General features: G+C 39.7%; 1 protein-coding gene across 39 annotated transcripts; it reads right to left on the reverse strand.

Annotated features, from left to right (window-relative positions):
• Positions 1-60,253: 60,253 nt before the first annotated feature.
• Positions 60,254-120,174, reverse strand: LOC127438032 (receptor-type tyrosine-protein phosphatase C-like). Of its 39 annotated transcripts, XM_051693252.1 has the most exons (39): positions 115,713-115,898; positions 115,524-115,618; positions 103,110-103,124; positions 102,729-102,779; positions 100,948-101,010; positions 99,606-99,668; positions 98,272-98,334; positions 97,452-97,526; positions 95,199-95,309; positions 91,753-91,851; positions 91,613-91,669; positions 91,085-91,171; positions 90,932-90,955; positions 90,585-90,815; positions 89,983-90,165; positions 89,071-89,175; positions 88,846-88,977; positions 88,012-88,155; positions 86,356-86,505; positions 85,634-85,842; positions 85,425-85,485; positions 84,618-84,720; positions 84,463-84,494; positions 84,262-84,362; positions 84,020-84,110; positions 83,848-83,915; positions 83,640-83,676; positions 75,948-76,045; positions 75,362-75,487; positions 70,249-70,406; positions 69,783-69,918; positions 68,024-68,170; positions 67,806-67,896; positions 67,476-67,609; positions 66,832-66,966; positions 66,541-66,663; positions 66,211-66,377; positions 65,042-65,177; positions 60,254-61,532 (listed from the first exon to the last, which is right to left on the reverse strand). In XM_051693252.1, the coding sequence occupies exons 2-39, from the start codon at positions 115,576-115,578 to the stop codon at positions 61,200-61,202; spliced, it is 4,194 nt and encodes a 1,397-aa protein (XP_051549212.1). In that variant the 5' UTR covers positions 115,579-115,618; positions 115,713-115,898; the 3' UTR covers positions 60,254-61,199. The 39 variants fall into 39 exon arrangements, with proteins under 39 accessions (XP_051549212.1, XP_051549213.1, XP_051549217.1 ...); XM_051693253.1 differs by lacking the exons at positions 115,524-115,618; positions 115,713-115,898 and adding an exon at positions 120,132-120,174; XM_051693257.1 differs by lacking the exon at positions 100,948-101,010.
• Positions 120,175-135,614: the final 15,440 nt, after the last annotated feature.

Genomic DNA, 135,614 nt, shown 5'->3' on the forward strand with positions numbered 1-135,614 from the left:
ACAGAAATATAGTGATGTGCTTTATGTGCCCAACCTCCCTGTATTCTTTTGGGGTATCTCTTCTAATCATTACAAATTATTAACTTGATGATGTTAGATAATGGTGGTCTTTCTCAATAAGTACTAAGAATAGTAAAGTGAAAATATTGGTAACTCATAATTAACAAGTCAGGTGTTACCACATCTAAATGAAGGAATGAATAATGATCTGGAACATTTTTATAAAGTGAGGGTCATGTGAACACATTATTAATTAATAAGATCTTACTGTTTACTTACTTGGGAGTTATAGGTTACATGGACCATTATAATAAAATGAAAACATACTTAAAACATTAATAGTAACGGTGGTGTTACTAGTCCGTTAATAAATACTCAAAACCAAAAAGTCTTGGGTTCTACATTTTATTCATTTAATCAAACAAACAGTTAACAAACAGTCACAGACATGTAATTTTTTTTTTTTTTTTTTTTTCTCACATTCAGATCTAAAATATTAGAATAACTGAGCATAAACAGCATACTAAACTAAACACAATATCATTTTGGAAACCTAGAACAAGATATAGAACTAATGCTTTTGGCTACACATGTTTTAAAAGCATGACCTCATAACGTAAAGTAAAACAATAAATACATGTGTGAAAGATAAATTATATATCTAGAAACAAATGTTGATCTCCATAAACCTTCACCAGAAAATGGAGAGAAACCCAACATGCAGCTTTGAGGTGGATTCCACTTGTCTGTGTGTTTCTGCCCTTGAAAGTCCACACAGTAGTGGAGACACATATTTATAAAATTTAATTTTCATGTGTCCTTTGCCTGTGTTTGTCTTTGCCTATGTTTGATCCAAACAGAACTAAACATATCTTAAATGTGTTTAAGTTCACAGCATGCTCAGGCTGAAGTGCGGATGTAGAATCAGTTAGCATCAGCACGCCTCCTCAGTGCGGACATTGAAAATGGCAAACTGTGATTGGATAAGAAGCTTGATGGATGTGACACTCGTTTTTTTTTTTTTCTTTATTAAAACTTAGTTACTCAAAAATACTTTAAATAACAATTCATTTCAAATGAAGTTCTTCTTTTATGATGAACCAATTTATGACAACAAATTACCTTGAAAAATATATTAATTGAGTACAGGTGCATCTCAATAAATTAGAATGTCATGGAAAAGTTCATTTATTTCAGTAATTCAACTCAAATTGTGAAACTCGTGTATTAAATAAATTCAATGCACACAGACTGAAGTAGTTTAAGTCTTTGGTTCTTTTAATTGTGATGATTTTGGCTCACATTTAACAAAAACCCACCAATTCACTATCTCAAAAAATTTGAATATGGTGACATGCCAATCAGCTAATCAACTCAAAACACCTGCAAAGGTTTCCTGAGCCTTCAAAATGGTCTCTCAGTTTGGTTCACTAGGCTACACAATCATGGGGAAGACTGCTGATCTGACAGTTGTCCAGAAGACAATCATTGACACCCTTCACAAGGAGGGTAAGCCACAAACATTCATTACCAAAGAAGCTGGCTGTATCCAAGCATGTTAACAGAAAGTTGAGTGGAAGGAAAAAGTGTGGAAGAAGAACTGGACTGTTGCCCAGTGTTCCAAAGTCCTCTTTTCAGATGAGAGCAAGTTTTGTATTTCATTTGGAAACCAAGGTCCTAGAGTCTGGAGGAAGGGTGGAGAAGCTCATAGCCCAAGTTGCTTGAAGTCCAGTGTTAAGTTTCCACAGTCTGTGATGATTTGGGGTGCAATGTCATCTGCTGGTGTTGGTCCATTGTGTTTTTTGAAAACCAAAGTCACTGCACCCGTTTACCAAGAAATTTTGGAGCACTTCAGGCTTCCTTCTGCTGACCAGCTTTTTAAAGATGCTGATTTCATTTTCCAGCAGGATTTGGCACCTGCCCACACTGCCAAAAGCACCAAAAGTTGGTTAAATGACCATGGTGTTGGTGTGCTTGACTGGCCAGCAAACTCACCAGATCTGAACCCCATAGAAAATCTATGGGGTATTGTCAAGAGGAAAATGAGAAACAAGAGACCAAAAAATGCAGATGAGCTGAAGGCCACTGTCAAAGAAACCTGGGCTTCCATACCACCTCAGCAGTGCCACAAACTGATCACCTCCATGCCACGCCGAATTGAGGCAGTAATTAAAGCAAAAGGAGCCCCTACCAAGTATTGAGTACATATACAGTAAATGAACATACTTTCCAGAAGGCCAACAATTCACTAAAAATGTTTTTTTATTGGTCTTATGATGTATTCTAATTTTTTGAGATAGTAAATTGGTGGGTTTTTGTTAAATGTGAGCCAAAATCATCACAATTAAAAGAACCAAAGACTTAAACTACTTCAGTCTGTGTGCATTGAATTTATTTAATACACGAGTTTCACAATTTGAGTTGAATTACTGAAATAAATGAACTTTTCCATGACATTCTAATTTATTGAGATGCACCTGTACATTTCTAAGACTTTGGCTCATGTGTTTAAAGTTACATTTTGTTATTTATTTTAATTTTTTCATCTCTGACACCCTTATTTGTCACTGAACAATATTTACTGTATATATACTTTACCAGACACTCAATGATTCTAATAAAGATCCCATTATCCAGTGATTTAGAGGGGTGTTACATTCATGAATTTAGTTATTTTAAGAGCACAAAGGCATGCTTCCATGCTTTTCTGAAGATACATTTCATGAGCATGTTGACCATAAATAATCGTTCACATTTTAATTAATAATGTTGTAGAAGTTATTTTAAATTAGCCATAGTTAGTTAATAGTTCTCAGTGAGGAAATCAAATTGATTAGCTAATAGTGAACTACATCAGTTATCAGTTCGCTATTACTTAATGATTAGTTAATTGTGTTTCCATATTAGTTAATATTAGTGACTAAAGTGTTAATGTAGTACTAATAATTTCTTCTGTATTAATTCCTGCATAGTTACCTATTAATTATGGACCATTATTATAAAGTGTTACCAAGAATTATTATGGACTGGTTGTATCAAGATCCTGAAACAGGAATAGACTCGTGGTTTGTTCGTCCCTCCTCTTTACAGTCAGTGATTACCTCAGAAAAGAATTCCATTGGCTTAGAAATATGCAATAATCCCCTCCTTCAAAGCACTTTATTGGTCTGGCGGGATGTCAATCGATTTTTGGTCAGAAGAAAATGTTTTTCACCTCTAATTCTGCTCATTATGAATAAGGCATTTTCCACTGGATTACAAAATAGTGTCTTTCATCAATGAGTTAAGGCAGGAATTTGGTTTATATCTGACCTATATGACAGGAATTCTTTATTATCGTTTCAACAGTTATAAGGATAGTTTGGGTTGCCTTCCCATCATTTTCATGGGTTTCTTCAAATTAGACACTTTTTTGAGAAAACTCTTTTTTTTCCTCACAGATAAAGATATGTGTTCTGAGTTAGCTTTGTTTCTGAAGCGTACCTCTAACACAAGGAATGTAATCTTTAAGGTTTACACTCTGTTATTCTCAAAATCGGTAAGCAATTGGCGGGTATTGTTGTGAGAGTGTAGAAGGACATGGGTGAGGTGCAGGAGGATAAGAGATGGCTGGCTGTCATGCAGAATATGAAGAGTATATTATTGTGCAGTAAGGTGCATTAAACACAGTTTAAAATATTGCATTGCATACACTGTACTCCTTATGTACTTCATAAGATTGATTCACTACATTTACCGGCTTGCCCAAAGTGTAAATCAGACTCGGGTACACACTCCCATATGTTTTGGTTCTGCCCCTTGACAAGCCATTTCTGGGACAATTTTAAAGAGAAGCTTGACTGTATACTGAAGTGTACTACTGAGAAAGATCAATGGTTTTTTATTTTGGGAATGACTAAAGAGGATAGTGGACTATCACCTCTCCTGGTCAAGCTGGCGAGCAAATTATTATTTTTAGCTCATAAGTGTATACTTAATGTGTGGGTCAAAGATAAACCTCCAATGGTGGATAATTAGTACAATGGGTGGGTGTTCATGTGTATTTTTTTAATGTGTTGATTTCTGTTGCTATTGTTTATTTATTTATTTATTTTTATTTGTGAAAACAATAAAAAGTTATTGTACAAAAAAAAGAAAAAAAAAAGAAGAAGAAGAATTGGCAAATTATTGGCCTGCATCAAGCAAAGAATACAACTAAGGACATTGCAGAAATAACTGGAATTGGGTTGAGAACTGTCCAACGCATTATTAAAACCTGGAAGGATAGTTTTGAACTGTCTGCGTGGTCGTAAAAAAAACTTGAATGATTGTGATCGGAGATCACTAAACACTTGAAGTCACATCATAAAAAATCGTCAGTAGAACTCACGGCTATGTTTAATAGTGAAAGTAAGAGCATTTACAAATGCACAATGCGACGAAAACTTACAGGATTGGGACTAAACAGCTGAGTGGCCACAAGAAAGCTACTTGTTGGTGAGGCTAATTGGAAAAAACGACTTCAATTTGCTAGGGAGCATAAAGATTGGACTGTGGAGCAATGGAAAAAAGTCATGTGGTCTGAAGAGTCCAGATTTACCCTGTTCCAAAGCGATGGGAGCGTCAGGGTATGAAGGGAAGCGCATGAAGTGATGCACTCGTCATGCATAGTGCCCACTGTACAAGCCTCTGGAGGCAGTGTATATATTATGATATGGGGCTATAAAATGAAGTCAGCTGAAAACCTGAATGTACTGAATATCCAGGTTTCTCATAAATGGAGTGGTGGTGGTATAGTGGGCTAAAGCACAGAACTGGTAAGCAGAAGGTTGCCAGTTCAATCCCCACAGCCACCACCATTTTGTCCTTGAGCAAGGCACTTAACTCCAGGTTGCTCCAGGGGGATTGTCCCTGTAATAAGTGCAATGCAAGTCACTTTGGATAAAAGCATCTGCCAAATGCGTAAATATAATATAAATGGATTTTTTCTTCCCTGACGGCACAGGCATATTCCAGAACAACAATTCCAAGATTCACCAGGCTCGAATTGTGAAAGAATGGTTCAGGGAGCATGAGGAATCATTTTCACACATGAATTGGCCACCACAGCGTCCTAACCTTAACCCCATTGAAAGTCTTTGAGATGTGCTGGGGCCAGTTGCACCAGCTATATGTAAGTTAAAACTTAGTGCCCATTTACGCCACAACTAAGCTCACAATTACTAGTCACAATTTACGCACTACTAAATATCTGAGCGTTGCACCATTAAACTTAGTTAGGACGTAACCCTACGTACAAACTAAATATTTACAGAAGCCTCGACCAGGAGTAACGGATGGAATAAAAAAGCAGAATGATATTTAATGACATAAATGAGCTCATGTTTTGCGTGACAGGCTCCAATCCTTTCGACATACATTATGATGTTGACCTTTACACTCGTTTACATTTACGAGAGAGAGAGAGAGAGAGAAAAAAACATACTTTTAAGCAGCTTTTCAGCATGAAACCGATCTAACGGTGCAGTTTTCTGGGTGCGTCGCCCGGTGTCAAGTTTCAACACATTCAAAATATATATAGGATATTAAAATGAATAAATGTCTATTTTTCCAGCCTGTTGTATTAGTATTTATTTATCAAATCTACTTTTATTACGTATCATATTTTAATGGAGATATAATTTATTACAGCTGACAGTTATATGAGCAAATAAGGTATGAACATCAACCTTAACAAGATCAAATTGAAGTTCACGGCTTGTAACACTTCTGTGGACAAATTTGAAGGCTGTTTATTGGATCAATACAGGTAAACGTCATATTACGCGACTGCACATCACTTTACGGAGAGCTTACGACCTACTTGTTAAGTCTTGCCTTAAGAACAGGTGGTGCATCCAAATTAAGCACTGACTTAGTTACAAACTAACTAGTAATTACTAAGCCCGTAGTGTGAACGTTACGTCCTAACTTACATGAGAACTTACGCACAGCTGGTGAAACCCTACCCTGGGGAAGACTTTACGGAATGGTTCGACTCTCCCATCATCAATACAAGATCTCTGCTGAAAATTAATGCCTCTGGATGGAAATACATTTTGTGACATTGCATAAGGTTGTTGAAACAATGCCACAACGAATGCAAGCCATGATCAAAGCTAAAGGTGGTCCAACTAAAAATTAGAGTATGCAACTTTTTTTTTGGCCAGGCAGTGTATGTACAATGAACCTTACTAATAATCTAAAGTTCTAACCACAAATTTGCCACTCATTATTTTGACATGAAAATTAGCTTGTTATTCACAGCAAATATCACCGGTAGTGGTGAACCTGCAGCAAACCTTTGGCAACAATGGACAATTTGCTGCACGTTTGCTGTAAAGCATATTTGCATGTGAAAATAATCAGTGGCGAATTTGTGACAAGTTTGCCATGAACTTTCGATTTTTGTAAGGGAAGCCATGAAAAAACAAAATTATTTTCGAAAATATAGGTATAGTAACGTGATTCTGTGAGACCATGTTGAGTGTTTTATTACCCACACTTGCAAGAACTCATCATGGTTTTCCGCCAAGCTGCTATTATTGAAACTTGCCAAACCCCCAAACGCACACATGCAAACATAGACAATTTGCCTTTCCGAGTCTGCATCTGTTCCTGCTTCCACATTGTAGCATATGAAGCGTAAGCCCACCTAGCACAACATAAACGCTGGCAGCTAATTCTGCCCAGCACGATGCTATCAGTCCTGGCAGCTGCATTGTGCTAGCAGGCGCCATCCACAACACGAAGGCTGGGGGGAGGCAAAGCATGCAGAGAGGATGTGGAAGTGGTTAAAAACGGTTGAGGCCGTGGTTAGGAGGTAGTGTCATGCGGCTACTGCTGGGAAAAAGACGTTAACTGGGGGTAAAAGTCACTATTTCGTTCATAACAAAACAGAGATGAAACAGTGAGAAATACAGACCATTCTTTTAGCCAGCTGGTGCTGAGGACAGTTTCTGAAAGCAGAGATAGTGAGAAAAACAGGACATTCGTTCTGAAAACGTGATGGCTACCAAATTCGTGTCATGCTTTCTGAATTACTAACTGGAATGACACATCACATTCTCAATGACACATCAGACTCGCTTGATTCTTAAACACAAAGAGTTAGTTGTAAATTGATTCATAATTCATTAAATAAACAGTGAACTGATTCATGAAAGAAACTAATAACATTTATTTGATAAAAAGTACAGTAATCACAAACATTGCTTCAGGGTTAGTCATATCTACGGCAGGAAGGTGCTAGCTTGTCTAAGGCACTGGATAAGCTCATTTGAAGACCATTATAAGCTCACGAAAAAGTAGGATGACTGCGTAAAGTAGACGATTAAAATTAGAACCTTAAGAGCCTAATTCTCTAAACCTGATCTCGACAGTGGGCTATCAGAGAACTCTTAATCCAAAGCCCTGATTGATCCATGACTCCCTCACAGGTTTTGATTTTGTGGGAAGCCATTCATCGCTGACAAGCAAGAGGGATCATACTGTATAATTAGACCCACGTTCCTCTGTATTCAAAACCACCTCAGGCCTCTCGTCTTAAGCTTAAAATATTGAGAGTAATTGGCCTTTCTGATGTATGCTAATCCCACATTGAAGATACATAGTCCTTACCTTTGGGACGCCTTTCTGATTGATGGATAAAAAATTGCCTTCTTAAAATTTTTGTTAAAACACATCACATTTGTAAGTTATGCCTGTGATAATTCACTGACCTTCAGGACCAGTAAATCTAAGTCGAAGGATAATGTTGGACAATGTGCACACACTGGCTCCTTACGTAACTTGTTCCATTTTATGCACAGCCAAATTAGAGGCTGAAATAACGAAACATTAATGATACAAAACTGAACCTGTCTTCTTGGATATGACTTAATTTACTGTGGAACCAGCATTTTCTTTCTCTGGGGCAGAGGATGTCACATAAAGGCAGGGAGGCTTGTTTGACTCATGTGTACAAACCCCCCCCACTCTCTCCTGGGGGTGAACAATGCATCAGCAGCCGTGCATAGTCAACATGCTCACTCAAGCACACTCCAACCTTGCCTCTCTTGAAATGTCTTGTATACATTTCTTTTGCTTTGTGCACAACCAATATATTTCATGCCTTTTGTAACAGGACACAGTCATAGCAGTTTCCTGCAAAAACATTAGAAGGATTAGAGTGTTTCTGAGAGAAAACAGTATTTAAAAATTAGTCCGACTCTTTCTAGAGTCATCGGTCCAAAATGTAGGTATATTAATTATGCTGCCTCTTGCATCTTGTTTTGGCAAAATTCTAAGGTATCATTGTATTTGTTTCCTTCCCTTTCTGGGTAGGCAGTCCCAGAATGCACCGTGATGAGCTCAGTGGGAAAATACATCCAATATGGCGGATGAATTGAGAGAAATTTTTATTATAAATATACTAAAGTCTTTCTACCAAGTCAGTCCACTGGTGGCCATCTTTGGAATGCTCCTGGGAAGCTAAATCCAGTCATGAAAGTGCAGCACCTATCTACTTGGATGGGGAAAGACCAAATCTCTAAAACAGTTTGTCAAGATTGCGATCAAAGAACATATTTCAAATAAGAAGTAAAATCTGACAACACTGGAATCATAAATTGTGATTCTTTACCTCAGATTACTCTTTAAAAAAAAAAAAAAAAAATTCCCAGGTTGTATTAATAATGCGCATTCTATGTTTGACTGACAGACATGTCTGTACCTAAAAGGCGATTGACTCTTTTACCTGTAAGGCGGGACTTCCTTTCTACATCTTTTAACCGCTTGGCGTTCCAATTTCTCCTATTCATTTTAATAGAAGTGGCCTATCTCTGCTATTGAAAAGTTACGAGTCGAATATCGCATGCACTGCAGGTGAGGAGCCCTACTTGAATAAATTGTTGAGCTTCTAATCACTCTCTTTTGAGGCTCCATTTCAGTTAGGATACTGCCATAGAAGACAGCTGCCTATGTAGGCAGGAGACAGCGAGGCAGCTCACTAAGTTTTGTAACAGACCCATAGTGAGCTTTATGTATATACACAGCTAGCTTACATTTTGAGAGCTTAACAGCAAATGGTAACCATATTATTGTAATTAAAGTATTTTGGTGGGACTATGGTCCATAATCACACTAAAATACTTTAATTACAATAATTATAGATTGCAAAAGAGATTGCCCACTTTTCAGCCTAGCAACCACATAGCAACTCCCTGGCAACCACCCACAACACCCTTGCATAATGGCGGCAACTTATGCATGAGCAAGCACCACCCTTACAAAAATCGAGAGTTCTGGCGAATTTGCCGCAAACTTGCTGTAAGTTCACCACTGATTATTTTCACATGCAAATGAGCTTTGCAGCAAACTCTACATTGTTGCCACAGGTTTGCTACAGAAGTGTTTGCCAGTAGCAGCAAATTGTCCATTATTGCCAAAGGTTTGCTGCAGGTTCACCCCTGAGAACCCTGTGAAGAGCTGCAAACTTCTGGCAAACATTTGTGACAAATCGCAAGCTCAATTGCGTGTGAAAATCATGAGTGGCAAATTTGTGGCAAGCTTTGTGGCTAGTTTGAAGCAAGTTTGTTAGACCTCTAGATTTTTTGTTAGGGGATCTTTTTCTTATTTCCTAAAAATCTAGTTATGGCTTTCCAATAGTGCTAATATCTGCTGTTAGTAAGTATAGTAGCTATTTTTGGTGGAAACTATAGTTACCATAATACGTGTTTGTATTGGAGAACATTGGCTGCTAATAGTTTGGTTTAAGTACTGCTTTGTCAACACAGTCTTCCCTGCATTTCAAATAATATTCACTTGTGTGTAATATTAAACTCTGGTTGAGGAACTCACAATGAATCACATTCGCTCTTTTGCTGTAATTTGCTATCTGCGAGGCATGAAACAACACATGGAATGCTCTCACATTTGCCCTTACCTTGGAACTTAGATCTTTTTCAAACCTCAGGTCTGAGTGAGAGTTTAGCCTGCGGCAAAGCTTCATTTTGTTTCTGAGTCAGATCACCTGCTTTAGCCACAGGCTCTGCTAGCCAATCATAACATAGCACTAGCACTAAAATATGCTAGCATGTGTACAGTACTTCAAATGCATTAATTATGTTTAAGTTTACCGTGAGGTTTCTTGAGTCACATGGGAAGTTCACTTGAAGTTCAGTGTAAAAATGCGTTCTAAGAAAACATGGAAAATTTGTTATCTGATAATCTTCAAGAGTAACAAGACCAAATAAAAGCTACACTAATAACATACTTGCAACACCCAGGCATCTATTTGATGAGTGTTTTACACTTGAAAGATGTATTTTTTGTTGTTTGCTCATCTGCAATACGTCTATAAGACGTACTGTATGTCTTGAATGTCAATAAGACATTCAGCAGATGTCTTTGAGATGTTTATGATTTATAATATTTTTAAATCTTATCAATATGTTAATTCGATTGTGATGCTTCCAGATGAAAAACAGACATCTCGGAGCAGACATATAAAGCAGAAATAGTAAGTGGTAGTATGCCATTCCCAATTCAGCATAGTCACATGATGAATATATTTAATTTAAATAGGGTAGGTTAAATTATCTTGCCTGTATTGATGTTTGCTTCTTACAACTATTTACTTCTAAACCTTTTTTCTTGTTTGATTATTTTCTGTTTTGTATTGGGTGACATTCTTAATATTTTTTTCTCTTTATTTCTTACTCGTATAGTAACTTTGACTCAAATGTTTTCTGAGAATCTTTTACTCAGTGTAAAAAAAAAAAAAAAAAAAAACTTACTGAAACTGTCAGAACGAGAGCAGGACAAAGAGACCCAAGAGCAAAGGAACAGTTCAAAGGATTTATTAACAATAAATTATAACTTTAACTGTGTGAAGACTGGAGATGCCAGCACCGGCTGCAGCTGAGGGAAGGAGTCTTGGGAATGAGTGCACACTGTAGCCACACAATGGGCAGATCCGTGAAGAGTGTGTTCGTAGAGTGAAAGTCAGGAGCAGATTCATAGGAATTCTCAGTAGAACTTGTTGGGTCTCATGTATTCAGATAGAAGACAAAGGCAGGCCTATCACAGTTGTAAAAACCTAACTCAAGCCCCCACATTCCAAGTCGTAAATTATACTGATAAAAATCGTGCCAAAAATCAAACAAAGGGAGTCCAAAAACAGGCTACAAATCCCATGAATCCTTGCTCACTAAAGGATCGAACTCAACTCCTATTGGATGAGGCACACAACAGAACGTCCCTCAAACATGACATCATCAGGAGCTGAAAATTCTCTTTGTTAATTATTGCTAATAACCAAACTTGCTCCTAAATGTAGCACACTACATTTACTGGAGCCCCATATGAGGTTTTAATGAGTTAGATTCAATTAAAATATTAAATAACTAAAATAATTTCTGATAGTAACACTGATCTAAACAACTAGTAAAGCCCTACAAACTGTAGTGAGGTGCAGAGAACAACAGCCAGCAGATTGGAAGGCAATCACTCTCCCGACATGCGGGCAGAGATGAGGAATCCTCCGTTGAAGACTTGTGAGTGCAGAGAACAAGCGTACAGCAAGCTGGAAGGTAACCACTCCCAACACATGGGCAACCGATTCTCTAGCAGTCGCTGAAGCACCTGCCTGATGTGCCGAACATGGTCCTGGATATTCTGGGAGAAGATCAGAATATCATCAAGATAAACACACAAAATGATCAACTATGTCCCTAAGCATGTCATTTACGAGCCCCTGGAAGACGCCGGGGGCGTTGACCAATCTGAAATGCATAACCAAATATTCAAAGTGCCCCCTATGGGTGTTAAAAGCCATCTTCCACTCATCACCTTGTCCGAGTTAGGAAGGGGGATAAGCATTGCATAGATCTAACTTCGTAAAGACGGATGCTCCCTACAAGAGTTAGAAAGCTGAGGACATCAGTGGCAAAGGACAGCAATTCTTCACCATGATGTCATTCAGCCCCTGATAATCTATACAGGGTCTAACCAAGCCATCCTTCTCCACGAAGAACCCCGCCCCTGCCGGTGACGAGAGAATCATTGATATACCCGTTTATGGCCTCCCTCTCGGGAGCCGAGAGCAAATACAGCCGTCCCCGTGGAGGTGAGGTGCCAGGAAGCAATTCAATTGCACAGTCGTACAGGCAATGAGGAAGGGTTGCAGCGTGGGAACAGCTGAACACCGCCCTCAAGTCATGGTATGTCAGTGGTACTCTGGATAAATCTGCAGGTTCATCCTGCAACGAAACCTAAGACTGGACAGGGGAGACAGCAGAATTAAGACAGTGCGACAAACAGTAAGGACTCCAAGTAAGAACAGTGTTGGTTAACCAGTCTATGTGTGGGTTGTGCGTTACCAACCAAGGATGCCCCAGTACTACCGGTGCCACTGGAGATTGGATCAGGTAAAAGGACAACTGCTCCATATGATTTCCAGAGAATTCATCCAACTGGACCCTGGGAAGCCACCATCTGGAAGCCAATTCAATGTCTATAAAGTTCCCTTTGGCTCTGGAATCCACCAGGGGTGAGACCACGTGACAAGTAGATCCATACTGCAGCCGGGCTGTGAGAAGTGTACGAAGTCCGGGAGCTTTGTCCAAAGGTGTTGCGCTCACCAGTAACCCCCTTCCAACTGATGAGCGGGGTCTTTTACCGGACAGGATGCAGAGAGGTAGCCAGACAGGGCACAATGAAAGCATAGTCCATTAACGAGGCATCACTGCTTATGTGATAACTGAGTTCTCCTGACTTGCATAGGCTCAGTGTCGGGGCATGATTCTGGTGACCTGGCCAAAGTAGTGGAACGGAGGGAATGGCCAGCTGCCCATGGAGGTGGAGAGCAGCAAAAAGAGGGAAAAGAGGTGCAACAAGGATGTCTATTGTACCACATGGCAGTTCCCCTATTCACTGGCCCTTCTGGTGTGATCACACACACGCCACCTTCATAGTGGTGCGACACCATCATCTCCAGAGCCCGGTTAGATGTGGAAATTTGATCCTGCTGACGTCCCAGTAAGGTTCCCTGCTGAGAGAGGGCGGAGCGATGAGTAGATTCCTCCGCTAGGTCCATACTTGGCTAGATTGTTCTGTCAGAGAATGAGAGCGAGACAAAGAGACCCAAGAACAGAGGAAGTTAAAAGAACGTATTAACAATAAATGATAACTTTAACTGTGCTGATGAAGACTGGAGATCCCGGCACCAGCTGCAGTTGAGGGAAGGAGTCTTGGGAATGAGTGCATGCCACAGCTGCACAATGGGCAGATCCATGAAGAGTGTGTTCGTAGATGAGTGTATGCATTGTGGAAGTCAGGAGCAGATTTGTAGGAATCCTCCCTAGAAGCGTGGTGAGGTGCAGAGAATAATGCCCAGCAGATTGGAAGGCAATCACTCTCCCGACATGCAGGCAGAGACAAGATATCCTCTGTCAAAGATTAGTGAGCACCGAGAACAAGCGTACAACAAGCTGGAAGGTAACCACACTCCTGACACGCAGGCAGAGACAGGCAACCAAACAGATACACGAGACAGGGCAAACTAGGCAGAGAGAGTGAGGTAAGTTACTTCACATCAAACAACAATCTAACAAAGATACTGAGAACACAAAGGGTTTAAGTAGGGAGTGAATTAGAGGAGAACCAGGTGTTGCGAGCACGCTAATTAGTAGCATGATCAGCGTTCCCCTGGGAACAATTAGTGTTCCCATGGAAACACTGATCATGCATGCCGGCTTCACCTGCAAGACATGAGGAAGAGAAAATAACAAAACACACAGAATAAACCGGCAAACTCACCGGAGCCATGACAAAAAGTCTTTGCCCTTAAAATAACTGACAATTAGCTTTTTTATGATAAGATCGACTGATAAAATCTCATATGCCCTGGTCACGACAAGTCAACACTTGAATGGTTTTAGAAATTAATTTCAGCTGACTGGCTGGTTTTAATGTATAGATAAGAACATGGGCACTACCAATTAAAAACTATTCTAATGCCAGAAAAACAGATCTTTTTTAAAATATTTCATTCTGCATTCAGTAAAAAAAAAAAAAAAACTGTAGTGAAGTAATTGTGAATCCGTGCCTGAAATTGAATGGTTTTCTTATTAAACTGATTAATACTAATGTTATAATTACTTGGACATGGACAAACATAACTAAAATGCAATATGCTTTTATTATGTTACAAGTGTACAGTATAAAATAAAAAGAAATTAGTTAACCTATAAAGATTATTTTCTATCAGATCTGAATTATGCAACTGTTGTCTATACATCATAGTCCAAACAAATTTCCACATATTTTCAGTACATCCAATAGCATACTTACAGTACATAATCATTTCTGTAGTGAAAACTACAATAGTTTTAAGCCCTCTGTATTCTCAGAACTGGAGGAAGGTCACTCCAGTGGGCAGAGGAATATACTGTATATCTGTGTCATCTCTCACTTTACACAAACAATTCTAGGCAGTGTGAAAGGGTGTATGGATAGTCAATGCCAGAATTATAATCATAGAGATCGGATTATGCTACTTTGTTCATACTTTGCCAACTGTCTAAAGAGAACAGAATTCTCTCCGTGCTAACGTGCAAAGAACATTGTTGTCCCTAGACAGTGCTAAGAGTGTTAAGGATTTTCTGTTCAGAGAACAGTTTTATCAGTATTTACTGTATTTTTAAAAGTATAAAGTATGTTCCTGAAGCTCGACTGGCAAAGCATTGTGTTACTGTTCAAGCAACTTCAAGTTCACTGATTCAATTCCCAGTGAATGTATGCAGGGGTGCATTAATGCACTGGCTTATACGGGCTGAAGCCCAGGGGCCTACATCTCCCATGGGGCCCAGCCTACAACTCCCATGGGGCCCAGCAGGAGGAGTGCGTTTAAACGCTTTCAGCTGGAGACACGGTTGTTGACACGGTGACAGTGCGCAACCGTTAAAGGTGTCTGTGTAGTGCTTGTTCAATGCACAGCAGTTGCATACCCCCCCCACCCCAACAACTTGAAGGAAGCCTTAGCGGACAAGCGAGCCCATGTGCCCAGAGGTACCTTAAAGTGCCTCTGAATGTATGTATTGATAAAATACTTGAATGCACAGTTCTGTTAACAGTTCTTCAATGTGCATTCTTCCTCCAATGTGTACGCAACACCATACAAATTACCTTGACAGTGTATCCAGCGCTGCTACTATCAGCAGCAGGAAACACACAGCTCAACCAGGGTAGTCATATTCCTGAATGAATAAATCTCTTTTGAATCTACAGCACAAAACTTTCAGCGCAACCAGTGAAGCGATTCCCAAACAAATGACTCTTATGAGCTGGACCTTTTGTATCTACAACGCAAAACATACACTGGAACCATTGTAACCCGATTCCTGAATGTGGCAGGGCGGAGGGTGGGGCTGGGCTGTGATGCTGCACACTCAGCCCCTAATCAGGCTGATCAAGCCCGAGAGGGATAAAGGTGACCGGAGGCGGCAGTTCGAGAGAGAGAGAGAACTACAGGCAGCTGCCCTGTATGTGTTTGTGTTTGTCTTTTTAAGTTAACCAATAAATATTATTTATATTGTTAAGCTGGTTCTCGCCTCCTCCTTTCCCATTGTTTATCCTTTGTTACACTGAACAAATGACTCTAATGAGCCGGTTCTTTTGAATCTGCAATGCGAAACATACACCGCAACCAGTGTAGTCTGATTCTCAAACTAATGACTCTTATGAGCTGGATCTTTTAAATCTTCAACGTGAAACATGCAGCACAATCAGTGTAGCATGATACCCAAACAAATGACTCTTATGAGCCGGTTCTTTTAAATCTAAAATGCTAAATGTACAGCGTGACCAGTGCAGTCCAATTCCCAAACGAATGACTCTTATGAGTCATTTCTTCTGAATCTACAATGTGAACTGTACCTTGCAACCAGTGCAGTCCGATTCCTGAACAAATTACTTTTATGAACCAGTTATTTTTAATTTACAGTTTGAAACTTACAGTGAGACCAGTGTAGTCCGATTCCCAAATGAATGACTTTTATAATCCGGGTCTTTTGAATTTAAACCGAAAAAGGTGACCAGTGTAGTCCAGTTCTGAAACCAGTGCTTTTGAATATACACAACAAAACACACAGCGCTACTTCCAAACGAATGACTCAGCCACATCTTTTTAGTGAATAACTTACTGAACTGCAATTCTTTCATTTCTGTCATGTCCATGATCTCATCATTTTGTAGCAGGCTGCTAAGGGCAGTATTAATTGTCGTTTTATTTTTATTTTTATTTCTTCTTCAAAAGTACAGTTCTAATAAAAAATCATTAATGGATCCCTTAAGGAACCAGAATCATTAAGAGAAATCGGAACTGGAATCATTAAATTCCTTACAATTCCTATCCCTAGATGGGACTTTTTTTTTGTCAGTGTCCAGGAAAACTGTTTGAAACCCATAATTATTTTTGCAATTCTGTTTGGTGCCGCTACTGTAGATGCACAGCACAGAAATGACACACTTTCCCTTTTATTTTATTTTTCAGTGAGCTTATGGCCGAATAAAAAAAGAAGAAATTAACAATGTAAAAATAATTCAATAAAGTTTTGTGTAAAAAGATGCACAGGAATGCATTCGATTTAAAATTTTGTTTACAGCAAATATTTGGTCTTGGTGTAAATAAGCCTTTACTGGATTAGTTAAATGTAAGATTATTTCCAAAACATCCAGACAACATCACATAAAACCCCTAAAAATTCAAATGATGGACCTTTAGATGCCATATTCTACAGCTTCTGACCTCTCTCCTATCCACTGCTCTCCCAGCAGCTCTCAGATGTTCTGCACAGATCATGCTCTGGGTCGTTGCCTCTCATGGCTGCCTGCTTTCATGTGTTCACTCACAGGCTCCAGGGCCAACGGACCCACTCGTCCTGAAACTTACTTCCTGTTCTCTGGCCTCTTAGGCCCCAAGCAGTCTGGTCTCATACCACGCATTATGGCAGTCGTTAGTCAGGAGGAGAAATGGGTTTTGTTGTACAGATTAAGGCAAGAATATTTAAACACATAAGGTAGTAGATTAGATGCATAGGCTAAATGCATTTACAGATTTGTAAATCCATATTTTTATATGAAATATACAGTGGTTCCAAAAGTATTTGGACATTTTATCCACACTTAAAATATATGTAAGTGATTACATTAGGTGAAAAAATATAAAACCAGGTAATATTTTATTTAAATAAAGAGAGCACAAGCACACTTTTCAAAATTAACATTACTGTAATAAAAGTGTTTTATAAGTTTCAGATGATAAAAAAATAAATATAAAAAATACCAGGGATGGGTAAAAATGTCGATTTTTTCCCCCGTCGATCTTTATTTGAACAATCTCGACATATCAGTTCTGAAATTCCAAGATTGATCTTATACTCAACCCATACCATGCATGTAAATCACTTGCGTATGCGGCATATTTATCAATACCCAGCCCTAAAAATACACAGTTCAAAATTAATACAAAGCATTTAGACACTTTCTGGTTGTCAAAGATTATGGAACATGACCACAGTTAATGTGATGAACTACACCCGTAGCACAGTTCTGAGAATTTCTGATTAAAAAATTGCAAAACATTCATGGCTATTACTCTACATGCCACATTGGGTTAGATGAGCTATATACAAGGGCCTCACATATAAGACTAAGGTTCCTCAGTTAGTGGTCTTTCCTGCGCATTCCTACTCCTGCGCTGTATGATTTTCTATATTTACCAGGTCAAATTATACATCTGCATCCTCTGAAAATGTATGGAATGTATTTATAGCCTTTATGTCACAGTCATGTCACCTTGTCAGGTTGGGTTTCTGTCTGACAGGACCATGGTATCATCATCCCCAGTCTGTCTTGTGTTTCGTGTACATTCTCTGTGTGAGCACACGGGTCCAGTTGTTAGTGTGCGAGTGACCGCCATGCGCTCTCCGGTAATGTCACGGTCCTGTCACCTTGTCAGGTTGGGTTTCTGTCTGACGGGACCGTGGTATCATCATCCCCTGTCTGTCTCATGTTTCGTGTACGTTCTTTGTGTGAGCGCACGGCTCCGGTTGTTAGTGACCGCCGTGGGTGAGTTACCGCCATGCGCTCTACAGTGGTGTCATGGTCCTATCACCTTGTCAGATTGGGTTTTTGTCTGACGAGGACCATGGCATAATCATCCCCTGTCTGTCTCATGTTTTGTGTACGTTCTTTGTGTGAGTGCATGGGTCCAGTTGTCAGTGACCGCAGTGCGTGAGTTACCGCCGTGCGCTCTACAGTGATGTCACGGTCCTGTCAACTTGTCAGGTTGGGTTTTTGTCTGACGAGGACCGTGCCATCATAGTCCCCTGTCTGTCTCGTGTTTCGTGTACGTTCTTTGTGTGAGTGCATGGGTCCAGTTGTCAGTGACCGCCGTGCGTGAGTTACCGCCGTGCGCTCTACAGTGATGTCATGGTCCTGTCATCTTGTTAGGTTGGGTTTTTGTCTGATGAGGACCATGGCATCATCGTCCCCTGTTTGTCTCATGTTTCGTATCTGTCTGTCTTGTGTCTTCCTGTCTGGTTTTTTTTTTCAAGCGTGTTGACGTTTTCGCCCTCATGTGTTTCAGGTGCCGCTGGCAAGCAGAATCAGCGTTTCCATGGGAACTGCCAACTTTAAGCTGTGAGCGGCACCTGCCCCTTGTTTGTTCATGCCTATATTAATATCCTCATGTGTCATGTCCTTTGCTGGATTGTTTGATTTACTGTTAAATGTCAAGTCAAGTCATTTTTAACTGTATAGCGCCTTTCACAACACACATCGTTTCAAAGCAGCTTTACAGAAGATCAGGCATTAACAGAAGATAAAACTGTAATATCTATAATGTCTTAGTCATCATTGTGTAGTTTGATAAAATACAATTGTGTATTGTTTAAAAATAAGTAATTAAACAATAATTGTATTTATAACCACAGTGAGCAAGCCGAAGGCGACTGTGGCAAGGAACACAAAACTCCATAAGATGTTGGTTAATGGAGAAAAATAACCTTGGGAGAAACCAGACTCACTGTGGGGGCCAGTTCCCCTCTGGCTAACATCATGAATATAATGCCAATATTACTTATGTATAGTGCAAGTCATGGTTTAAAATTATCAAACTAAGTAAGTGTTAAGGGTCAGTGTTTAAAACAAAGATTTTGTAAGAACTGTAAGATTAATGACTAATGTCTTTGAAGTTCATCCTGGATTAACTGCAGAAATTCACATAGATTAAATTGTCCTTGTTAGTTGGCTGATGAAGGGTTTTGTTGGCAATTAAATGTTAGTCTATGTATTCCATTTCAAGAGTGTAGTCCATCATTAGACCGAGGTGATGTAGGCAGAGATCAGTTAGGTGCATCGCAGTTCAACCTGGCCGGTAATTTCGGTGAGGTCTATCCTAAATCCAAGGTTCAGGCAATGGCATATGAAGTATTCCATGTCTTATGGTTGGAGTTGGCATCAGTTCATCCTCTGAAGTCCATCGTAATAGACTGAAGTGATGTTTGGCTGGCACCGGCTGCTATTGGTCATCATCACACAGTGACACGTAGCAGTGGAGTCCAACACCAAGCAGGAACGGAACTGGATCTGGCCGGTTCTGGTGACCTCAGGATAGGAGTCCTGAGGTTGAGACAGGGAAACAAATACAATAATATTAGCATAGATGCCATTCAATTTATTGCAAAGTTATAGATCATGATCATTGTTTCTGCTTCTGGCAGACCTAACTAAAGCGGCCTAATTGTGAGTTGAAGGATAAATTAGGTTTATGCCTGGCTAAATAGATGAGTCTTTAGTCTAGACTTAAACTGAGTGAGTGTGTCTGCATCTCGAACAGTGTTAGGGAGACTATTCCATAGTTTAGTAGCCAAATATGAAAAGGATCTACCTCCTTTTGTAGATTTTTTATATTCTAGGAACTATTAACAGGCCAGAATTTTGCGATCGTAATGAACATGATGGAATATAGCGTGGTAGAAGGTCACTTAAGTACTGCGGAGCTAGACCATTCAAAGCTTTGTATGTAGTTAACAGAATTTTAAAATTAATACGAAATTTAACAGGTAGCCAATGTAACGATGATAAAGTGGGGCTAATATGATCATATTTCTTGGTTCTAGTCAGCACTGGCTGCTGCATTTTGAACCAATTTAAGTTTATTTACTGAACTTGCTGGACATCCTCCCAGTAATGCATTACAATAATCTAGTCTTGAGGTCATGAACGCATGAATTAGTTTTTCGGCATCAGTAACAGAGAGCATGTGTCGTAATTTAGCAATATTTCTTAGGTGGAAGAATGCTGTTCTACAAACATTTGTAATTTGATTTTCAAAGGACAGACTGGTATCAAATATAACACCTATGTTCTTCGCTGTTGATGATGATGTAACAGTACATCCATCGAGAGTCAAATTATATTTTAGCGGCTTATTTTTAGAGGTTTTTGGTCAAATAATTAGTACCTCTGTTTCGTCGGAATTGAGTAGAAAGACATTTCTGACCATCCAATCTTTTATTTCATTGATACACTCTGCTAATTTGGAGAATTGTGAAATCTCATCAGGTTTTGAAGAAATATAAAGTTGGGTATCGTCGGCATAACAGTGGAAACGTATTCTACGATTCCTGATAATATCTCCCAGGGGAAGCATATACAAGGAGAAAAGCAAAGGCCCTAAGACTGATCTCTGTGGCACTCCATACTTTACTTTTGTTTGGTTTGACAATTCCTCATTTACATAGACAAAGTGGTAGCGGCCTGCTAAATAGGACCTAAACCATGCTAATGCAACTCCACAAATGCCAACATAATTCTCCAGCCTATTCAAGAGAATGTTGTGCTCTATCGTGTTGAATGCAGCACTAAGATTTAAAAGCACTAGAAGTGAAACGCAGCCGTGATCAGATGATAAGAGCAAGTCATTTGTAACTCTGATAAGTGCAGTCTCTGTACTGTGATGACTTTCTTGGGACATGTCCTAAGGATAGCGAGGAGTTAATAATATTAAGAAGAGGTTCTGAGATTACTGGGAATACTTCTTTTAAGAGCTTGGTTGGTACTGGATCTAACAAACATGTTGTGGCTTTTGATGTTTCGATACGTTTTGTTAGCCCTTCGTGACCTATGACAGCGAAGGATTGAAGTTGCACATGAGGAAAATTATGAGACTCTGTTTTCTCTGTTTCATTCTGTACTGTGACAGATGATTGCATAATTCCAATTTTATTTCTGATTATTTCAATTTTATCAGTAAAGAAATTCATGAAGTCATTACTATTGTGCTGTGACGGAATATCTAGTTCAGTCAATGCTTTATTCCTAACCAATTTAGCCACAGTACTGAATAAACACCTAGGATTGTTGTGGTCATTTTCTATGAGTTTGCTAAAATATGCTGACCTGGCAGCTTTTAGTGCCTGTCTGTAGCTACAGACACTATCCTTCCATGCACCGCGAAATACCTCTAATTTTGTACTCTTCCACTTGCGCTTTATTTTCCGAGCAGCTCTCTTGAGAGCATGAGTGTGATCATTGTACGATGGTGCAGGGCTTTTTTCTTTAATTTTCTTTAATTGAAGGGGGTGATACTATCAAGAGTGCTAGAGATGACTGTATTTATATTTTCTGTTATTTCATCAAGTTCTTCTAGGCTTTGTGGTTTACTGAGTGTATGAGATAGATCTGGAAGATTTTCTTTAGTGGTCGAAAGAGTAGTTTTACCTGAATGATAGTGTGGTGTAGATTGAGTAACATTAGCTGATCGCAGCATACAAGAGACGAGGTAATGATCCAAGATGTCATCGCTCTGCGGCAGAATTTCTATATTATCAACATCATTTCTGACTCCAAGAGAGTTGAGAATATCAATAAATGCTAATCCCAATGTCTCATTTTCATTATCTATGTGAATGTTGAAGTCTCCAACAATTAAAGCTCTGTCTACAGTGACTACAAGATCTGATAAAAAAATTGCAAATTCACCAAGGAAATCAGAATAAGGCCTGGGTGATCTATATACTGTAGCATGGGTAAAAGACGACAGAGTTTTTTATTTATATCTATATCTGACGGTGTCACATTAAGCATTATTATTTCAAAAGACTTAAATTTATATCCTGTCCTCTGAGTAACACCAAAAACTTCACTGTAAATTGTAGCAACACCTCCTCCTCGACCCTTCAGACGATGCTCATGTTTATAACAATAACCTGGGGGAGAAGATACTGAAATGTAGTTCAGTGTTGACTGAATGTCTCGCTAGGTTGTTGTTTGGTGTGAAGTAACTAACCTCACTCTCTCTGCCTAGTTGGTCCTGTCTTGTGTGTCTGTTGGCTCCCCAGTTGCAGCTGTCAGTGCTCAGGGCTGCGGAAGCCTTCCCCAACCATGACCATGCCTGAGCCATCCACAGCTCTGCCCCCTGAGCCACTCCCCCTTGAACCCTGTCCAGCGGTTGCTGCCCAGCTCACTGTCCCATCTGCCCTGAGGCCACCTCCCAGGCCGCCAGACCCTGCCTCTGCCCTCAGGCCTCCGGACCACACCCCTTTAATAAAACCTGGTTTCCCTCCCTTCCCTTCCCTCCCTTTCTGTTGTGTTTTCTGTTCTTTGTTAGTTCTCGTTTTGTTTCAGTCTTGTGTTTCATGTACATTCTTTGTGTGAGTGCATGGGTCCGGTTGTTAGTGGCCGCCATGCACAAGTTACCGCCGTGCGCTCTCCAGTGCTGTCATGGTCCTGTCACCTTGTCAGGTTTGGTTTTTGTCTGATGAGGACCACGGCATCATCATTCCCTTTCTGTCTCGTGTTTCGTGTCCAGGGCATGGTGTCTGGATCCTGACTTCCTGTCTGGTTCGGTTTTGGTCTGTGTCGGGATCCGGACACTCCTGCTTCATTTTCTGTTTGTTTTGTTCCGAGCGTGTTGACGATTTCGCCCTCACGTGTTTCAGGTGCTGCTGGCACGCGGAATCAGAGTTTACATGGGAACCCTGATTGTTTGCAGCACCTGCCTCTTGTTTTTTCATGCCTATATTAATCCCCTCATGTGTCATGTCCTTTGCTGGATTGTTTGATTTAATGTTAAATGTTGTTCACTCTTGACTGAATGTCTCGCTAGATTGTTGTTTGATGTGAAGTAACTAACCTCACTCTCTCTGCCTAGTTGGTCTTGTCTCATGAATCTGTTGGTTGTCCGTGTGTCGGGTGTGTGGTTGCCTTCCAGTTCGTTGTGTGTCAGCTGGGTTTCCACAGAGGATACCTAATCTTTGCCTGCATGTCGGGAGCTAGATCACCCTACCCTGCTGGGTGTCGTTCTGCACCTAACTAAGCTTCAACAGAGGATTCCACAAATCTATTCCTGACTTCCACAAGGCACACACTCATTCTACGAACACACTCTTCACAGATTACTCCGGGCGCAGCCACAGCATGCGCGCTTCTCTGTCATCTCTCGCCAGTGCCGGGATCCCCGACATCCACAGTTACTGTTCCGGCTACACGGGATTGGGTCTGTTCCTCTGCATTTGGGTCTGTTTGCCTCACTATCGCTTGTTACACTTTATGGAAAAGCTTTTGGATTTGAGTTCAGTACCCCACATGCTCATAATTTTTTAATGTGAGTATAAAACCATTTCACCCAGCAGGACTTGATCTTTTTCAAGACTAAAAAAATTTTCAAAACATTTGAGGCAACAGTAATGTAGGAAACATCTTTGCTCTCATCCTGAGAAACAAGGGTCTGTTTCGTTCAGTTGCTTTGCTTTTTAAGGGTTAAACACATTTGTTCCCTATCTGTCACTCACTCGATGTTGTGTCTATGTAGTGACATTGAGGGTCAATCTTGGGAGCCCCAAACACTTCTGCTTTTTTTGAAAAAAGGCCAATGAGAATTGGCAAGTGGAATTTTCATGCCACTCCCCCGGACATATGGGTATAAAAGGAGCTGGTATGCAACCACTCATTCAGATTTCTTATCGGAGCTGAGCGGTTCTATTCATTGAAGCTGAATTCATCCGCAAAGTTCATTCACCTCATCTGCTGGATTCTACGGTGCATTTCAGTGGCTTCTCCCCCTCTGCACCCGTGGGGGCAATTTGGGGACTTCAGTGGGACCACCTCTGCAGAGCGCCGCCACCTGGCGTGGGCGCCCGAGATTCCCATCCAGGGCCTGTAGGTTTAAGTCGTCCCTGACGGCTAGAGCCTACGGTGCTGCTGGACAAGCCGCCTCCGCCCTGCACGCCATGGCTCTCCTGCAAGTACACCAAGCCAAGGCGCTAAAAGAACTGCACGAGGGCAGTTTTGACCCGGGACTGATGCAGGAACTGCACGAGGCGACCGACCTCGCTCTCCGGGCGATGAAGGTCATGGTGTGGTCTCTCGGGCAGGCGATGTCCACCCTGGTGGTCCAGGAGCGCCACCTTTGGCTCAACTTGGTTGAGATGCATGAGGCTGACAAGGCACGGTTACTTAACGCCCCATCTCCCAGGTTGGCCTATTCTGGACTTTGCCCAGCAGTTCTCGGTGGTGAAGCAGCAGATGGAGGCCATACAGCACATCCTGCCCTGGCGCGGCTCAAGACCCCGCACCCCGTCTGCTCGTCGACAAGGGCGTCCTCCTGCAACTACAACACCGGCTACACGGGATTGGGTCCGGTGGACTACAGGGATGAGACTCCTTCTCCCCCCTCCTTGGCCAATCTTATGGTGGGCGGCAGGAGCCAGGTAAGTGCTTTGATGTCCTTGGACTCAGCATGGCCACGGGGCTTGAATCCCCTCGACGTGGCACCTCGAGCTCTGCCCCACTGCGAGGCCCCACCCGCCGGTACGTCCGATGTGATCATTCCCTTGGTCCCCCTCGCCCAGAGTTTGGACGCATGGCTCACGCTTTCCAACCCGTCGCGGTGGCTGACCCGGACCATCTGACTCGGCTACATGATTCAGATCGCCAGGTGCCCACCCAGGTTCAGCGGCTTCTGCTTCACCTCGGTGAAGGGCGAGAACGCCGCTACCTTGTGTGTGGAGATCGCTACCCTTCTGCAAAAGGGCGCGATAGAGCCTGTCCCTCCAGCCGAGATGAAGAAAGGGTTCTACAGCCCTTACTTCATCGTACCGAAGAAAGGAGGTGGGTTGCGACCAATCCTGGACCTGCGAGTACTGAACCGGGCTTTGCACAGACTCCCGTTCAAGATGCTGACACAAAAACGCATTCTAGCGAGCGTCCGGCATCAAGATTGTTTCGCGGCGGTAGACCTGAAGGACGTATACTTTCACGTCTCGGTCTTACCTCGACACAGACCCTTCCTGCGGTTTGCCTTCGAAGGCCAGGCATACCAGTACAAGGTCCTCCCCTTCAGCCTGTCCCTGTCCCCTCACGTCTTCACGAAGTTCGCAGAGGCTGCCCTTGTCCCGCTAAGGGAAGTGGGCTTCCGCATCCGCAACTATCTCAACGACTGGCTAATCCTAGCTCACTCTCGAGAGTTGATGTGTGCACACAGGGACCTTGTGCTCCGGCACCTCAGCCGACTGGGGCTTCAGGTCAACTGGGAAAAGAGCAAGCTCTCCCCAGTTCAGAGCATCTCTTTTCTTGGTCTGGAGTTGGACTCAGTCTCGATGACAGCGTGCCTCAGGAACGAGTGCACACAGTCGGTGCTGAACTGTCTGAAAGCGTTCAGACAAAGAACAGCAGTTCCACTGAAACTTTTTCAGAGGCTCCTGGGGCATATGGCATCCTCAGCGGTGGCCACACCGCTCGGGTTGATGCATATGAGAACACTTCAACACTGGCTTCAGACTCGAGTCCCGAGATGGGCATGGCGCCGTGGGACACATCAGGTGGCCATCATGCCGATCTGTTGCCGCCTCTTCAGCCCTTGGACCGACCTTGCATTTCTATGGGCAGGGGTTCCCCTAGAGCAGGTCTCCAGGCACGTTGTGATTACAACAGATGCCTCTAAGACGGGCTGGTGTGCCGTATGCAATGGGCACACAGCTGCCGGCTCCTGGACTGGCCCACGGCTGTGTTGGCACATCAACTACCTAAAGTTGTTGGCAGTACTGCTTGCCCTGCGGAGGTTCCGGCCATTGATCCAGGGTAAGCATGTGTTGGTCCGGACGGACAACACAGCATCGGTAGCATACATCAACCGCCAAGGCGGTCTACACTCCCATTGCATGTGACAACTCGCCCACTGTCTCCTCTGGAGTCAGCAGCACCTCAAGTTGCTACGAGCCACTCACATCCCGGGTGACCTCAACACCGCAGCGGATGTGCTGTCACGTCAGGTTACCCTCAGGGGAGAGTGGAGACTCCACCCTCAGGTGGTCCAGCTGATTTGGAGTCGATTTGGTCGAGCACAGGTAGACCTGTTTGCTTCCCGGGAATCCTCCCACTGCCCGCTTTGGTACGCCCTGACCGAGGCACCCCTTGGTATAGATGTGCTGGCACACAGCTGGCCCCCTGGGACTACGCAAATACGCATTTACCCTAGTGAGCCTACTTGCACAGACCCTGTGCAAGGTCAGGGAGGAGGAGGAGCAGACCATCTGGCACCCGCGACCAGACCTCTGGAATCTCCACGTGGCCTACCATCCGCGGTGGTATATATGATCACTCAGGCTAGGGCTCCCTCTATGAGGCGCCTGTATGCCTTGAAGTGGCGTCTGTTTGCTAAGTGGTGTTCTTCCCGACGCAAAGACCCCCAGAGATGCGCAGTCAGATCAGTGCTTTCCTTCCTGCAGGAGAGGCTGGGGGGCAGCTGTCCCCCTCCACCCTGAAGGTGTATGTAGCTGCTATTTCGGTGCATCACGATGCAGTAGATGGTAAGTATTTGGGGAAGCACGACTTGATCATCAGGTTCCTGAAAGGCACTAGGAGGTTGAATCTCTCAAGTCCGCACCTCGTCCCCTCATGGGACCTCTCCGTAGTCCTTCGGGGTCTACAGGGAGCTCCATTTGAGCCCTTGGAGTCAGCTGAGCTTAAGGCACTCTCTTTGAAGACTGCCCTCCTGACTGCACTCACTTCCATCAAAAGGGTAGGGGACCTCCAGGCATTCTCTGTCAGCAAATCGTGCCTGGAGTTCGGTCCGAATTACTCTCACGTGATCCTGAGACCCCGACCGGGCTATGTGCCCAAGGTTCCCACAACTCCTTTTAGGAATCAGGTGGTGAACATGCAAGCGCTTGTAGGGGGAGGCAGACCCAGCCTTGGCATTGCTATGTCCGGTGCGAGCTTTACGCATCTATTTGGATCACACGCAGAGCCTTAGAAGCTCCGAGCAGCTCTTTGTTTGCTTTGGTGGGTGGCAGAAAGGAAGTGCTGTCTCCAAACAGAGGATCGCCCACTGGGTCATCAACGCCATCATGATGGCATATCAGGCTCAGGATGTGATACCCCCTGCGAGGTTACGAGCCCACTCCACCAAGAGTGTGGCAGCCTCCTGGGCCCTGGCCAGTGGCGCCTCTTTGGCAGACATCTGCAGAGCAGTGTGCTGGGCAACACCCAACACCTTTGCGAGGTTCTACAATCTCCGAGTTGAGCCGGTCTCGTCCCGTGTATTGGCAGGCATGAGAAGGTAAGTTCTGGGACAACTGGCCCGGTGTACCACTTACGCATAGCGCCTTTCTCCTCCCTTGAGGTGAAGTCGTGCGCTCTTGACTCCTAGTCGTGTTCACAGACTGTGATCCCTGGATGACTTTCCTCCTTAGCCCTCTGGCAGCTGAGTTTTCAGAGAAACTCACTGACTGGCCCAGTACGTGCGCTAATGAGCCCCTGTACTGAGGTAGGTGCTCCACATGTGCTGGTTCCCCGAAGGTGACCCCATGTGATATCTTCCGCAAAATTGTTTCCCTGACGGCAAACTGCGTCTTCCTTGGGCAGAGGCCCCTCCGCCCCCGGTCCTCATGCTCGGTAGAAATTCCTCCCCCTTCGGGTAGGACCTACCATGGGATCACTCCACATGACATACTTCCGACAAGACTCGGTAAGACCATGTGGCGTATTCCACTCAAAATGTGTGGTCTCCACAGTGTCTTCCCCTTGGGAGGGAGACCCCCCGATGCAGACACTCATGGCTCCCAGTCAGTTAACAAATTCCACTCTTTTTGGGGAGAAAAGAGAGGGAAAAGAGGCCTCGGCTGGGCTAGCCTGTCCCTATAGTTGGGCAGTCGACTTGTTCCTGATGGACAGTTCAACACTCATAAGAGCGTTGGGGGAGGTTACGTGATGGCCTGGTGCACTGGCTACGAGGCACACAGCAGTCTGCCCATCACACACCGCCAGTTCACGCAACACAGTTCAGCTAGTTGTGCCGTTTTGTATAGGGACGCCTAGTGTCACTACATCGACACACATCGAGTGAGTGACAGATAGGGAATGTCCTGGTTACTTTCGTAACCTCCGTTCCCTGATGGAGGGAATGAGACGTTGTGTCCCTCTTGCCACAATGCTGAACTACCCGCTAAAATGGCCGGGACCTGGTCTCGGCTCCTCAGCACAAAACCTAAATGAGTAGTTACATACCAGCTCCTTTTATACCCGTATGTCCGGGGGAGTGGCATGCAAATTCCACTCACCAATTCTCATTGGCCTTTTTTCAAAAAAAGCAGAGGTGTTTGGGGCTCCCAAGAGCGACCCCTAGTGTCACTACATCGACACAACGTCTTGTTCCCTCCATCAGGGAACGGAGGTTACAAAAGTAACCAGGACGTTTTTATTCCTTTATGTGATTTGAGAGACATTGATGAACAAAGTCCTTTGTGACCAGTGTTGGGTGTAATCTGATTACAACATAATTTGTTACTTTAATATAATTACTTTTAAGACAAAAAAGTAGTGTAACACATTACATTTTAAATTGTAGTAATCAGATCACAGTTACACACTTTCATTTGAACAAGTTAAGTACATTACTTGGGTAGCACATTTCTGGAAACAAAATGTGTTCATGTACATCTCTTTGCATTTCTGTGTAGTTGAAGGGTGTCCGCCCCCTAAAAAGTAATTGTGGGTCACGCTGTGTATGCATGAGGCAATGAACAAGGAGGAAATATAGACATAATTTTGAATTCGAGTGTCACAAACAGTCGAAGACCACATGCATTGAACTCATCCTTTTACTTGCTTGTTTCTCATTCATCTGCATTGGACTAGCACAATGGCTCCTGTCTCATTGTAAGCAAAGACCGCTATGTGCTGCATTCGTTTGTGGGCAGGTTATGGATCAATAGCCACTTTTTCACTATTGGGCCAGTGTGAGCCAGGGCTATCAACTGGCCAGCCGAGGCCAATAGCCTTGGACCTCAAGCCGCGATACCAAAAATCAATCTGCATTCCCACCATCAGGCCAATAGCCGCGCAGCGTTGCCCTAAAACCTGCCCTAATATGCCGCCCTGGTGCCATACCCCACCCATTTTACAAGCAGGAGGGAAACTCAAGCTGAGGTATCATGTTATGTAGTTATCTAGAATATCGAGTTTATATTGTTTGTAAACATTAGCTAGCTAGCAAGATAAGTTAGCATTGACAACTCACCGACTGTAATTGCCAAGGTGTCCCAAGTGGTCTCTCTACAAACAGCGAGACAGTCTCCCAGCACACCATCTATGATCTCGAACCATGATCTTTGGGCACCGCTTTGTCCATTGTGCGTTTTAACAGATTTGTACTGTGCCTGCAATTTTTTTATTTTTCCCGAACCTGTACCATTTCATGCTGGATACACAACCTGCAAGTTCGGCGACCTTTGTGCTCAAACCTCTGACCGGATTGCGAAACTCGCAGTTGACATTGACCCCGCCTCAATCCCCAGTTGGCCTTGTTTGGCCCAAGGGTAATTGGCAGGCCAAAAGCCACTGGCCGTTGGCCACGAGAAAGCCCCGAGGTGGCACAGTGAAGCCCCAGAAGTGACAATGGGAACAATGGCAACTGGCACACACTAACACATCCTCATTTGGCCCGATAGTTGAAACGCGGCTAATGTTGTCATTTAGATCATTGTTCGGTTCTGAATTCTTTGGAAAAGCTGTCCGATATTGAAATCACTCCTCAAGTTTCTCTGGTAAGCGGATCTGACATGAGCAGCATAGTGGAAAGTGGTATGTGTGTGTGTGGCTGTAAACTAAAGCCTATTTTTTAAAATGGGATGAGTCTTTCTACATATCTTGCCCCATCAAAACACCAAATCGAACTGCACCCGTCAAGGCACATCACAGGGACTTTAAGAATTGCAATACGGTACCACGTACAAATCACATGACTAAAACCACAATCAGTAACTTAATCTCTTGGATTATATTTTTACGGTAATCTAATCTGATTATTTTGAGGTTACTTTTGGATTACCTTTGAACTAGGCTAACTCTTGTTTATTTGATGACTCTTGCCTTTGAATAGGATAATGTATACTATTTAGACATAATGTTGCTTAAATACATTTAAGAAAACTTACTAAATCAATCAAAATATGAGATATGATTTTTTGGTGTGTTTTACTCGCTATTTTGGCAAAGATGGCAGAAAAAGATGGTGTGAATTATTCTTAAAATAGTATACATTTTATTTTAAAAGTAGGCTATGATGTGAAAGGTTTAACAATTCAAGACTGCATGTATCATGATACACTAATACTTCATCACATTCTTAAACATAGCTCTAAAAATGGGGTTTAATTTTGTTTTTTCATGAGTAACTAAGCACCACGCCAGCTTCCTGTTCCAGCTTTTGGCGCCAGGCTGTGCTCATCCCAGTATTGATTAAAGGTTTGCTTGGCAGCCCGAGGGGCTCTTTGAATAGACAATTTCCTGTAGTTTAAGGCCAGTGATTAACCAGCCAAACCCCTTTATTCCCACCAGGACCTGTGCCTTTGTGAGGGGTACACCTCACCTCCCCTTTCTTAAAGCGCAGAGAGAGTGAGGGTTCAGCAGCCAACTCAAACATACAAGCACAATAATGGACCTTTCATTGTTAGCTGCTTCATTGTTGCGTATAAGGGGTAATCGCACTGCAACCCGGTTGCTATAAAACTCCAAACCAACAAGCCCTTTGCTACAGGGAGTTGTTCTCTCATTATAATGTTTTCAGGCCCCTCACCCATAATTAGATGCTATTTTAATATATAGAGAACTCTTTAGCATGACAATTGTTCGCTGAGTTAATCACTGTCAAAACATAGAAGGTGCAGATCCAGAAAAATGAATTGCAAACAGATTGATGGTTAATTTTCCTCCTTTTTTTCTTCTGTTGAGCACAAGATAAATATGTAAGGGGATCTTATATAATCACATAGTTATTTGTTTTGCTTTTGTATATATACCATATGTCTGTTATGAGCAAATTTACACGTTCAGTTTTATAATAGCTGACACTTTAAATCAAATTATAGCTACTTCAATAAAAATAAAAAGTTAGCTCAAATGTATGCATTTTATTTGTAACTAACATAAAAATTGTAACATTATGTAGGAAATGTGTCAGCCTCAGAAATTCCGAATTTTTGAGGGAATGTAGGGTAGAATTTTGATGGACTTGAATGGAACTGTTTATAGTTGTTTACTTGTATGTGTATGCATGTAGGCTGAAAACAGATCTTCATATAGAAACAGGTGTTTTAAAAAAAAAGGTTTCCACTGCTCACATTTTCTTTGATCTCTTTTGCCAAAATTAAATGTGACGTAAATGTAGGGTTTTTTTCCCCCCTCTACTCCGGAAGCAAAAAAAGTTTCATGACAAACAGTTGTCAAATGTAAAAAAAAAAAAATATATATTTTTTTAATTAATATTCTATATAAATACAGGGATGTTTTATTTTCATTTAATGTCCCAGGCGTTGATTTTAATTAAACCAAACAGTGTCAGAGGGTGAGGGGAGACAAAGTGACCCAAATGCAGAGGGAAAGAGTCAATGAGTTTATTAACAACAGCATTTGTAAACAAGGACAGGTGCACCCGGCACCGGCTGCAGTGATGAGCAGAGTCAAAAGCTATAGCCGCTCTGCGGGCTAAGGAATGAGCAGGGTTGGGAGGGTTACTTTTGAAATGTATTCCACTACATATTACAGAATACATGCTGTAAAATGTCATTTGTAACATATTCCGTTAGATTACTCAAGGTCAGTAACATATTCTAAATACTTTGGATTTCTTCTTCAGCACTGGTAGATTTTTTTTCACTTGTATTGACTATAAAAACTCTGCCAGTACAGTAAGACAAAATACACGTTAAAAATGCATTCTCTGAAAAACCTAAATATCTTATGCAGTGTTGTTTCTAAAACAAGATCAATCTAATTGATCTTGTTTTAAGGATTTTTAGATATTTTTACAGGAAAACTATACAAAAATTATTATCAAGAATATGATTTTTGCCCTAATATCAAAGGTCTTATTAGAAAAATAGAAATTATGATCAACGTGAATTTTCTTGATAAAGCAATTTGATCGTGCCTGGTAACGTGCATGTAAAATGGCTAGAAATAGCATTTTAGCTTAGCGTAAAGCTGAATTTATACAAGGTTTATTTCTATTTCTTCTGCTCCAAACTTACTTCAAATGTACTTCTCTGTCTGCTCGTATGAATGTAACACATCATAAAAAAGTGTTTCACTGCTGTTCAAATGCACTTTGGATCGCATCATTTATATGTATAAATGTTTTCCATCTGAAAGGACTAAATATTAAATGAAACAAATGACAATAAGATGCAAAGTAATCTCTTCAGTAATCAAAATACTTTTTGAATGTAACTGTATTATAATTACCAATGATTTCAATTGTAACTGTAGTGGAATACAGTTACTTATATTTTGTATTTTAAATACGTTGTCCCGTTACATGTATTCTGTTACTCCCCAACACTGGGAATGAGTGTGTTAGTATGATGAGTGTATGCGTTGTGGAAGTCAGGAGCAATCCAAAGAGAGTCCGTTGAAGCTGGTGTGGTGCGAAGGAATCCTCCTCCAAGGGAACTGGGCAACAATACAGGCGAAAGTGACTTTTGCATTTCTAATCAAGCTGTAATTTTTCCAAAATAATGCAAAAAGTGTGAACATATTATTTACGAGACTATTTTCTTTAAATCCAAAGTGCTCAAAGTTCCTGAAGTTGAAGAAACACTGTATGTGATGTATTAGAAGAATGAAAGAAAATGTGCAGCCCATAAATAAACTGTTATTTTGAGCAAAGATTTGGACAAAAATCATGTCAAAAAGGCCCCAAAAGCTCACAAATCAGTATCTTGACATTTGTGTTAAGTAAAAAAAGAGTCTTGCCCTCACAAAGGTCTGAGACAGTCAGATATAACTCTGTGGTATTTATCAAGAGCTCCTTTTGCATGGGCAGACTAGCTCCTCTAGCATGTGTAAATAATTTGTGGGCCCATGGCCCCCTCGACTGTCGGTTTGGTCCCCCTTGGTATTGATCTTCCTTTGCATTCTCACAGGCACAATTCGCCCCTGTGGTGAATGAAAATGACACAGAGACCTCTGAGCTACCACCTGCCCAGCACCTCCCTTTGTCTCAGTCTGGTGACATCATCCAACCCTGGGAACGTGGGGCCCCTTTTGTGTGATCTTCGGATTTGACTGAGCACCTCTTCCTTTGGACGATGCCTTCAAATGATGATAACCAAAAAATGTGCATCAATCCATTGATACAGTATGTCTTCAAACTGGTAAAACCCATACCTGAGCCAGTGTAAATAAATCAATATCTATTAAGGAACAACATGCAACATGTCTTGAAGGAAAATGTCCAAGCTGTACAGTATATTTACCATAGCTATATGTTGCGCTAAATGCATGTACGAAACATCTAACAGATAACACATTTTCAGGGTTTGAGATGAAAAGAATAGGAAGTATTACACTAATTATGTTACAATAATAATAATAATATAACGTAGTAATATATATATATATATATATCCGCAGAACTGCTGCTCACTGGTTGTTTTTTGTTTATGGCACCATTTGGAATAAATTCTAGAGACTGTTGTGTGTGAAAATCCCAGGAGATCAGCAGTTACAGAAATACTCAAACCAGATCATCTGGCACCAACAATCATGGCACAGTCCAAATCACTGAGATCAAATTTTTTCCCCATTCTGATGGTTGATATGAACATTTTAATTTTAATTTATTTTTTATCCACTTTTCTCCCAATTTGGCATGCCCAGTTCCCACTGTTTACTAGGTCCTCGTGGTGGCGCGGTCACTTACCTCAGTCTGGGAGGGGAGGACAAGTCTCAGTTGCCTCTGCTTCTGAGACAGTCAATCCACGCATCTTATCACGTGGCTCGTTGTGCATGACACTGCGGAGACTCACAGCATATGGAGGCTCATGCTACCCTCCACGATCTACACACAACTTACCACATGCCCCATTGAGAGTGAGAACCACTAATCGCAACCACGAGGAGGTTACCCCATGTGACTCTACCCTCCCTAGCAACTGGGCCAGTTTGGTTGCTTAGGAGACCTAGGGTTGATGTGAACATTAACTGAATCTCCTGACCCGTATATGTGTTATTTTATGCACTGCAGCCACACAATTGGCTGATTACATAATCGCATGGATGATTGTTGGTGCCAGATGGGCTGGTTTGAGTATTTCTGTAACTGCTGATCTCCTGGGATTTTCACACACAACAGTCTCTAGAATTTATTCCAAATGGTGCCAAAAACAAAAAACATCCAGTGAGGGGCAGTTCTGCGGATGGAAACGCCTTGCTGATGAGAGAGGTCAACAGAGAATGGCCAGACTGGTTTGAACTGACAAACTCTACGGTAACTCAGATAAACGCTCCTTACAATTGTGGTGTGAGGAATACCATCTCAGAATGCTATTCTGAGATGCGTGTTGGCACTGTTTGGCGGTACGAGGGGGACCTACACAATATTAGGCAGGTGGTTTTAATGTTGTAGTTGATCGGTGTATACATATACTGTATATATATATATATATATATATCAGGGGTGTAACGGTACATGTATTCGTCCCGAACCGTCACGGTTCGGTGCATGCAGTCAGATGAAGAAGTTACTGGCGATCCACACACCAATCCAGAAGGGGGCGTGCGCAGTAATGCAACGCTTTTTGCTAACCACCACAACAGGAAAAAGAGAAGAAGAAGAAGACACCATCTACGCATCAACCCAAAAGAAGAATGGCGAAATCAGATGACACGCAAGAGCTCGAAGACCCGCCTACTTGTTTTAAATCAGCAGTGTGGGAAAGTTTCGGGTTCCCAGTGAAGTACGGCAGCAGTGGAGAGTGAGTGGTAGATAGGATGAGGACGGTGTGTCTGCGTTGTAAAGCAGCTGTACGGTATGCGAGTGGAAATACGTCCAACATGCTAACACATATCAGACGACATCACCCAGATGGGCCAAACACCGGAGCTAGGCAGAAAAAGACAACAGGAGTGGAGGGTTGACGAAGGGAGTTCGGTGCATACTCGGCCCAGGACAGGAAGCGACTCCAGCGGTTCTGGCGGCGATGAGAGGCTGATAGACACTCCCAAGAGAGATAAGAAGGCTCTCCAGACTCTGGAGATGAATTGGGGACCACGGTCGGAAACAATGTCTTCAGGGATCCCATAGTTCCGAAACATGTGGTTGAAGAGGTACTCTGCGGTCTCCAGAGCGGTGGGCAGACCCTTGAAGGGGATCTAAGGCTTTGGAGAAATGGACTATAGCTACCAGCACACAGGTATAACCCTCAGAGGGAGGAAGATCAGTGATATAGTTGACCCCTAGATGTGACCAGGGCAGCGGAAGGAGTTTGCCAGCCAGTAGTTGTCAGCTGGATATAGCACATTCTGGGCATCCTTGGATGAACCTTCTGACATCTCGAACCATGTGGGGCCACCAGAACCAGTCCTGGATAAGCTAGAGGGTCCTATTGGTCCCAGGGTGGCCAGTGCCCAAGGAGGAGTGTACAGAGTCGATGAGTGTGAGACGTTGTGAGGAGGGTACATAGGTCTTGTTGGTAGGGCATCCCGATGGAGCTGGTTCAGTGGCGGAGGCTTCGCAGATGCTATCGTCCAGGGACCATTGAATGGGACTTACTATGACATGTGGGGGTAAAATGGTATGTGGTTCCTCTGAGCCTTCCTCTGGAGCGTAAAGGCGGGAAAGGGCATCTGCCTTGGAGTTCTTGTCACCTGGATGATAGGAGATGGTAAAGTTAAAGCAAGTGAAGAAGAGGGCCCATCTCGCCTGGCGGGGGTTTAAGCGACGAGCCTCTCTGAGATACTCGAGGTTCTTGTGGTATGTGAGCACCAGGAATGGATGTTGCGCACCCTCCAGCCAATGCTGCCACTCCTCCAAGGCCAGTTTAATTGCCAACAGCTCTCGGTTCCTGATGTCATAGTTCTGCGGGGAGAGTTTCCTGGAGAAGGCACATGGATGAAGTAGTGGTGGTTTCCCCTGCTGCTGAGACAAGACTGCTCCTAAGCCGCTGGTGGAGGCGTCTACCTCAACGATAAGTGGTTTATTCTGAACAGGGTGTACAAGGTGTGGAGTGGAGGTGAAGGCATCCTTCAGGAGTTGGAAGGTGTGTGAAGCTTCGGAGGTCCAGGAGAGAGATTTGGGTTTGGATTGGAAAAGAGAGGTCAGCGGGGATGTGAGGGTACTGTAGTTCATGATGAAGCGGCGGTAGAAGTTGGCAAATCCTAGGAATAGCTGGAGCTCCTTGATGGTGGTTGGAGTGGGCCAGGATTGCACCACTGTTACCTTCCCCTCATCCATCCGAATGCCTTCCAGGCTGATGATGTAGCCAAGGAACTGGAGGGATGTCTGGTGGAAAGAACACTTCTCAGCCTTGAGGTACAGGTGGTATTCCCTCAGCTTTTTCAACACGAGTGCTACATGATGACGATGGTCGGTCATGTTCCGAGAGTACACCAGTATGTCAATGTAGACGAGGACGAATCGTTGGAGATACTCATGGAACACCTCATTCATGAAGCCTTGGAACACGGAGGGGGCATTGACCAGGCCATACGGCATCACGCGGTACACGTGGAGGCCTGTAGGAGTCACGAAGTCTGTCTTCCACTCGTCTCCCCTCTGTATTCGAATGAGGTTGTAAGCACTGCGAAGGTCCAGCTTGGTGAAAACAGTGGCTCCTCTCAACAGTTCCAAGGCAGCTGGGACGAGGGGAAGTGGATATCGGAACTTAACCGTAATCCTGTTGAGGGAGCGGTAATCAACACAAGGGTGTAGGCCTCCGTCCTTCTTAGCCACGAAGAAGAAACTTGAAGCAGCAGGGGAAGTGGAAGGTCAGATGTAACCTTGGCTGAGAGCCTCCTTGATATAATACTCCATGGCCTTCTGCTCAGGAATGGAAAGTGGGTAGACTTTGCCACAGGGCACTGGCTCACCAGGGAGGAGGCCTATCGCACAGTCCCATGGTCAATGAGGTGGTAGTTGTGAGGCACGTAAAGGACAGAATATGTCCTGGAAGTGTGAATAACAAGAAGGGATCTCCAGAGGGGTTGTACTGGCAGGGCACTCAATGGTGGTGGTGTTGACATTGAGAGGAGAAGAGTTTCTGATGGGCATGCAGGGTCTGTGAGTGAGTCAGTTTGGGAAGCAGGCAGGGAAACACTGAGCCCCCCCCCATTTCAGGATGTCTCTGGAAACCCAGGAGATGACTGGAGAATGTTGTATAAGCCAGGGACGCCCTAATACGATGTCTGCAGTGGAATTCTCCAGAAGCAGTAGGGTGATGTCTTCGTTATGCAGCCATCCCACTTGAAGTTTTACAGGACCCACAAAGTGATGAATAAAACTGCTTCCTAAGGGCTTGCCAATTATGGAGTGAATTTGAAGCTTGTGTTCACAGGGTCGTTTTTGAAGCTGGAGTTGGTGACACCACGTCCGAGATGAAGTTGCCAGCTGAGCCTGAGTCGAGTAGTGTGGGTACTGAAAGAGAGATATCGGGAGTTGTAAGCATTACACAGGTTACTAAAGGAGAAGTACTGACCATAGTTGTGGTCAGGTGGCTCACCTGAGGACGGGGAGGTCGAATGGGACACGCAGAGATTACGTGTCCCTTACCACCACAGTACAGGCACAGACCCTGGCTCAGCCGGTGTTGGCGCTCTACAGTGGAAAGACAAAAAGTATCCATCTGCATGGGATTGCTGCTAGGTTCTGGAGAGTGGAGAGGGGACCTCAGTGAAGGGAAAGGCGGGGACTGCAAGGTGGGTAATTCGTTGAGGAAGCTCTTCATCAGGTTGGCTACTCTGATGGAGAATTGAATGAAGCACTCCAGCACCATGGTATTGTCGTACGATGAGAGATGCAGCCGCAGCTTGGGATCGAGTCCATGGTGATAAGTGGTCAGAATAGCGGACTCATTCCAGCCACTAGATGCTGCCAGAATATGGAACTTTAGAGCATAGTCATTAATAGAGGACTGACCTTGACAAAGTTTAAGAAGCTATTCAGCAGCTAATATGTCACCCTCAGAACTTCCAAACACCTCCTTAAAGTGCTGAACGAAGCTATCAAGAGACTGTATTACTGGACTTTTCTGTTCCCAGAGTGAATTGGCCCATTGAAGTGCTCTTCCAGACAGCAAGGAGGTGATGTAGGCCACCTTCGACCGCTCAGTGGGGAATCGATGCAGCTGCATCTCAAGGGCAAGTGAACATTGGAGTAGGAAACCACTGCAGTCCTCCTCCGATCCTGAGAAGGGTGCTGGATTGACCAAGGGACTGGCGGAGTAGACCGGTGAAGAAACTGCAGAAGTGCTGGGAGCAGGTGAAGCTGAGGGAGTTTTAATGGGTTGAGTGAGTGCATGCCGTAGTGTGTCAACCAGCTCCTGGATGGGATCCGGACCTGCTGGGTTTATGATTCTTGTCAGTCTGGTGTTCTGTAACATATACTCAGACTCGAGGATGATGTTTGAACCCAAGCAGGTATTTATTGACACACAAACAAAGACAGCAGGTAAGTGATGGCGTGACAGTACTGGGTTGCAGGGGTGATAGTTTACGTGATGAAGACTAATGCTGATAGAGATGGTGACTTTCCTTGAGGTGGAGGGTTTGCAACAACGAAGCTTGCGTTGAGGAGATGGACACTGGAGTCGCTGGAGAGGAAACGTTTGGAGTAGAAGAGTCGCTGGAGAGGAGAGGAATTGTTATGGTGTTTAACGCTGGAGATACAGGTAAGTGAGTCTGTACACGAAGTTGAGACCAGACACAGAATGGAAGGGGAGTGAGGTTTATATAGAGGGGTTGATTGATGCAATGATTGGAGGCAGGTGTGGATGATCAGTACTCAGGAGAGTGAGAGGGTTGAGTGGAATTGGTAGGTGGGTCAGAGGAATCTGTGACATTATATATATATATATATATATAATTAGTTATTTCATGTTTTTATCTTTATTTCTTTATTTTCTTACTATTATAAAGTACATGTTATGACAATATAAAAACAATTTTAGCATTAAACTCTTTTCTTGATAATTCTGTTATGGGCACCAAATATTGTCATTATTAAGGTATAGAACAGCTATTTTTGCAGCTTTGGAGTGCTTGTACAGACGTGTGTGTGTATGTTTGTTTGAGTTTGTTTGTTGGAGTGTGGCTGCAGGGCAGCTGCGTCTGAACTGCCCCCATTCTTACAGGATGTGACATGGCTGTCGGAGTGTGTGCTCATCACTCATATACTACACAGAACATGATTACATACACAAGCACATACACTCATACATAGCCAGCTTTAATTATTACATAAAATGGTGAATACTCCTTACATATGAGCATGTACCAAATTATGAGGACAATCATTTTAAATGTGACAGCTGAAATGAATGGCCTCTTTGAATTCTCTTTAGATTCATAAACACATTATCAGATGTTGTTTTTGAACAGAATTAACAAAGATAATGACAGTAATGCAATGCTAATTATATTTTTCTTTTAAAAATGTCAGCATCTGCTTTTGTCATTTTTCATCGGGAAGGATACAGAATCTTAAAACAGAACAACACTGTGACTGCTTCAATCCAGGGGATTTATACATCACATTCTAAAACAAGAAAGAAACAAAGAAAAAAGAAAGACAGGAGGATGGATGGATGGAATGAAAGAAAAAGAAAGAGATTAATTAAAGAAAGGAGGATGGATAAATTGATTGATGGATGGATAAAATAAAGAAAAAAGGAGGATAGTTGAAAGAAAGAAAGAAAGAAAGGAGGATGGATGGATAATGAATGGATAATGGATGGAAAGAATGAAAGAAAAAGAAAGAGAGGGATTAAAGAAAGGAGGATGGATGGATGGATGGATAGATGGAATGAATAAAAAGAAAGAAAGAGAGATTAATTAAAGAAAGAAAGAAAGAAAAATGGAGGATAGTTGAAAGAAAGAAAGAAAGAAAGACATGAGGATGGATAAAAGAAAGAAAGAAAGAGGATAGTTGAAAGAAAGAAAGAAATGATGGATGGATGGAAGGAAGGAAAGAAGGAAGAAAGAAAGAAAGAAAGAAAGAAAGGATGATAATGGATTGATAATGATGGAAAGAATGAAAGAAAAAAGAAAGAGAGAGGGATTAAAGAAAGGAGGATGGATGATGGATAAAAGAAAGAGAAAGAAAGAAAGGAGGATAGTTGAAAGAAAGAAAGAAATGATGGATGGATGGATGGATGGATAATGATGGAAAGAATGAAAGAAAAAAGAAAGAGACAGGGATTAAAGAAAGGAGGATGGATGGATGGTTGGATAAAAGAAAGAAAGAAAGAAAGAAAGAAAGAAAGAGAAAGATCTTTCTTTCCATGCAGGAGAGGGGGACAGATAGTAGAGGTCCTCGCCAGAGGAGCTCTCATTGAGCCCTGGGTTAAATATAACTGAGTGGATCCTCTAAAGCAAATCTGATCTGAAAGGCAGGCAAAGTCGAGAGAACGCAGCTGTCGGCAGAAGCATGTATTTTTTAAAGGCTGCCCCTAATGATTCAAGACAGTTGGCAATTACGTAAGGCACAATTTTAAGGCCACTGTGGCGTGGCGCAGCCGTCCACGAAGCTCACTGCATGTAATTTGTGTTTGAGGAAGCTGGCCCCAAACCAACATGAGAACGACAACATACACCCAAGGGGGAAAGAGAGAAAGAAAAGAGGGATGTAGAGTGATAAACAGGCTGATGAAGGTGACCGACAGACAGATAGAGAAGAGAGGGAAGAGAATTGTGCTATACAAGGACTCTGGAGGCACAAGACCACATTTGCTCAATCAGTGTTGCACAATCACACACATACACGAGCACACACTGTTCATTTATGCTCCAAATAACTGACACTTCTAATCCTAGTTATTCTTTGTGAAAAGTGAAATTGGATGGTTGTTACTGTCATAATACAGTAAATACTGTTTTGACTTTTTCATATTTGCTCACTACTTATGCACTGGACAATGGATATAAATGAATTGTAATGGTCAACTTTGGTTGAAGCTTATGGGAAGCTGAGTGTCCACTGAAGCCAACAGGACACCACTTGTTTTTTCTTTTTTTTTTTCTTTTAAAAGTTACATAAAAATGTCATATCTATGTGCATTTGCCATTTAGCAGTGGACAGCCAACAAACAAAATGATCTAATTGGATACTGCTTATGGCTCAATTGCATCATAGCATGGTTGACAATGATTTTAATTAATAAGCTCATGATTTACTGTATATTTATAATGGGCAATCAAAGACACTAAATTATTTCACTAAATTAAAAATTATTTTAGAAGAAATCCCATCAATCTGAGCCTCCAAGCAAAACATAGTAGAATAAAATAATTGAGGTTAATTTAGAATAGTCATGCATTTTCCTACATATTTCCTCATTTACCTCCATAATATATTTTCCCGGGCATAAATAATAATCCATATTTAAAATATTGATGAACCTCAGGAAGAAAAGCCTTGGGCAATTCAGCCTCAACAATGGGAAAATATGGCATTCAACTGTACAATGGCTCAACTGCAGCCCTTATTTGCATTTCTGTTGACAAATTATCGGTAATATGGAAATATTTCTCTGGAAACACACAGCACAGTTTGTCTCCTGCTCTGCTTCAAATCATTTGTAAATTCCGAATGGATTACCTTCTTTTTTCGGTGGCATAAAAAACCCTCAGATATCACAAGTGGTGAAAGGGTTGTCAAACTGGTTTCTAATCTACGAGGGGGATTTAAATAAATCTTGAATTGCACTTCAGCCCTAACTGCTTCCGCAGCCCTCCCCCCTCTCTGCTTTTCAAGACGATCGCTTCTTTGGGAGCTTGCGCTAAGTGAGATTAATTCCTGAATCATAAATAGCTTGGAACAAGGGGGCCCCGTGGCTATGGCACATTGGAGGTGCATATTCTGCACATGGGTTACACAGTTTTATTTCTTTTTGTCAATTTGTAATTCTGTCTTTGTTTTAATACACTGGAAAACAGTTAGAGGTGAAGTGTGTATTTTTTATTTTTTTATGTTGAAATACTTTTATTTAATTTTATTTATTTTATATACCCAGTTTAATGACAGTTAAGAGTAAGCCGTAGGTTAACTTTTTGAAGTGTCTTATGAACGCTCTGTGGTGCTTTCAAAACATTACTTTTTGTTTCAGCATACTGACCAGCCTGACATCGCAATATTAGCTCAGCCAATGGCAGGAGTTTGGGGCGAGGCTGTCTTTTTGTCCGACCAATGGAAGATGAGTGTTTATTCATTCTTTTTGCGAAGGCTTTGTTTGGAAAATTTTATTAAAGCATTATTGTTAAATATTGTTTTCTTTCCTAAGAAGGAAATAAATGCATTTTGACAGGAAAAGAAGTATATATAGAGTAAAATGTAAGCGCTTTCAAAAGCTGTGATTAAAAAAATTATTAACTATAAAAATGTAGGCGATTATTCACAATTAACTATGAAAATGTAGGCAATTAATCACAATTAACTATGAAAATGAATGTGACTAATTGGGATTAACTATGAAAATGTAGGCGATTAATCACGATTAACTATGAAAATGTGGGTGATTAATCGTGAGTAACTATGAAAATGTTTGAGATTAATCATGATTTACTCTGTAAATGTATGCAATTAATTGCGATTAAAAATTTGAATCGGCTGACAGCACTAATACAAATATTTACGTAATTTTGAGAGTGTAGGCAGACCGACTCAACTGCATCATTCACAGTGCGCCATGGAAGTAAACAGTCGCTACAGAGCTTGTTTTGTGCAGTTTGTTTTCTTTTTTCCTTGGTACACAACAATGATTGTCCTATTAAAATCATGGGTAGGTTTGGGGTTTGGATATGGGGTTAGACTTTATGGATAGGTTAGGTTTAGGTTTGAGTTCAATTTAGTAAAAGATGTAATAACATTGTTCATTGGTTTGTTTATTTTTCTCTATAGCAGTAAAAATCATACTTTTTTGCACTAGTACCCTTTCACCCTCTCGTACTATTATTACGATTTGTCATGAGACCAGTTTGGAATTGGGGGGTAAAATGTGCATAACTTTCATTAAAAAATAGTGTCACAATTGTAAAAATGTTAATGACTTCAAAAAGGCTTTATTTTTTATATGCACCATACAATTTCTCATTTTTCTTTTCATTTTGGAGTAAGATAGGACCAGAACTTTTTCTTGAAAGGTTTCATAATAATCACCCATACAGGAATATAAGTAACATAAGTAACATGTTTTGGTAACATGGTATTACCATGGTTTTTGGATATGGTATTGTGGCACTATCATGTATTTTTTTTAATTATTATTATTTATTTTTTTTACATTTACCATAATAATACCTTGGTACTTTGAATACTGCATAATTACCAGGTACTGTATATTGTTATGGTAATGTACCCTGTAGCTAGCAATGCCAAGATAATGGGTTTGAGTTCCTGGAATACACAAACTGATCAAATGTATACACTGATGAGCCGAAACATATGCCTAATATGCTGTTGGTCCTCCACGTGCCGCCAAAACAGCGTCAACCCTCCGAGGCATGGTCTCTACAAGACCTCTGAAGGTGTCCTGTGGTACCTGGCACCAAGACATTAGCAGCAGATCCTTCAAGTCCTGTAAGTTGTGGATGGCTGGACCCAGGGTTTCCCAGCAAAACATTGCCCGGAGCATCACATTGCCTCCACCGGCTTGTCATCTTCCCACAGTGCATCCTGGTGCCATCACTTCCCCAGGTTTATGGCGCACACATACATGGCCGTCCACGTGATGTAAAAGAAAACACGACTCATCGGACCAGGCGACCTTCTTCCACTGCTCCGAGGTCCAGTTCCGACGCTCGTGTGCCCATTGTAGGCACTTTCGACGATGGACAGGGGTCATCATGGGTACTCTGACTGGTCTGCTGACCGGGATTACCCCACAAGCCTTGCCGTTTCAGAGATGCTCTGAGCCAGTCGTCTGACCGTAACAATTTGGCCTTCGTCAAAGTCACTCAGGTCTTTACTCCTGCTCATTTCTCCTGCATTTAACACGTTGACTATGAGAACTGATTGTTCGCTTACCATCTAATCTACCCAGACCTTGACATGTGGCCTTGTTAGGAGATTATCAAAGACCTTTGCTTCACATGTGAGTGGACATAATGTTTTGGGTCATCAGTATACATTGAATGTAATTTAAATAATGTGGATAAAAGTGTCAACCAATTAAAGGGTAATCCTTCAGTACCATGCAATATATCAAAGTACCATGATATTACCATCACTGTACCTTTTGGTAAGGGATATTTTGGGTGAAATGTGCTCTTAAGCTATAATTTTACAGTTTTAAACAGAATATAGTATACAACTGGATTCAGAATCATAACATAACATTAATGCACGCTGTGTCAACATCATTGTGCAGATGTGTGTCAAGAATAACCTAAAAACAGCTAAAACATCAATATTTGTTTTCCTGGGTTTGATGCTTTAATAGTGTAAGCTGTTTCCTTTTGGCTGCTGTCTCTGGTCATAATGTCCACAAAATGTGATTAGAAATGCAAGTACACACATCACATTGCATCTAGAGTATTAGCTATAGAGTTGACCTAGACCCGATTGACCTCAACTGGACAACAGACTGTTTATTTGAATTAGTTGGATATACTTTTTTGGCAACAGGGCCTGCTGTGTCTTGTGTTTACTCCTTTATAAACAAGTGTAAACTTGCTAACATTCATCCCAACAGAATTCTCAACTGTAGTCACTGTGGTCTTAAAGGAATAGTACTCCTTAAAATTATAATTCTGTTTTTCATTTACAAACCTGTATGAATTTCTTTCCTCCGTGGAACACAAAAGGAGTTATTATTCAACGGTTCCAGTCCCTGTTCACTTGCACTGTATGGAAAAGAGAAGTCAGGACATTCTGCAAAATAACTCCATGGAAAAAAAATCATGCAGATTCAAAATGATATTTTGGTGAGTTTTGGGTGTACTATACCTTTAAAAGTTTGAACTGAGTGTGGCTTGGAAAAATAGAGAATATGCTCAATATGAAAAAGAGGTCACTAATTCAGTAGGATAACATTTTCTTGTTCACTGATCAAGAGAAGTCAGAAAATATTAAAAGCAACTCATATCTTTTCTTTTTTAGAAGCTCCATCAACTATTTAAACATGGACATAGCATATATAGCTGGTTACGTTTTTGATAGGCACTTGAATTGTGCATATTAATACACTCAATGTGAATATGAGCCAGGAGGCTCTTCACGGCTATCACGACAGACACTCGTTTAAACGTGGCTTGGATTCATCAATGCCTGTGAATAATTATTTGTCCAAAAGACGAATTTAAACATGGCTTTGACTGCCAGATGTGGTAAACAAAGCTGAAGGCTCTGACCAGCCTGACAGTGACTTTGACGGTAATCTGACGGCAGTGTAATGGTCATACCATTGTGTTTGTATGCACATATAATTACCGAATTATTTATACTGTAAAAAAGACTTAATTAGTTGTCATTATAATAGTATTGTAGTAGACACATTTGTAGAGGGTTGGGCATAATTTTTAATTTAAGAACTCTCTCTCTCTTTCAATTTATAAAATAGAATTTGAATTGAATTGGCCACGCCCAACAATTGGAATAGAGCCCAATAGTGCCCATCCACTTTGGCAGCTGTCTTGGTTCCGGAAGTATTTTTCCTATTAATTTTTTTCCATAGAGATTTCATAAAATCATTCATTAACGACTTCTAAGGCATGAACCAAACCAGCCAGTTCCAAGGTGAATCACAACATGACAAACTTTGAATTGAAGAAAAAAAACATTTGGTACAAGGTACAGACTGTATACTTAACATTTTTAATGCGAGAATGAACTGCAATCCCATGAAGCATCGGAAATGATATAATCGAATTACAAATATATAAAAAATATAAAACTATTCATTTAAAGTTGTTGATTATAGGTAAATAAACAATGTTTTTTTTTTTTTTATTATTGTAAAATAGTAAAATAGATAAATGCAAATATATAAATAGTTTAAGAGTGTAGGGAGGTGAGCAATCACTACAGAGCACTTTTGGCGCGCTTTATTTGCAGTAATTCTCCGATTGGTGGAGTTTCCTTAAGGATTATGGGTAGTGAAGTTTTTCACCAGAATTTCCGCTATAAACATGATTTGTTTTAAATAAAGATGCAAAAAAAAACAAAAAAAACAACTTGGACTGGTGGCTTCAACACCATTGATTAACATCCTCATTTGTGTAGTTTGTCTAGTAACAAAAATGTTTGTCTTGACGAACTTTTCTGTTTTAGTTAAAAATGACACTTATTGCTTTTATATTCATTTAATTTCATTTTACTTCCTTAATTTCAAATTGCAGTTTTGCATCCTGTTTGCTACCTCAATTCAAATTCAGTAATTGAACTTGAGAGTGTAGTGCACACTACAGCCTTACTTTTGTAGCATTTCCATGGACTATTCAGGCATGATTTAGTGTTTTTAAAGGAATTTAGCCCTAATTCCAGGTGACATTTAATAAGACAGAGGGTGAATGAAAGGAGACAGATAGGCACACACGAACTGAGGGAAAGGTAGCTCCGTAACCTCACACAAAGCTTAGATTTTTCGCGGGAGTGAGCGTGGAGGGTGTTAAACAGCTGTGTTTACATTAACCACTGATGGGAGTATTAGGTAGCACAGTTGAGACTTACCGATGCTATTGACCAGCCACTAATCATGTGCATCCGGTATTTTATGTGTCACTTGAGTCCATTAATCAAAAAACCTGAACCTGTTATTTTTTTTATTTTTTTTTTTTGGACTGTGGTCTTGAAAGTTTCTCGGATTTAGATGTTTAACTGAATAATGCTCACTGCTGCACAGTTGCAAATTGGGGCCTGGTTGACCTGCCCACTTTTAGGTATATTGTCCTACCTTCCAAACTTGTGTGTTGGCAGATTTTGTTCATCTGTAAATTACATTAATAATATTAATGATTGTAATTATGATTGCAATCACATAATGTTTGTATATCTCTTTGCCAAGCTGCATACTGCCATTGCAATATCTCATGCTTTTCTAAATCGGCATCAGTTCCCCAGTCTATAAACCATTCTAGTGAGTTAATGCAAAGCCTTTTTCATTATGTTAAATATCTACTTCATTTGGCTGAATTGCAGGCGCTGAGTGCAAGAGTCATTTCAAGTAATTTCTTGGATGTTTCCCAGCATGCACATTATTGCCTTTTTATTCAAAATACTCCAACACAAGCACGTTAATGGAACAAAACTGTTACTGTGAGCCATAAGCGGATAGTATAAACCCTGACCATTAGTTCATTTTCATTTATACAGTATGTACGTCAAGAAAATGTTTATGCAGTATTTACACAGTCTCCACATGTCTAAATTTAATCTGCTCTCGGTATAAGTGAGTCTCGCAAAGGGTTTTAATGTCTCTCATGAATTGAGCCAAGAGTATAAAAATTACAATTGGTGTTTACAAATTTAGCTACAAATTCATCTGGCGTGTCTAAAAGACCATATGGCGGAGGATGTCAACTGTTACAATGCAGTTCACATTCTTTCAAATGTGTAGGCATGCAGTGCACATGTATGCATTTCTGAGAAAACTGGGTCACTTCCTCTAGCTAGGAGATCTACATAGTAAACTCTTTATGCTTTGATTCCTTCAATGAAAGAACACTTATCTTTTGAGGGCTCCCCCACAACTAAAGTTATTATGTTATATTTGATGTTGTGCACAGTTGGGAGGATTTTATTGGTTATTTTATAAGATTTTCATGATTTAAATAATTATTTGCTTTAAAAAAAATTTAAAGTCTAATATAAGTATAGCTACCACAGACAATAATTTTGACTCATCCTTAAAGGGATAGCTAACTCAAAAATAAAAAAATAAATTCTCTAATCATTTACTCACCCTCATGCCTTCCCAGATGTGTATGATTTCTTTCTAGTTCTGGGTGAACTATACCTTTAAAGTTTTACTTTTGAAAGCTAAAAGCATGATTACAGTTACAATGAAAGTAAATAGGGCCATATATTATACTTAAATTCTTCGATGTGCATTATTTGAGCTGTAAAGTTATAAAAAACTACTGTTCACAGACGTGCTATCTGTGGCATCACAGAATTGCTATTAATATTAATTATACACAAATAATTTCAAATAATCATTTACCATTTTGAAAAATAAATAAATAAACAAATAGTCGATGTCATTTATTGATCCAGAGATTAGGTCACTTTCAAGACAAAACATAAATGTAAACAATGAATTTATAATAATTATCTACAATTATCTAATTATCTAGAAAAAAAAAATAAAAATAAGGAAGGAGTCGAAATTATTTACGGTGGTAATCCATTTAGAAATAGCTGTTTGTTTTTAATTCAAATCATTCTAAACTGGCATGGAAAGTGAGATTCTTTAATTATATTTCCACATAAAGTTGGATAACCTGTGCAGAATTTCAAAATTGGTCAACTAGATTTAATGCCAAAGGCCTATGCCTGTATTTTTCCATGAATTACCCTGTCATTGTGACTACTCTCAAACAGCACATCATATCACTCTCTCTCTCTCTCTCTCTCTCTCTCTCTCTCTCCTGGTGTCAGAGGATGAAGAAAATGATTTGACATGACTTTGTGAGAACGTCTGCTCCAATATCATGAATGTGCCTCAAACTGCGGAAGCGATCACAGAAAATCCCCTCACTCAGATCATCATTCTTACACGTGTGTCAGTCTTTACAAGTTCAAAACAATCCAGTCAGGCTTTAGTAGTACATAAGTTGTACTTGATCTCTACAGCACATTAGTGCGTACATTTTAATAGAAAAAGTTACACACTTGCAACTTGAAAAGATCTTTCTCCTTGCTTTTACAGTTTATCAGGGACAGCGACATAAAAAAAAACTATGTTGACTACGTTTACATGGACACCAGAAATGGTGCACTGTATACCGGTAAGCAGTGTACTCTTTACTCCTGTATAAATGCGGCTCATCAGTAAGCAGCTTTCTCCACAGCAACGCAATTTCCCCAGGATGCTTTGCTATTTTATTCTCTGTTGCTTTGCTTTATTTCCAGATATTGGTTGTTGTTGTATTTGTTTTCTTAACTTTCTATCGGGACTTGCAACGGAATTGTGCTGCAATAGTGGGGTTTCCTTCTGACGTAAAACTCCGGGATTCCCCCAGTGTATGAGCGCACATAAAAGAGGGGCCGTTGATATTTTACATTGGTGTGTATAAATGGGTATAGTTTATAGTGTATGTGCTTTTCCCATTGTACTCCCAGAAATGTTGAATTCCTTCTGCTGTGTTGACTTGTTGTTAGGCTTCGTCCTATGACGTTTGTTATTCTGTCTGTTCACGCACATGCGCACTCTTCAAACACCCATCAGAACAGCATTTCTCGAGGAGTGTTAAACCGCTTTCTCTTCATTTCTTAGGCAGCGTAAGGAAATCGCATTCTCATTTACATGACGTTTCAGAACGCGGCTTTCTGCAAAAACCTTGGAATAAACCATTTTCTTAAGTGCATGTAAACATGGTCATTGATACATTTTGATTAATGCAGAGTTAATGTACACAAAAAAAAAAAAAAAAAATGATTTGTGAAAAAAGAGCTGGGGAGGTGGAGGGTTACAGGGAAAACTCTAGCAGTACGCTGCAGTGAAACCAGCTTACTTGCAAACAGAGCAAATATAAATATTAGGCAAAGAGAGAGTACACAAGTTGATTGGCTACTCGATTACACATAAAACATTTTTTTTTTTTTTTTAAACTATCAGCTTACACCATGTGAGCCAGTTGGCTTAACACATCACAAGTTAGCGAGCTGATTGGCTCCAAGATAACAAGTTTAAAGAACCTATCAGTTTGCGCCATTCAGAGTTTCATGCCTGAATTTAGTAATTTCTTGTCAGGTTAGAATGGTATCTTCGTTTAACTGGCAATATATCTCATATGTGATCAGATTTTCGAAAGCTATGGCCAGATGTGCAGTCCACCACGTTAAAGCGACACAGTGCAGGGACTAGCGACATCAAGGGATTATGTTGCATTCCTGAACTGAAGCACTTGAACTAGGTTTAAACTGAACCTGTTTGTCTTTCCAGATGTGAAAAAAGGTGAATGAAAATGTACTCACCCTCATGTTGTTCCAGACCTGTACTGACTTACTTAGTTTCCATTCACTATCATTGTAATAAAGAGCAGCGTTCTCTAGAATTTTTCTTCTAGTGTTCCACAGAAGAAAGGACTTCATACGTGTTTGAAACGATATGAGGTTGAGTAAATGATGATTGAATTAATATTTAAGAAAGGATATTGTAGAAACATATTAATGTGAATTCAAGACAGACACTGTACAGGCTGGCCTCTGACATCAGCAGCACACTCTGAAAGGCCTGGGAGGTTTGTGTATGGCGCGCCTCCATCTTGCCTCGGCTGACCCTCTCTAACTACAGCCTCTGAGGCTTCTCTGGGGTTTAAAAATACCCTCTGCCAAATTCTTTTTTCTCACTGTCTTTGGATGGCAGGCGAATTTAAGCGGCTAGCTTTCCACATAAACATTGAAAAAAATTTCACTCTTCTTTTTCTCTTTTTCCTTTCACGATTTGGAACAAGAAAGCTCCAAAAATATCAGGTGTGAACAGAGAGCACCAGTGTGCTCACGCTGTCTGCAACCGATGTCTTTCCTGAAACACTGGCAGCACTCTGAGAGAGAGTTTTTTTCTACATTCAGTGAATGAGTGGAATACATGCGTGATTCTCACGAAACCTGTCAAGAAAATGTCCTTGTCCTATTTTATTCCAAAATCAAAAGAAACAAATAATATTTTGCATATAGAAAATGAAGCCTAATTTTAGGGCTATTTTAAGAGTTTTACATTGTGACATTATGTAGGACAAATAATATCAGTTAAGCATATTTTATCCCCCGATTCTCATTGCAAAATGCAGTTAAAAAAAGATGGTCATTATAATATTCTCATTACCGAAATGTAAAAAACGAAATATATATATATATATATATATATATATATATATATATATATATATATATATATATATATATATACACATTGGCGGCCAAAAGTTTGGAATAATGTACAGATTTTGCTCTTATGGAAAGAAATTGGTACCTTTATTCACCAAAATGGCATTCAACTGATCACATGTATAGTCAGGACATTAATAATGTGAAAATTTACTATTACAATTTGAAAAAAATTTCAGAACTTCTTAAACTACTTCAAAGAGTTCTCATCAAAAAATCCTCCACGTGCAGCAATGACAGCTTTGCAGTTCTTGGCATTCTAGTTGTCAGTTTGTCCAGATACTCAGGTGACATTTCACCCCACACTTCCTGTAGCACTTGTCGGGCACTTCTCACGCACCTTACAGTCTAGCTGATCCCACAAAAGTTCAATGGGGTTAAGATCCATAACACTCTTTTCCAATTATGTTGTCCAATATCTGTGTTTTTTTTTTTTTTTTTTTTTTTTTTTTGCCCACTCTAACCTTTTCTTTTAGTTTTTCTGTTTCAAAAGTGGCTTTTTCTTTGCAATTCTTCCCATAAAGCTTGCACCCCTGAGTCTTCTCTTTACTGTTGTACATGAAACTGGTGTTGAGTGGGTAGAATTCAATGAAGCTGTCAGCTGAGGACATGTGAGGTGTCTATTTCTCAGACTAGAGACTCTGATGTACTTATCCTCTTGTTTAGTTGTACATCTGGCCTTCCACATCTCTTTCTGTCCGTGTTAGAGCCAGTTGTCCTTTGTCTTTGAAAACTGTAGTGTACACCTTTGTTTGAAATCTTCAGTTTTTTGGCAATTTCAAGAATTGCATAGCCTTCATTCCTCAAAACAATGATTGACTGATGAGTTTCTAAAGAAATCTGTTTCTTTTTTTGCCATTTTTAACCTAATATTGACCTTAAGACATGCCAGTCTATTGCATACTGTGGCAACTCAAAAACAAACACAAAGAGAATGCTAAGCTTCATTTCACGAACCAAATAGCTTTCAACTGTGTTTGATATAATGACAAGTGATTTTCTAAAACCAAATTAGCAACTTAGCATGATTACTCAAGGATAAGGTGTTGGGAGTGATGGCTGCTGGAAATGGGGCCTATCTAGATTTGGCTGCCAGTGTATATATACACTACCGGTCAAAAGTTTTGAAACACTTGACTGAAATGTTTCTCATGATCTTAAAAATCTTTTGATCTGAAGGCGTATCTAATTGTGCCACCATATTAATTTATTTCATTATAAAACTAAAATTGTATAAAAATAAAAATAAACGTTTTTGAAATTGATGACTTGGACCAAATAATAAAGAAAAGCAGCCAATAAGTGCTCAACATAGATGGGAACTGCTTCAATACTGTTTAAAAAGCATCCCAGGGTGATACCTCAAGAAGTTGGTTGAGAAAATGTCAAGAGTACATGTCTGCAAATTTTAGGCAAAGGGTGACTACTTTGAAGATGCTAAAATATAACACAGTTTTGATTTATTTTGGATCTTGTTTAGTCAAACATAATTCCCATAGTTCCATTTATGTTATTCCATAGTTTTGATGACTTTACTATTATTCTAAAATGTGAAAAAAATTATAATAAAGAATGAGTAAGTGTTTCAAAACTTTTGACCGGTAGTTTGTATTATTTTAATTGAAAAGTATTCATACATCACAATAGTACTCCCTTGGTACTTCAATTTTTTTATTTAAAACATCATTGTACAACAGCACAATGTAATACAGTAAAAAGTTTAATGAGAATCACCCACATTACTTCACATCTATATAAAAGCATCACATTTTGATACAAAAAAGTGACTTTTAGAGGCACTCGTGCAGTTTTTTACTTCTAATTGGTGCATTTTAGATGTTTGCTAAATTTAAAAACAACATATTTTTTAGATGAGATGTCTTAACCCACACTGTAAAAATAAAATTGGTCAGGTACCCTAAAAATGTGGTAACATACAATACATAAAGTCAAAAATACTATTAAATATTCATTATTAAAATGTATTATTATTATTATAACCTTTTCTGTGTAAAGTTATTGCCAATTTTACAACTTTTTGCCATTACAACGTAACACAGTAAACCCTATAACAACAATTAAAAAAAACCTTACAGCTCAAATAATACATTACTTTTAACAAAAGAATAAATGTGAGTGCTTTTATAAAATTATAAGCTTCACATTTCTGCCTATAAACCATCCAAACATTGGCCCCCAGTCTCTTTCATTGTAAGTCCCTCACTGTCACCTCGATTATTGCTTTTTTTAAAGAAAAGGAGGGACAAGCCGAAATTGATTTTTTGTGGTAATCAACATTATGCCACAAATGCTGTCAACTGAGCTTAACTTGTAATGAACCCGGAATATTCCTTTAGGGAACAGAAACAACTGCATAATTTCATTTTTTCAGTGTAATTTAGATTATTATTGAGATCTTTAGATTATTATTGAGATCTCATTAACAATGAAAACATTTTAGGCTGAAGACAAATGCAAACTGTTTAATGTATTTGTTACTTTTCTAAATATTGCCCAATTTTCGATTGCCCTTAGCAAATGTGCTATTACATTATGAAACCAACAGTGAATTGACAAGAGCTTGATTCAAATATTTGTGCTGAAATTTCACACACATGTCAAAAGACCCCTTGTACACAGTATCAACCAAAACACTTTGATTTTCTGCCTGTAGCATTAGAGTTTTTTTACTAAGTATCTCTCAGTCTGAAAAGACATACAGTTTTGACAGTTAGCTCCATTTAAGCTCCCAAACCGGGGTTCATCTCTAAACAGAGGGGGTGGCGCTATCCCCAACAGCAATAATAGAAATGGCTAAAGCAGCATGCTGTATCGAAGTGCAGCTGTCCCGTCTAATGAGATTTTAAAGTGCTCCCATAATGCCTCATAAATGGACCCTACATGAGGAATTATATGCTGGAAACGGGGAATCTGATTGGTGCTCCAGGGGGCGGGGGCATCTGTCAACCCGGTGCTGTATTATCGCGCAACAATATACCGTGCAATAGAGTGTCACAGTTATTTGGGACAGTGGCCCTGCCAGGCACACCCATTCACTATATATACAATCATGAATTAGTCTAGCATGCATCATGTATCATTTATTGCCGTAAATGCTGTCGTGTTCTATCAACCAAACTGAATTGAGAAGGTCTTGTACATATGGGCTGAAAGGACCAAATCGTATTTGACAATGGATTTAGCAAATACTCTGTTATGACCAAACTTTCTGACATACTATGAGAACAAATAAATGTGCTAAAATTTCTTGTTATTGATTCGGGGTAAATATAAATAGCAAGTTAGTCCTATACAACTCATAAAACATCGAATTGCATAAAACAGCCTAAAAAAAATCAAGAGCACCACCACTGAAAACTTAAATGGCGTGACCCAAAGAGAAGCTGTGACCAGAGCACAAATGCACAGTGACTTTAAGTGTGTATTTGTGTGTGAATTCCTCATTGTTGAAGGCCTGTACTGCTCAAGTCTGATACAGGAGAAAGAGAGAGAGAGAGAGAGAGACAGTGGGATATATGGAGAATGACCAGCTGTGAAAAGCAACTCAGACAAAACATGACTGTATGAGGGCATTGAACACTGTGTGGGTTGTGTCCTGGCTCAAGACATCTTTTGTATGAGATATGTAGCCTTTTTGTCTACCGTGAGACCTGGTTTGCATTATCATACTCAGTCTGAGACTGGGTTGCTCAGATGATCACATTTACACCTTACAGTACAATGAAACCTCAAAACATACTCATAGCAAATTCGTTCATGCCATCTCTATTAAACAGAGTAATAGTGTGTTATTATTGGGTCACTTCATTTAGCTATGCAGAGTGTATCTGTATATAAAACTAGACTATTTCGTGAACTGCCTACGGAGCAGGGCCGGATTTAGGGGAGTACTGGGATGGGCTTTGCCCCCCCCCCCAAATTATCCCTATGCCCCCCCCCAAGCGCAAGTGAAGCAAAGGGTTGAATTGGATTGTCATGGTGCTGTCCATTGTCATGGAACTGAAAATAACATTATATGTTATTGCCCCCCATAATGTAACCATTCTAGATCCAGGTCTGCTAAGGAGACATAATTTTAAGGCATTATAAGTGTGCTATAAATGCTTTGTCTGTAAAATTATATCCAATATTTCAACTTTGTTACGTTCAACAACATAACGCTGGTAAACCCTTAAATACCGGGAGCTTTTGCATGATGTCCGCACAAGGATACCAAGAAGGGAGGTTGTAGCTGTGTCCTAAATGACACACTACTATGCACTTACAATATACACTATGCACTCTGCCATGTAGTGTATGAATTTTCAAAGTGTAGTATCGTCCAAAATGGAACACGTAACTTTTTTTTTTTACTACATGGAGGCAATCGCCGTTTAGCAGCTGACAGAAGTGATGTTTTAAACGCATGTGATGTGTTGCCACTAGCTTTAGCGAATTAGCCAAACTCAGTTCAACATTTGTATCTCAAACGACGTACATATTCAAACAGCTTGGGGCGATGGTAAAGCATTCAATTCACATTTGTAAGGTGCTGTATCCACTGAAGTTTTGCTAGCTGCTACATTCTTCATTATTTACAATTGTTTTCCCAGGCCAGCAGCGCAGCCAGGTAACTCCACCCCTTTCGCTACGTATGGAAAGCGCATGAAGTGTCCAACATTCCACACTGGAACTGAAGTGCATCATCTGGATACTCATAGTACACTTCTTTTTGTTGCATTTTCCGTGTTAACATTCTGCTCCGATACTTACACTCTAAAATGACGTAGAATAGTGCAGCAGTGTGCAGTTTGGGATGCACAGGTAACTTCCTTGTTCACACGGAGCTGATCGGGTAGTTTGCTGGACCATTGTCTTAAATGAACAAAAGATTTAAGAATTTATATTGTCTGCATCATCTAATTTTGTCCTAAAACGCTAAGAAAAAAGTAGCAAAAGCTACGTATACTACATATTTATATGACACCAGGTGCGTGATGACTCTTTGTTGACATACTGGTGCCACCCACAGAAATTACATCTGTGACGACCCTGCAAACACATGCGTAAGACGTTGTATTTTGGCTTTGCTATACGCAACGCATAATTTCAAACGACTGATGTTAGTTCAGGAGACTCTGTGCTGTCATTAAAGGGTTAAACTTTCGACACACGTACTGTAGTCATGTGACCAAACAATATGGCACCGACCACAGTGGAGTTTGTCTTTGGGAAATATGCCAACAAAACTAAGTCTGGTAAGGAACCTAATTATGTTTTTACATTGTAACATATTTGGGTCAAAAGAGTAGTCTCTAGTTTCATCCAATGTGCCGTTTTAAAAAAAATGAGCGATTTACCACAAAACAACACGCTAATAAACACAATGTACATTAATGTGTACTTTAGCACATATTTTCCTTAGAAATCCTATATTGACTGTGCATTATCACAATACAAATTAATGGGTTCATCCAAAAGCTGAAAAATGTTGCTTTCAGAGGCTTTATATGGAGTTGGGATGAAAATAAGGTGCATTTCGAACTGTTCTGAGACCAGTGCAGACAGACATCACACTGGAGGTTAAGTCATTCACTAAATAGGGAGCAAGGGAGAATCCTATAGCTCTCTATGCATCTAAGTGCATTTACTCCTAAAATCTGACCAAAAGTTCAGTTTCAGGCTGCAGTTGATGTTTGGACCACTCAACATGTTTGGCAGACATGGGACAATGATAATCAGTACACAGATTCAGAATTTATAATGTATAATTTTATTTTAACATGCTTTGAATCAGAATTAAATATGCTTATGTCTGATGTAATGTCTGTAATATCTCAAAAACATGAATAACCAACACTACTGGAAATGTAATAAACAATTTTATAAATAAAAATCTGACTTTCTATAGCTTAGTATAATTTAAAATTTAAAAACTTAGTCCCGTTGTCCACATATGTGGACATACATTTTTAGGAAAAATATTTGCTCTAGGAAGATGCTGCCTACAGTATGCTCACTAGATTTTGAAACATAGCTTTTAAGTGCTTATAAGTCATGCTGATATAGCCGGCATGAAGGACCAGTATTGTGTACAAACCAGACATGCTCATCTTCTCCACAGTCAGATGCCTTTATTGGAGTTATGAGTATCCAGCTGTGGACTACAGCATCACCTGAGGTATGTCAATCTCTCCCTCTGTGTGTCTATCTCAGTGTCTCACCGGTTACTGGAGCCGGGAGTATGCCACATCTGTGTCAAGACATTTATAGTCATAGATCCATTTGAAGGACATGTATGAATGCATCTTTGATATGTCCAAAGAGTGAAGTCTGTGACTTCGGGATTGGGAAGGAATTTAAAGATTAAAAACAGGGGCTTAAATGTAAAATTTAAAAATAAATATCCTGTGCCCAAACTATTTTATGCAGCAAGATGCAAATATGCAACAGGGGCACTTGCCTGTTAACATGATAAACACTAAACAGCAGAGAACATCTAAACCTGTCTGAATTCAGTTTCTAAATATAGTGTTGGGCTTGAAGTGTGCAATTAGATGCAAAACCCCTCCCAGAACAACACACTAATTACAGAGTAAGGGCAGCTTTGCATACATAACCTACAGAACATATAGAAGCGAGGCTTAATTTCAGTACTTTTACATGAACAAATACACACACATATATATATATATATATATATATATATATATATATATATATATATATATTCGAAACCAACAAGCACTTCAAAGTGGGAGGCATTAGTCACAAAAGTTGCATGAAAGATGGTATGATAATTGTATGCCTGGGTGGAGTTTCAAGTGACAGCTGAATGCAAATGCTGCACAACAGATCCACTGATGATTTATTTAAGGAGAATTTCCCTCTCTTTGACACGTAGAGACCCGGCACACAGTTTGTGTTTATCTCTATAATGTTCCCCTTTAACACTTAACTACAGTTTTTATGGTTAAAAGGTCAAAGAGGCTGCAGATATAATCAGATTGATATTCTGTTGGTTAAAAAGGTGCAACTTTGATGCATTATTCGGAACATCGTTCTTTTTTATGTTCAGTGTTTGTGCAAAATGAATCAAATGGCATGCATAAACCTACAATATATAAACAAAGAAGAAAAATATAAAAAAAAAATAAAAATAAAAAAAATAAAAACAGGATTCATGGAATACTCATACATTTTAAATATGGTTCAATAAGAAACACACACACACACACACACACACACACACACACACACAAGTGCGCTCAATGTGTGTAACCTTGGGTTGACCAAATTTTTGCATGCAGAAATAGTAAGCTTAAATTGTCCTTTAAAAAATGGATTTAGGCCTACCTGAAGATAATGGTTTTTGTAAAAGAAAAAATAATATATTTTTTCCAAATCACTGTGAATCCTTACTGAATCCTTCTCTGACTTAAATGGGGAAACAATGAACAGACAAATTGCTTTTTGGGGGGAATTTTTGCAATAAACTGTATTTTGGAAAATGTGTTCTGTGTTTGCAGGGGTGTCACACTTTCTACTTGCATATTTTTCTCTTAGTTGTCTATTACAAACCAATTTTTATCTTACAGTAAAATATAAGATATAAACCTCATTCAGAGTAGCACCATGTTTAATTATTGACAGGAATGACAACGAAGCTGTCTGAACAATGGCATCCCAGATAGCACACATACATCTCTGAAATGTCTTTTCATCTGGAAAGCATCACAATCTAATTAAAATCTGCTAAACATCTTAAAAATATCAGATTTACAAACATTCTAAATCATGAATGTCTCAAAGACATCTGCTGAATGTCTTATTGTCATCCGAGACACTGACATACGTCTTATCGACCTATTGCAGATGAGCAAACAATGTAAAAAAATAAATAAAAAAAAAGTCTTCCAGATGTAAACAGTAAACACACATCAATTTAAATGTGCTATCAGGAATGATATGTATAAAGCTATATGGTCCTAGATCACATTTACATTTCCCAACTGGTGTTTTCTGGAGCTCTTGTTGTTTTATGTTGATTAGAATTATTATTATTTATTTATTTTTTTACGTTGTTTGCTCATCTGTAATAGGTCCATAAGACATATGTCAGTGTCTCGGATGACAATAAGACATTCAGCAGATGTCTTTGAGACGTAACAGTACAATTAATTGAAGAGACTCATTGAAGTCCCTTAGCCTCATATTAATATGGTGCAACTCCATTAATCGTTAAATAGATGTAAGAGAGAAATGCCAATCAGTTTGGTGTTGCAAGAAAGCAAAGAGGCTTGATGGCGGGTCGAAAATGTGTTGTGTTAGCTTCTTTGTTAGCAGGTGCCATCTTGTGTCTCATACTGGTATTTCATATGCTAATACGTGTTATGCTAGTTTTCTGGTTACTTGTTTCCAGGCCAGGTTTGTGCACCTGGTGAGGACCAAAAATGGGTTAAACAAGCTGATACACTCAGCACACCTGCATCAATACCGACCCAGTTGATGCACAAGTAATATGCACTTCAAAAACATTGCAAGCTTTTGCTAACAAAACTTCCCATGTAGCCTGATTTCTCAATACTCCAATGAGTCTTTACTTCACTGGTTTGGGGCTCTAGTGAAATAAAATGCAATACAAATAAGTTATTACTCAAGATATCCTTTATTCTTTTTGTTAAGTTACACTGAACATCTGCTTAAAAGGGAAAAAAATGTACTCTGCTTTGAAAGTTCAGAAAGAAATTGTGAAATGAAAGCTAGTTTGAGGACAGCGATGTAGTGCAAAGTTATCTTTGCCCTTATTTTCTGTTTTGTTCTCAAAGTCATAAGCACTCACTCCTGCCAAACATTTCCATCCAGCATATTAGACACCGTAATTTAGATTCAACAACATACAAGACTGCACTTTGATACAGGTTTCAAACAAAAATACAGAAAATATTTTTAGTAAAGTCTTATTTTACAATACATTCAAAAATGCAATTTGATAGCCTAAAAAAATCAAGTCCTAAAGCACAGTAAACCCTTTACACATGTGAAATGAATAATAATAAAAAACAGCACCTTTATACAGAAATTCAAAACTAAAACCTGAGACTGAATCAGCACAACCGACTGAGCCTACCTGAACTCCCTCAAAAATCACACTGGCCTAACGTACCGTAAATATACAGTTAAGTTAAAATGTAAAACAAGAACTCAAATGTGCTTTTCTGGATAAGCTTGATAGCTATATATTTACTGGACAAGTTGGTATCTCATATCTTTCTTTACGACACTTGGTGTCAAATCAGCAACATTTAAAAAAATATCTTTTTTAATTGAAAAGTCTGTTGTTATCGACCAGACATCATGTTACTACAAACTCGTATGATACTTTTTCATATAAAGAACTGTCTGTCGATTTCAGTTGTACTTTTGCCTGGTTTTTTAAAACAGAACATTTTTATGTCTTAGGTTGGGATTCAAACTGGGATGACCTAGCACACTTAACGAAAACTACACCACTTGACTAACACATCATACACATGTGTGGTGTGCCCCCTCAAAAATAAAGGTGCATGATGCCCATGATAACACGTCACAATGCTCAAACGTCTACAGTCACAGAGGGCCCATTTTTGGCACCCTCTGTGGAGGCTTTTTCAGACACGCTGCAATTCTCACTGGCTCTATCTGCTGGTGAAGTTGAAGCAGTGGTATTTTCTGTAGCAGCAGCAGTGGCTTCCTGCGCACTACTCTCTTTGGCTTGGCTGGTTTCTGCCCCCTTCTGGTCAACACAGGTATTGCTGGCAGTTTCTGAAAGAAGTGCTGTGGTTTCGTTGACGATTTGAACTTTGTCGTTTGAAGCCGGTGTCTTTATGCCGCCGTTCTGCACAGGGAAGGCTCCCTCTAGAGCTGTATAGAGGAACTGATACTGCTCCTGTGGAAAGAGTTTAGAATTAGTGTAGCATTTTGAAATGCAATAAAAGCATAGTTTTTGTAGATTGTTTATTCATAAAATTTAAAATGTATACCTCATTTTAGATAGAAATAGATTTTCACACTATGCTTAACACGTTATTTGTAAAGGATTTAGCAAAGGTATACAGTGCAAGTTACTAATCCTGGGTTAAATACACTAAAAATAATTATTTAGCCCTTAATAAATATATATTTTTAAATTTTACTTAATAATAAAATAAATAAATAATAATAATAATAATCAATACTATTAAAGTGCTGTTTTAAACATACTGTATTCTCTGCATTTTTAACAAATGTCAAATGCTTAAAAAAATTTTTCAGTTATTTAAAATCAATGAGAAAAATATAGTTGTTTCAGTTGAGCAGTGTTTAGTCTTGTGCTTATGTGGAGCATAAACAGTGCTGGGCGGATTACTTGTGAAATGTAATCAGGTACTGATTACAAATTACTTGACAATAAATGCAATCAGTAACATAATCTCACAGATTACATTTTTGAGGTAATCTAATCCGATTACTTTTGGATTACTTTCAACCTAATTCTATTCGATTTTATGTCACATGCATTTGAGTAGGATAATCATTTTAACATTAAAGTACAAAAACTTTATTACTAACAAAAAGAGCCTCACAAAAGTGCTCCTTATGACATTTTTAAAAAGTGCATTAAACATTACATGAATGAAATAAACATTACATCTAACAGCAATGACAGTGCATGGCAATCCATTTTGCAATTGAATTTGTGAATCTGTCCGAGATAAGATTTATTATGGGGGCTTTTCTAAGGACGTGTCAATGTATATGCATCAGACGGACACTTTTGAAGCTTCTTACTTTGGTTGCCTCGTGTCATAAACAGCGTTTTTAGGTCGCTGTGTTAATTTAAATCGACAGCCCTATTAAAAATGTACACTCATTGATCCCTTGATTAGGAACATCTTTACACCTACTTATTCATACGATTATCTAATCAGCAAATTGTGTGGCAGCAGTGCAATGCATAAAATCATACAGATACAGGTCAGGAGTTTCTGTTCCCCTTCTGTCACTCACTCGACGTTGTGTCGATGTAGTGACACTAGGGGTCACTCTTGGGAGCCCCAAAGCACGCTCATTTGCCCCCGTCGAGTGCCGAGATGAGACCAGCTCGCCTCACGGCCAGCTTAACGTCTCTTTCAGGGCTCGTGAGCAGAGGATGAGTCCTCGATCGCTGCATCGGAGAATGCGCTGGCGATGTCGGATGCCGAGGACTCGACTGGGCTGCCACCTTTGGGTCTGCCCGCCCAGTCTGAGTCTGACGCAGAGCTGACCACCATGCTTGCCCAGGCCGCCGCGAGTGTCGGGTTGGACTGGAACCTTCCACCCTCCCCTGAGCCCTCGCGGCTAGATGATTGGTTCCTGGGTTCGGGGCGCCGCTCACGGCAGCACCCCCCCCCCAGTCCCTTTCTTCCCGGTAGCGCACGACAAGCTGCCTTGAGTTGCTGGCTATACTACTCACCCTGCGGAGGCTATTGCCATTGATCCGGGGCAAGCACGTGTTGGTCCGGACAGACAACACAGTGAGGGTAGCATATATAAATCACCAAGGTGGCTTACATTCACGTCGCATGTTGCAACTTGCATCCCAGGCAGCCTCAATGCCACAGCGGACACGCCTTCACAGCAGGCGACACTCAGTGGAGAGTGGAGACTCCACCTCCAGGTGGTCCAGCTGATTTGAGTCGATTCGGCAAAGCACAGGTGGACCTCTTTGCTTCCCGGGAATCCTCCCACGGCCCGCTCTGGTATTCCCTGATGGGAGCCCCCCTGAGGACAGACGCGTTGGCACACAGCTTTTGCCCTGGGGGCTGCGCAAATATGCGTTCCCCCCAGTGAGCCTACTTACACAGATCCTGTGCAAGGATAGATGCTCCACAGGTGCCGGTTACTCCGGTAACCCCCTGTGATGTATTTTCATTGTTTTGGCATAGGGACCCCTAGTGTCACTACATCAACACAACGTTGAGTGAGTGACAGAACGGGAATGTCTTGGTTACTGTCGTAACCTCCGTTCCCTGATGGAGGGAACGAGATGTTGTGTCCCTCTTGCCACAACGCTGTACTACACGCTGGAATGTCCGGGACCCTGTCTCGGGTCCTGAGCACAAAATCTGAATGAGTGGTTGCGAGCCAGCTCCTTTTATACCCATATGTCCGGAGGAGTGGCATCCAAATTCCACTCGCCAATTCTCATTGGCCTTTTCTCAAAGATCAGAGGTGTTTGGGGCTCCCAAGACCGACCCCTAGTGTCACTACATCGACACAACGTCTCGTTCCCTCCATCAGGGAACAGAGGTTATGACAGTAACCAAGACGTTAATGTTCACATCAACCATAAGAATGGGAAAAAATGTGATTTCAGTGATTTTAACCGTGGCATGATTGTCGGTGACAGATGGGCAGCAGTTCTGTGGATGGAATCCTATTGATGAGAGAGTTCAGGGGAGAAGGCCAGAATGGTTCGAGCTGACAGAAAGGCAACAGTAACTCAGATAACTGCTCTGTACAATTGTAGTGAGCAGAATAGAATCTCAGAATAGCAAAATACATTGAACCATGAGACGGATGGGCTACAACAGCGGAAGACCATGTTGGGCACTTTATTAGCACCATAGTGTTCCTAATAAAGTGCTCAGTGAGTGTAAATGTTACAATATAAACTGCATGTAGTTTAAAACATTTTTTTATTATTACAAAGTATTTATATAAGACTTAAAGTGATATATATATATATATATATATATATATATATATAGGCTATATGTGAAAGTGTTTTTTTATTTTATAATTTGTCAAATTTTTGCTTTAAAAATATTCCACATTCTATTCTACTCTATTCTATTTCACAAAATCCCAGCATTGATGCTGTAGGAGCCCATTTGTTAAATTCTTCAATATTTACAGTATTTACACATTTATTACACATTTTGATAATTGTTTGTTGTTTATATGCATACCTTGTACTGTTTACATTGATGTGTATAGCAAAGGATAAAATGGTACTGTCTTTTCATGAATACCGGCGGTTCAGCAAGTGTTTTACAGATGTGTTTAGGTTGAGCGCACATTAACGAGAGAGGTGTCTTAGGTTTTTTTTTTTTTTTTTTTCAAGTATGTTATGTTTAATTAGAATTAATGTTTCTTTTTACTTTGAGCAACAACTGACTGTATATAACAGGAATTATATATATATAAAAATTAAATGAAAATGGATTGCTTGGATCTCATCTTTGAACACTGGTCTTTAGAGTCAAACATGGTTAAACTGGTAATGTTAAACAGTCCATGGAAAAGTTAAACCATGTTTGACTCTAAAGACCAGTGTTCTAAGATGAGATCCAAGCAATCCATTTTCATTTAATTTTTATATATATATAATTCCTGATTTGTAAATTGAAAAATTGAAAAATTCTTTCAACTTACAATTGTTTCAATCATTCCCTGCCTCTCCCTGCGTAAATTTTTGACCTCCTGGAACACGTCCACCAATTTTTCTGTGGATGCACTGTCCATGAGATTCCATAAGGCACAGAAGATTCCAGTACGCGATGATCCATTGCTATTATAAAGTAAAAAGTATTTTAAAATTAGTGGGAAAAATATCAATCCATCCATCCATCATCTATCCATCCAAGTATCCATCCATCCATCCATCCATCCACAGATCCATCTATCTATCTATCTATCTTTCTATCTATCTATCTTTCTATCTATCTATTTAGTATGTATCCATCATCCATCCATCTATCTATCTAGTATCCATCCATGCATCCAGACAGCCATCCATCCAAACACCCAACCATCCACCCAGCCATCCATCTAGTATCCATCATCAACCCACCCACCCACCCATCCATCCATCCATCCATCCATCCATCCATCCATCTATCCATCCATCCAGTGTTCATCCATCTAATATCCATCCATCCATCATCCATCCATCCATCCAAACACCCAATCTCCCATCCATCCACACATCCATCTATCTAGTATCCAGCCATCCATCCAGTATCCATCCATCTAGTATCCACCCACCCATCCATCCACCCATCAATCCAAACACCCACCCATCCTTCTAGCCAGCCATCCATCTAGTATCCATCCATCCATCCATCCATCCAGTATTCATATCTAGTATCCATCCATCCATCCATAGATCCATCCACCCATCTATCTATCTATCTAGTATCCATAAATCCATCCATCCATCTAGTATCCACCCATCCATCCAAACACTGACCATCCAGCCAGCCATCCATCTAGTATCCATCCATCCATCCATCCATCTATCCATCTATCTGTCTGTCTATCTATCTATCTATCTATCTATCTATCATTGTCTGTCTGTCTGTCTGTATGTCTGTCAATAAGAGTCTCATAAACATCATAAAGGTTTTGAACAAAATGAGGGTGAATAAATGATTTCATTTCATTTCATTTTTTTTTCTCTCTCTTTAAGGAAACAAAAATAAACAATGATTTCTTGAAAGTTCAAGAATAAAAATTCCTATAATGTCACATATTTTGTTTATTCGACTTGTTTTCAGCCATGCACTAAACTCTCATTCATCTCTGGTGGTGGATGGACTCACTTGCAGTGCACAACAACAGGGATATTCCGGTTAATTTTGCTGTTGTCGTAGCCACCGTTCTCTTTAATGTTTCGTATCATCTCTATCAACTCCTGAGGGTTCTCTGGAAGTTCACTGTTTCTCCACTTCAAGAACTGATACTGATCCACCTCAAGGATTTCTTTCTTCTGTTATAGGATTACAGATCAATTACTTCATAGGTATTTTTAAAGAGTAGTGCAAAATTAGAATGATTGGATGTTTGTCCAATATAGCATACAGTATTTACTCAATATTCTGTACAGTATATACTGAATTCATGTAAAGAAGAAGAGACTACAGTATGTCTACCTTTGTGGATTGTATTTCCAAGCGCCGTCTGACATAAGTTGGGAAACTCTCTGTCTTTTTCACCTCGATTTCCATCTCCCCAAACACTTTCTTTTCATCTGCCCAATACTGAGCGCAATAATCCTGGAGAAACAGAGTCGGTATGAAAAGCGGAGAACATAACCAACATCAATCTTCTTTATAGTAGAGTAATTTCTTTAAGGGGAATACTATGATATGTTTGCTTTTGTAAATTAAATTTGTAGCACCTCAGACAAGTAATTCATGAAATGCATTGCATGATGTCCATACCTTGCAATCTTCAGTGCAATCTGTGAGCATGACTAATGTTTTAGTTTGTTGTTGATAAAGCATAAGCAGGAACTCTGCCATTGTGTTTGGTAGAGGCCCCTGTGCTGCAATGAGACTCTTATTACACCAGTAACCCTGGAAAAGCAATAAAAATGTAGTATGAATGCTATGTACATAATTATTTAAATTATATTTTGCTTGTAGACAACATTGAATGGGTATATGGGCCGGCAATCCCTTTTTTGTCTCATTATAACTAAATCACATATTCACAATCCATTCTGCACATTATGTTATACTTTATTTTATATATTTTGCTTTAACACATAGCACTGTAATTACTGTAATAAGCAGAAATGAATGTTTTACAGCAATGAGAATCTAATGGGAATCATCACTGAGTTTAATGGAAAAGAAACTACCAATAAAACCTCAAAAGTAAAAATCTGCATTACGGTAATGAGAATCTGAATGGGAAATGTGCTCAATTATCAAGGAAATAATGTTGCAATGCAAAAAATCTTAATTGTCCTAAAGACAAACTTCTTTTTATTGATGCAAAATATACATTTGATTTTGAGGTGATATATGATCTGGAGATACATCAATGCATGAAAACAAAATCAAAAATGAAAGTTTTGTACATCAAGGAATGAGGCGTTGATGTATTCATTGGATTCTTCTTCTTCCTCATCTGACGAATACTCATCCTCATCCTCAGGATCGCTCGTCTGGTTGCACTCCATGTCCAGTCTGAACAAGACTCGGTTGAAGTCATCTGTGACAGAAACATTCACAGATTAGTCACTTCTGTTCAGTTTTTAAATGTGCTGCTGTGCTTATCCAAATATAACTTGCTAATTTGTACATTTTATTACAAAATATGAAAAGATTTAAAGAACAATATTCAGTTATTATTAATATTATATTAAAATTCAGTTATATTCAATATTAAATAAGCTCATGTTACTCACATGGGACAACAGATGAGTAGCGGTTTTTCTTCTTGTTGTCCTCGCTAATTGCTGTGTTAAATGTTCTCCAGTTTTTAAACTTGGGGAGTTTCTTTATTTAAAAAAAACAAAAACAAAAAACAGGAAACTATTTAGGTGTTTACCTACATTGAACTTAATCCAATCAGGCAAAAATCAAGTAACAATGTATTGCTTCATGCAAAGGAGGGAGGACAAACCTGGAACTCCATTTCAAGCAAGCTGGGGTCATTTCCATCTTTCTGTCTGAAGGTGTTGAGTTCTGAATGAAACTCAGATAGAGAGATCTCTGTCTCTCCAAACTGGTTGTGCTCTATCAGAGCAGTGTGGATCAGTATGTACTGGGCCTAAGAGAATCAGTACACACACACATAAGTATGCACACACAAACACCTCCACACAAATAAACAATATTAAATCTTCTGCCCATCTTTGGGGAACTGAATGTACAGTCAAATAAAGGCTGTTAATAATTTATTGGTCATATTTAGCAATGAAAATCTGCAAGATTTTTTTTTTTTTTAAAGGGTAATAAGGAAATGTTTTGGTTAAATAAATACTTTTTAAATGTAAAATGGAGTACATAATTTTTTTTAATAAAATATGAGGTTGAAGTAAATGCCCAAATTCTGTTAAATTTAGCAACAAAACAGATTTCCCTAAATAATGTATTTTTAAAAACGATTTATTTATTTTAAAATAACAAATAGAAATACAGTACACTGAAAAATATGACTAATAAAATTTACAAAAAAAAATATTCTAAATAAATTTTAATGGTATAAAATTAAGTAAAATCTATTTAACTTCATGACAGTATATTGTAAATTTAACATAAATATTTCAGTTAGTACAGTAACTTTTAAATAAACTTAGTAAAATTTAAATGAACATTTTATTAGAACATTTCACATATTGAACTTTTCACATGACATACGAAAGCCTTCAACAGGGAAGCTCAAGGCAGGCTATGTGGTCTAGACAACATCACCTTGCGTTACTTGTAATAGCAATAAGATACAGAGCTACGCATGCATACCACAAGACTTGGGGGGGTTGTATTGTGAAGTGGAGGGTGGCGGATGGTGGGGTTGTACTTGCTAGTCTTAATTACTGGGGGGTTACATCCCCCAGAATCTATGCCCCTGTCAACAAATAATTTTTGTTTATCATGTTCAGCTAATTTTGAGTAGAAAATGAACTTCAGACTTCACCAAACAAGAAGTTACCAAACATAACAACAAATTCAACAAAAACAAATGGTGTAAATAAACTTGCAAACAGTGAAACCATGCAAGCTCATTAGTTAATCAAATTCGCTGCATGCTGGGAACATCAGATTCGAAAAGCTGAGTAAATGTTACTTATTTTATTCACTTGTGAAATGTACAATGACAAGGTTTTCTACTTTAGGATGGATAAATGATGACACATTGAAAAGATAACAAACAATCATAAATCATATTTACTTATAAGCTAGAGCATTAATGTTTGAATTGAGTACAAATGTAGAATTTACTTAATATTTTCAAGTTCACGCTTCAACTTATTCAATGTAGAAAGTACTTAATCTTTTCTGCTATATTTACTTTATCACAAAATACATTTTTCAGTGTATAAATGTGAAATAAACAGTACATTTCAATCTAAAATATAATACTTACTGTAAATAATAACATTTGCATGTTCTCCAAAAGTTTAGATTTAACTTTTACAGTTTTATTTTAAAATGTATTTAACATTGGGATTTATAATTATGATTTACATTTAGACTGTTATATCTAACAGTTTACATATTTGTGTAGGTAAATATTCTGGCAAATGTTTGTTGCTAAATCTGACGAAATTACCAATCTGTTCTAACACATTTTAAAATGATATTTTACACAATTTCAAATTTGGTGCCCCATATCCATGTACGCACTGATAATGAATGAGTGAGAATCATATTTGTCTCACCTCCACTTGAACCATGAGGCAACGCTGGCGACGTAGTTTTGCTACATATCCATAGATGTCCACTTTACCCTCCGCCTCAAGACTTTCAATCATGGCATCAATGCCAATATACGTTCCTGTACGTCCAACTCCTGCACTATAGAAGACATGAAAATATTTGTAATAAACGTATTGTATTTAGACCTGCTGTTCCTTATTTCAGTACAGACGTCTTAATATCCTATCAGGTAATAAAACGTTATTCACAAATTCAAGCTAGCTGTTCCTTAAAATATCTGATTTAAAATCAAATACAATTTGTATCTCTTAAACATATTATAAGCCATTTGTCAAAATAAATAAATAAAAATAAATAAATTCTACATGTACTATTTCTTAAGTCCCAAATGTAAATTAAAATTGATTGCATTGTATGTACCATTATTATATACAAATGTAGTTACCAGACTTCATAGTCTCTTCTTACCTGCAGTGAATCACGATTGGGCCACTGAAGAAGTTCTTGAAGGAGTTGACTCTTCTCCTAAGCTTCAGAAGCAGGCTGGGGTCTCCAGGTACTCCGTGGTCAGGCCAACTGATGAACTGAATGTGGTTGACTTCTCTTTCTGTAGCTTTCTCTCTCTTCTGTAGACATAAATGCATATTGTTGAACTATTTATAAGCCTTATTAACTAATGCGCACAGTGTACACAGCTCGGCTCTGTCGTATCCAGTCTCTCTCTCGACTAAGTGCTGTGTCGCTCTATTTATGCCGCTCTCCCTGTGCTCACTGAAATTAGAGACAGGTGTTAGACATAATTTAGCTCAGGTGTAAGCGCCCTTACCGCTTTCTCTCTCTCCGGAGAGATGCTTGACCACGCCCCCGCTGCCACATATCCCCACCGCCCGACTCAGGCCGGGGCGGCATCCGGCCTGCCTACCACTCCCCCCCCATTCCTGGAAAGGAAGTCGGCGACAGCCATCTGCACCCCCGGTCTGTGGACCACCTTGAACTTAAATGGCTGAAGAGCCAGATACCAACGGGTGATCCGGGCGTTAGTATCTTTCATGCGGTGGAGCCACTGGAGTGGGGCGTGATCCGAGCAGAGGGTGAAGGCCCGCCCCAGCAGGTAGTATCGGAGAGTGAGGACCGCCCACTTGATGGCGAGACACTCCTTTTCCACGGTGCTGTACTTAGTTTCCCTTAACGAGAGCTTACGGCTAATGTACAGCACCGGGTGCTCCTCCCCCTCCACCACCTGCGAGAATACGGCCCCCAGCCCCCTGTCTGAAGCATCTGTCTGTAAAATAAAAGGGAGAGAGAAGTCAGGTGAATGTAAAAGCGGCCCCCCGCAAAGTGCAGCTTTAACTTGCGTAAATGCCCGTTGGCACTGCTCCGTCCACTGGACCGGATCTGGAGCTCCCTTTTTAGTGAGATCAGTCAGCGGGCTGGTGACGTCCGAATAATTAGGTATGAACCTTCTATAATAGCCAGCCAGCCCCAGGAACTGTCTCACCCCCTTTTTGGTCTTGGGTCTCGGGCAGGTCGCAATCGCTGCTGTCTTGTCAATTTGGGGACGCACCTGCCTGTGGCCCAAGTGGAACCCCAGATACCGTACCTCCACCCGTCCAATCGCGCACTTCTTCGGATTCGCTGTGAGTCCCGCTCGGCGCAGCAATCTCAGAACCGCCCTCAGATGTTGCATATGCCGCTGCCAATCATTGCTATAAATGATGATGTCATCTAAATAGGCAGCGGTGTAGGTTGAATGCGGTCTGAGGATTCGGTCCATGAGACGCTGAAACGTAGCCAGGGCTCCAAACAAACCGAACGGAAGTGTCACAAATTGGTGTAAACCAAACGGTGTGGAGAAGGCGGTTTTCTCACGGGAAATTGGTGTCAAGGGGATCTGCCAATAACCCTTCGTCAAATCCAATGTCGAATAAAAACGAGCAGTGCCCAACCGATCGAGAAACTCATCAACGCGAGGCATTGGATATGCATCAAATTTAGACACCGCGTTGACTTTCCTGTAATCCACACAGAACCGTACAGACCCGTCACTCTTAGGAACTAGAACGACTGGGCTGGACCAGTCACTGTGGGATTCTTCTATTACCCCCATATCAAGCATCGCATCCAATTCTTCCCAAACAATTTTCTTTTTGTGTTCGGGTAATCGATAGGGGCGGCTACGTACCACCACCCCCGGCTCGGTCTCGATGTGGTGATGGATGAGGTTTGTGCATCCCGGTAGAGGGGAGAACACATCCGCAAACTCCTGTTGCAACCTAGCAACCTCCACGAGTTGGCTCGGTGAGAGGTGGTCTCCGCAAATGACTGGGGTGAACTGCTCATGTTTTGAACTCACCTCCGGTCTGAGCTCCGCCTTCTCGGGAACTACCGTGGCCAACGTCACGGGAACTGCCTCCCTCCACAATTTCAGGAGATTGAGGTGGTATATTTGACGAGCGTCCCCTCTATCGGTCCGTTTAACCTCATAATCGAGATCTCCCACTCGTCGTGTGACCTCAAAGGGTCCTTGCCACTTGGCGAGTAATTTAGAGCTCGATGTGGGAAGCAATACAAGCACTTTATCTCCCGGTGCAAATTCCCTTAGCTGAGTTCCCCTGTCATACAGTCGGCGCTGTCGTTCTTGAGCTTGGAGCAAATTCTCCTGTGTTAGTTGTCCCAAAGTGTGGAGTTTTGCTCTAAGATCAAGAACGTACTGAATTTCATTTTTACTGTTTGAAGATCCTTCCTCCCAAGCCTCTTGCAATACATCAAGCACGCCACGTGGGCGTCGCCCATACAGCAGCTCGAATGGGGAGAAGCCAGTGGAGGCTTGTGGGACCTCTCGTACTGCAAATAACATTTATCCCAATTTCTAGCATCATCGTGCACGAACTTACGAATCATGTTTTTGAGGGTTTTATTAAGTCGTTCCACCAGGCCATCCGTTTGAGGATGGTATACACTGGTGCGAATCGATTTAATATTTAACAACTCATACAGTTCGCGTAGTGTCCGTGACATAAATGTTGTGCCCTGATTGGTGAGGATTTCTTTCGGAATCCCCACCCGGGAGATTATTTTGAAGAGTGCCTCCGCAACACTGCGTGCTGAGATGTTGCGAAGAGGCACTGCTTCCGGATATCGCGTTGCATAGTCCACTAGGACCAATACAAAGCGATGTCCGCGTGCTGACCATTCTAATGGCCCGACGAGGTCCATTCCAATTCTCTCAAAGGGGACCTCGATCAGAGGGAGAGGGCGCAATGGCGCTTTTGGGGTGGCCGGTGGGTTAACCAGCTGGCATTCGCTGCATGCCGCACACCACCTGCGGACATCGCCGCCAATGCCCGGCCAATAGAAACGGGCTATTAGATGGTTCAGTGTTTTTCTTTCTCCTAGGTGACCTGCCATGGGATTATAATGAGCCGCCTGGAATACCATTTCCCGACGGCTCCTTGGAATCAAAAGTTGGGTTGTATCCTCTTTGGTCCGAGTGTCCTGTGTCACTCGATACAACCGCTCATTTATAATTGCAAAATAGGGGTATGAAAGGGCGATGTCAGGCTGGAGTCGTTGACCATCGATGATTCTCACTTGGTCAAAGGCGTATTTGAGGGTTTCGTCTCGCGACTGCTCCAAAGGGAAATCCCCATCAGGGAATTCCCTGAGAAGGGGAGGGGCCGCAGCCTCTCCCCCTCTCTCGTCATCATGACGTGGAGCTGTCGAGGACAGCCCCGGCTCCGCCTCCCCTGCCAGAGCATCGCACATCACACATCTCCCTATTTTCATACAGGACCCATCCGCGCAAATTCCCTTTAATAAAATTCTAAAATCAGGCCAATCAGTCCCCAGAATCAGCGGATGTGTGAGGCGGGAACTAACCGCGGACTCCACTCTATGCTTTTTCCCCTGAAATTTAATTGTCAGGGTCACCACCGGATATTTGTGAATATCCCCATGTACACATTTCACCTTCACTGTTTTGGTTGTGACCAATGCCTCGGGTTGAACCAGGCATTGGTGGATAGTGGTTTGATTACACCCGGTATCCACCAACGCTTGGTGAGTACCCCCCTTGACACTTACCGGTATCCGGTACGCTCCGGCCCAGTCGGGGGCAGCCTGTGGGAGGTCAGAGACCCGCACCACCGTCCCCAGCTCCATCAGAGGGCACTGATCTCGGAATTGGCTCGGGTCTCCGCACCTCCAGCAGGCCGGCCCAGGCGCTACGCCCGCACTTGCATCGGCGGGCGCCCCCCCCCGAGGGGGAGAGCGGTGGGGCATTGGAGTAGGGGAAGGTGTCGCCTCCCACACCCGGGGAACTGGTCTCAGGGGCTGAGTTCCTCCTCGTCTGCGTGGGGCAGGAACGGGACCTGGAGAGAGAGCAGACGAGAGAGAGAGAGGGGAGGGGGAAGAAACAGAGGGAGGAGAGAAAACGTAGGAGGGATCTTCCGCCCTCGGGATCGCCGCCATGTGGTCCTCCGCAAGTCGGATAGCTTCCTCCAACGACGCCGGGTGGTGGCACTGGACCCACTCCGCCGTCCCTTTTGGCAGTCGAACTATGAACTGTTCCAGTACCACCTGGTCGATAATTCCCTGGACGTCGCAATCCCCCGCTAGCAGCCATCTACGGCAGGCATCACGGAGCTGCTGGGCAAAGGCAAATGGGCGGTCGGAGCTTTCCAACTTCAAGCTCCGGAAGAGTTGACGACTTTCCTCCGGAGTGCGACCAACCCGTTGCAAGATGGCTCTTTTTAGATCTCCGTAGGCCAGGAGGCTCGATGCTGGTAGTTGTTGAGCCGTGAGCTGGGCTTCCCCGGACAATAGTGGGATCAATCGGGCTGCCCATTGGCTGAGCGGCCAGCCCCAGATCTCGGCGGTCCGCTCAAACAAATCCAGGAAGACCTCGGGGTCGTCCGCCGCCCCCATTTTCTGTAATGCTGGCGGGGTAACGGCGTGGGTGTGTCCGGGGTTGCGGCTGAGGATGCCCCCTGGCTGAGGAGGCTCCGGATCGCCTGCCGGTCCTCGGCTTGAGCATGCATGAGCTCGACAAACCGGCGGTCTTGATCTTGTCGGAGCTCAAGCAGCGTTTGTTGGTGGTTCTGATGTAGGCTGGCGAGGGCTTGGAGGATCTCCGCCAACTGGGAGGACTCTACGGGATGACCTCCATCCATCTTCGACCCAAACTTCAATCCCGGGTTTCGGCACCAGTGTAAAAGATGAAGCGAGAAGCAGTTTTTCCTCCTTAAGGTGAGGCTTTATTTTCCCCTCTTCGCGACACCACTTTACAGTTTACCTTTGCGCACTAAACTAAACACTAACACACACTGCTTTCACAAATAAACTTTCACTACTAGAAAATCCTTGCTCTGGCTCGGCTCTGTCGTATCCAGTCTCTCTATCTACAAAGTGCTGTGTCGCTCTATTATGCCGCTCTCCCCATGCTCACTGAAATTAGAGACAGGTGTTAGACATAATTTAGCTCAGGTGTAAGCGCCCTTACCGCTTTCTCTCTCTCCGGAGAGATGCTTGACCACGCCCCCGCTGCCACACACAGGTATGAACATACACACACATCACTTACATTGGTTAGGACCAGATGGCGAATGATGTAATCGGGGCAGTGGTCCTCTGATCTGATTTTCACCACAAAATCTTCAAAAATCTCAGTCTCACTGTCCAAAGATGGCCAATACTGAGCACACTTGCTCTGAAAGAAAAAGAGCACTATCACTTGTAATATCCAGGCCTAGATATAATCTACACCTGAAGAACTTGATCAAAGAAGTAGATCGTCCACCATTTACAAAGTTGTCCACAGCCCTTGTTTGTGCCTCTACACCATCGTTTGCCTAATCTGATTATGCTGTCAGGCACCAAAAACACACTTTAATGTATTACCATATCTTCAGAATTTAAAACAAAATAGTGAAAAATGTTAGTAGATCTAAAAGGCCTTGTTCACATGGATTGAGAATATATACAAGTTAGCTCTGTTACTATTACAACCAATGTGGATGTTGTAGCAAAAACGACTGCAGTCTATTCAATTTAAGAAAAAAATGTATTACTGGACTGAAAATCGATTACTGATTTAAACAAGGCTAACCAATGTCAATCAGAAATAAATGATAATTACAACAGGAAAAGTACTAAATACATCTACTAACCTTATTTCCTTCCTCACAACGGGTAACCATGACGATAATGGAGGACTTTTGCTCCCAGATCATTCTCCAGAAATCATCAATGGTCTCATCCTTGGGTCCTGGAAAAAACATAAAATAACACTGAAGAAATAAAAATGTAGCAATAAAAAAATAAAATAAAAAAATTAACTGCAGTTTATTGCCTCTAGAAAAAGGCTGTGTGTTACAGCAGTTCCCTATCTATCACTCACTCGACGATGTGTCGATGTAGTGACACTAGGGGTCGATCTTGGGTGCCCCAAACACCTCTGATCTTTGAGAAAAGGCCAATAAGAATTGCAGAGTGGAATTTACATGCCACTCCCCCGGACATACGGGTATAAAGGAGCTGGCTCGCAACCACTCAGATTTTTTCTTTGGAGCCGAGTAGTTGATTCTCACACAGCTGAAATTCACTGCCAGTCCATTTATCTCTTTAAGAAGCGTATGTTGTTGGATATATGCCGCATTTCAGCAACTTTCTCTCCCTCTGCACGATCAGTGCAGAGTATGCCCCTGGGTGCTTCGACAGCCTCTAAAAGAGTATATATTCTGAGAAATAAGAGTATATTTTCCTCTAAAAGAGCACGCATTGATGGACAGTGTCTTTTTAAAGATGACTTTCCATTTTTGTGTAATTCCTGGGTGCGGTCGATATCTCTCCACCTCCAACGGCCATGATCGCTGCCTCCCGTGCCTGGGCCGTAATCACGTTGAGGCAGCATTTGCGGATGGTTTATGTTCTCATTATGAGAACATGACAATGGCAACGTTGCGGTCGCGGCTTTCCTTCTTCAGGGGGAAAGCCACTCCAGCCGCCCCCCGCGCCGGGCCTTCTACCTACGAGTATGAGGCCGGCTCGGTTGACACTGGAAGCGATTTGGGGGCTCCAATGGGTACGGCTCTGCCAGCACATTCGTTTGCACCGGTCCAGTTCTGGGATGAGACAGGCAGCTCGCTTCAATGCCAGCCTAATGTCTCTTTCTGAGCTCACGAGATGGATGAGGTTTCATTAGCAGCATCAGAGAGCGCGTTGGTGATGTCGGACGCCGAGGACTCGACTAGGCTGCCACCTTCGGGTGTGCCTGCCCAGTCTGTGGCCGACACGGAGCTGACCGCCATGCTTACCCGGGCTGTTGCGAGTGTTGGGCTTGAGTGGAACACTCCACCCATCCCTGAGCCCTCGTGGCTTGACGATTGGTTCCTGGATTCGGGGCACCATTCCGATTGTCCCCTTAGTGCCCCTCGCCCGAAGTTGGATGCGTGGCTAGCGCTCTCCAACCCATCGCGGTGGTTGGCCAGGACCATCCGTTTCGGCTACGCGATTCAGTTCACCAGGTGCCCGCCCTGGTTCAGCGGCGTCCGCTTCACCTCGGTGAAGGGCGAGAATGCCGCCGCCCTGCGTGCGGAGATCGCAGTCGCTCCAGCCGAGATGAGGAAAGGGTTTTGCAGCCCTTACTTCCTCGTGTCAAAGAAAGGCGGTGGGTTGCGGCCAATCTTGGACCTGCGAGTGCTGAACCGGGCCTTGCACAGACTTCCGTTCAAGATGCTGATGCAGAAACACATTTTTGTGTGCATCCGGCATCAAGATTGGTTCGCGGCGATAGACCTGAAGGATGCATATTCCACGTCTCAGTTCTACCTCGATACAGAGCCTTCCTACAGTTTGCTTTCGATGGCTGGGTGTATCAGTACAAGGTCCTCCCCTATGGCTTGTCCCTGTCGTCTCGCGTCTTCACGAAAGTCGCAGAGGTAGCCCTTGCCCCGCTAAGGGAAGTGGGTGTTAGCATCCTCAACTACGACTGGCTGATTCTAGCTCACTCTCGAGACCTGTTGTGTGCGCACAGGGACCTGGTGCTCAGGCACCTCAGCCGTTTGGGGCTTCGGGCCAACTGGGAAAAGAGCAAGCTCTCCCCGGTTCAGAGCATCTCTTTTCTCGGCATGGAGTTAGACTCAGTCTCGATGATAGCTCGCCTCACCAGCGAGCATGTGGAATCAGTGCTGAACTGCCTGAAGTTATTCAAGCGGAAAACAGCGGTTCCACTGAAACACTTTCAGAGGCTCCTGGGGCATATGGCATCCTCGGCGGCGGTCACACCACTCGGGTTGATGCATATGAGACCGCTTCAGTACTGGCTTCAGACTCGAGTCCCGAGATGGGCATGGCACCGCGGTACACATCGCGTGTCCATTTATGCCAATTTTCCACCACTTGTTCAGCCCTTGGTCCGACCTTGCATTTCTGTGGGCAGGGGTTCCCCTACAGCAAGTGTCCAGGCACGTCGTGGTTACGACAGAGCTAGGCTGGGGTGCCGTGTGCAATGGGCACGCAGCCGCCGATTCCTGGACAGGACCGTGACTGTGTTGGCATATCAACTGCCTTGAGTTGCTGGCAGTACTGCTCGCCCTGCTTTTGCCATTGATCAAGGGCAAGCACGTGTTAGTCCAGACAGACAACACAGCGATGGTAGTGTATATAAACTGCCAAGGCAGCTTACGCTCACGTCACATGTCGTAACTCGCCTGCCGTCTCCCCCTCTGGAGTCAGCAGCGGACAGCGGACACGCTGTCGTGGCAGGTGATGCTCAGGGGAGAGTGGAGACTCCACCCCCAGGTGGTCCAGGTGATTTGGAGTTGATTCGGCAAGGCACAGGTAGACCTGTTTGCTTCCCAGGAATCTTCTCACTGCCCGCTCTGGTATTCCCTGTCGGGGGCTCCCCTCAGGACAGATGCGTTGGCACACAGCTGGCCCCGGGTGCTGTGCAAGTATGCATTCCCCCCAGTGAGCCTACTTGCACAAACCCTGTGCAAGGTCAGGGAGGATGAGCCCCTCCCTGGCAAATTCCCCTGAGAAAGGACCTTCTTTCTCAGGGATGGGGCACCATCTGGCAACCGCGCCCAGACCTCTGGAACCTCCATGTCTGGCACTTGGATGGGACGTGGAAGACCTAAGTGGTCTACCACCGGCAGTGGTGGACATGATCACTCAGGACAGGGCTCCCTCTGTGAGGCAGCTATATGCCCTAAAGTGGTGTTTGTTCGTGAATTGGTGTTCTTTCTGAGGCGAAGACCCCCCAGAGATGTGCAGTCAGGTCAGTGCTTTCCTTCCTGCAGGAGAGGCTGGAGGGGTGGCTGTCCCCCTCCACCTTGAAGGTGTATGTGGCTGCCATAGCGGCACACCACGATGCAGTGGAGGGTAAGTCCCTAGGGAAGCACAACCTGATCATCAGGTTCCTGAGAGGCACCAGGAGGCTGAATCCTCCTAGGCCGCGCCTCTTCCCCTCATGGGATCTCTCCGTGGTCCTTCTGGGCCCTCGGAGAGCCCCGTTTGAGCCTCTAGAGTCAGTCGAGCTGAAAGCCCTCTCCTTGAAGATGGCCCTCCTGACCGCTCTCACCTCCATCAAGAGGGTTGGGGACCTGCAGGCGTTCTCTGTCAGCAACACCTGCCTGGAGTTCGGTCTGGAGGACTCTCAAGTGGTCCTGAGACCCTGACCAGGCTATGTGCCCAAGGTTCCCACGACCCCTTTTAGGGATCAGGTGGTGAGCCTGCAAGCACTGCCCCGGGAAGAGGCAGACCCAGCCTTATCGTTGCTGTGTCCGGTGAGTGCTTAGCACACCTACTTGGATCGCACGCAGAGCTTTAGATGCTCTGAGCAGCTCTTTGTCTGATTTGGCAGACAGCGGAAAGGAAACGCTGTCTCCAAACAGAGGCTTGCCCACTGGATCGTGGATGCCATCGTGCTGGCATACCAGGCCCAGGCTGTGCCCACCCCTTTGGGTATACAAGCACACTCTACGAGGAGTGTGGCATCCTTGTGGGCACTGGCCAATGGCACCTCTCTAGCAGACATCTGCAGGGCAGCGGTTTGGGCAACACCCAATACTTTTATAATTTTATATAAAATTATATAAATTTTATAATCTCTGGGTTGAGCCGGTTTCGTCCCGTGTATTGTCAGGTACAAAGATATAAGTGTGCGGGACAGCTGGCCGGGTGTATCAGTTGTGTACAGTGCCTTTCCCCTCCATGAGGCAAAGACATGCACTCTTTTCTCCCATGCGAGTTCACGAGTCCATGAACCCTGGATGTCTTTCCTCCCTAGCCCTGTGGCTGGTGAATTTGGTGGAGGAATTCCTAGCCGGACCCAATACGTGTGCTAGCATGCCCTGTACTGGGGTAGGTGCTCCACAGGCGCCGGTTACCTCCGGTAGCCCCTTGTGATGTATTTTCCGTGGTACAGTCTCCCTATCAGTCAACCCGCGTCTCCCTTGGGCAGAGCCCTCTCTGCCTCCAGTCGCTGTGTTTGTAGAGCTCCTCCCCTTCGGGCAGGACCTACCACCGCGCCTCTTCTGTATGCGGCTGGTGAGCCCACATGTCATATTTGCCACATATTAACCTCCCCTTCGGGCAGGATGTGGTCTCCACAGTGTCTTTTCCCCCTGAAAGAATAGGAAGGGAATAGAACTCCTTCCCTGGCGCGAATAATAGCGCTCGATGGCCCCAGCCGAATCTAAATACTCTGTGGAGAGAAAAACATAGAGAGAAAAGCCCGCGGCTGGTGTGGCCTGTTCCCATACTAGTTATGTCCCCCCCCCATGATGTCTTTTGGGGCGTTGGGGGAGGCTACGTGCAGACCGGTGCACCCATTATTACGCATGCAGCAGCTTGCTTGCACCTGCATCGGCAGTCCACGTAACACAGTTCAGCTAGTTGTGGCATTTTGTATAGGGACCCCTAGTGTCCCTCTTGCCACAACGCTGTACTACCCGCTGAAATGTCCGGGACCCTGTCTCGCCTCCTCAGCACAAAACCTGAATGAGTGGTTGCGAGCCAGCTCCTTTTATACCTGTATGTCCGGGGGAGTGGCATGCAAATCGTCAGTTCTCATTGGCCTTTTCTCACAAGGTGTTTGGGGCTCCCAAGTTCAACCCCTAGTGTCACTACATCGACACAACGTATCGTTCCCTCCATCAGGGAACGGAGGTTACGACAGTAACCAAGACGTTTTACCACTCTAAAAGGTGTTCTTATCATGATGTGATGCAGCAGCAACAGCAATAGTCAATAAATACCAAAAGTCAATAAATAGACACCATCATTCAATGTATTACTCTATTAATCATAATGACTGGAATAAACAATTCATCTACCATGTAATGTAGCCTTACTGTAGTTATTCGTGATTAATCGCAGATTTAGAAAGTGCTAAATTTGACACCATATATATTTCTTTGCCTGTCAAAATGCATTTATTTCCATCTTATGAAAGAAAACAAAACAATATGTAACAACATAATGCTTTATACACATTTTAAAAACAAAGCCTTCCACAGTTTAAAGAGAGAAATGCACTAAAATAGCACCAATTCAAGTAAAATTAAACATTTCCCAAAGTCTAACTGGGAGTTTGACTAATTGAAAAACTAGTTCCCTAATTCTAGTTCCCTAGGTTGCCACCAATTGTATCAGCTGATATTCATGTCTTATGACTCGATTGGTAATTTGTCCGATCGCATAAACCGATCACTCATGTCGCAAAAGACGCATGGCCCCTTTAATACTTCAGCAGCACTGTCATGGCATCACGGAGTGTGGGGAATAATTGCATAGTGTTGGAAGGCATCAAACTTGTAACAAGGTAAGGTGGGCGAGGAGGAGGCGGGAACCAGCTAAACAGTCAACGTAAAGTTTAATGATAAAACTCAACATAAAACAAACATAAACAAACATAGACACACATGCAACGTGGCCACGTGCGTCTCTCTCTCTCTCGAACTGGCGCATCCAGCTCGTCTTTATCCCCCTCCCAGCTGATTAGCCTGATTCAGGGCCGGCCGTGTGTCCTCATGGCCCAGCCCTGCCCTCCTCCTCATCACAAAACTTGATTCAGCAGTTAAGAATAATGCAGTGGGAGAGGTATGGCGAATATGAATGGTTTGTGTACTGTACTGTTAATGTGGCGTTTCACATGCAACAAGCAAAGGGAAAATAGCGCGAGCTGTGAAACCATCCACATTATAGTTCATGGCAGCTGCTTCTCAGTCTCCGCCAGTCATAGGCATCTCAGTAATAACGCAAGTTACAAAATGTGGTGTAATTCAAACATCTTTATTAAATATCTCCCGATTAAATGGCATTAACAATAGTAGCACCTGTAGAGTTCAAAAACATGTGCTCTTTCTCCACTTTCCTTTCAACTCTTGCCCTCACAAGAGAGCACGTGTTCCCCTCATTAAAGTTCAAGCAGCAACAAGTGAAAAATTAACTATTAATACAATCATCCAACTAAATGAAAAAGCAAGGAAGGAATTTATAAATACAATAATTCTTTATACAATTTTAAGATACCATAATAAAATGTATTAAATATAATGCAAAAATAGAAATAAAATAAGGAATAATAATAATAATTATATTAAATAATGACTATGAATCAATAACCAAAAATGTCACATTAAGTTTAATTGCACCTATGGGTTATCAGTTTGTCTTCATTTTGACATTAAGCTTAATTTTTATAGGGCTATCTATCTTTTTTTGTGTGTGTGTGTGTGGATTTTTTCTCCCCTTTTCTCCCCAATTTGGAATGCCCAATTCCCAATGCGCTCTAAGTCCTCGTGATGGCGTAGTGACTCGCTTCAATCCGGGTGGCGGAGGATGAATCTCAGTTGCCTCCGCATCTGAGATCATCAATCCACGCATCTTATCACATGGCATGTCGAGCGCGTTACCGCGGAGACATATCGCGTGTGGAGGCTTCATGCTATTCTCCGCAGCGTCCACGCACAACTCACCACGTGCCCCACTGAGAGCGAGAACCACATTATAGCGACCACGAGGAGGTTAACCCAACGTGACTCTAGAAACCGGGCCAATTGGTTGCTTAGGAAGCCAGGGTTATCTATTTTAATATAGGGAGTATTTTGTTAGCCTATACTTGTTTTAAAGCTTTTTTTAATAAGCCATTTAAACTTTAAAAAAAAAAAAATTGTAACAAAAACTAGGCAAAAGTGATATTACTGGGAAGAGGAAAATTCAGTTAATAGTGGCAGTGAGCAGAAAGCTTACATATAGCCAGTTATGTCAGAGATCCTGATAAAAGGTGAAATGATCAGTATCAGGACCGATATCGGCCGATCAGGTGATGGCTGTAAAAGTCCTGATCGGAGCATCCCTAGTTAAGAATTAATGGCTTCTATGGTAATTAAAATGTGCCTTACGTAGGCTGAAAAATACTTGACTTCTATCACAAGTCCCATCTGGACTTGTTTTATACAACAAATAGCATTAAGTGGTCCTTTCTCCATCATTGTATCACTGACACAGAAGCGCTGTTGTGTGTTTTTATATGAAATGTGCGTTAGTGTAATGACTTTGGGCGGATATATCGCAAAGGATCTGTCCTCCCAACAAGTGTTGTATTATGCTGTATTAACGGTAAATGCGTTAATCGCAATTAAGAAAAATTAATGCGTTAAACGTTTTTAATTAATCACGTGTTAACGCGTTAAATCTGACAGCTCTATTTGAAACATGGCACAACCAATCATAATTTAGAGTCTATTAGTTTAATAATTGAACGAAATCACATAACAAGAGCACAATATCAGCACAGCTGTGATTCAGCCATATCAGTTGTAACTGATTGTTGTATAAGAGGATATATACTGCACCTTGGGCTGCAATGTATTTCTTTGGCTCTTTGTATCCCTTGATGGGGAAAAATAATGTATATGTTAGGAAATGATCAGACATGTTAAAAGTAATAATAATTTTGGTGTAATATTCTAATGCTTGAAATAAAAAATAAATAAAATATTTAGGTAAGTATCCAGGTATAACAAGCATACAATATTGAGATAATACGTTTATCCTCTGTACCTCAATAAAGCTGGCATTTATGTAGTCACCTTCACTTCCAGTTGAGAGTGTAACGCGATTATAGTCATCTGCGAAAAGAGAAGCCATGCAGAAATCAATTAATTTTCAGATCACTAAAATATGAAAAACCACACAAACGTTTTGTGATTAAATTCAATTCTTTATTCTTTACAAGGCAGAATGTCAACGTAGCGGTTCTTGTACTGGTTTTCTGTTTTCTTAGCCTCTTTGATGGTGTAATTGCTGAAAATTCGTGGGATGCTCTGAGAAAATAAGAAAAGAATTAATCCGATTTTTCAAGGTGAATTTAATTATTCCACACTGGATCAAATATATCTAATGTATTCTAGCAGAAGCAGACACTACACACTGTGTTATATTTTGCAGGATATAATATGACATATAGAAAATCACCTGAAATTCAGCCAGAAACAGACGTCCTTCATCAACGATCTTCTTCTTGTAAGTGTCCACTAAACTGTCTGCACCGATGGGCTCAACACTGAGAAGGGGTTCTGAGAGAGGAAAAGGATAAACTGATAAAAGAATTTGTTTTCTAAAATCAGTTGTCTTTTGAATGCACTGAACTGACCATGAGAGGAGCTAATGACTTACGCATCAGAGGAATATTTTCCTCTTCTTTATGCCTGTGGTGAGAAATCCCGTCAGAAACATACATTAAAATTTATGTAACCTCTTTTTTGTGTGCTCACTGAAATCATTCTGATAACAGAGTTTAGGTGTCAACTAGGAAAAACTGTAAAACTGACCGTTTTCGTTTGAGCAGGACAATTTTGTACAGCACAAACAGGAGAGCAACTAACGTCACAATAATTAGGAAAACCAGGAATCCAATGACGGCCTTATCGTTGTCTGAGAAAGGAACACATATTCCCAGCTTCAAATATAGTTAACTAGACCAAACTAAATTTGCATGCTCTAATATGTATTATTTGTACAGAACATACTGTATAAAACAGTTTTTTTAATAAAGATTTTTCTTCATTTTGCAAGCACATGATGCATATTAGATAGAAATAAATTGTTACTAATGAAGGGATGACTTTATATTAACCAAGAAAAAGCCTTTTCTTGGTCATACTACATTCTGATTTTATATGTAATGAGAAATTGGTTGAATGTGCTTATTGTCATGAACATTGTGTGACAGTGTTTTGTGTGTATGTTGTCCATTATTGAAGCATCTACCTTAAGTATTTAGTATTTAAGTAAGCTAAGTATTAGTACTTTAATGTGAACTATCCCTTTAAAAGCTAGGAGCCAGTTCTATTTAATTCTGTCATGTAGCTATTAGTGTAAAGTCTGTGTAATGTTTAGGTTAACAGCAATTTTCTTTGTTGTTTTTTAGTATTTGGACTCCAGCAAATTTTATAGGCACTTAATTTCACTAAATATTTGTACATAAATCAAAACTTATCTTTAATTTCTTTCCATTGTCGCACAGTGTTGACTTCAAGCAACCAACCAAGGTCAATTTTATGCAAGAAAAGTGACGCAAACATAAAACATTTGTTTAATTATCTTGAAAAGGAAAGATGGGAAAAGTTTGTTCTTACACCTAGTAGTAGTTTCATCGGAAATATGTTCCTCTAAATTATTTCCATTAATGGCTGTAATCTGAATTGAATAAATAAATAATATGAAACACAACTCAAAACATTAAAATGGTACACAGCAAACATATTGCAACTATTACACACAGGACACTTTGGCATGCATGAATGATGAAATATGTGAAAAAATACAGTATGTAGGATATAAATACCTTAATCGTATATGTGGTAAGGTAGTAAAGATTTGAAAAATCAAAATTACACTTCTGAGATTTGGTGGTTATTTCATGTTTTCTGTTGTTTATGAGTTCAGCTTTGAATGTTCCCTCTTCCCCATTCCAATATGTAGGACCATCGCATTTTGCGGTAAAAGAATTGTGACCATGGTAATTTACTTTAATTTTTGATGTGAAGTTGGGCTCTATTAAAAGAAAGAGAAAGACAATACATTTTATGGTCAAACTGTTGTGCATGGAGACTTCAATATTTATGCTAATTTATTCAGTATGCAAATATACACAGATCAGCTCAACACAGCAGATATATACCAACTTAGATCATTCTGCTACATAACATTTGCATTCTCATATATTCAACTGCTGTTGATTTGTGTACTAAAGCTATTTGTAACAAAATTTGTTAAACAAACAGCAGTGCAGTAACAGGTGAAAGTGTTGAAGAGGAGAAAAATCTATAAGACTAAAGTACAAAAAATAAATATTAGTCATTTAATTAAAAAAAAAAAAAATGTATGAAATAAAAATCACTTATTTTACAGTCTATATATGATTTTAAATTGGTTTGGACCAAACCAATGAAAATCATTACTAAAAACTAATGAGCTCTAAATAATATGGAGAAGAAAATCATTGAAAGAGAGAGAGAGAGAGAGAGAGAGAGAGAGAGAGAGAGAGACAGAGAGAGAAACACTTACTGTAAGGCATTGTTTTCTTAAGCAATTTGGAAATAGTGTATTTCATGCCGGACATAGTAGCATTCATTTCACATTCATACTCGGTATATGGTTGTAAGCTCTTAAAAGCACATTTTACATCATCTGTGATGTTGCATGTTTCAATCGTTCCTTTAAAAAAAGACAAAATAAACCTATAATTAGACCAAAACGCTACACTGGCACTTTTAGTGAACAGTGTTGGGTGTAATTGGATAACAAAGTAATTAGTTACTGTAATGGAATTATTTTTAGGAACAAAAAGTAGTGTAACACATTACATAAAAAATTCTTGTGATTACAATAATTACTTTTAATCACATTACTTGGGTTACAAATATTAAAAAAGTATTTATGTGTAATTGAATTAAAATGTGAATTCATATGTTAATATGTACATCTGTTTGCATTTCTGTGACAGCTGAAGGGTGTGTGACAATGAACAAAGAAAAAATAGACATTATTTCGAATTTGTTGAGCATAATTGTTTTATTTATTTTTTGGGAAAGTAACTTAAAAGTAAAGTAATAAGTAAAGTGATTACTTTTCCAAAGAAGTAATCAGTAAAGTAATCTGATTATAATGATGTAGTTAGTCATTTTTAGTGTATTTTTTTTAGTAACCAAACACTGTTAGTGATTTACAAAAGCATCACAAGTCCTTTGACTATTTACAAAGTGAGTGTGTAACATGCACACCAAGTCACTGATAGCTGCCAAAAATCATTTAATTCAAATAAATCCAAAAATGCAAGAAAACTGCATTATATGAGACTTGAAATCATGTGTTTGGTCTCTGCTTTTAGCATCAAAATGTAAACGGGCATGCACACATTGGATAAGCAGGTAAGGACTGTTTAACAGTTAAGCTGTTTACATGCAACGCGAAATAGGGGTCATGGGCAAAAATCTATGTGCGGTGATCAGCTTATGCTTAAGCCGTTTATGACCTTACCCTGATAAAGAAAAACATTTAATGTGTTTACATGACACGTTCAGTGAAATGTTAAAGAATGTGAACAGCTGATCTGTAATTTCAAATGTTGCTGAAGGGATGCAAACTTATGGAAGTGTAAAAAGGTGAGAAAGTTATAGCAGACGTTCTAGATATATATTTTTGGTGAATTTGTTTGTTGCATTTAAAGGTTTTTTGTTGCATTTAAAGCTCTTAAAGTGTTTAAGCTTAAACTAACACTTTCATGTGATTTTCATAAGGAAAATGTAGAAAAATGTACCAAACAATTTGGCAAATTAGCTTAAAAAACGTGCCTTTAGTTGAAAGGTGAGTAGTTTGCATCCCTGAAGAACTGGTAGTTCTAAAGAAGAGAGTGAGCAAGGGCTGGATACCCTAGTGGATATATCTGTTCCCTTGTGGAACAGTTAGGACCAGACCTTACTGTTGTATCAAGTGAGATACATTTGTACAACAAAGTATTGGAACGCAACCTTATTCCTTAGTTAAGAAATATAGCAGTATTTGGACTTGTGAATTCTTATTGAGAACCAGTAAAAGCTGAAACCATCTAATCTACCCCTGGTATTCAGCTTCCTTTAGCAGTCTCGTGTCGCACAGCCTAAAGCTTTGGAGGCCCCTGGGAGTCCAAGGGCCTGGGACACTGGCACGGTATATAATCCAAACCTTCAGGTGTGTTCTTTCCATCGCATTTGGCTGAAAAATTTTGCAATTTAAACCCTGGGCATTTGTCATTTGGGGACACATGAGGTTTCCATGACATACAAATATGGTGCGTGCCACTATTTATCTCTGCGTTTTTCCCCCACTCTGTAAGAGAGCAAACAGACATCACAAACAATACAAGCTTCATATTCCATGCAGAATAACAGTGTGTCTCTATATGTGAGAAATTATCATACATGTCTACAAAAAGTATGATGTAATAAAAACAAATTTTGCTACTTATATTGCCATGTACACACTGCAGCAAAATACGGTTGTCAGTTCACCTTTGAATGCTTAAACCTGTTGGGTAAACACACAGTTCGGTAATATACGGGAGTGACAACCGCATTCTACAACCGAATTAAGTACCGAAAAATTCAGGTAGTGACAAACGCATTTTCAGAAATTCTGTGTAGTCTGTATGGAACCAACTGAACAACTAGTTGTTAATGACGTGATTAATAGCGCGTGTGAGATGTGTCCGTCTTCTCCTTCTGCAAATGACACAAACAGGAACAGTATGTAACTTCATTAATTCAAATACTCCAGTCTGTGTCTGTCCGATGAAGTTGCTCTCACCACCAGCAAGTGGTCTCGGGGTAACTCTTAAATTACAGTCCAGAGAGAGCGTGCTGTTTAACATATTTGTTTGGTCAAAAAAGCAAACATCAAATGGGCTGAACTAGTGGCACCATGTTCTTGCTCACTTCCACATTTAAATGCGGTTGTCATGTGTACATGGCAGACATAAGAGAGAAACTTTGGGAATATTTGTGGAATAATGCAACTCACCGCAGTCAATTTTAATTGAGATATTTTTACTTTTGATGTATTTATTCTGGTAAGAGACTTCTCCGGTGCAGTCATAATGTATTAAAGGCAATAACGACACTGGTTTATTTATACCATAAGTATTGGTGTTTTCTGACAAAGAAAGAAGAGAAAACTTTTCCATCATCTGTTAAATTATTGCTTAATCATCAAGATAAATTGATTAAATGCTGTATAAATACTTACTGCCATTGATGCACTTGACTTCAAGTTTGTAATCACATTTATCCTGTTTATTAGTCCAGTTAAATTGAGAGGGGATGGCTTCAGTAAATTTTATGACAGGCTTGACTGAAAGAAAACAGAAATGTGGGACAAAGTTTTTCAGATCAGATCACACATACAGTCCACTAAGACACCTAACTTCATAGATTCTGCAGTCAACTGCATTCTCTTGATTTACAGTGGACACATGCTATATCTATCTGATCTACATTTACATTTATGCATTTGGCAGATGCTTTTATCCAAAGCAACTTACAGTGTACTTATTACAGGGACAATACCCCCAGAGCAACCTGGAGTTAAGTGCCTTGCCCAAGGACACAATGGTGGTGGCTGTGGGGATTGAACCAACAACCTTCTGATTAATAGTTATGTGCTTTAGCCCACTACGCCACTACCACTCATTGGGCTAAGGTGGAACCCACATTTTCCCTCTGAAACAGGAGTTGCTTGCAGGATTGAGAAGACAATATGATTGATTCAGTCCTTTAGAAGTGAATCAGGTACAATCACGTATTATTACATCGTTTTTGTTTTTTTTTTCTTCCTAAAATTGATTTTAAATTTGGGTTAAATGATTACTATCATATGCTCTATGATTACTGTAAATGTATAGTCAGTGGGGTAGTCCAGAGGTTAAAGATGTTTAAAAAAGTTTGCAGTTTTAAAGGTGAGAGAGGTGAAAATGGTTACTGAAATCACAATTCTAAAACTCTAAAAACGACAAAAGTGTCCTTGAGAAAAGTGTACTTTGGATGAAAGAATTACTGTACAGATCTTGTGCATAACATCATGCTTGTCAAATTGAAAATAAATATATCAAGCCTTTTTCATTAAGGAAATATAAATCTATTCATGTTATAAAATACTGACCAGGGGGCATGGTGACATTCATTGTGTAGTTGCAACGTTCAAGTTCAAAGACAATTGCCTTCCATTTGCAAGAGTTTTCAGGGGTTACATCCTCACATTTCGACAGATTCCATGTACCATCCTTAAAACATACTTTATCTTCACCAGATACCTCACTGACAGAAGGGGTTTTACTTTCTTTGACTGCAAACAAATCAAGAAATTAAAAAGAATCAGAGACAATAATTTGTATATCTATATACAGCAAAAAGCATACAATATGCATATTGTAATTCAGCCTACAACAGCATAAAATAAGCACTCTGTATGGCGATGTACTGTATTTAAACTTTCTATCTTGACCTGGTTTTGATTGATTTTAACAATTAATTAATGCAAAAGACAGTTTGTAGGAGTAAATGAGCAGAAACGTAAAGTTATGGATCTAAAGCTAGAAATGCATTGTTGTCATGTTGTGTAGTGTGAAGAAAATATGGATATGTTCTATTCTTGTCTAACCAGGTCAGACTAAAAGAAGTAGTTTCAAACAAACAAACTTCCACCTCTAGCAAAACAGCATTATAAATGGAAAAATTATACCTGTGTCTGTGTAAATCACTCACCATTGTAAAAAAACATGGTGTCTCCAGAGGAACTGCAGCCGTCTACTCTGACAGTGTACTTAGTGCATGGCTTCAACTGTTTAAATGGTATATTGAAGGGGGAAGATCCATTTATTTTAAGCAAAGTCTCATTCTGTGTACCCACTAGCATGACTGTGTAAGTTCTGTTAGTGGAACCAGTGATTTTCACCACCGGGGGGATTGTTTCATTTTTCTGAAGGGTGTATTGACCTGTGTGTAAGTGCATTTGAACAGTTCCAAATTCATTAGCAACAAATGATATATCTTGAACAGTATAATCAAAGTTGACTTAAAAAACACAACAGGTACAATAAACAAATACTCACACATCACTTGGCTTGTTAAGTTATCTGTGGAAAGCACAAGTTTTCTGTTAATCATCATACATTATGCAATTTTGTTACATCAAAGAGTTGTAACGAGTAAAGAGAGGTACAGTAAGCACACAGAGTATTTTAGAAATGAGGCTTTGGTGATACCTGTGGTGAGTGCAGGTGAGGTTGAGCTGGATTGGGTGGAGGTGAGAGGTGTGGTGGTGCTTGCAGCTGAGGTGAGGTTACTCACACCTTGTCAAGGTGATAGTTAACAACAGACAAATTAGAATAGACTGACCTCTTCACTCTATCTACGGTATATATTGCAAAGTTCATAATTAATCGTATATTGCATCTCATGTGCTAATTTACAACTATACAAGTGCAAAGAACATTAAGTTCCAGCTTGAAAGAAAATAATATGCAGATAACAATTATTATTAAACATCATTAAGGTGAAAAAAAAAAAAAAACAATCAAACAAATATAGGAAAAAAGAAAAATCATACAATATTTTGTCATTGGTCAGATGCATTATATAAATACTTATTTAAACATTTCAGGTATCAGAAGTAGTGATGTATAGACTAAGTCTGCACTATATGCAGTATATAAAGTACATATACTGTATAGATAGTCTGCACAACAAGGATCCTTTTTAACAAGTATGTTTAAATTGTAAATGATCATTACCTGTATCTGTTGGTTTGGTGATTTGTGTAATAGTGCGTGTGGGTAAGGGGTTTGTGGCTAAGGAAACAGCAAGATAATGACCATTTGATATGTTGTGCCACTTCATGTAATTATCAAATACATAAATATTACACTGTTACCTGCTGCTGTGGTGTCGGGGCTCTGTTGATGTGAGGTGTTGAGTGGGGGTGTAGGGGAGATTTCTGCTGGAGTCTGGTTTATCTTTTTAGACTGACTCTCTAAAAGATGATTCAATAGTCAATGGCCATTATATCGACAAATTGGGTAAATACAGGTAAAGTGGGACACTTTCTGATAAATTGTCATCGCTGTTGTGTTTAAAGGGTCATTAAACCCCAAAACACATTTTTTTGAGATGTTAACAGATACTGTAAGTACAGGTTGCACATCACTGAAAACAATGATAGCATTCATTATGTTTATTGTTATGGTGAACATGGTAATTTTTTGTTTTATTAAGCCATTTTGTTCTTCAGGTTTAAAAACTAAATTTAAAGCAACATCATAAAAATGAGTTGTGATTGGTAAGAACAGTACACATACAGTCTACAGTGGGCTCTATTTTTGTGAATGCGCAAAGCGCAGCACTACGACCGTACGCAACGTCTTATCCAGTTTTCTTGAGAACGGTAATTCTAAGTGCAATCGTGCCAGCGCAAAGCGCAAGTGGGCATGGGTGGGAGTGTTTGCGCTATCTGTGGGTGTATGCGTGCAAACTGTGGGTGTATTGTGTGATGATGAAGTGGCGCAAAGTGCAATTTGCTATTTTTCTGAGAAACAGGTCAACCAATAATAGGTATCAAAATCACGTCATATCTCAGCACAAAGTCTAAACTCAGTTCCTGCATTTGCAGTTTGGAGATTCCACCAGCGGGTGGTAATAAAGTTCAGGTCTAAACTCTGAAAATATAGTGGAACATCAAATTATGTTCATGATGATCACTGTTGTAGCCGTTTTATAAAACAAAAATGTATGAGATTTGTGTTAAACTATCTTTAGGTAAAGGTTTATTTTTCATTTATTATTATTATTTTTATATTTACAATTGCATTAATGATCTTTTTTGTATTGGTACTGGCTGTTGTTGTACAGTGATTTTTAAGTCACTGCAAAAGGGTCTGGAGGAGGTTAGAGAGAGTAAAATGTTTGGATTTGATGATTTATTTATTTTTATTTTTTATATTTTTTATACCACTTCATTATATTGATTATATTTTTGTTTTGTTTGAAGTGTAATATGAATTTAGAAATATGTTTGGTTTAATTTTTTTGTGTTTCAATAAATGAATGTAATTTTTCAAAATCGACCGTTGGAAGTGAAGTGCGTTCCGATACAATCACTGTTAATACTAGCAATGATTTGTGTCAGTAGATGAAAATGATTAATAATACTTACATTCTTGATAGTTTAACGGAGTGTAAATCCAAATCCTGACGAGAACAAGATTTCCATGCGAATAAAAAGAGCGTGCTACTGTCACAGAAATATGCTGGACATTCAACAAGAACGCAGTTAATGCACAAAAGAATGTAAGTCCATAATTCTGTTCTTCTAAATCATTGCGTACAGTCCATTTACACTACCAACTTATTATGAATGTGCTGTCTTTGTTGATATTGCTGGGGCTTGACAGGGAATGGACTATATAATAGGACGCAGACAGTTTCACCAAACCCACTTGCGCCAAGACTTAGCGCATGCTTCCACGAAAATCCCAAAACTCCATGGCCATGCCCACTGACTTGATGCTTATAACGTAAAGCACAGCACTGCACTTAGCGCTAGCGCTCTTAAAATGGGGCCCACTATGTCAGTAGATTCTGAGCGTTTCTCCACATTACCTATGAGAAGGAACGCTTCCATCCAATCACTGTGTTTTGGGGTTTCATGACTTTTTAAAATATGATCCTAATACTGTAGATACAACAATGCCATCCAATATTAGTTTATGATTAACTTAATACAGATTTTTAGAAATAAAAACATAATTTTTATAAACATATTACATAGATTAAGTTTAAGTGTAAGCGTTCCACTTTGTATTCATCCTAATAAATTTATCTGATCATATAAGCACATTTGATCAGATTTTGTGGTTTTTTTAATTATCCCTTAAAACAAGGAGAGAATGGCACACTGCTATAGTTGCTCCAATGTAATTTAATAGAAAAAACAACATTTTGACCCCTTGGGTCTTCGTCAGGCAGTAAAACACCAGGTGTTGATAACTTATATAAATACTCACACCTGGCAATGGGTGTGGGCAGCACATGCAAGTATTATCCAATGAGGAGATACAACAAGTCAATTATCCTATCTAAAAAAAACAATCACCAGTGACCAACAATAAAGATCATACAATACCACCAGTTATACCAATCCTAAAAAGCTAGTGTCACAGCATCAACAATGCATTACAAAGGCAAATGAAAATGTACAATTAATATTATAATAACTCTAGTTGTGAACATCTTAAATTTACAATTATCTACAATAATTTTCAGGTGAGTTTTCTTGACCTTCTCATTACAAAGGGTGGGGACAGACTAGTAACAGATCTTTATAGAAAACCTACTAATAAAAATACAGTTTTACATGGTCATAGTTTTCACCCTACCCGTTTAAAGAGAAGTCTTCCGATGAGTCAATTCAATAGGATATGTCGCATTTGTAGTTCCGAGGAAACGTATAAAAAACAATGTATTGACTTTTCAGGAAAGAGGATATGCACATAGCTGGATTAAAAAAGCTTCTGCTCTTTTCGAAAATACAGATCAAAATGAATGCCTCAATAGAAAACGTCCTGAGTCAAAAAGCAATCGCTTGTCCTGTATAATTGAAGATTCGCCTTTAGGTAAAGAATTTGAACAAAATGTATGTAAACACTAGCATATTCTCAACTCCACGAATAGCATACAAGCGTGTGCCCATTACACAACAGTTTGTTGTTAGGGCCGATCAATCTCCTGAAAGCTTGGTACATTTGTTTCTATCTGTCCCCGACGCCAACTATAGATGTGGACAATGTGCCCAATGTAATTTCACAAAAAAAATGTACAAAAAATTTAGTCATCCTCGTTTGGGTAAACAACAAAAAATAAAAGGAAATGTCATATTTCTTATGCTTGTTTATGTTACTGGTTTATATTTAATTTTCTTGAATATCATGAATCTAACTATAATAGTAATTGTAAATTTTCATTTGACTTTGTAGTGCATTGTTGATGCTGTGACACTAGCTTTTTAGGATTGGTATAATTGGTGGTATTGTATGATCTTTATTGTAGGTCACTGGTGATTGTTTTTTAGATAGGGTTTTGTTGTAGTAGGGTGCATGCTGTCACCAGGAAAAGCACATAAATATCATGCACACAAACCAACCTTTACAGAACTTGTTGTTTTTCTAACTTTGGGGTGACTACTGTAAATTATCAACTGTTAAAATATAAATATGGTGACATTATATAGTCCAATATGACCAATTGTGTTACAAAAATGGTGTAACATTGATGAGAAATAAGTACATAGAGTATTAAAGACTAATTTTAGTCTGTTGGTGTTACCTGCGCTGGTGAGAGCAGATACAGATGAGCTGTTGTGGGTGGAGGTGAGAGGTTTGATGGAGGTGTGTGTAAGCGTGGTGGAGTCATTCACTGTAACTTGTGAAGGTGGTTCTTGACAATATAGAAAAGTTTAAATTGACTGATCCATTTTTTTACTTCAAAGTGCTAAATTCAGTTACAAATAGTAATTGAATACATTATAGTAAAATGCATAGCTCTGAGATTATGCTAGAGTTAGAATAAATAAAACATTTATTCTACAGAGTAAAACACTTTTGTTAAAAGAGCTTACCTTTACTGATATCTGTTGGATTTGCTGGCCATTTACTTGTCACTTTATAAGATGACTAATGGGCCGTTCACACAGAAAATGTTCTTGTGTCCTATTAAAAAAATGTTTTATCTACACTACAGCTACACTAAAACCTGTTGGGGTGTAAAGAGTAGCATCTCTACTTTACTTTTGTTTGATATGCTGCTTTTAAAAAATTCATTCATTTTTCGCATGTCAGCGCGCTGAAAATCATGATGTCCACATATGTGGATTTTGGGATATTATTCCCTCAAAAGTTGAGGAATAGCTTTCCACATTAACAAATCTGTGGGTTATTTTGCTTCATTTTATTATACATTTTGTTATATTTTATTTTGTTATCACTGTGCATTAGGGTTCTATTCATTAACATTAGTAAATGCATTCCTATATTCACTGTGTATTTTCACATTGAGAATCAACGGGTTCATACAAAAGCTGAAAAATTTAGCTTTCGGAGGATTTATATGGAGTTAGGATGAAAATAATGTGCATTTCAAACTGTTCTGGGACCAGTGCAGACAGACAGCACACTGGAGGTTAAGTCATTCACTAAATAGGGAGCAAGGGAGCATCCTATAGCTCTCTATGCAGCTAAGAGCATTCAATACAAACTTCCTATCAAAAGTTCAGTTTCAGGTTGCAGATGATGTTTGGACCACACTACATGTTTGGCAGACATGAGACAATTGTAATCAGTACTTAGATTAAGAATTTATAATGTATAATTTTATTTTAACATGTTTGGCAGTGACTGGATGATGCTGGCCATTACTTTGAATCTGAATGAATTATGCTAATTTCTGATGTAATATTCTGTAACATCTCAAAAACATGAACAACCAATACTCCTGGAAACATAATAAACAATTTTATGTAAAAAAAAAAAGACTTTCTTTAGCTTGGTATTATTTAACATTTCACAACTTAGTCCCGCTGTCCACATATGAGGACATACATTTTTCAGAAAAACTTTTTGCTCTATAATTGTTTTTTTGTTTGTTTTTTGTTTTTTTGCTTGTTTATTAGGTGCTACAATACAAATCAAAAAGGGAAATGGAAAATGCACACAGCAGTCACGCTCGGGTCTCAAGAGGTTAATAAAACTAAAATATTCAAGTTTTATTCATTTAATTTTGTTTTCTCAATTAATTTGATGAAAATTTGTTATGAAATTAATCTTAAAAGTAGGCTAAAATATATAATTTTTGAGTGTATGTATGAAGCATTTCGTAGATTTTTTAAGCGTCTCTCGAAATGAGTGTTAATAGTGAGGTGTATTTTTTGCAATACTAAAGAGCCTTCTACTATCTTTGCTTCACATTCAGAAACAACTATAAGAAAGCCATTTAGGCTCATACAAAATAATAATAAATTAAAATTGTAAACACTGTGCTGTGTTGCTTTTAAAATATTGCTCTGTTTGAGTATTCTGACCAGACTGACATTGGTTTGACCAATGTTATCAATATGGGGGTGGGACTATCTGTTTGCCCAACCAATGGAAGAGAAGTGAGTCCCCTTCAAGTGTTTGGGAAAGCTGTTTAAAAACAGCACATTGTTTTTGCAATTCATTAGATGAAACTAGAGCTACAGAAATTACAAACTTAAAAATATAAACAACACGATCCCACAGGAAGTCGGCAGGTGATTTCTTAATGTTCAAGTAACCTAAGATCAGTTGATGTAAAACACTTCATGTAGCTTTTTTAAATGGAAAAACACATCCTATGTGAAGAGCCCTTAAAAGTACTAGAGACAACAGATAATACCATGTCATCTCACTATTTGTCAGCATTCTCAAACAAGAATGCTCAGCTATACTCATGTTTGGGAATACTAAGAATACAAAAATGACACTATAATGTAATATGGCAAATTTTCAGAAAGTCTCAAACTTACTTACTGTACACCTACAAGAAACCCGAAAGCTTCAATACCTGCATATGTAATCTCTGTTTGTATGTTGTGTTGTTGTGGTTGGGTGCTTGCAAGTAAGCTGATTGTGTGGTTATCTGTTTCAAGGACAAGCACATAGATTGTTATCCAGACAAGGACCAGCTTTTATACAACTTTAAGTCAACATAAATCAGAATTCACAACCCATTTTACTTCAGTGATGTGACATCTACCTGAGTGAAAAAGGATATTTAACTAGAAAAAAAGAAAAATTGTAGGCCAGGACTTGGATTTGAATGCAATGGGAAAGCGGAATTCCATACCAGTTTGCAGTTGATTGTGGAGGACTACTTCCCTCCTGGTACCCACTTTTAAAAAGTCTTTCTGACTGGGATGTTGCGATTGAAGGGCAAATTCACCTTCAAAAGCATCTCAACATACAGTATCCCAACTTCTTTTTTTCAAAAAAGCATCATTTGATAATAGTCGTAAACTTAATTACATTAACATTAATTGGAATTCAATTACTGTATTATTAATAATACAGAAAGTCTGCATTACCAACAACAGCAGTCTAAAACTATGCCTACATAACTATTTGACTATTGGCTAACATCATTTTCCCCTCTGTGCAGTTAAGAGGTGGAGTTATTACTTTGATTTTTTTTTTAATGAAAGATTAAGAAGACATACGTAGTATCTCCGCATAGCTACGGCGGTTACAGGTTACGGTGCTTAATTCAGTTACAAATAGTAATTGAATACATTATAGTAAAATGCATAGCTCTGAGATTATGCTAGAGTCAGAATCAATAAAACATTTATTCTACAGAGTAAAACACTTATGTTAAAAGAGCTTACCTTTACTGATATCTGTTGGATTTGAGGTCTGTGTAAAAGTGCTTGTGGGTGAGGGGCCTGTGGCTAAGGGAAAAGCAAGCTGATCATCATCTGATAATGTGTACCACTTTATGTAATTCCCAAATACATAAACATTACACTGCTACAGTGTGGTGTTGATGCAAGATGTTGTATGGGGGTGAGATGTCTTTGACTTCCTGAGTGTGGATTTCATTTTTAGAACTATTCTCTTCTGGTAAAAGAAAAAAGTGCTGCCCTTTGAGCACTTACATGATCAAATTGAATGTTATTTTTTGAATTGCAGTATCATCCAATCTGTGGTCCTCGCTTTAGGGATATCCTATAAGACTATTGGCCATTTATTCGTCACTTTACAAGATGACTAATGGGCCATTCACAGAAAACGTTCTTGTGTCCTTTAAAAAAAAAAAAGTTTTATCTACACTACAGCTACACTAAAACCCACTGGGGTGTAAAGAGTAGCATCTCTACTTTCGTGTGATATGCCGCTTTTAAAAAAATTCATTCATTTTTTTGCACGTTTTATGAAAGATTAAGAAGACGTGTTGTAGCTACGCATAGCTATGACGGTTACAGCATAGCCTGACGTGCACCTCTCCAAAAATGTAACTGCACATCATATCGACACAACTGCTGTGTTTGGTCCCCTTTGTAACCTCAGACCATCCTCTAGCATGACAAAAAAGATATCTGAGGTAACGTTTTGATATTCTGTTTATGTTTCATGAAGTAACAAGTAAAAAAAAAGACATATACTGTAGTTTGACAACGTAATGTGGCACAATGCTACACGCAACAACTGTGTGCTACGTCTTATCCAAATTTCGTGAGAGTGTTAATTCAGCGTAGCCTGACGTGCACCTCTCCAAAAATGTAACTGTGCGTCATATCGACACAACTGCTGTGTTTGGTCCCCTTTATAACCACAGACCATCCTCTAGCATGACAAAAAAGATATCTGAGGTAACGTTTTGATATTTTGTTTATGTTTCATGAAGTAGCAAGTAAAAAAATACACTGTAATTTGACAACATAATACAGATGAGCTGTTGTGGGTGGAGCTGAGAGGTTTGATGGAGGTGTTTGTAGGTGTGGTGGAGTCATTCACTGTAACTTGTGAAGGTGGTTCTTGACAATATAGAAAAGTTTAAATGGACTGATCGCTCTACTGGTTTACTTCAAAGTGCTAAATTCAATTACAAATAGTAATTGAATACATTATAGTAAAATGCATAGCTCTGAGATTATGCTAGAGTCAGAATCAATAAAACATTTATTCTACAGAGTAAAACACTTATGTTAAAAAAGCTTACCTTTACTGATATCTGTTGGATTTGAGGTCTGTGTAAAAGTGCTTGTGGGTGAGGGGCTTGTGGCTAAGGGAAAAGCAAGCTGATCATCATCTGATAATGTGTACCACATTATGTAATTAAAAAAATAAAAAAAATATTACACTGCTACAGTGTGGTGTTGATGCAAGATGTTGTATGGGGGTGAGATGTCTTTGACTTTCTGAGTGTGGATTTCATTTTTAGAACTATTCTCTTCTGGTAAAAAAAACAGTGCTGCCCATTGAGAACTTACATGATCAAACTGAATGTTATTTTTTTATGTTAATATAAATTGCAGTATCATCCAATCTGTGGTCCTCGCTTTAGGGATATCCTATAAGACTATTGGCCATTTACTTGTCACTTTACAAGATGACTAATGGGCCGTTCACAGAAAACGTTCTTGTGTCCTTTAAAAAAAAAAAGTTTTATCTACACTACAGCTACACTAAAACCTGTTGGGGTGTAAAGAGTAGCGTCGCTACCTTCATGTGATATGCCACTTTAAAAAAATTTATTCATTTTTTCACACGTTTTAATGAAATATTAAGAAGACATATGTTGTAGCTACGCATAGTTACACTGGTTATAGCGTAGCCTGACATGCACCTCTCCAAAAATGTAATTGCGTGTCATATCGACGCAACTGCTGTGTTTGGTCCCCTTTGTAACCTCAGACCATCCTCTAGCATGACAAAAAAGATATCTGAGTTAACGTTTTGATATTCTGTTTATGTTTCACGAAGTAACAAGTAAAAAAAAAGACACATACTGTAGTTTGACAACTTAATGTGGCACAATGCTACGCGCAACAACTGTGTGCTACGTCTTATCCAAATTTCGTGAGAGTGTTAATTCAGCGTAGCCTGACGTACACCTCTCCAAAAATGTAACAGCACATCATATCGACACAACTGCTGTGTTTGGTCCCCTTTATAACCACAGACCATCCTCTAGCAGATGGTTATCTGAGGTAACATTTTGATATTCTGTTTATGTTTCATGAAGTAGCAAGTAAAAAAAAGACACTGTAATTTGACAACATAATACAGATGAGCTGTTGTGGGTGGAGCTGAGAGGTTTGATGGAGGTGTTTGTAGGCGAGGTGGAGTCATTCACTGTAACTTGTTAAGGTGGTTCTTGACAATATAGAAAAGTTTAAATGGACTGATCGCTCTACTGGTTTACTTCAAAGTGCTAAATTCAATTACAAATAGTAATTGAATACATTATAGTAAAATGCATAGCTCTGAGATTATGCTAGAGTCAGAATCAATAAAACATTTATTCTACAGAGTAAAACACTTATGTTAAAAGAGCTTACCTTTACTGATATCTGTTGGATTTGAGGTCTGTGTAAAAGTGCTTGTGGGTGAGGGGCCTGTGGCTAAGGGAAAGGCAAGCTGATGATCATCTGATAATGTGTACCACTTTATGTAATTCCCAAATACATAAACATTACACTGCTTATCCAAATTTCGTGTTAATTCTAAGCGCAATTTTCATGCCAGTGCAAAGTGGGCGTGGGTGGGAGTGTTTGCGCTCTCTGTGGGTGTATGTGTGCAACTGGGTGTATTGTAAGTTAATAAAGTGGCGCAAATGAAGTGGGCTGACTTAATTTAATCGACATTACTTGACATGAAATGGAATATATAATAGGATGCAGATGGTGAACCTCTGAATTAAACTGCACTTGACCCAGCCCATGAGCTCTTTGCGTACACGGTTTCACCAACCCACTTGTGCCTAGACTTAGTGCATGCTTGCACAAAAAAATATAAAAACTTCATGGCCATGCATGCCCATTGTCTTTGATGTATGACGTATCGCATATTGCTGCACTTAAGGCATAGCACTCTTATGGTTACAATTTAGAAATATGTAGATGAAACTAGTATGCATATTATCTGAGTAAAGAGACCAAAAGATAGAAAGAGAGAGCGAAAGAGATGCCAATGAGAGCTGGAGTCTGACCTGATGGCCTGTAACCCAGCTGCCCAAGAGCAGAGTGCAAAGAAAAAGAGGAAGAGCACATGTTCCAATCCTCTTTTATCCTTTAATTGAGCATGTGATCAAACTGAACCTCATACATTTAAACTGGCCAATCAGCAGACCACTGTGTCAATGCTGATATGTGAATGGAAGAAAATAAGGGGGGAAAACGTACTATTTAACAATTAAAAAAAAAAAAAATAAATCCAATCTGTCTCTTTCTTCTACGTTAGCTTCTATACTAATCCAGCCACTTTAAGAACTTGGCAGTGTGATCCTGCAGATATTGTTGACTTTTTGTATGACAAATTGCTTGCTATGTTCCTCATTTGTAAGTCACTTTGGATAAAAGCATCTGCTTAATGACTAAATGTAAATGTAAGACAGAATGCATGTTTGAATAGCAGGTATGGAACATTTACCAGTTAAGGCAATCCAACAGTTTTACTGCAATTTAATGAGTTTCATGTGTAAAAGTGACTATAGTCTTCCATCGTGCCTGACATATGTTTGTTTTTCATGACGCTTTAAGTACTATGTCTTTTGTTTTACTCAGTGACTGACAAATAGAAAAGTTTGTTTATTAATGTTTAATGAAAAAAGTGTTAATATATTTAGGGGGAATTCACTAAGAACGAAATGTGCTCAGCACTGTCTGCGCTAGTTTAGTACCCGATTCACTAAAGGAATTATGCAGATCAGCCAACAGCACGAACACGGCCACAAAATGTGTGCAGAACACAATTTGTAGCCACAATTTCTATCTTGTGGGCTGATTCTGAGCGCTATACAGTGGAGGATGCAGCAGACCACCATTATATGACAAAATATGCCGGGACTGTACAGCATCACTTGTAATCTAGTAATATTAGAAGTAATCTACCCAACACTGTTAACTGGATACACTCATTAATACATAGCATGCCGTAGCCTAAAATGGTTTGCTGGGGTCTCTCAGTAAAATACAAATAAATATAAAATAAATAACAATTATTATGAAAATGCATCTTGTAACAATGCATAATGGAATGATGGAGGTCAGAATGAGGAGAGGTGGTGAGTGAAAGAATAATAATGCAAGAGTGTGTATTTGATGAGGTGATGTAGATTTACCTGCAGGCAATTTTGTTGGAGTGGGAGGAGTGGAAGACTTGGCAGAAATGCCTATAATCATAGGTTTTAAAGTGGGTTGATACCATGAGAACATGTTAAACGTGGTAGAATCCACAATCTACAGTATAATTATTGTTCAGGAAGTAGAGTTCACGTAAAAGAAACAGTAAACTTCAGAAACTGAAAAATATGTAATCATAAGCATATTTTTGGAAATATTTAAGAAATATTATTAGAAATATATAATATTATTTATATTAATTCACTGAAATAATTGAGTTTTGAAACTGAGTTCATAAAAACAACTGGAAACATAATGGCGAACATAAACATACATAGTAACAGCCTAACAGATAAAGCATTAGCAAAGAAGACACGTACCTTCCTGCAATACACCTGTGGAAAGGATAAGATATTTCATAATTAGTTAACTTACAAGCCACTAAACTTATAGTTATTTCTGGGAATCAACAGAGTATTGAGCTTTCAATAGCTTTTGTGCCGAAAAAGTGATTGAAATTACTTATAAGTTTAGCTACTTACCCACTCTCCCTCAAGAAACATTGTAAGACCTGTTAGCAGTACTATTTGTTCTATTTATGTCTTACTAAACCCCATTCATAGACAAAACAGAAAACAAAAAACTTTGATATGTTCTAAATTGGAACCATTGGTTCACTGCGCTATTAAAATTAGACGACATTTAAATTTGCTTTCCAGTTCACTCAGTTGGCCTGTTTAACAATCTGGCGCAATAGCTTTGGTAGACCACAAGAGGGTGATATAACATTTACTGTAACTGTGCAAACTGAACGATTAGAAATGGTGACGTTTATTATGCAATTTCGCTGTATGTAGTCTTGAAAAGGTCTTTCATTCAAGCTGTTAAAATGACATACTGAAAATACATTGTGTAGGCTGATATACAAATATACATAATGAGTATGATTTTGTAATTTGATAATGATTTGGGTCGAATTTAATGGAAAACTATGTGAAATGAGCTCTGTGGCGCTACAGAATTTTGACGCTGAGCATTAGCGGTGTGTGTGTACTTTCGAAGAAAATAATTGTTTCAAATTTTAGCATGTGCCATGTCGTTCGCCAGACACGTCTGCTTTGCAACTCCCTTTAATTTACCCTGCCTCTCACACTTTGATGTTGAGAAATATGTTTGAAAAGACAAAGACTATTGTGCAATGAGCAGCCCAATTTATATCTGAAAAAATCCAGATTAATATCGGTAATCATCTGGAAAATCTTCATATTATGGATGCGTGAAAAAGGCATTGATCCCAAGCCTACTGTGTTGCATTTCAGTGAAATTTAGAGCAGTGGTTCTCAACTAGTGGGTTGCAACCGAAAAATGGGTCACAGGCCTATTCTGATAGACAGGGGAAATACAATGCTAAATGTGAATAATAAAATGCAACTAACCACATAACCATGCATAGTTAGGAGAGCAAAACCTACATATAGCATAGGCATCCAACCAAACTCATTTGCCGCAAATTCATCTCTTACTTAGTAGAAGCAAGCCAAATTGGGCTGATGCCAACATGAAAATGTTGCTTGACCTTACGTCCCCTCATCCTCAAAAAAACAAAACTATACAAGATAAAAGAAAATATGACCCAGACTAGCGACGATGAACATGGTTTTTGCCCAATTATTAAATTATTGTAAGCTGACAGACATTTAGAATTTTCCAATTTAGCCTGTGTCATGGAAATAATTTAGCATATTGCTGTTGGGCCTGTGCAGGTCATGGTCTGGTTGCCACTTGCTATCCAAGGTACAATCCTCAAGTCCTGAAGCAAAATCTCATACATTTAAACTGGCCAATCAGCAGACCTAATAATCTCTCACCAAAACCAAAATCTCCACCATTGTACACAAATAACGCAGTCCTTATTATGGGTTTGGAACATTTGTGTTGAAAAAATGATGACAGAATTTATATTTTGTAAATGTAACCCTTTAACATGTAAATTAATTGTTTAAGTCAATAATATGATCGAATCAACCTGAAAATATTAGTTTACACCAGCAAAAAGTAGAAATAGCTCCTTTAGGTAACAACTGCACAGTTTTGTACTGGGTAACAACTTACAGTGTATTAAAGATATATTCCAGAATATTCAACAGCATTTGTGGCATAATGTTGATAACCACAAAAAATAATTTTGACTCGTCCCTCCTTTTCTTTAAAAAAAAGCAAAAATGGAGGTTACAATAGAACTGAATGGGGGCCAAATTTTGGAGGGTTTAAAGGCAGAAATATGAAACTTACAAATTTATAAAAGCACTTACATTAATTATTCTGTTTAAACTCATGTATTATTTGGGCTTTAAAGTTGATTAATCATAATTTTTACAGTCATTTTAGGGTTTTAGGGTTTTATTATAAGTGTCTCACTGGAACTTCAATTTTTGCTTTTTTTAAAGAAAAGGAGGGACGAGTCGAAATTTTTTTTTGCGGCAGTCGAAATTATGCCACAAATGCTGTCGATTGAGCTCAACTTGTATTGAACCTAGAATATTCATTTAAGATTTCTTGTGATGTTAACAAACCCTAGGATGTTGAAAAGTACAAATATGATTGGATAATACTTGCAATGAGGATATTTTCAATGATTCAACCAGTTGGAGACTGTATTTGATAGCTTAGCAACAAATTATTTGTGAAGGAAATTGTACAAAAAAATCCCTTTAACAAACAAAAAGCTATTTAGAAATAGGTCAACTATTGCGCACTGACAATTCAGGGACTTTCAAATGATTTTCTCTGACAATGATATTCTTTTTTGAAACCCAGTTGAAAAATCAGCTCCTTGTACATCGGCTTTGGTCAGAAAGGGGAAGAGAGTTACTAGCAGTGGTCTATATGTGACACAACCTGGCTGCCATGGAAACACATAGTGCAAACAAACTATTTCAATTTCTCAACCACAGATTCCTGTAGTTTGACAAACCCTTCCCCCTTCCCCGTGCTGAGACACTTTGGTTTCTCTTCTTTTGTTGCGCTTGACATATTGTATGAATATGTTCGTATATGTGATCCACACTCCAGTATACTCCAGTATATCCATATTAGACTGCATTATTCTCACCATTTAAAATGAACTAGTGAAGGCAAATAGTGCACTTTTAAAAACTTAAGAGAAGTGGTGACCAGTCACAGCACCTAAAATATATGCCTTCCCTTGGTATGTATAATATACAGTATATTCTTTCCAACTATGTAATCACACAGGAAATAGACAAGCAGCAACCAAATGTTCATGTACCCTGAAATCAACCACATTCTGCCAAATTACTGACAAGCGCCATCCCCTACAGTATCAGACATTTTTGCATCAGTTCAAATGTTTTCACTGCATGAGCACATGAAAACTAGGAAGCAATCGCGTTCACATAAACAACAGTGAGCGCAATTCGGAGGTTGCATTTTTGCTTTAATATTACTGTAAAAGGATCTCAGTTCGTGGGCAATGGAGGGCGTGGTCATGTATCAGTCTACGGAAGAGGGAGAGCGGTAAGGCTCGTCACCTGGGTCGTAGACCATCACATGACCATGCCCCCCATGCCACAATTAAATTTTTACACCACTGATGGTTTAGGGTTGAGGTTTGAGGGTAGAGTTAATAAAATATGCATTTCTGTCAATTGTATTGCATCATTTACAACTAAAAACACAACTCGCTTTTGGCGCCACCCAGTGGACATTCCACCTCAACAGCACTTCCAGCTTTGGCCACTGGGGGCAGTGGTTCAAACTGATGTAAGCACAGACTGATTTCAGCAAAAGAACTTTCAACCTCCATTCCGCTGAATTCACAGTCAGATCAGTCTGTTTCTAAATATTAATTCTTGAAGCTCATGGACATGCAAATGTATCAACTACCCATATGTAAACAAGACCTTTGAATCTAGTTCTGACTAAAACTTTGACACACTTAGAAAACCTAAAACATTATACAAGTCTGTTCACCCAAATATAGAGTCTTTCAGGTAGTCCAAACCACACAACAAATCATCATGGTTACTTGTGTAACCTCCGTTCCCTGATGGAGGGAACGAGACGTTGTGTTGATGTAGTGACACTAGGGGACACTCTTGGGAGCCCGAGACACCTCTGGTCTTTGATAAAAGGCCAATGAAAATTGGCGAGTGGTATTTGCATGCCACTCCCCCAGACATACGGGTATAAAAGGAGCTGGTATGCAACCACTCATTCAGGTTTTATGCTGAGGAGCCGAGACAAGGTCCCGGCCATTTCAGCGGGTAGTTCAGCGTTGTGGCAGGAGGGACACAACATCTCATTCCCTCCATCGTGGAACGGAGGTTACACAAGTAACCATGATATTCCCTATCTGTCACTCACGCGACATTGTGTTGATGTGGTGACACTAGGGGTCCCTATACAAAACGCCGCAACTGGCTGAACTGTGTTACATGAACTGGCGGTGTGTGATGGGCAGACTGCTGTGTGCCTCGTAGCCAGCGCACCAGGCCAACACGTAACCTCCCCCAATATAGTTATGAGTGTCGAACGGCCCTTTGGGGACAAGTCGACTACCCAAAAGATAGAGCCAGGCTAGCCCAGTCATGGCCTCTTTTCCCCTTCTTTTTTTCCACTCCCTGAAAAAAAGGGGAAATATCCGACCGGGCCGACCAGGTCTAGTCGGGGAGTGTCCCTCCCAAGGGGAGGACACTGCGGAGACCACACCTCGCCCAGAGAGAGGGGGGACATTTAAGTGGAAAATACGTCACATGGTCTTGCCGAACTATATCGGAAGTATGTCATGTGGAGAAGTCTCATGGTAGGTCCTACCCAATGGGGGAGGAGTTACTACAAACAAGGAGACTGTGGCAGAGGGGCCTCTGCCCAAGGAAGACACAGTTTGCCAACAGGGAAACAAATTAGTGGAAGATATACATCGCATGGGGTTACCTACAGGGAACCGCCACATGCGGAGCACCTACCCCAGAACAGGGCTTTTAGTTAGCAAGTGTACTGGGCCGGCAGCGAGTCTCTCCGAAAACTCAACTGCCACAGGGCTTGGAGGAAGTCAACCAGGGAACATAGTTTGTGAACACTACTGGGAGTAAATGGCACACGTCTTCAGCACAGAGGAGTGCCGTCAACGTTCGTGAGGCGTGCTGTCAATGAGACTGAGTCCAACTCCAAACCGAGAAAAGAGATGCTCTGAACCGGGAGGAGCTTGGTCTTTCCCCAGTTGACCCAAAGCCCTAGTCGGCTGAGGTGCGAGAGCAGTTCCTTTAGTGCCTTGGCAGACTTGCAGGAGAGCCATGGCGTGCAGGGCGGAGGCGGCTTGTCCAGCGGCACCATAGGCCTTGGCTGTCAGAGACGATGTAAACCTACAGGCCTTGGATGGGAGCTTTGGGCGCCCACGCCAGGTGGCAGCGCTCTGTGGGCATAGGTGCACCGCGAGCACCTTTATCCACCGGGGGGATTGCCGAATAGCCCTTGGCCACCCCACCATCCAGGGTAGTGAGGGCGGGGAAGCTGAAAGATTGGGACCGGGCAGTAAAAAGTGCCTCCCACGACCTTGTCAGCTCTTCATGCACTTCCGGGAACAAAGGAACGGGGGCGGGGCGTGGCTTTGAGCCACGAGGGTTCAGGGGAGAGCGGAGGGTTCGACTCTAGCCTGACGCTCGCGGCTGCCCGGGAAAGCATGTCGTCATCTCCGCGTCAGCCTGTGACTGGGCGACCGCACCCGAAGGGAGGAGCCCAGCTGAGGCTTCTGCGTCCGACTGGACGATCCGCGCTCGAGAGCTCATCACCTTCGCGGGCTCCGAATAAGAGGTCGAACTCGCCGTGAGACGAGCTGGCGGACTCATCTGGAAGCCCAATCGGGGCAGACGAGCATGCTGGGGAATGGGAGGTCCGTGGGGGGATACCCGGCGGAGGTGGTCCCATTTGGGTCCCCAAATCGCCCTCAGTGCTAGCCGCGCTGGCCTCATACCCGTGGGTAGAAGGACTGAAGTGGGGAGCCTCTGGGGTGGCTTGCTTTCTTACGAAGGTAAGCCACGACCGCATCATTGCCATGGACATGTTCTCGCAATGAGTACATGACCCATCCACGAACGCTGTCTCCGTGTGAGCAGTGCCGAGTCACGAAAGACAGTGATTGTGACCGTCAGAAGGCGAGAGATAACGAGCGCAACCAGGAATAACGCACAAAGGAAAGGCATCTTTAAAAAGTTCTGTGTGTGCCGCTCTTTTAGAGATATTTACTCTTTTAGAGAAATATACTCTTTTATTTCTGCTGAAGCGCCCAGGGGCATTCTCTGTAGTGCACCAGTGCAGAGGGGGGAGAAGCCGCTGAAATGCGCCGTCAGATCCAGCAGAGGTGAATGAACAGTCGTGGGAATCAGCTCAGTGAGCATGACCGTTCAGCTCCGAAGAGAGCATACCAGCTCCTTTTATACCCGTATGTCCGGGGGAGTGGCATGCAAATACCACTCGCCAATTTTCATTGGCCTTTTATCAAAGACCAGATGTGTCTTGGGCTCCCAAGAGTGACCCATAGTGTCACTACAGTGACACAATGAGTGACAGATAGGGAACAATCGATCAACATTGATGATGTAATACTGTAATCCCACTCAATGCATTGTCAAAATAAACTATTTTGCATACAGAAATCTGGTATTTTTTAACCCCAAGATAATACAATAAACATATTTTATTACTTTTTATCATAACTCTTACATTTTAATAACTAGAGATTCAACTCTAAGAAGCATCAGAGCAGCAATACTTTTAAATAATTTATCTGCCGGATGTGGTTTTGCTCAGCTTGGTTCACAACTCGAGGTGTATGCATTTAGCTGTAGCTGTTATAGCAGGTCCACCCAATAATTGGAACATCACAGTATGAGAATCATGACTAACTGACTATCTACTGCTCATGTTTAATTGGTTTAATCCAAATAAAAAATGGTGTTCGGTTTTTAGTGCCATTTGTGAAAAGCTTTGTAATGACATTATCTGAGTATACCTTTTGAAAGCATTTCAAAACAGACACAGTTTGACATCAAAAGTCACTGTAATCCTTTGATAATGAAGATCTCCTGCAAGTATGATGTTCAACCTGTTTTTAAAAAGTATTCAGAACCCACAACCTATATTCACAAATGTTGACATATAACAATGTATAATAAGAAAACGGGCTGTAACCACAATAGATAATAGTGTCCCCCCACATTAATCAGATTTTCTTGTTTTTGTTCTGCTGCAGTCCATAATGCACCGCTATTTAATTGTCATTAAGTTGCATGGATTATATAATTGTTTAAAAACAAGAACAAACAATTTTATTTATAGCTAACACCACTATTCAATGTCATTTGAGATCAAATAAAAAAAGGTGGGAATCACTTTTCATAGAAGCTAAATGGGAACCTAGTGGATTATTCCAGCGCCATGCATCAGCAAGGTCGGCAGTAACATTTAAGATGTAGTTATCTAACTAAACGTTTTTGCCCACGATTTTATGATAGAAATGTTGTACAGGCCACCGGTGATTTCCTAGGATGCAAACTACTCACCTACTCACTACCAGTGTTGGGGGTAACGAGTTAAAAATAACGTGTGTTATGTAATCAGATAACTTTTTTCCAGTAACAAGTAAAGTAACACAATATTTTTTATTTTAGACCATAATATGATCAGTGGGAGTTGCTTTTGTACACCTGTCCTTTCCCCATATTGCAATAAATTAGGAGTAAAAGTGTGCAAAGTTCAGGAAGGGGACGTAATGCATGATAGGCATTGTAGTTCTAGAGAGTGGGAGGCTTGATTATCAGTGATGCACAACGAAGTTGTAGTATGTGTGCACATGATGAGTATTGTAGTTTGCGCATGATGGGTATTGTAGATCTAGAGAGTATAAGCCATGCTTATCAGCAATGTGCAGAGCACAACAAGTCTTCTTTTACCCCACCCTGAGATTTAGTTTTAAAAACTGCAAAATATTGCTGGTAAAGAAATGTAAATCTGAACGCTTCAGTGGAATCCAGTTGTACTAATCATTTGCAGCGGTTGATTTTTTTGTGCACTGGAGCTTATTTGAGCAGCCATAATAAACTTTGCCGTTGTCATGACAGTCACAGCAAGAGTTAAGAGATGTGTCCTCATAAGGCAACATTTTGTAAAAAAATGTACACTCGGGTAAGTGATACTTTGATTCTCGCATTTGATTAATGTACGCTGCATTTAAAAGTGTGTAATCGCACATTTCCGTGATATAATATAGTACAGGCATAAGCCGGGAGAAGTTTTCCCGTGGCCACGGCATCATTATACAGTTACATACAACGTGGAATGATCACTGACTGTTTGTGCATCCAAATTGTTTTGATTTAAAGCTGCCTGTAACCACTGCTGTAAGATCAGTTTGCATCCAAACTGCTCTGTGTTAAAGCATTTAACATTCAACATTCGGTTGAGTAAAATGCGACTGACTCGTGTAAATTCAAACTGCATTAAAAAATCATTAAACGCATTTAGGCAGAGGGATTGTAAGACTAGTCTTCCACTGGCCATGGCGTGATATACAGGGTGAAATACTCGCTCAATTCACTGACTTATGCAGCCGAACTGCTCATGTTAAAGCTCCCCATAACTGGGAGAATGGGATGAGAAAAGCTGACTCTGGATCAGCAGCTGTGAGCAACGAACTACATCGATTGAGTATGCAGAGAAAATGTCTTAATTTCTTAAAATATTCTACATTTTTGTTCTATAATAAACAAGTAATTTGATTCTTGAAACATACCGTTTTTATGACATTTTTGGTAGCAGTGCAAATGATTCCAAGTTGTATCAACATGCACGTTTGAAGTTGTGGCGTCTGTACTCACCGTGGATCAACTCAAAACAAGCGTGCACTGAGATGACTCAAGTAAAAAATATTAATTTATTCATCAGACTTATTCCTTGAACATGTTAGGCTGGCATTCCCCACTGAATTTTATCCTGACTTCTGAAAAAACCCCTCAAGTTGACTCTGGCATTGCCGATGGACACCGCTTATGACATGACATATGATGCAGCTTCAGATGTTGAACTGCTGCTTTAGGTAAGACAGTGGTTATTCTTCATTATTCATATTGGCTGCCATGTCGATGGAAAAACAAATCATGTATATTCCTGTTATTGAGTCTTTATTATAAATATGACGTGAAGACCTGCTGATTGTAGACTTACTAAATATCGGTTTGTTTAGTATTTTGTTTTGACATGAGTATTGTACAGTAGCTAGCATGAACTGTAATATCTCTACATATCTCTTGTATTTGTATTGAATGCATAGCATAGCAGAAGAGAGAGAGGCGGTGAGAAAAAAGTAATGCAAAATAATGCAAAAGTAACGTTACGCTTTACTTTCCAAGAAAAGTAATTGTTTAATTAATTTAGTTATTTTTTTAAGGAGTAATGCAAATTTCTAACAAGTTATTTCTAAAAATAGCATTGCCCAACACCGCTCACTACTTTATGCTTTGAATTGAAAATATGTCATGTAGACTCATTTGTAATGTTATTTGTAATTGTGAATGTTAAAACATTAATGGAGCAGTTTTTAGATTATCCGGCATGAGACAAACAGTGGTTGTGTCCATATTGTGAAAGAATTGAATGAATGTGGTTATCTGGCTAGCTTTTGAAGTTGTCTTTTAGAAAATTCCCATGATATTGTCTTAGAAAAAGATCTACAAAACTAAAAGTAGGAGAGTTATCACTCTCAGATTTGAACTAAAACATGATAAGACATGTGGCTTTTGATTGCAGATAATTTACAATATATTTTATCTTTAGCTTTAGACTATAAAAGACTCTAACGGGGGCAACACTTTACAATAAGGTTCCATTTGTTAACATTAGTTAATGCATAAGGTATCATTAACTAACAATAAACAATATATTGTTTACAGCATTTTTTTAAATCTTTGTTAATGTTAGTTAATAAAAAATACAATTGTTCATTGTTAGTTCATAGTGCTTTAACTTATGTTAACATATACAACTTTTGATTTAAAAAAATGTTTTATTATATGTTGAAATTAACATTTACCAAGATTAAAAAATTGTATAAAAGTACTGTAAGTTAAGTTAATGTTAACTAATGCTGTTAACTAATGTTACCGAATGGAACCTTATTGTAAAGTGTTACTCTAACTGGTTATACATAAAATGTACATAGGTAATGGAAGAAATGCAATCCATTTGGCTGCTTAGTATGCCTTAGAAAATCAACTGGATTTCCTAAAAAAAAAAAGAAAACCTGTATTTACCAATAAAATCAAATTGACAAAATACCCAGAAACTGTTCAGAATTTTGGTTCAATCACTACTGAACTACTACTGACAATCACTATTTTAACTTAAATGTCAAGGTTGCAATATGTTTCTCCCATCATACAAAAGGCTCTTTTGAGAGTTTGCGGTAAAAAATTTTTAAAATTATTTTAGTAATTTACATTAAGTTATAAACATCAACACACACACTTTATTCTTGCTGAGCAACATGTCTGTTAAAAAAATTGATGTATTCTCACCATAACAATATATTTATTATGTTCGACATCATGACAGTCATAGTCTTCATTTCTGAATAATTATCTGCTTGTAAAAACAGTGTGTCTCTATTTGCTCTATTGACAAATGAAGTCAGACTTTTCCCCCAACCAAAAAAAATAAAGCTTGAGGCATATTCAGTTAAACCAATGCAACAAAGGCCATGTTGAAAAGTACCACAGATCCACAAATGCATGGTCCTTAATATGATGTATTTTCATGGTTTAAAATAAACTAAATAAAAGTCACTTTATTAGCATCCCTGAAAATACTCATGACACTACCTCTATTTTAAACTGTGCACAAAATTTTGTTCTGTCATAAAGGGACATAATAACAAAGGTCAGCTATTTAGAACTTAAACATTATGTTGAGAAGCTAGTTATATATATATATATATATATATATATATATATATATATATATATATATATATATATATATATAAGCCAGCACTGAGTCAGCGAGATAAAGGGGAGCCAGAGACGCCAGTTAGAGAGAGAGAGAGAGAGACGCACACGGCCACTGTGTGTGTGTGTGTGTGTGTTTCTTATGTTGTTTTAAGTTGAGTTTTGTCATTAAAGTTTACATTGACTGTTCTGCCAGTTCCCACCTCCTCCTTGCCCATCCCTTACCCCGTTACATATATTTATACATGTGACTAATCATTTAGGCCACTAAGCAGTGCCTCTTAGGCCTCAAAGTCTGATGTAGGCCCATCTTTCGATCTCTAGCTTCCCTTTATACATGATTTGCATGTACAGTGCAGTCACAAGGATTCACATCTGTTCTGAACACAAAGCACTTTGAAATAAATAGTCAAACCCCCCTTTTTAATGCACCTCTTCCTCTCACTGAATTAGTTTAAATCAGTAACACTTGCAAACACTAATTTAGCTAGCACGTTTGCAAGGCACAGAAACCGGCTCAAAATGGAACAAGGAAGTGGTCAGAGGCGTCATGTTCAAACACAGCATGCAATGAGTGCAATGTGACACCCAAAAGACTGTCAAGTGAATACTATAGCATTATATGTAAAAAATAAATATCTGCAGTTGTTACCTTCAGGAGCTATTTCTAGCTGATCTGACCATTAAAAATTACATTTGTTGGTGTAACCTAAGGTAGTCAGGTTGATTCAGTCATATTAAATTATCATTTTGACCATTAACACATTTAAAACATACTATATGAGGTAAAATTTTAGTTTATTTAACAACGTAATAGGGCCTTATAGATTTATTTATTTTTAAATCAGAGGGGGAAAATTAAGGTAAAATAAAAGTTCCAATTAAAAAAAAAAAAAAAAAAAAAAAAAGGATTAATAGCCTGATTAAATATATAGAACCTTTTTAAGTTCCTCAAAGAACTTAATATTTTCTAGGTCTGTAGAAGCACTTCTACAGTTCTACAGTTCTATAATTCTTTAAAGAACCCAGAAACCAACAACATCAAGAACTTTTTTAACCTTTAAAGAACCATATAGCCAACTCAAGAACCCTATATACAGTAGAAAAAAAAAAAAAAAAGATTCTTGTTTAAAAGAGTGTTGCTTGCTGACCCAAGAAGCTATAAAGAACCATTGAACAACTGAAGAGTATCGGACAGCGCTCACACTCTAAAATAACAAACAGGTTGTGAACTGCATCCATTAAAATTTGGCAGGAGAAAGATGCTGGAGTCAGGAATGATTGAATGACAGCACAGTCTCTAAAAATCAGTCAAGTCCAGCAGAACTTCAAGAAATCTTAAGGGGATCCACCTAAACATCAGCCTTATCTCTGACAGCCCATTCACCAGGTAACGGCAACTATACCCAACACACCTAACCAAAGTGTCCCTCCAAAGACCGTTTTGAAAAATCACACATCAAAAGTTCTATCGAGCATTCATTTACAATATTTAGAAAGCTCTGTCTTGACTTCAATGCTTTACGAAGCAACAACTACTCACTTTGAATGTCTAAAGAGAATTCCTCTTCTTCTTGGTCACCGATGACAATAATAATAATAACTAAGAATGTACCTGTTCTCAGATATATTAAAATATTTTGATAATTCTGGACTATGGAAGCCAATTATGTTCGTCCTGCATGAACTCGCCAAGATCCGACTATCATTGACATCCCTGTCAACTCAGAAATCTCTTGTTGAAACTTTTTTTGTAGATAAAGGTTTTGTACTTACATGGAGCCAAGCATAGGAACAAAAGCAAGGACCCTAGTCCAAAAAATCTCGCCATATCCAAGAGTTCAAGCACCTCTTCTAAGACACCATATGTCCTATTTGAAACAGACACAGATCGGAGTTAACCATCTGAATGCTTAAAAGCTTTCTTGCCTCTCTGTCTCTTTTTTTATTTAAATATTATCTTACGTGTTGTTATTTGTCTAATCAATTGGTCTAGTTGCTGTTGCGTCTAAAACTTCAAGCTTGTTTTTTTGGGTCCGCAGACAGAGTCTCTAGTGTCAGAGACACTCTCTCCTTCAGCTTTGCGTTAAGGCCTTTTCTTAACAGGAAGTTGCATTTTCATCTACGCCACACATCTTTCGACTTCTACCCTTCAAATGGGAAATGAGAGAAAATGATCTCGTTTTTACTCTTTTTTTTTTTTTTTTTTTTTTTTTGCTCATTGAGAACTGGCAGTGAGAGCAACACTTGCATATTGTTGAGAATCATCTCCTGTCTGAGCATTTGAAGACATTCTAGCTGAAGTCAAACATGATGAAAGCACCAGACATTTGTTACATAACTCAGATCAAAGCATCGCCGTAAAGCAAAATAATGCTTTTCTCTAATGCTTTAAACGCCTTCTTAACAGACACTGACAGAATTTCAAAAAATATTTTACAAGGCTATTTTGACATTGTGTACAATCTAATGTAAACAGACTGATCTGACTGTGAATTCGGCGACAGTAGGTTGAAAGTTCTGCTGCTGAAATCAGTCTGTGACTACCGAAATTCAAACTGCCCCCAGTGGCCAAAGCTGTTAGTGTTTTTAAGGTGATATGTCCACTGGGTGGCACCAAAAGCAAGTTTAGTTGTATTTTTAGTTGTAAATGATGTAATACAGTCAACAGGAATGCATATTTTATCAACCATACACCATTACCCAAACCCCAATCCTAAACCTAACCGTCAGTGGAGTAAAAATATTATTTTAGAGTAGAAATGCAACCTCTGAATCACGCTCACCATTGTTTATGTGAACGCGACTACTTTCTGGTTTCCATGACACCAGAACCTGTGTCTTGGAGGTTGCTCCGATGCACCACTGGAAAAAAATGAACACATTTAAATTGATGCAAAATTGTCTGATGGGGATGGCACTTGACTACGTTTACATGGACACCAGAAAGCGGGTTATTGCGAGAAAGCATTGTTATGGTTTACATGCACTGTTTAAGCGGTGTACTCTTTACTCCCGTACACATGCAGCTCGGTCAGTAAGCAGCTTTCTCCACAGCAACGTAATTTCCCTGCGACGCTTGTGTAAATAACAAACATGGTATACGAGGAAGACTACAATTTTTTTATTCTCTGCTGCTTCGCTTTATTTCAAGATATTCCAGAGTTGTTGCTGTGTTTGTTCCCTTATCTTTCTATTGTGACCTGGAGCGGAATTGCGCTTTAATAGTGGACTTTCCCTTTACATAAAACTCAGTGGGATTCCCTCAGTGTACAAGCACATAAATGAGAACATGAGGAACCGTCGATATTTTACAGTGGTGTTTATAAATGGGTATAGTTTATAGTGTATGTGCTTTTCCCACTGTAATCCCAGAAATTTTTTGTTGACTTGTTGTTGGGCTCCATCCTATTATTTGGTCTGTTCCACGAGCATGCGCACTCCTCAAAAACCTGTAAAACACTGCTTATGTGTTTACTTGTCTACATAAGCAGTTTTCCCCAAAACCTAGGTGTGTTTAACCGCTTTCTCTTAATCCCTTAAATGATGTAAGGAAATCTGCGTTCTTGTTTACATGACGTTTCAGAACATCACTTTCTGCAAAAACCCATGTAAACATGGTCAATAATAATTCGGCAGTAGTAGATTGATTTCAGGGTATATGAACATTTGGAAGCAGCATGTCGATTTCCCATGTGATCATGTTGATGTAAAACAACTAAAGTATATTAGACGGGGGTCTGCATAATTGAATCATAGGACTTAGATCACATTATTCCATATTTCACATTATATTGCACATTGTTGTGAATTATGATTACATGTCATGTCCAAAAACTTGAAATATACATTTGTAAGAACTTGCAATCATACAAACATTTCTTGGATACCAAAATACTGAAGTTAGTTACTTAATTATTTTATACAGCATACAGCAATATTTCTTTTCTAATAATTTTACTGATAAAACTTTGATTTTTGAAAGCAGTGTAATATGAATAATACCATTATTACATTTTATAAAATAGATAGTCATGGTCCTGAATGCTGATTGGTTTATAAAGCATTCTAGCCGTGCTAAAATACTTGTGACGTAAAACACCTATTCACCCAGCTACTGTGTATATCACTACACAGTACCCATAGAGGCCAACTATAAACCTTAGTTTACATGTCCAACATAATCACATAAGAAATTAAAATGCTGCTTCGAAATGTTCATGTACCCTGAAATCAACCCCATTTCCATCTAGCGTTACTGATAGCGCATTGCGCAAACTGGGAGACACGGGTTCTTGTTCCATAGAAACCAGGGGCTGGATTCATGAAACATTCTTAAGAAATTTCTTCTTAACTACCATTTTCTTCTTAATTTCTAACTTAAGAAAAAACTTAAGCAGCATTAAAATTCGCAAAAAAAATATTCTTTAAAATCATCTTAATTAACATCTTAAAGTTGGGATAACTTCACAGTTGTCTTAAATTCTAAAAGGTAAGATGTTTAATGAATTTACTGGGTTTTTCACGTAGAGTCCCAAGTCTCAATGGGCTGTTAACGTAAAAATGTGATTTTAGACCGAAAAACTTTTTGACTGTTTTGTGTTTAATGATATTTTTATTTTCAACTTTCAAAGCATGTAAATGTTATCACCAAATTCAAACAATAAATGTTGTTTTGAAGCTTCTTAATGTGGTGACCAGTCATGCTAATTCAAATGGATGCGCTGCATATAGCGCTCTCTCCGTGATCTTTAGAGTTCATAGAAACATAATAATTATAATATTAGAAAGCTGAGACTTGCTTTTTCACCCCCCATCCACATCCCTTTTGGAGTTGGGCAAAGCGGAGACATCCTCTGCCACCCTTTGCCATTTACCCGCCTCGTACTGTCCGTCGTGATATTTTTACCAAGCTTCCCAAGGAGAACATTTTCCTTGCAGTAATTTCCTCAACAAGCACATTCAGCTCTTGTCTACTAAAGTTTTTGTTTCTTTGAAAAGTTATCAAATGGTTAGCAGCAAGTAAATTCTCCTATGAGGGGTAGTGTCATTAAACTAACATATCTCATGCACTTCACATTCCAAAAAATTATGGCGAGGTGCTTGCTACTTTAGAAAAAAAAAAAAAAGAAACGTTAATTGATCAATTTATCGTTACGATATATCAGTGTTGAAGTACTGAATTTGTTGTAGGCTATTAGACAAGGCAAGCCCATGAGCAGGGTGATCAGACAATGTCAAAGCCAATGTCTTTTTATTCTTAAGAAAAAAAATTAAGATGTTCTTAAGAAAATATTTGAGAACATCTTAAGAATTTTTCAAGAATTGAACATTCTTACGAACTTCTTAAAATTTATCCTAAGAACTTTCTTAATTATTTTCTTAGGAACATTTCCATGAATCTGGCCCCAGGAAGTAATCAAGCTCACATATAAAATGGTGAGAGCGAGTTGGAAGTTGCATTTTCCCTCAAAATTTACATTTTTACTGCACTGAGGGTTAGGTTTAGGGTTGGGGTTTGGGTTAGGGGGTAGAGTTAATTAAATATGCATTACTGTAGAGTGTATTATATAATTTACAAAAAAAAAAAAAAAACTTGCTTTTGGTGCCATTCTGTGGATAATTCACCTGGAAATTGAAGCTCAGGCGTGCCCATTTATTCAACAACATGCCACTGGGGGAAGTGGTTCGAATTTAGGTAAGCAGAAATCGATTTCAGTAGCAGAACTTTTGACCTCCTGTCACTGAGATCAGTCTGACATTTTAGGGACTTAATCATCTAATGTTATGTTTAAGGAATGTACTTAATTTGCTTGGTAAAATACTGTTTTAATAAATATTGTTGAAACCATTTCATAAAATCAAAGTGGACCTCAATGCAGTGCAATATTATAAATAGAGTCCCATCTAAGAGCGTTGCAATATCCTAACTCACTTTGGCAATGATTCTCAATTTAGCACGGCCTCAAGTGCCTTACTGCTCAAGTAAAAACTCATAAATCTATTTCGCAATGTATAGTTATGTACATTCGAGAATACATTGTATTTTAAGGCCTATTTGAACAATTAATGTCTTCTGCAACAAATGCCTTGTTTAGTCACTGTTTAGATGTCATAATACACTGATTTACACCCTGATTATCTAATCTAATATCTGAAAATAAAAAAATAAAAAATCCAGTCTACAATATGAAACGGCACCTTCCAAAAATGTCTGAACGCAAATTTCTTTTCAAATTGTGCAATTTTAAACATTTATATCTTTGAAAGTATATATTGTTTATGTTATAAATGTTTTTGTCCATAGCATTCATGTCTACAAAGTGCCTCATCTACACAATTTGTGACTGTACAAAAAAAAAAAAAAAAAAAAAAATTCTTCACCTAACTCGTGAAGCATACAAAACTTCATGCTTTGCTCAATGGGTGTATCTCACTTGCCAAGGCCCCTGCATGTAGGCAGTGCTGCAAGATACCACTTCCTTGCCTGTTCTTTTTTCACTCCTCTCTTTTTTTGGTTTCCCGCCTGTCTGAGGAAGTAGCACAGAAAGAAAGAGAGGCATACACAGATAGAAACTCAGTGACAATGTACTGATTATGAACATATGAAGATACCATAGAAAGATTATAATCAAATTCAAATAGCTGGGAGGTCTTTCCGATGATCAATTAAAAGTTGTCTGTGACTGTGTGACTGTGTGAAGTGTCATTGTTTACATCAAAATCAGAATTCAAAAATATAGCTAGTGCATCAAAAGTACTTTAAACATTACATGCATATGTAAATTCCTCTTTTCTTCACATCACTGTCCTTTTTGTTTAGTCTGATTTTTAAGATTAACTGTAGTTAACCACGATTTTTTGTCATTTGCATCACTTGAGATTCAGAAAAAAAATGTTCCTGAGACTGTGAAGAGAGCTTCCTGCTCACACTTGTGGTGCAGATACCAAGTATTTGTGTGAATGTTCATGAGTTGTTTTGTTTTGATGAGGGCCAGTCATTTTTTATTTTTTTTAAACTGGTTTCATCAAATTAAATTTGCTTTTCTAGTCTAATACACATTGTAATCACAAACGACTGGTAAAACTTAAGGAACTTAATAATCTGATCGTGTAAAACAATGAATAAAACCGCAAATAGACATTGTTTAAAATTAAAAAGTAGACTGTGGGTAGACTCAGAGGGCTATAAACCACTTCCGTAAGTCTGTTCTCTCCCTTACACACATGCTCAAAAGCACACTTACAATTTTGCATGAGCAAATACACAATCTGACACGTAGACTCCACCCACTTTCATACACACTGCTGGAGCCTGATGACAAATTCTATAACTGTAATGTAAAAAAGTCTTGTACCACTGACCCATTGTGAAACTACAACTGTACCTCCAAAAAACAAATTATGGAAGAATGTAATTGTGGCACATTACAATAGTGCATTCAAACACCTGATGCGCTACTGTGTCATTTATGCACCAAAGTTTAATACATAGGGGACGTTCACACAGACCATGTTCTTATGTGAAAAAACAAGATTCAGCGCAACCAGTGGAACAGAGTGCACGTGTTTCAAAACGAATTTTACTTAACATGGTGTCTTAAAGGTGCATTAAGTAGTTGGAGCCAATTTAAAAAGTTTTACATATTAACAAATGAATTGTGTTTTTGTGAAGTGTGATCCGAATGGTGTACACTGGCATGAGATGAACACTGTACTCATAATAGTTTTCTATAAAAAGTGTTTTTATTCTACATGGTGCGGGTCACCCCCTTCAATGTGTTTCGCCATGTTGAAATCACATGACCTGTTTCACTAAATGTCGAAGAAGAGAATCCTCATGCTCATTGGCTGCCGCCTGTGTAGATACTCTTGGCTATGCTAAGATCATTGTTGTTTGGTGACACGAAGAGCGAAAAAGAATCAGAATGAGCTTTATTGCCAAATATGCTTACACACACAAGGAATTTGTCATGGTGACAGAACACAATGGAACATATTTATTGTGCTTTAGCAGCGGAGACAGCGGGAGATCCAGTAGCTGTACTTCCAAAGAAGCAAATAAAGGTCTGAAGCAACTTGCTTCAAGCAAGAAGACAGAAAGACCGGCAAAGGCAAAAAACTAGAGTAAACTTTGGTAGTGGTAAGGCATCTACATCTTCATTTGTTTAGCTTGGCACAACGATTGTTGTGGATTTTGTGTAAACCATGACATTGTTTGCTTGGAAATAAAATGAGTTCTTCAAATACAGTATTCATGGACATGCTTAATTTGATCATCAAAAACAATTCTAATCTTTCCTTTACCATAACATTCTGTATCGCTAGATAATTGAGGCTTATTTTATGCTAAGCAGTTCTATAATAAAGATAATAACTGTCTGTAGAAATAACGTGAAACGTAGACAATCTCAAAGATTATTGATATGAGGGACAATAATAATCTGTCCTTAACAGTAGAAGCAAGTTCACTTGATTTCTGATGTTTGTTTTTAGGCAAAGCAATTATATTATAGGAGTAATAAATAACTTTTGAAATAACCTCAAACTCTGACATTTTTCAGATGCAAATGACATTCCAAAGCTGATGGGGGAAGCAGAGATGATCATGCTGATCCATGTCGTAAGATGGCAGTATAGCGTCTAACACCACTGTAACATCGGTACTTAAAGTACACGAAGAAGAGCAATGCTAATACTAGCTAGAGAACTAGTGAATGCCCCTTTAAAATGCTGCACTCATGGAACAGGATGCTGAAAATGTGGTGAGATGCATCACAATGTTCAAAGATGTCCTTCTAGTGCATGTTTAAACTATTCCAAAAAACAGCGCATAAACATGTTCTATGTGAACGGTCACTTAGCGTTAAAGGTTTCAAAAGTCCCTAAATCCCTAAATATATGCAATAGTAATAGCAATGCTTGCTTTAGCAAGCACCACTAACTATGTTTTATCCAGCCTGAACTCATGAATATTACACGACTTTGGCAATATTTTCGCAAAATTACATTGTGTGGTTCATAACACGCATTGCGGAAGTTGCGAGGTGAAATGTCCACTGTGTGGTGCTAAAAGCAAGTTAAATGTTCCCCAAAACAGATGAGGTTTTTAAGGTTAATTTTTAAATCACCAATACCTCCTACCCTAAACCTTAAACCTACACCCAACCGATATTATCGGTTATTAACCGATATTAACCGGTTTTATAAATGAAAATGTTAGATTAAAAACAAAATTGCTAAAGCAACCATGTAATTTTGAGGTGATTCAATGAAACGAGTCATCTCACATACTCCCTCTCTGTGCTACTTAAGAGAGTCGCTGTCCGTGTGACAGTGCTGAAATGTGTCCGTATAGTGCTGTTCGTCATTGTAACTTTATATTTGTACGTAACTTTACAATCATTTGTAATTTACCTCACTAAAATATTTTCTTAAATGTTCAACCTAATTAACTTCATATTTACAAATTGTTTTTACAATAATCTTGTGCAGAACGATCTTTTTCTTTTACACCATCTGCTTCCATAATCAGGTGTGCATTTATAATTTTTAGTTTTCACAAATTCCTCTCGATATAAAATCTTCCAGGAATAGTGAAGACAGCGGAAGCCCTGTATATGATCCTGCTAATTACAAGCATTCATATAACGTTTTATTGCGGAGCGCAAAATAAGGAGACGTGTGGAAGCCGCATTTTAGGGACATTCACCAATAAATTGGAGGTCTGCTCTTTACTTCCAAAAGTGATAACTGTAGAGCAATGCTGCATGTGCGGTGCTACACAACTTGTAGTGCTGGCGAGAGAGCCTTTGGGTCTCAGAGAGGAAGAGGAGACACGGATAAAAGCGTCTGCCAAATGAATAAATGTAAATGTAGGATGATGAGCCAATATATACGGACTATTTTCATGCACGGTAGCAAGTTAATGATTTATTTCCTCTCTCTCTAACATTAATTTATACAGTTGTCTGCCTCAATCATGCCACCACTTTGTTGTTACCAACATGTCCAACTAGTCCACACAAATAACTTTATTTGTTTACTAATTAATCTATTCATCCATTTAGACTATTTTATGCATTTCATTATTATTATTATTATTATTATTATTATTATTATTATTATTATTATTGACTTGTCTGTGAATATTAATATAAATAAAACACATACAGCATATCCTGACATTAAAGTCTCAGCATAAAGTGTAGCTATTGGTATTTAAATTGTATAAAGTGTATGTAGAGCCAAGGAGGGCGGGGCCGGGATGGAATGAGACACGCCCGGTCCCCAATCAGCCTGATGGGGCGCGCGAGGGATAAAGGCGGCCGGGGATGACAGTTCGAGAGAGAGAGAATTGTAGGCAGCTGTACTGTGTGGTTTTTGGTTGTGTGTTTAAGTTGTTTATTAAATTATTATTTAAGTTGTCAAGCCGGTTCTCGCCTCCTCCTTTCCACTGAACCCCTTACACTGGTGCTGAAACCCGGGAAGGAGGAGGGATTCCCGTCGCAGAGTCCTCGACACTACCGTCCACCCAGGGGAGCGCCGCTGCCATCCGACGGGGGACGGAGTAGCCCGACCACCCGGACGCGGGGAACGGCCGCCGTCCGCGAGGCGAGTGGGGATGGGACTCCCTGACCACCTGGAGCGAGGGAGCAGCTGCCGGGGGTGGAGGAGTGCCCTGCCATCCCCCGGGAACGCGGAGGGGTCGAGAGAAGACCGCCGTCCGCGGGGGGAGGAGGGAAGTGACTCCCCGACCGCCTGGAGTGGTAGGGCCGCTGCCAGGGGCGGAGGAGTGTCCCCACGGGACGCCAGGAACACGGAGGAGCGTTCTGTCCGCTGGGGGTCGGAGGTCTGACTCCGGTCCGCCCGGGGAGGAGCGGCTGCCGTCCGCCTGAGAGGGTGGAGGAGTGATCGAGGACCACGCGATGGCGCATCAGAGAACGGGTGAGTTTCTTTTTCTCTGTCTCCTCTCTCTCTCTCTGTCGCTCCGTGTTGGCCTTTCCCATATTTTGTTTTGTTGTTCTTCCCCTCCTGTCTCCTCCCAGGTCGAGGAAGGCGGGGATGACCCGCCGGCAGTCGGGGAGCAAGGCACGCCCCCCGGAGAGGAAGGGGGGATGTACGTCATGCCGGGGGCTCCCCGGCCTGAGGCAACGCCGGGAGGAGTGTAGAGCCGCGGAGGGAGGGGCTGGGCTGGAATGAGACACGCTGGTCCCCAATCAGCCTGATGGGGCGCGCGAGGGATAAAGGTGGCCGGGGACGACAGTTCGAGAGAGAGAGAATTGCAGGCAGCTGTACTGTGTGGTTTTTGGTTGTGTGTTTAAGTTGTATATTAAATTATTAAGTTGTCAAGCCGGTTCTTGCCTTCTCCTTTCCACTGAACCCCTTACAGTGTAATTTCGTGATTGTCCTGCAGGTGTCTGCATAAGTCTATGTCCTTACGATGCTCTTAGCACTGTACGATTACTCCAGAGCAAATCTACAAGCATTTTCAAGTACTGCTCAAGTTACAGTGCTTTTGGGAAACGGACACAAAACTAAGATAAATCGTAAATTGGATTCTATGATCTGCTTAAGCTTACGATGCTTTTGGGAAATGAGGCCCAGGTTGGTTTTATCTTAGAATCTGTATGTAACTGACTAAATTTGACTCTTTAGACCCGAGTGCTCTGCTGATATCTTATTCAGCTTTTAAATTCAAATGTAAATATCCTCTCATCAAAAGTATGCTAGGCTATGTATCATTTGATCAAAATTCAAATTTGAGTAGCGTAATCAGTCTGACTTGAGTTCAAAGCTGCTACCTGATTTAACAGAAAATAGTTACATATGTTCTAATTAATGCACTGCTGGTAATTACAATTCCCTGTTTTCCTCTGACCTTTCAACCTGCTTCACCACTTTGAGCGACTGTTTCAGGGAGCCCTCTGACCTCAAAGAAATCTTTGTTGCACCTGCAACCATATTTGTTATGTTTCAAGGCTGTCTGGCACTGCTCCACAGCATTGTGTACCGCCTGGTTACAAAAGCATCTCAGCGGCACTGGATCATCAATGCACTGTGTGCTAACAATGGCTGCATACTATATGTACTATACAGTATGTGAAATAATAAGTGCCAGGTGGTACACTATGTTGTTTGGATTTTCATCCATGCCCTCTTGGTTGCTACAGAAAAGAAAAGAATGAGGTTGTGGAGGTTCTGTTTCGACTATTCAGTTGTAGAAAAATTGTGAGGAATGCAGGGGCCAAAACTGATACAGCAGATTTTGAATGAACTTAAAAGTCAACATAAAACGGCACTCACAACCAATCTGGTCTCATATAATAACGTTACTATATATTTTTTCAAAATTAGTTTTACGTGCCTCGGTCTTAGTATCGCAGCAGTTTTCTGGTGCAATAAACACGAGGCGAAAAACTTTCAAACAAATCGTGAGTAAAGCGGCAGATTATCAGTTCATAAACACTTACATTTCACTCTGTTATCTTATGACAGCAAAAACTCTTACTATAGTGGATGACTTGCAAGGCGATACATTTTAATGTTTGCATTACATAACCAACTACAACCCCAATTCTGAAAAATTTGGGACAGTATGAAAAATTCTAATAAAAACAAAAGGAATTTATATTCACCCTTTGATATATTAAAAGCACTACAACTACACATTATATATATATAATTTTTTTTTTTTAATGAACAGTAATTTCAAATCAGATGATTGCAACACACTCCCAAAAAGTTGGGACAGTCGAGTGTTTACCACTGTGAACCATTTCTTCTAATAACTCTTACTAAAGCATTTAGGCAAATTTGTTAAGTTTAAAAAGTGGAATTGTCCCCCATTCATCCATTATGTAGGTCTTCAGCTACACAATTTTACGGGATCTTTGTTGCTGTATTGTGCGCTTCATAATGCACCACACATTCTCAATTGGAGACAGGTCAGGACTGCAGGCAGGCCAATCTAGCACCTGCACTCTCTGCTTATTCGGCCATTTGATTCCATTTGAATTTTTCATGTTGAAAATTCCGGGACATCCCTGGAAAAGACGGTGCTGGATGGCAGAATATGCTGCTCCAAAATTTTGGGGATGGGGGTACGAGTCCTGAAGAGCATGCGAGTCGACACGAGGCAAAAGAGTCATAGAAATGCCAGAAAATGTTGACGTTGCATCAGCAATTGCATATTTATCTCACATTTTAGATCGGTATTTAAGTCCTTTTTTACTATAAATTTCCACTTTCACATTCTTTTTTTTTTGCCGATTTGCATTCTTTGTGCATATCGCCACCTACTGGGCAGGGAGGAGAATTTATAGTAAAAAAAGGACTTAAATATTGATCTGTTTCTCACCCACACCTATCATATCACGTCTGAAGATATACAGTAGATTTAACCACTGGAGATTTATGGATTACTTTTATGCTGCCTTTATATGCTTTTTGGACCTTCAAAGTTCTGGCCACCATTCACTTGCATTGTGGAATAATAATAATAATAATAATACGTTTATTTTATATAGCGCCTTTCTTGAACCCAAGGTCACTTTACATGAGAGCAAATACATGAAATACAGCAAATGGACAGATAACACATACACTCCAAAAAAAAAAAAAAAACCTCCCTAACGAGCAGCCAAGGGATAACACTGAGTGAAGAGATGAGTTTTTAGATGTGATTTAATGGGGGAGAAAATGGTGAGTTCCCAAAGGTGTTGTGGGAGAGCATTCCAAAGTCGAGGAGCAACAGTCATAAATGACCTGCCTCCCATTGAAGATGACCTGAAATTTGCACCAGTAGACCGTAGAGTGCGAATGGGAATATAAGGGTGAAGCAACTCAGTGATGTACTGAGGAGCAAGTGTGTGAAGAGCCTTGAAAGTTATCAACAATATCTTGCACTGAATGTGATAGGTAATTGGTAGCCAATGGAGCTGTCGCAGAATGGGAGTGATGTGTGCAGACTTTTTACTGGAAGTAATAACTCTAGCTGCAGAACTTTGGATGTATTGTAGGCAATTTAGGGTCGTAGTGGGTAAACCATTGAAGAGTGAATTACAATAATCCACTCAAGAGGAAATGAACGCATGGACTAGTGTTTCTGCATCATTCGTATTAAGTACTGGACGGAGACGGGCAATATTGCGTAAATTAAAAAATTAAGTCTTTATAATGTTATTAACATGAGCCTCGAAAGTGAGTGATGTAACAAAAATCACCCCAAGGTTACAATTGATTGAATTGTCAAAAGACAAGACAAGTGATTGAAGGAGAGGGGCTAAAAAATAAGAGGGCTTAGTGATGACAGCTGGAAAAAGAAAGTAGATTAGACAGTAAAACAGTAGCCTTAAACAGTTATTTAGCTATACGTTAACGTTTACACAATGTGGTAGTACTTCCCAATACTGCAGTTCTGTAATACTACATGCTTAAAAATATGTACTAAAATGTACTTCATATGATAACATCTAAATTCATTGGTTTTATTCATTTCAAAAATATTATGTTCTGACTTTATCAACTTGACTACATTAAGTTACACCACTAAAAGCCATTTTTTTAAGGGTAAGATCAGGTAGAACTAGCCCTTTAGGGTAACAACAGCATGTATCACCTTTGTACAGTTTTCCCTCTTGGTCAGCTGATTATTGAGGTGTGAGCTAGTCTTGTCATCTATTTGAGGAGCATTTAAAAAGATCCCTGATGTGTTTTCCGCTGATGAAAGCAATACTTAAGCTATTTTTAAACTATCAAGCACTTAGTATCTGGAAGAAAAGGGGCATGGCCAGTGTATGCTGCAATATAAATGGGAGGGGCAGGCCTGAGAAACAATGCACCACAAAGTTACGCAAAAATGAAACCATGCCCTCTTTCTTTTAGTTCTCTACTTCTGTGATATGCTGGCAAAATCTTGGGATGTCCACTGTAAAAACCGAAAACATGCAGTTTCTGATTACTGTATAGCTATTTCAACTTCTAATGTAGCCAGGTTGATTCAGTCATTTATTTTTGACTTGAATAAAACCAGTTCACTTTGATGTTTCTGCATGAAGCTAAGTTTTAGGTTATCTAATAAAAAAAAAAATGTATAGTGTATGCACTGCAAGTTATAGAGCTGTTGTTGCACATTTAAATAAATAGACTTAAATCCTAGCTTTGAATTTATTGGACAGTTTTGACTAAAATAATGTGATTTGTACTTACTATATTGACTTCCTCATATTGCAAGGACTTGTTTCTGAGTTTTATTTGATATAAGTATAATTTCTTAGCTGCTAAAGACAGCTGCAAGTTCCTGACAATGCAGCTGCCATCATTATGAGGTCATGGTGCAGAATGAAGGTCACGGTGATGGGGTGTGAAACATACACTGCAAACACACAAAAACATACACACAAAACTAAGTACCACAAAATTAGAACAGTACAGACTTATTTTATAGCAACTGCATGAAATTCTCATGAAATATAAAACAAAACATATATTATTTCAAGTATACAATCACTTCTTGCAACCTGTGAGTATCCAAACACTTTGTGTTTATAATTTGGTTTCATTTTTCTGCATTCATCATACAATGTCCTAAGCAAGTATGTTTGTTAAACCACTTATATTAAAAAATAACTTTCATGCAAAAACGTTTATTATTTTAACTGTAAATTTGTCTAAATCATCTTTTTAGAAGTGGGATACGGTTCTAGGTGGATGTATAGCTATATAGTCTCTTTTTGGTTTTCTTCTGCATATGTTAAAGTTACCGGGTTTACTGGCTTTACATGGTCATGACAGGATGTTGAAAGATTGAATAAACTATGCACAGACAAGGTTATTAAGCGATTTTATCGTGCTAGTCTCATGTTAATGTTCAGTGTGTCTTTTATCTATACTTTCAAAATGTGTGCATTTTAATGTTTATTTTCAGTGCAATGCCTTGCCTCTTTGACCTCTATTGTAAGTGCATTACTGTAAACACAATTTTTTTTGTTTTTTAAAGTAATTTGTTTGTTTGTTTGTTTGTTTTTAGTGGTAATTAGCAGCATTAATAGAGCTTAACTTGTTTTAAGCCCAGAACATTCCTTTAATATTATTTAATAATACAATTGTACAAACATGTTTGTTTTAGTGTGGTACATTACACATAATTCAACATCATTTCATGCAAAACAAAAAATGGGGCCTTTCTAACTTATACATTATAAAATGTAGAAGTTCACAGAAATAGTTTATGAGGAAATAGATGTGTACGTTAGTTATACCATGTGGGAAGTTTCTTTCGTTTTCTCCCCCATCGTGTGGGTTATAAATGTCTTGCACGCATTTGGAGACTTTTAAAAAATAAAAAAGGTCTTAAGGTGGTGCTTGAGTCTTCGAAACGTATTTTTACAAGAACACATTAAGACACTCTTAAGTTTCACTTCCTTTCACAAGAAATTGTTCTGTAAGATCAAAAATCCCTCCATGTGCACAGCTGTTTTTAACTGTATAGATGACATTTATAGTTCATAATATTATATTTATGTTTGTTTGATTTCAACAGAGAGAAATGTCATGCTACCATGTATGTACATCGATATTCATCAATTATGTTTCTAAGAGCAGGAGAGAAGTAACATCGTCCACCACTGGATGGCAGTATGCATCCATGTCTGCATCTACTGACTTCTAATCACTAATTTTGTCTTTTTGCTACTGAGGTTGACCTGTACTTTTTACATATTTGCATGAACCCCCTTGTCCGTCATAGACCTTTAAAAAGGTCAACAGCTATACTTTTTTGGCCTCTGATTATCAGTGCAGCATGACTGGGCTTAATTGAATTGACTTGTTCAGGAAATTTACAGTAGCATACTGTATACCTTATCCACTGGGGTTCAAATGTCAGGGACAATTTTAAAAATCGATTTTTTTCCCTTCTCATTGAAACATGGACATAAAACAAAGTTTTGCGATTTTTACATAAAATAAATAAGAAATATTTAAGATTCTGCCCTATGTTTTTTAGCTTGCTAATCAAAAACAAGCACATTTGTGACATTGACAATGTTAACTTCTTGGCACAAAAGTTCACATTTCCTTGCTTCCACTGAAGCACACAAGATGCTCTTTGGAACATTTTTAGATCTTGCTTGGATAACATGGATAATACATTTTTGCACAAACAAGTGGAGTCCATGCCAGTTTGAGTGCATGCTATAATTAAAGCAAATGAGGTCATACACCACATACTAAGAAATTTGTGTTAATTTTTCAACCTTTCACTCTGATTGTTATGCTCATAATATATTTTCTAATATAAAAAACAATGTATCAAATTATAAATGCAATCCTAAATGCACACATAAAATTATAGAGAGCTGGATATACTGCATACATGCGCAAAAGTCTAAGGCACATAAGATATTTCACAAAAACATTTGTCTTAAGATGGTTATTTATATCTTCAGCTTTAGTGTGTCAATAGGAAATATACATTTTAAACTCCCGAACATTCCTTTTGCAAATAGAAAAGAATAGAAGAACAGGGAGCCCTGCAACAGATTGCATGACCCCCACAGAGCCCCCCACTGAACATCGAGTCAGTCTGTGATTACATGAAGAGACAGAAGCAGTTGAGACAGCCTAAATAGATAGAAGAACTGTGGTGAATTCTCCAAGTAGCTTGGAACATCCTATCTGCCAACAACCAAGAAAAACTGTGTCCATGTGTACCTAGGAGAACTGGTGCTGTTTTGAAGGCAAAAGTGGTCACACGAAATATTGATTTAGCTTTTTTTTTGTTGTTGTTTACTGGTCTTTGTATGACGTTAATTTATAAATGAAAACTATTCATGGCGTTATTTTTGAAGAAATCCTCACTAGGCAAAATTTTTCACAAGTGCCTAAAACTTTTGCACAGTACTGTATATGTGTGTCTTGTTCCCAAAGGTTACAACATGGTCCTCCAAGTTCGCTAGGTCTTCTTTTTGACTGACAGCTTCCTAACAAGGACAGCCTAAAGCTGCAGCACGTCGCTGGAGTTAAGCCCTGCAGCCCCTCTCGTCCCATGATGCACCAGAGGGCAGAGGGCTGTGATGTGTTTGTCTTCATACTGCTTCACTTGCACGCACACTGTATATGAACTTACAATATGTTTGTTATCAGAGTGCATATGATGTAAAATTACATTAAAACACCTTCCTATGTCCTCTATCTACAAACACTGGAGGTCTTTCAAACATGCCACTATGTTTGTCAAACCTACTTGTTATTTAGCATCGGCATTCACACACAGGATAGATGAATAAGTAGGCGGTCAGCACCAGCAGCTGATAAAGACAACATATTCACTGTTGACAGTACTGGGTAAACAAATCATAGGTCTTGTACCTCTAGTGTAGTGTATATTTTATAATCAGAGTAAGGGATTTTATTTGAAAGGGTTGACACTTTCATATACCTGCCAGTGAAACAATATTTGAATAAACAGATATGCAAATACTTGCATAATAGTAATACTAATATAATCTAATGTCAAAGGCTATACATATTTTGCATAGTACTTCATAGTGTACTGACATGAACTTAAAAAAAAAAAAAACCTGATAACTAGTTCATTATTTTTAATCCTTCCTTATTATTTTCAACCCTTCCTTGGTCTGACAACCAGGTTTCAACGTAGACCTCATCGGGTCAAAGTGACCTGTCAATAATAATTACATTATTAATTAATTAACTCAACATCTGAATTGACCAGTTTTCCACCAACAATTGAGCATAACTCATTAACCTACTTATTACAAATACTTATGCATATTTCAGTCATTTAATGTATAGCAAGTCAAATATTTTTTTTATATTTTTTTTCAAATATTTTTTAAGAGTCCTATTTTTTCAACAACAAAACAAATTCTCATCTATATCATTTTGTATATACATTGGTGTGTATATACATGGTGTGTGAAAAAGTTTTGTGTGTGTGTGTGTGTGTGTGTGTATCTTTATATCTATGTACAGTATGTAAGTGAGTGCATATGTGTATGGAGAGTGTGTGAGTGGGAGAGAGAGGGAGGTAATCAATGAAGCACAACAGCAAAATGTATGAATGTGTTTGTGTTTGTGTGGGGAGAGGTTTGTGTGTGTGCAATTATGAGTATAAGTGTACTTTTTGGAACTGGACTACCGTTTTGCAGCTTTCCTGCAAGTCTTTATATTAACCAGGTCAAATTGACCCAGAGGGTCTACGAAGGATAGGAATGGGCAGATCAATCCTAAAGTATCAATACTTGCGATACTGATGTTGTATCAAGAATACCGATCCTCACACACAAATATCGATTCTAACTTTATTTTTTTATTTTTTAGTAGGGATATTATTATTTGGTTACCATGAACAATAATAAAAATTTTCAGAGTGAAATAAAAAGGATCAGGCTATATTAGCAACTACTTGTGCAGGATGAGAACTATTTTTTCTTCCTCTTATCTTAACGTGCATAAATGCTGAAAGACACAAGCAGACAAGTGCTTGTACCATCACAATGCTTGTTCAAATAAAGGGAGCAGTGCCTTGCTGAGGTAATGAGAGAAAAACAGAGAAATTGCTTCTGGAGTAAATTCACACCATATAACATACTGCCAAAAGTATTCGCTCATCTGCCTTTAGACGCATATGAACTTAAGTGATATCCCATTCTTAATCCATAGGGTTTAATATGACGTCGGCCCACCCTTTGCAGCTATAACAGCTTCAACTCTTCTGGGAAGGCTTTCCACAAGGTTTAGGAGTGTGTTTATGGGAATTTTTGACCATTCTTCCAGAAGCGCATTTGTGAGGTCAGACACTGATGTTGGACGAGAAGGCCTGGCTCGCAGCCTTCGCTCTAATTCATCCCAAAGGTGCTCTATCGGGTTGAGGTCAGGACTCTGTGCAGGCCAGTCAAGTTCTTCCACACCAAACTCGCTCATCCATGTCTTTATGGACCTTGCTTTGTGCACTGGTGCGCAGTCATGTTGGAACAGGAAGGGGCCATCCCCAAACTGTTCCCACAAAGTTGGGAGCATGGAATTGTCCAAAATCTCTTGGTATGCTGAAGCATTCAGAGTTCCTTTCACTGGAACTAAGGGGCCAAGCCCAGCTCCTGAAAAACAACCCCACATCATAATCCCCCCTCCACCAAACTTCACAGTTGGCACAATGCAGTCAGACAAGTACCGTTCTCCTGGCAACCACCAAACCCAGACTCGTCCATCAGATTGCCAGATGGAGAAGCGTGATTCGTCACTCCAGAGAACGCGTCTCCACTGCTCTAGAGTCCAGTGGCGGTGTGCTTTACACCACTGTATCCGACGCTTTGCATTGCACTTGGTGATGTATGGCTTGGATGCAGCTGCTTGGCCACGGAAACCCATTCCATGAAGCTCTCTACGCACTGTTCTTGAGCTAATCTGAAGGCCACATGAACTTTGGAGGTCTGTAGCGATTGACTCTGCAGAAAGTTGGCGACCTCTGCGCACTATGCGCCTCAGCATCCGCTGACCCCTCTCTGTCATTTTACGTGGCCTACCACTTCGTGGCTGAGTTGCTGTCATTCCCAATTGCTTCCACTTTGTTATAATACCACTGACAGTTGACTGTGGAATATTTAGTAGCGAGGAAATTTCACGACTGGACTTGTTGCACAAGTTGCATCCTATCACAGTACCACGCTGGAATTCACTGAGGTCCTGAGAGCGGCCCATTCTTTCACAAATGTTTGTAGAAGCAGTCTGCATTCCTAAGTGCTTCATTTTATACACCTGTGGCCATGGAAGTGATTGGAACACCTGAATTCAATTATTTGGATGGGTGAGCGAATACTTTTGGCAATATAGTGTACCTTGAGGTGACATTTATTATGAGTTTGTGTCATGTTTGTTACAAGCTTATTTACATTAAAAGTTGTTACAACATTGATAATGTTCTGTATTTGTTGATAATAAATAATAATAATAATAAAGTAACCATGGTTTACTAAAGTAATATTGGAATAACCATGACACCATGGCTGTAGTAACCATGTTTTTTTTTTTTTTTTTTTTTTTTTTGGTGGAAACCATGGTTTAATTACAGTAATATTGAAGTAGTAACCGTGGTTAATTTTGTGGCAACTGTGGTTTAACTAAATACAATGGATAAACTATGGTTACTGTCGTAAAACCATGGTTAATTTGTCTAAGGAAACAAAACAGAAGTCTAATAATTTTCTATTTAGGCTCATAAATGTTAAAAAATAATGACTTGAATTATGAATAATATTACTATAAAATAATATTTTAAATTACCCATTTTATCATAAAAAATTGCAAAAAAAATGCTTCCTTTTAAAAAACATAAAATTATTCATTTTTACATCAGGTTCAGATTATCTCCGTAAAGGATGTCATGAAGGCCAAAAAGTTAAAGATCAGTTGATGTAAATCAGTGTTAAAATCTAAAATGGGTCAAACTGACCTAGTAGTTCTTTTAAGGGTTAAAGGTGCACTCAGTGCTACAGTAATTGGGTCATTCTGTTTCAGCTTAACCAGAAGTCACCAGCTCAATTATTAAAAAAAAAAAAAAAAAAAAAAAAAAAAAAACTTTATAACTAATGAAATAAATACAAAAATAATGATAAAAGCCAAAACATAAAATGTCATGGGTCAAAGTTTACTGAGTAAGCTATTATTTTGTAAAGGGGGATCAAAATGAAAATCTATGATTTTGGAGCAAAACTAAGTGTCAACAAAATAACTTAAGAAAGGTGGCAGCATCATTATTTTATTTTTACACATAGGTTGGTAGATCTATCACTAAAACCAGTTGACTTAGCACACCTTGTTGCATTATGTGCCAATGGTGTGGGT

Source organism: Myxocyprinus asiaticus, chromosome 49 (genome assembly GCF_019703515.2).
Source record: "Myxocyprinus asiaticus isolate MX2 ecotype Aquarium Trade chromosome 49, UBuf_Myxa_2, whole genome shotgun sequence".
Lineage (NCBI taxonomy): Eukaryota > Metazoa > Chordata > Actinopteri > Cypriniformes > Catostomidae > Myxocyprinus > Myxocyprinus asiaticus.

Coding starts and splice junctions, on each gene's coding strand:
- LOC127438032 (XM_051693252.1), bottom strand. CDS start 115,578: ATGGCGAGATTTTTTGGACTAGGGTCCTTGCTTTTGTTCCTATGCTTG. Junction 67,610..67,805: donor CTACTCATCTGTTGTCCCAT/GTGAGTAACATG, acceptor TTTCTGTCACAG/ATGACTTCAACCGAGTCTTG. Junction 61,533..65,041: donor AGGGAATGATTGAAACAATT/GTAAGTTGAAAG, acceptor CTCTTTCCACAG/GAGCAGTATCAGTTCCTCTA.